The sequence below is a fragment of the Pinus tabuliformis genome, chromosome 2_2 (genome assembly GCF_031772625.1).
Source record: "Pinus tabuliformis cultivar Carrire ecotype Pingquan chromosome 2_2, CPIR1, whole genome shotgun sequence".
In the NCBI taxonomy this organism is placed as follows: Eukaryota; Viridiplantae; Streptophyta; class Pinopsida; order Pinales; family Pinaceae; genus Pinus; species Pinus tabuliformis.
The window spans coordinates 532,278,538-532,422,716 of record NC_142300.1 but is presented as its reverse complement, the minus strand read 5'-3'; positions in this window follow the sequence as shown (position 1 = coordinate 532,422,716).

Here is a 144,179-nt window from a genome sequence, read left to right as displayed (position 1 = left end):
TACGCGCTTTTGTAATTACCCTTACCTCTGTATTTACCCTGATCGTCTTAATTATATGATAAATTCAACATGCATTAAGATATTCTTCATGTAAACATATATTATTACTTGCATTCAGCCAACAATGTAAAATATACAGATTCGCGCATTAACATAGCATTAAATCATAAACCTAGTATTCAACATAACATAATCACATGCATTCACAACAAAAGTAAATAGATCAACGCAGGTAATTCCAGAATAATCTTTTTTATTAACACTTCATATCTTCTCACATACTCTAACTACCCTGTGCACTTAGTTACAGGGGTTCGCGCACTCTACTGCGGACTTCTACCCTACGCCTCTGTGCACACAGCTGCAGAGCCTCTCTTCTACTCTAAGACACTTCACTCTTTTCGCTAGTGACCCATTACATTCATCATCTATTATCAAAATCTGCCTTAGACTCTTCTAAGACTCTCCTTTTTATACAATCCCATGGTCCACGAACCATGGGTAGGTATTCTAAAGTTGGCACAACTTACATAAAAGAAGGATGGACACCCTTTATGACACTTTACATCTACGTTCTCCACAACCACAAATTGCACAGACTTTACACTTTACATACAAAAACATGGGCTTTCTGCCCCAAAGCTTGGGCTTTTAACCCCAACATCGACCTTAGGGGACCCTGTCCTAGCAACTACACTTCCACGTACCTCCGATTATATTTTGGAGTCCCCACTAGATTGTTATCCTGCCATAGGTAACCGAGTTTGCCACCTTACACACTGTGATACAAAGAACATAAATTTGGGGAAATTTACATCCCATGCATAAATACTTGGTTTTCCAAGGTGGTAAATTGCAATTCATAGTTGCTTGGTAAAAATTTTCCCTAGTTACCCCTTTTTTATTTATTTTTGTTGTTGATTTCTAAAATTAATTGATTGTGGAACAATATCCTCACTGTGGAATAACGCCTTAGTATATATTAGTTTAGACTAACTGTGATAGTTCTCAAGTTTACCAATCATGGAAACCCCTATGATGGGAATCCTGGCCCTTTTCCTTCTTTTCGAAATATTGCTGCTCCTTATATGGCAATGTTGTCCATTCCCAAATTTACCATTGGTTTTCCAGTTTGGTTGTTTTTGACCCCTATTATTCGGAAAGTCCAAACTGCTCCTCAACCAAGTTCTCCTCCACCTTAAAAATCAAGTTGATCCTAAAGTTGACACTTTTCCTTCTTCACCTATTATTTCTTCATCCCTTTCTTCCTCCTTGCCTAGTGAAAGTCTTGATTCTAGTAACCGGGAGGCTAAGAAGAAGATGAAAATGACAAAGAAGAAGAAGAAAAATAAGTAGGGGGGAAACCAAGAAACCATTGCTACTGATGCAACTAGAATGGAAGAAACTTCCAATCAACCCCAGAAGGTTAAATTCCCTTGCAAGCTATGTAAGAGTAACCACCTTCTTATAGATTGTATTGGTATTCCCAATGTATTAGAAGTGTGGTCCACTGACTCACATTGTTGGGTGCGGGATCCCCGAAGGGAAGTTTTGGGGCTAAAAGCCCATATTTTGGTCAAAGTTTGTAATCCAAGTGTAAAGACTCTACATTTTGTGGTCAGGGAGCGTGTGGGTGTTAACGAGTCATAGGGTTGTCCGCCCTTATTTTGATAATGTAATGTCGGATGTAAAAGATCTACCCATGGTCGACAGACCATGGGATTGTATAAATAGAGCTAAGCTCTAAGTAGTTAGAAAAAAGAATAAATAATTAATGAAGATATGGTGTATGAGAGATAGCTCTGAAGTAGAATTCTAAGCCTTGGGTCATAGCGTAGGTACAAGCTCTGGAGCTGAGTGCGCAGAGGCCTAGAAGTCCATCGCTGAGTGCGCGGACCCGTGCAGCTGAGTGGACATGGGGGGTCAAGTCTGTAATCATCTAGAATTATCAATAAAGAGAAGTATTCTATAATTTTTCTGTCTTTATTTTGTGTTTACGCATCGGTTATATTGGGTATGAATTTCACTTATAATGCTTATATGATACGCGAATGTATGTAAATGTGTTGGTTAAGTGAATGTAATTAAGAACATCTATTTATGCAAAGTTAACTAAGATTGGTTAATAAGATAAGTAAGACACTTAGCTTAGTTTGGGAGATATCGTAGTTCACTACCCTAGTAGCCCAAAAGTCCCTAAGCCATAGGTTAGGTATGCGCGAAGGCAAATTGACCCTTTCGTGAAGGTATTGAAGAGTGGAATAGAGGGCTAAGAAACCTGTGTGAAGGCAGGTATAGTCAGAATAAACTATCAAAACCATCTCAATGGCACAGAAACTTGGTTCCATCATTCCCCCATACTGCTTCGAGTGAGACTTTAGTCCGCGCTCTGTGGGCTGATGCCGAAAGAGCCAGTAGTGTAGGGATTTTTTTGGCTAACTAATGCTGAACCTAGGTCAAGCCCCCTCTCGCCAACAAATGGTTTCGTTGCCGGGACCGGAATCTGCATAAGAGATGTGTGATGCCATATCCTTGGAATCCAACTAAGAAAGAAATTGAAGGCTGATTGGGTAAAAGGATTCACAAGTTTGCGACATAGGAGAAAGGAAACCCGCGACTGTCAAAAGAACAATGGTTGGACCAATACCTGTATGTGGATATCCACAAAATATTTTTCACCTCCTTTCCTACCAAGCTATACGAGTGGATCACAAAGCTAGCAGATAGCCAGGGAAGGTGGAAACTTGACGGTCCTATTGTGTGGACCCTAGAGCTAGTGCGAAGATTGGAAGCATTAGAGGATATGATCGCCCACGCTGTCGATCATTGGCTCGATCACATCATAGGAGGATTTGTTACTGAATTCGCGTTCGACACCTCAATTAGCTATAGCGAGGTGGAGCAATGCTTTTTCAAAGGACCACGAGGTAAGTATGTAAAATCTTTGAATATATAGATTAAAATGATGTTGTGTGAAAAATGGGTTATGGAGCTACCTTGATGTCCGGGACTGCGCGAAGCGGAAAAAGTTACAGAAACGAAGGAAATAAGGGTCGAGAGTATATCCCCTTGATTTCACCTCCACGTAGAGAGGAAGAGGGGATAGCGAAGGTCTCTCCACAAAGCACCATTCAGTTAATAAGACAAGGATTCCCACAAATACCACCTCCGCCCACACCACCTCCATCTTCACCACCATCGCCTCCAACTTCATCCTTACCACCTCCACCTCCACCATGATTCAGTATGGCGAACACAGTGAAGTTGCCTTTGTTTAAAGGCTTGGGGAATGAGGACCCGGACCAATTGTGGTTCATTGTAAGAGCTGTATGGGAAGCTCAAGGTGTTACAGACGATCACATAAATAATGCAACATTGGTTAGTTCTCTACAAGATCACGCGCTAACCCGGTATATTAAGTACTCTAACGATAACCTGAATGCTGGAGTAGCAAACATCTAAGCAGCACTAAGCAAGGAATTTAGCACGCCTAAATCCAAGGCGAAATCGATTGTGGGATTCAAAGAGATTGCAAAGCAACCAAGCGAGACACCTTGGGAACTAGATGAGAGGTTGAAAGGTACAACCTGTGAAGCCAACATGAATTTGACAGATGGACAGCATCGTGAGTGGTTTGTGGCTTCGCTAATACCCCATTTAAGGAGCATGCTATCACAGCAAAAGATAACAACTCAGGGAGAGGCCTTGGAGATTGCCATGAGACTACATGAGACTTTGATGCAAGATCCTAATCTAGGATTTCAGCAGATCCACGTGCAGCTGCAAAATCTGTGCCTTGAGATGCAAAGTCTGAAGCAGGACAGGACAGTTCAACTAGAGGTATATGAGGAGGTAAGGTGCTTGAAATGCAAGAGTGAGGGTCATGACAAAGACCATTTCCCGATCTTTGCAAATTATCTTGTAGGAGGAGGAATGATGACTTTAAGGCCAAAAGCTCAAGTAGGACCTAGCGCGACACTTGCTTTATGGTGCGCTATCTATCAGGTAGCCAAGAAACATGACATGAATAATTGTCACTTGCTGCAGAAGTATGTGCAAGCACCACAACAGTTGTTCTTCAACTTTTGTAGGTCGGTAGGACATGATGAGCATACTTGTAGGAGATAGGAATTGATGATGGATAGAACTATCGCCTATAGGGTTTAGGCCGAAATGCGAACCCTTGACCAGAATGTAGGGATGCCACGTATAAGATTTCATGGGTGCAAACAAGGCCAAGGCGGAGGAGGACCTGGAAGGGATCGAGGACAATTGATTTTCTACAATTGCGAAGGACCAAGACACTATGCTCACAATTGCACTAATCCAATGCGTCTGTCGTGAAAGTATTGCATGTTATTTGATCATGAAACAGAATATTTTCCTACATTGATAGCTAGGATACGTGACAAAGGAGTGCTACCACCTCCCCTGACTCAGAACCTATAGATGATGAGTTCTAAGCCATGCGAGGAAGATCTGAATGTAAATATAGTGCTCTAGAGTGGAATCATGATGGGAGATGACAAGGGGAAACAACCAGATGATAGTACATGGGTTCACAAAGCCCCAGCAAAAGAGGCTAAGTTCAATTTGGAGTGAGCTCATGAAGCATTCATGGGAGAAGCGCTTCATTGAGGCCTCCACTTTAGGAAGCAAGGATAAGCCTGAATCGGAGATGGACCCCTTTATGCTCACAACTTTCCTGGAAACATGTATGAAGTTATTGCGCGACAGTAAGGCTATGAAGGGGTTACAAAAACTCATTAATAGATGTGACAGGACTGTACCAAGTGAACCGTGCGTAGTCTGAAAGATCGGTAAGCATAAGACAAGGATGGGGTGTGAAATGAGACTCACCGCGGAAATCGAAGAATACAAAATGGATCAAGTCATTCTAGATTTGGGATTAGATGCGAATGTTCTACCGAAGAAGACTTGGGAGTGAATGGGGAGACCTACGTTGCAATGGTCTCCAATTCATCTAAGGATGGTGAATCAGTAGAAAATCATCCCCATGGGGCGACTGCAGGGGTGACCATGGATATTGAGGGAGCGAGCACCCTGGCAGATTTTGAAGTAATAGAGATTGTCGATGACAACAATCCCTACCCTGTGCTCTTGGGAATTGACTGGGCTACTGATATGATCGGGGTAATCAATTTGAAGAAGTGAAATATGATCTTTGAGAAGAAGTCATTGCACATATTTATACCCTTCGATCCTGATGAGGGATTGCATTATACAGAACTAGTCCGCGATTATGAGAGTGATGATGATCTAGATTGCATCTAAAAGATAACAATGCAAGACCAAGACTAGGTGAATCCCACCACAGATGGATGAATTCCATGGGATCGTGAGAGTTCCTGCACTTCGGATTCCAACTAAGAAATATAACGCTGGCAGAATTAGTTACACGAAGTAACTATGCTGAATTGCAACATGATGACTTGGTCACTGCGTTGTGTGTCGTCAGAGGTAAAAACTCTTCCTACTTATGAGGGACTGAATGAGGTATATATCTCTTTGGATGCATTTGAAAGGGAGGTGCCTGAAAAGAAATGCTTCCAAGCCTTGGACTACGCACTGTGCTTTATGCTCGTAAGATGTTGGGGTATGCACAAGGGAAGCTTTGATGATTGGCACGAATGTAGAAGGATGATGAGAGCATGATTTGGGAAGCCTAAGAAGCAACTGATAGACAAGTACAATGGACAGAATGATCCATGCACGCATCTGGTGAAATGGATGCATGCTTATGGAGAAAAGCCCCAACTTGAGTGGGTCCACCTGTTTTGTCACACCCTGGATGTTATCACAATGAATTGGTATATAGAAACAGAGCTCCACCATGGGACAGGTGAATGGTATATCCTATACGAAGGATTTATGATGACATTCAGCTTTGAGGACATGTTTGACAGTATTGATGAAGTGCTACAAGAGGTGAAAGAAGCCATCTTTAGGATATCGCAGGATCCTTTAGACCTAATTCAGCCTGAATGGGCTACTCAGCTGAGTCACGCACTGGAATGTTATAATGTAACTGCTAAAGAGGAAGATGAAGATCCATGGAAGATTAACATTCCAGAAATAGAAGGCCACCGTGAGGTTCAAAGACCACATATTGTGAACCCCGATATAACTATGCCAGTGAGAACTAAATAGGTGACCATTGGTACAGAGGGAGAACCCAAATTGGTGAAGATTGGAGACTACTCAGAGGATGCGACTGTTGATAAGGTTGTTGAATTGCTCCGCGAATACCAGGACTTATTCCCTACCAAGTTTATAGATTTGAAAGGAATAATCAAAGATATAGGAGTGATGAAGATCACATTAAAGCCTGATGCAAAGCCAGTTAAGCAGAGGCCTTACCACCTAAATCCAAAATAGAAGGAGAAGGTCTGCTTAGAGCTAGACAAAATGCTATAAGCAAGCATCATTGAGCCTATGGAGGAATCCGATTGGGTAAGCTCAATGGTGGTGCAAGAGAAGAAGCAGAAGGATGAGATAAGGATATGCATGGATCTCATAAAATTGAATTATGCTTGTGTGCATGATCCTTTCCCGACTCCATTCACGGATGAAGTGTTGGACAATGTAGGTGGCCATGAAGTGTATTCCTCAACTAGTGGGTTCTCTGGGTACCACCAAATCAAAATTGTGCTAGAGGATAGGAGAAAGACAACCTTCGCGACTGAGTGGGGTTGTTTTCAATACACTGTAATGCCATTTGGGTTGAAGAATGCGCCTGCTATCTTTTTCTGTGTTGTTGTCACGACATTCAAAGAATTTATTCATAAGTTCCTAGTGGTCTATTTTGATGATTGGACTGTATTTGGGCTAGTTAAGCGCCATGTAGCGAGCTTCCGCTTAATGCTGGATACCTGTTGAAGATACCAGATCACTCTCAACCTCAAGAAGTGTATATTTTTCATTCCTTTTGGGAAGCTATTGGGGCATGTAGTTTGCAAACAAGGGCTGATGGTAGACCCTGCGAAGATCGCAGTGATTCTGAACTTGGAATCTCTGAGGAGTGTGAAATAGTTGCGCGCTACTTTGGGACATATAGGATATTACAAAAAGTTTATCAAAGGCTATGCCTAGATCACCACGCCAATGGAAAATTGTTGAAGAAGGATGTCTCATTCTGCTAGAACGATGACTATAAGAAAAGCATGGATATATTGAAAGAAAAGATGTTTACCACACTGATTCTAGTCTTCCTGAACTGGAAGAAAGAGTTTCATTTACATGTTGATGTGTCATGTATAGCGCTGGGCGTAGTAATAACACTAGATAGTGGAGAAGGCTTGGATCACCATATCACGTTCGCAAGCTGCAGATTATCTAAAGCAGAGAAGAAGTATTCCACCACTAAGCGCGAGGGGCTAGCTATGGTGTGTGCACTCTAGAAGTATTCGAAGCTACTTGCTAGGAGGCCACTTTAAGATGTATACGAATCACTCAGTGTTGAAGTAGCTAGTCAACAAGCCTGTGTTGGGGGGGGTGAATCTACAGATGGCTCTTATTGATCCCAGAGTATGATTTTGAAGTTGTTGTGAAGCCTGGATGATTGAACATGGGACTAGAACATCTATCGCACATTGAAACAGGGGAGGAACCTACTAACTTGGAAGAAGATTTCCGAACGCACAACTATTTTTAGTGCGTATCACGGATGGTCATTTCGAGGATATAATACACTTCCTAACAACAGGAATTGCACCGGAAGGATATTTTGTCCACCAAAAGAAGGAGCTAGTGGTGTCCGCGACATATTTATCTGTCATTGGTGGGCATCTATACAAGATGGTGACTGATGAGATACTGCAAAGGTATGTACTGAGTTCAAATGAAACAACATCCTCGTGGACGCTCATGGGGGCATTGTGAGAGGACATTATGCAGGGAGAGCAATCGCGCAGAAGATTCTACGCATCGGGTTGCGGTGGCCAACCCTTCTTCAGGATTCAAAAGCATATTGCAAGGCATGTAATGCATGTCAAAGAAAAGGTAGGCCATCACAGAGGGATGAAATGCCTTTGAATCCACAAATGACGCTGCAACCCTTCGAAAAGTGGGCAATAGATTTTGTAGGACCCATTCAGCCACAAGGGAAGGCAGGAGCGAGGTACATTATCACTACATCGAAGTGTTTGACTCATTGGGCAGAAGTGCAGCCAATAAAGGATTGCATGGGTACGATGGCCGCAAAGTTTCTATTTGAGCATGTACTGTGATGATTTGGATTTCCAAAGAGTTTGATGAGAGATCGGGGTACGCACTTTCGAAACAAAATGATTAGTGTGCTGACAGAAGAATTTCAATTATATCACCAGAAGAGTACTCATTATCACCCACAAGTTAATGGGACAGTGGAGGTGCTCAAAAAAGTACTCGAAAATGCACTGACCAAGGTTTGCAATGCTCAACGAAGTGATTGGGACCTACACATACCTGCAGTGCTATGCGCTTATCGAATGACGTGCAAGAATTTAACAGGACAAACCCCTTTTAGGCTCATCTAAGGTGTGGAAGCTATAATGCCTATGGAATAGATCATGCTTAGTCGGAGCATAACAACATTCACAGGTATGATAGATCGCGGAGCCCTAGACGAGAGGCTCGTGCAACTAGATGAGCTCGAAGAAGAAATATTTTTGGCTAGATTTCACCAGCAGGTCTAGAAGAAGTGGAAAAAGGCATGGCATGATCGATACATCAAGCTACGCACATTCAAGGTAAATGATCTGGTTTTGTTGTATGATAGTAAGTTTGATAATTTCCCTAGAAAATTCAGGATTCACTGGTTAGGGTCGTATTTTATTAAGGAGATTACCGATGGAGGCGTGGTACGACTAGTCAAGTTAAATGGAGAACCCTTCCCAGGAAAGGTGAATGGGAGTCGCTTGAAGCCATACATCGATGATCCGGCCATGTGACTAAATGAAAGTAGCATGGTCTTAGCACTCCATGTAGCTGAAAGGGGGCGTGCGACTATAAACTACACTGCCCGGGTTGGGGAGTTGTGTGATGTCAGGACTGAGAAAAGCAGTGAAGTGTCATAGGGTCCGCGATAGTGCAAAGACAGATGTGCTAGCACGTAGGTCCGCTGGAAAGTAACTGCTAAGTCACTACTCACAATTTGATGGCCGGTTTGAGGCCAAACAGAGTGGGCGACAGGGATTTAAGGTGAACTTTATAGATTAGATTCTTGGAAATCTTCTGCCAATATATCATTAATGGGATGAGTGTGGGGGGAATGGTCGAATTTGAATTCAAAAAGCCCTATAAATTACAAGTGGCTATTCAGCAAAAAACACATGGCATCTTGAAAATTTAGTTGTTGCGTTATGATCTGTGTGTGGACCTTGCAAATTTTGAGGCTTTAAGAGCAAGTTCAGTGTTTGAGAGATTGTCGAAGGAGACGCAGGACCTCCTGACCAGAATGATGTCGATGCCCGAGGAAGTCATGCGAGAAATTGCAGTAGTAGAAGCCCCAGAGAGTGTCAGAGTGATAGTTGAGGTCCCTAAATCATTGAGAACACTGAGACCTAAGAAGGATAAGCATGCTATGATCTTGGTGCACGTATCACCAAGAAACCCACAGAGGACCAAGCTCACCTTGCAGGAAAAGGGGAAGGCCATTAATCTGGAGGCAGAAGAGAAAGAATCTGAAGAAATCCTAGTGGATGAGGAGGATTTGGAAATGGAAGTTGAAACCCAGGGTGTGGACCCTATTACCCGATTACCAGAATATGTTCCTCCGCGCAAGGGCAAAGCCAAGGTGCTGAAGGACATAGACAAGAACAAGAGCTCCCTGTAAACTTCGTTGCTCACAAATGAAATTTTTTTTGAGGGGCCGCAGTTAGGGCGAGTTCCTGTACTGAAATTGGAAGATTGGGACCTCATAGATCACAAGAAATTTCTGCAGTTAGCAACTGAGTAGCTAGTGTGTCGATGGATTGATGCAACTGCCGGAATGATTGAATTGGAGTTGCGGACATGGCTCAAGGTTGTAGAGATAGTCAGGTTACTCAACTTGCTCTGGGTTTTGCATTACCATCGTGCCCTAGTGACCTTCTTCGTCATCAGGCAGCTACTCTACTTGGTGCATGATGGGTGTTTATGGCTGGAGGAACCCATTCCCATCACAAACCACTTGATCCATCAGATTACACGACTGCCTTACTCAGGGGAGGATCCAACCAATATTCAGAAGGAAAAGGTGGCGAGTTGGCCCTCGCGGAAGCTATGAAGAAGAAATTCAAGTTGGAGAAGAAGAAGAAGGGGGAATATTCCATCTCCAGCATTAACAACCCTACAGTCAAGGTAGCAACACAAATTTTAGCAGGGAAGGTGATGCAGAATTGTAGCGCATATGAGGTGCCTGCGCCTGTGATTGCACTGGCAGCCTAATGCGTTGAAGGAGTCCAGTTCAAATGGGTGAATTATCTATGCAGCAAGTTCCTTGTGAACTGTCGTGAGGCATAGAAGTAGTGTAATACCTTTCATTACGTGTGGCTCATGCCATTGATCGTACTGGTGGCATGGAAGCTTCCAGAAGACAACCAATTCTCTTCGGTTGTACGAGAGCTTCCAGAGGTAGTGAATTATGCTTCACTATGGGCAACCAAGAATGCACAATGAATAAAAGAAAGCAAGATCTTTTGTATCTTTATGGAGATGAGTATATGGATGGGGATCAATCGCAAGCCGCAGTTGTTGCCCACAGTATATGCTAGTTTAGAGAGCTTTGTAGAGTTCAAACCAGATTTCCACCATGTTTTTATTGGGGCGTGGAAGGACCCCATGAAGACATGGCATAACTTACCATATCTGGCGATTGATGATGTGATCTTTGCAGTCCTTGAGTCTTGGCCGCCGGAGTGGCGCACTCTAGTAGGCTCCACGGTAGAAACAAACAAGTCTGCTACGCAGCGTAAGAAGGAAGAAACAAAACTTAGAATGGCATAGCTAGCTGAGAAGGAAAGGAAAGAGGAAGTAGAGGCTGAGGCCCAGGTAGTGCATGATGCTACAAAATTGGCGGAACAGTAGAGGACATGAGGAGAAGGTTGCAAAGGATAGAAGTCACCTTCACCCAGGACTAAAACAGAAATAGAGGAGCCAACAGAACAGGGTGGCGTGGACCCATAGATGACATCCACCCAACTCAAGCATCAGTACCCACAAGAGAAGGCAGTGCCATGAAAGAAAACCAAGGCATCAAAGACATATTTTGGCCCAATCACCCTCACTGAGGGGGATTTGCACAATATCAGAGAAATGGTGAGGGATGTCACTGCAGAGGTCCTCCAATAGTTCGAAGAGAAACATCAGTTGGTATTGGAGGCTCTCCAAAAATAGCTGTAGGAGTTGCAGGTTCGCACTCCACAGGCTGGCACAGTGTTCACCAACCTCGTGATCGACACTTTCGCTGCGGAGGAGATGTTGTGCACAAGGGTGACCAATGTGGTACTGCTACCTAATGGGGTACTCACTACAAAAGATGAGGCCAACAGGCCCATGGTTAGCTATTTGAAAGGGGTAGGATTAAATATGGTTGCGCTCCCTCGGGAGACGCTCTACCTCTTGCAAGATGGAGTCACCGTAGAACTCAGGGCTTGAGAGAGTCACACTCTACAGGTGAGGAGTGAGCAGTGCATCAATATCGAGCAGTTGGGCCTGCAGTGTAACGAGGCAGTAGAACATAATAAGAAAATCATGCAGGTAGTGGAGGAAGCTTGCCGAATGGTCCTGAAGTTGGACATTCAAGCAAAAGAACTGGTTGAGGCATGTGTCCACAAGTTGGCCACAGGGGTGCGCGGCACTTGAATAGAGATAGCCAGGATTTAGCTAGAGCTTAACCTGCAGATCATAGAATTGCAGTTGAGGGCTCAGCCTTCAACCTCGGCGGAAGTCAGGGAACAATGTACCACCACAGTTACAACAAAGATAGCGGTGATTGACACTGCAGTAGTAGACTGCACACAACTTTTTGAATGGGAATTTGAGGTCTTGACCACCCTATAGGAGGCCCCGAATGTAGAGCGCCTGGAGGCAAAGGTGCGCGAGCTACAACAAAAATATGACAAGGTAAAAGGGATTGCACAGATGGTCATTGTTACACAAAGGCTCGCATGGATATTGGAGGCAAAGGTGCTTAAGGAACATGTGGATGCTGCTTGGCACAAAGAAGAGGTCCTAAAAGTACACCTACAGCCATGGAGAGATTAAGCATATACAATCATATCTTCCATTGAAGGGAAGCTCACGACACTGCAGGCCACTCATCAAAAGATTCAGGGCAGTAGTTCAGCAACAGTAATCGAGTAGCGAGTGGAAGAAGTTGAGCAGGCGGCCGCTCAGTGCACTGCTGAGGTTGTGGTTATCCAGACAGAGTTGGAAGATTTTCGCGCTAAGATCTCTACACCTACAGAGTGACTCGAGGGCAAGTTAAGATGTTTGTGCTGGGGACCAGTTGGGCACAGGATCTACAAAGGGCAGTTTTGGGGCTAAAAACCCATATTTTGGTCAAAATTTGTAATCCAAATGTAAAGACTCCACATTTTGTGGTCGCGAAGCGTGTAGGTGTTAACGATTCATAGGGTTGTCTGCCCTTATTTTGGTAATGTAATTTCGGCTGTGAAAGATCTACCCATGGTCCGCAGACATTGGGATTGTATAACTAGAGCTAAGCTCTAAGTAGTTATAAAAAAGAATCAATAATCAATGAGGATATGATGTATGAGAGATAGCTATGAAGTAGAAGTCTAAGTTTTGGGTCATAGCATAGGTAAAGGCTCTATAGTTGAGTACGCAGAGGCTTAGAAGTCTACAGCTGAGTGCGTGGACCCCTACAGCTGAGTGTGCAGGGCAAGTCGAGTCTATAACCACTCGAAATTATCAATAAAGAGAAGTATTCTATACTTTCTACGTCTTTATTTCCTGTTTATGCATCGGTTATATTGGGTATGAATTTCACTTATAATTCTTATATGATGCACGAATGTATGTAAATGTGTTGGTTAGTTGAATGCAATTAAGAGCATCTGTTTACGCAAAGCTAACTAAGATTGGTTAATAAGATAAGTAAGACACTTAGCTTAGTTTGGGAGACATCGCAGCTCGCTACCCTAGTAGCGCGAAAGTCCCTAAGCCATAGGTTAGGGTTGCATGAAAGCCAATTGTACCCTTTCACGAAGGTACTGAAGAGAGGATCAGAGGGCTAAGAAACCTGCGTGAAGGTAGCTATAGCCGGAATAAACCGACATCACAACCATCTCAAGGGTGCAGAAACTTGGTTCCAGCATCCCCCCATACTGCTTCGGGTGAGACTTCAGTCCGCGCTCCGTGGGCTGATGCTGAGAGAGCCAGTAGTCTAGGGATTTGTTTGGCTAACTAACACTAAACCTAGGTCAGCCCCCCTCAAGCCAACACACATCATCCATTGTCGTTTGCTTCTAGAGATCATGCTGATGACAAACCTTCAACTATTGATTGTAAGATCCACATAAAGAATTGTAAAGTTAAGTTTCCCTGTAAGTTATGAGAAGGTAATCATCCTATTCACCTTTGTCATTATATGGTTGAAGCCTCAAAAGTGTTGGAAAACATTACAACTTCTCAGCCTCATCTTCCTCCTAGTTATGGAAAGCTTTCTACCAATCCTCCACTAGTTGATGAAGTGATTGATCACAAACTATCTCTAGTCAATCCCACTCTCTCTAAACGTGAATCCCATGAGTTTGTTTCTGACCAACAATCGAGTGAGAGAATGGTTGACTCAATTCCACCTTCAGTTGATCGTACCTTTCCCAGAGAGAGTGAACTCCATACTGCTCAAGCTCTTCGCGTTTCTTTAGATTCTGATGAACATGGGGGAAATCCTCCCATTCCCATAGCACAGAGGAGAAATCCTCCCTTTCAAATTACACAAGGGGATAATCTTCCCATTTTTATGGAACTATGCGGTAATTCTCCCATTCCTATAACACAAGGGCATAGTTCTATTGTTCCTAGAACAACCCCTCCAAGTAGTATTGTTACTTCCTTTAATTGGAGTCGATTGGAAGGATATTGTCTTCTTCCTTAAGTTCCCTTGATTATAGTACATGCTTATAATATTCATGTACCTAGAATAGTCATATATGAAGGCATGTCTGTGAGTATTCCTTCCTCAACTTCTTGGAAAGCTTTCAGTTCCCCACAACTTGTCCCTGTTACCCAAAATTTGTCAACCTTTAATAGAGGAGCCAATCAACCATTAGGGATCCTTCCTCAGTTACCTATTACTTTGGGAGGAAAGACTGTCTATATCGAGGTGATGGTAGTCTAAGGAACTTTGGATTTTAATTTACTCCTAGGGCATGACTATGTTTATGACATGGGAGCTCTTGCCGTTTCACTCTTTCGTGTTATGTGTTTCCCACATGAAGGAAGAATCATGAACATTGACCATCTTTCATCTGTCGGGCCTAATTTGACTCCCAATAAATTGACTTACCTAAATGGTCCTTATATGCAAGTGTTATATTCCCTTTAATAGATTAATTATGTGGCAACCTATTCCATGCTCGTGTCTACAGATGATCTAGTAGGTGATGTACTAGGAGTGTTGGTGATTGATATTTCCCTTAGATCCTTTGATATGTATCCTTTCCAGAGCATTGTGCTCCCATATGTTGAGAACCTATTGGAAGGCATGGCCTCTTATGCACCATGATCAAGGTCCTATAGTAGAGTTTCTTTTCTTGTTTGAAGCTCCTTAAAAAATGAAGCAAGGTCCCATATGAAGAGTTATTTTTGTCATGTCAAGCTCATTAAAAAATGAAACAAGGTCCCATGTGTAGAGTTCTTTTTCTTGTATCAAGCTCATTAAAAAATGAAACAAGGTCCCTTGAACATCGTTCTTTTCTTGTGTCAAGATTGTTAAAAAATGAAACAAATCCCCTTCCAATTGGAGTCTTTGATTATATCTCATAAACTCCTAGTTGAGTCTTTCACTTGATCTCGTAAATGAACCTTAATTACATCCACTTGTTAGTAACCAGTACTCTACTATGGTGAATGAAATGAAGCTTCAGGGGCATGTGCCTAGAATTGTGTTATTATCGTTGGGCCATGTAAACTTATATCAAGCATAGTTTTCCTTGTTTCAAGCTAGTGTAAAAATGAAACCAATCCAAGCATTGTTTCCCATGCTTCAAGCTTGTGTAAAAATGAAACCATTCTCATATTATCCTTTGTGATTGTTATTTTTATTAGCCTATTTATGCCAAATTAGCCTTGTTTTTATCATTCCATCATCACCACCTACTTGGCCGATCATATGCTTTGAATTGGTTGTTTTACCTTTCCTGAGGAAACACTGCGATGAGTGTTCTCATTAGCCAAACTCTTGAATTTTGAATGCTTTGAGCAATTCCATCATGACTAGAACCAGTTTGTACCCTTTATACCACTTGTAGGGTTCTTTTGGTTGGCATAACTAACTCTAAACCTAGGTCAGGACCCCCTAAGCCAACAAATGGTTCCGCTCTTGGGACTGGGATCTACTTAAAGAGATGTGTGATGTCACATCATTGGAATCTAACTAAGAAAGAGATTGAAAAGTGGTTAGATTGAAAGATTCATGAGTTCACGGCTCAAGAAAATAGGAATCTGCACCTATCAAAGGAGGATTAGTTGAATAGATATCTGTATATAGAGGTACATGAAATCTTCTTCTACACTTTCCCAATTGAACTATACGAGTGGTTAGCTAAATTAATAGACAGTAAAGGAAGGTGGAAGCTCGATAGTCCTAAAGTGTGGACTCCAGAATTGGTGCGACGAATAGAGGCATCTAAAAAAAATATCGTGCGGGTTGTCAATCATTGACTTGATCAAATTCTAGGAGGATTTGTTACAGAATTTGCAGTTGACACCTCAGTCAGCTATAGCGAAGCGAAGCAAAGATTCTTCAAGGGCCCGCGAGGTAAGTATTTAAGGTCATTGAATACTTGGATTAAAATGCTATTATGTGAAAAGAGGATAATTTCATTACCTTGATTTTCTAAGCTATGCGAACTAGAATATTCTTTATAAATCATGAAGAATTAGGACTAGAGTATAGCCCATTGATTGGACCTCCTTCAAGTGACGATGAAGGGGCTGTACAAACTATGCCGCAAAACATCGTTCAGCTAATAACTCAGGGTATTCCTAGAACACATCATCCATCCACTCCACCTCCACCCCCACCTCCACTACATACACCTTCACCCACACCTCCACCGCCACTGCCACCATTCAACATGGAAAATGCATGAAAATGTTGATCTACAAGGGCATACGAAGTGAATATCCAGAGAAATTCTTGTTTGTTTCAAACGTTGTATGGACAATGCAGAAAATCACTGCTGATAATATAAAGAAGGTGCAGTTGGTTACTGCCTTGCAGTATCGTGTGCTAACCTGGTACATTAAGTATTGTGTTGACAATCCTCATGCATCACTAGCAGAAACTTAGACAACTTTGAACAAAGAGTTTAGTAAGCCTATATTTGAGGCCCAGTTAGTAATTAAATTTAAAGAGATCATGATGAAGGTTGAGGAGACACCATGGGATTTTGATCAAAGGTTGAAGTGCTAGATTAGATAGGCTAACATGAAAATCTTAGATTGCCAGCATCACGACTAGTTTATCACGTTGCTTTCTCCCCATTTAAGAATTTCTTTGTCACAACAAAAGATAGAAATGTAGGCAGAAGCCTTGGAGATCGCAACAAGGCTACATGCATCACCTATCTAGGACAAAAACCTAGGGGTACAGTAGATCCACTCATAGTTAGTAAGCCTACACCTAGAGTTACAGAGTTTGAAGAAAGAAAAGGAGTCTAAGCTAGAAGTTCGTGTAGAGGTTTGGTGCTTGCAGTGCAAGGGCCATGGGCATGACAAGGATCATTTTCTAGCATACGCGAACTATCTTATATGAAGAGGGCTAGCTCCCTTGAAGCCAAAAGCCCCATTTGGGCCAAGCACAAGAACTGCGCTATGGTGCGCCATTTGTCAAGTCATTGGGCAACATGCAACAGATAACTACCACTTGCTTCAGAAGTTCGTTCAGACACCTCAACAGTGGTTCTGTAATTTCTATAAATCTGTGGGACATGATGAGTGCCACTCTCAAAGCTATCAACTGATGATGGAAAGATCTCCTGCTTATTGTATGCAAGTAGAAACTCAGCCTCCAAATCAAGGAACAGGAGGAGCACTCGAAGGTTTTCAAGCCCGAGGACGAGGAGGAGGAAGAGGAACTAGTAGAGGGCATGCTCAAATTATTTTGTACAACTGCGGATAGCCAAGGCATGTGATGTAGGTAATGTTCCCTCTGCGGACAGAGGCAACCCCTCTAGCCCTAGAGTGTGTTTATTTACAGCAAGACAAAAAAACAACTAATTTCCTTAAATAGTCATCATTGTAAGAGCCTACCTTATACCAGTGTTTGATGGAGCCTTCGTTACACTACTTTAGCTATCGTTTCCTTCTCCTTGATGAGTGATTCACCTAGAACAACACAAGAGAACAACATAACACATAATAGAGCACAAAAATGAACTATTCACTTACAGAGTAAAGGAACCATAAGCTATCAAATATATTTTACACATGACATAGGAAATCACCATTGATTGTATTAATATGAGAAAAATAAAATATTACAACCAAGCTTTGACATCACAAGCTTCTTCAAAGGGTCCAGTCAGTATGTCTCCTCAAGAATTCACTCTCAAAAGGTCTCCCAAAAGGCTGATATCTCTCTCTCTCACCAAAAAGCACTAGCATAGGGTTAAGGCAATCTACAACCAATTGCTAGACTATTAGCAATTCACATTGCAAACTATCAATCTCACACTAAAACTAGCTAATTTTTTCAGTACCAAAAAACTAGCTAATCATAGCAATGGGGAATGCTTTTATAAGAGGAGGAGCCTCCATAAATGAGGGATAGGGATCTTATCTTCAAGGGAGGTTTCTCAAAAGGTGGAACCACCATCTCAATGAAGGAAAGGCAAACCTCCTTGACCCAACAACCAGTTCCAGAACCACCCAGAAGCATTTTGTTCGAACTAATTCGCCATATCTGGGTCGTCATGAGTCAAACACTAGGACTAAGAGACAATGTTGCAGGGCAACAATGTATTCAGAGCTATCATCGCAAGAAGGATATTGAGGACTTGTGATAAGCCCTAAAAACCGACTGTTGCAGAGAACAGATGTACCCCTGTGATGATGTTGTGACGTTCTAGTCAACTTCAGGTTATCGTTGCAGGCAGAATGAGGTTATCTTGCGACAATCTTGGAACATGGGTAAAAGAGGTCAATATTTAGGATTTAAGAGCATTGTTAATCTTCTTGAAAGATTTGGAAGATGTGGACACATTTATTGATATATGACATAGAAAAAATGCCATTCAAGGACGAACTCTACCCAAGACTAGGGGATGCAGGATCGATGACAAAATACTATGTAACAGATGCCCCCTAAAGCATGTAGGTCGAGAGAGTAGGAGGGGTGAAATACTTTACGAAATCATAATTGAACTAGAACACCATCATGGAGAACCTGTAGATACAAGTACAACTGATATCTCTGACAGTGAAAGAACTACATGTAGTCTTGGTGTTAGAGTCAGTCTGGTAATCCCTCCGTCTGAGATCAAAACTCTTTTTGCATTTCATGTTTAGGTGTCCCATCTAGCTCGATCAGTTGCATTCCATTAGGAGCATGCCATAAATCTGATGGAAGGGCTTTTTCATTCATCCCCCTCGCACTTTTCACTGCTGGCTCAGGTTTGTCCATCAAAATCAAGTCTTAAAAGTAATGTGCAGTCCTGTTTCAATTTCTAGGCATAACAGTCATTTTAGTCATTAGGTCTAGGGTCATTCAATTTGGTCTTCAACAAGGTCTAATAAAGCCAACAGGCCAGAGGGAGGTTCTTGATAAGTTGTTATTTCAAAGATTTTTATCGTCATATGGATGGATTATGACTTTTCTTCAAAACTCTGTTTTGAAGACAAGTCGACATTTCATTTTTTGTAATAATTTTCCAAAATTTTCAGTCCTTGAATTCTTCAGGCGCAACCCTAGTCTCCTTTGCCAAATCCCTTGTCAGCTATTCCTGCAAAAATTTGCCAAGAAATTAATCATTTCAACCAAAAAATCAAGGAGGAAACAAAAAAGTCAGAGTTCTATTAATTGTCAAAAAGTGCCAAATTCAAAATAATACAAAATGGGTTTTGAAGAACCAAAAATCAAGCCAATGTCTTTATAAAGTTTTGCTATGAAGATGAATGTTATTCTGCATGCCAAGGTTGGAGAAAATAATTTCAAAGCAATGTGGGTGAGCAGTGCGTGTTTTGGAGAGAAATAACTTGTATCTAGCTGGCGTGACGCACATAACAGGTGGCGCGGTGCACTGGGAGTTTTCGCCCAGTGTTATTTTGAATGGGCACAGCGCACAGGGAGCATGCAGCGCACTGGGTTCTTGGCATGGCGCATATAGTTCCAAGCCTGAAATTGTTTCAAACTTCTCCAAATTGCTCATTCCTTGCGTGGATTTGTCAGGTAGGCTTATTATCTTGATGTTGCATCAAATTTTATGATAAGAGATGGTGGTGTAAGGATGATAAAGGTTGAAACAAAAATTCAAACCCTCTTTCTATAAACACGAACAAATTTTCTGCCAGGGTTTCAGAGCTCACAGTTTTTCCACCAAAATCATTTCTCCTTCTCCTTGTTCCCTTATCTTCACCAATCCCTAATTCCCTATCACCTAAATTCATTACTCCCTTCTTCTACATACTCTATCCCAAATCCTCCAACCTCACACCTCAAAACCTATACAATAATCCCAAACCCTAAACCCTATTCCCATACATCAATCCCTCAAAGCCTCTCCCATATTTCCCTATTAAATTTCTCCCAATAATTCCCATTCCTCACTATTGTTTCCCCTTCCTAACAGTCCCTATTGAATTTTTTTTTTTTCCCTTGGTGGCAGAATTTGAATACAACACCAAAAAGAGCAGTCCAAGTATAGTTTATATACAGCAGTAGCTTTGTCTTCAAAGTATTTTGTACAGCAGTCATGGCATCTGACCATTCATCGGACTATGAGGTGGAAACCCAAAGTGACTCTCCCTTGGAAGAACAGGCACCCCAGAGGCCTCATAAAAGTGGCAGAAATGTTAGGGAAGAACCGATCACCCTTACAGAATTGCAGGCCTACCCTCTTGCTATGTAGTGCTTTCAGCTTCAGTCATGCTATGAGTTTTGTCAAAAGGTGGCTAGTGTCCAATTTCATCATGAGTTGGCTCGTCTTTTTGTGTTGCACTTGCACGGAAATCAATCTATCTTGGCTGGTGTCACCTTCACACTTACACCAGAATCTATATCATTAACAACCAATATACTGAACATTGGTGAACCATGGCACAAGAAACAGATGATTGACCACAGATACGGGTCCACAGAGTGCCAAACTTAGAGAGATCATCCAGGAGCAGCAATCAAAGATCGAAGCCTTATCCCTTGACTTGGAGAGGGCCAAGTGGACCATGAAATACTTGGAACAGATGAAAAAATAGCTTGAGGATTAGCAAGTGATCATAGAGCTACAAAACATTTGTGAGCATCCCCAAGCTGCACAAAGGAGAAGATTTGAGCTCACGTCATTGGAGCAAGAGATTAATGAGGATCGGGAGGCCAATCTTGAGAGAGTGAACATGCACTTAGAGAAGTTGTTGGATAAGGCTGAAAAATATATGCATTTCTGAGACACATGGCTTTCCACTACATGGCACGAAACAAAGTGTGCAAGGCTCGAATCAGGGATTTGAAGGCAAAATTGAGGAAGGCCATAAGGAACCAAAAGAGGCAAAGGAACCTTGATCGTCTTCAGATATTGGATGAAGCCTCTTTGGCCCAGCAAAACACTTGATAAGGAAGTTCCAGCCCAAATTTCAAGAAATTTGGGGCATTTTTGGTATTTTTGTAAATTTTTGTGCAAAAAACAGGGTTTTTCTCCCTGTGCGCCACACCACGTGGCGTGCGCTTATGATTGGAAGCTCCAAATGCAAAAAAAATTATTGTTTTGGATTTTTCATGAAAAATCATGACTTTTGGTGCATGTCCAAGAAGTTTGGGCAAGTTTTGAGTCCTCAGGAGGTCAAAAACACCCTAAAAATGACCTCTCTGCCCCTAATTTCACACATAGGAAGCAGTCTTGGGAGATTGAGGTTTTGGAGGGGAAAATGGGCACCAACTTCATGAATTCCACTTTGGCTGGAAAGTAGATAGGTAGGGCTTTCCAGAAAGAACACTTGGGCTCAATTTGGACTTTAGCAAGTGCCTCAAAATCAGCATCAAAGTATCGCAACGCATACAGAAATTGGCGCGGCGCACAGAGGTTTTTTGACCAATTTTCCACCTTCCAGCAAAGAAATTCAGCCAGTTTGACTAGTTTTGCTATGTGATGTAATTTTTGACTTATCTTGATGTAATTGGGTGAACATGATGTAATTTTGGTACTTATTTACTTGTTCTAGAGGATTCATTCACCAAAGAGTGAAAATTTAATGAATGAATCAGTTTCTTAGATTATAGAGGCAAGTTGTTTTGATTGCCTAGATTTTAGTGCTTTGTTTAGAAATGGTTGAAATAGCTCCTAGAATGATGAGCTCAACCCCTAGAGGCAAGGGAATGTGTTATGAAACCAGCTCAAGAAAAGATAGAAAAGATAGATCAATGCCTTAGAATTTAGCCTCTTCGAGGGGACAACCTCCTTTACATTACATGAATGAACAATTCTTAGATGATTCAAATGAAAAAACCTCCTTTCTATATATAGGAGTCTAAGGAGTCACAATATAACCCAGCCGACCTAACAATAATAATATAAAGCCACAAAAATAACAATAGAGGCATTCTATGGGGCATAGTAATAACAATATGGGGATAATAGGGTGTTGATGCCTCGAAAATCGTTGTATCAACATTCAGGGATAACCACTCGGTCCAGACCTTAATACAGCTCCTTTTCCATTTGGGATGGTGGCTCTGACAGGATATAATGGGACCAGTTTCCCAATAATGAATAAAAGCGGATGGATGAGTGATTGGTTTCTAATAAATGATAATGAATGGATGACTTAATCTAACAGTGAAAACATAAATGACTATTCTATCCCGGGAGGCTTCTATTCGTTTAAGTGAAACACTTGATGATCTCTGTTCATCGATAGGCATATAGATGACTCTAGAAAATAAACATAGATATTCATTCACTTAATGATTTCTTTGTTCAAATAGTTGAACAAAGTGATTAACAAAACATTGTTACATTTATCCTTTTATATTACCGATACATGTATGATAAAAGAAAAGCATGCTGTAAACATCCAGTAGTGGAAATTATAAATAATGTTGTTAAAAACACATGCATATATCTGATAATAGCAAGAGCGATCAAACAACAATTCACATAACAAGAATGAACTCAGACATAGATAGTAGTACCATATGAGCTGCAAATCATTCCCAACATCAATTGCTATTTGAATTCCTTCTTCCGACTTAGAAATACTTTTAAATAAAGGTAGTAGTGCTCATCCACATAAAAGCTTCGTTATCAAAATAGGAATAATTGGCCCAGTATTTATAAAAGAATATGCCTGAAGTACAGTAGTGCAACTTCAGGTTTAAGTCATATACGAAAACTTACGACCCTTTCCAATGCATTGAAAGGGTCTATAAATACTTGATTAAAACTAACTAACTATGAAATTAAAATCCTACTTAATTGGTACAACTTGATTTGGAGTATCTTCCTCATAGCAATCTGGTAGTTGGCAGCATGATTCAACACTTTGGTTGTTTGCCTTTCGACCTGAGTTGGCATATTTCTAGCATTGGTTCCACTTCTGGAGGTCGGTTGAGATGAGAATTGAGTTGAGTAGCATAGGTGGCATCTTGTATATTGGGAATGATACACCCGATTGCATCTGTCAGGCATTTGAGGGTGGCTATCTGGCTGTATGGTTTTACTAGGAACAACCAATAGGTGTCCCAAGTCAAACTTTTAATACCTGCGATCAATCTTCCATTCTTCTCCAACTCTTGATAACATGACTGCTCCAATGTTTTAGCCGATAGTAATTTACCAGGGGTACATTGAGAGATCATGTTAGATAAGTAGAGAGTATCATTAATCAATTCAACCAAATTACTTGTGGTTAACTTGCATCTGGAAACGGCTCTCTCTGCCTTCATTAACTGAGACTGCCATTCCATAAATAGGATCTCTTTATGGGATTCTAAGATTTTTGGCAAATTAGTTGCCTGTCCCTCATCAGTTTCTTGCCACTCAAGAAAATTGGTCAAGGTCTCATCGACCTACTCCAAGTCTGTTCTAGCATCAACTGATTTATCAATTATTGATGCTGTTATGTCACATAGGGGTTCTGCTTGAGCGATTTTTTGACATAACAGTCTTATTTGTGTTACCAATGCTCTGTTAATCTGTAGTGCTTCGGCTCTGAACTCAGTAGGTTGTGGAAGATTCTTGGAATTTTCTATTTGGTCTGATAATTGAGCAATTTGCTCATCATTCGACTTCACCATCTGTTCATTCATTGCTTTTAATTTTGCCAATGCTTCCGACAACTCTTTCTGCTTTTGAATTGCACTTGAATCAATCCTTTATTTCTCTTCCTGCAATTGTTTATTCAATTGATTATTCTTTTGTTGATGCGTAGACAACTGTTGTTCAAGTTGTTCTGCTTTCTGCTGCGCCTTCGATAACTGTGCTTGTAGCGAGGCGATTGCTTGGTCCCTTTCTCTTAACAGATTAGTCACTTCTGATGCCTTGTCCATGGTGGACGCCGAATAGGCTCCAGCATATTGGGACAATTTTGTTAGGTCATCAGAAGGATCAAACTCCTCTTTCCAAACCACATTGGCTGTCACTGTTTGTTAAGGGAATAGGGAAGGTTGATCAATCCTTCTCCTTTTCCACTGTCGTTTTACTACAGCCCTGTGCTTTGGGCTGTAAAAGACATCCAATGGAGGTATATCCTCCACTTGCAAAACGATCTGATCCGAAGGATCCTTGGGAATTATCTCTATTCCTGTAGAAGGGGGTAGGCCGCTGGTTCCACTTGGAACCTCTTTAGATGTTGTATCCTGTGTGTCAGCCGCTTTAGATGTATCAGCTTTTTTTGAGCTCTCAAGATTGCTTATGATTTATTCGAATTGCTGTCATTCCTGGAGCAATTTTGAGTCAATCTAGGCATCTACATTTACATCCATGCTAGTCTGCTCCTGCTCTTTCCTCTGTATTTCCTCTTGCTCTTTCCTCTACACTTCCTCCTACTCTTTTGTTTGGATTTCTCCAGCAATTTCTGATGTAGCAGGAGGTCGTCGTTCAGGCTCTCTTGACTGTGTCATCGGGGTTGTTATTAACAGATCTAGAGGCAGAGTTTGCAACCTCTGTTCTCTAAGTCTGTTAAATTCAACTAACCCGTCATCATGATATCTCATTCTGGCTAGTGATTGAACCTGGAATAGTGACTCGGCTGAGGAGAACAGGTCATCAAACTGATCATATTTATGTTCAAATTTAGTGAGTTTTGCTTGTTCAAGTGCATTGTAGGCGACATTGTTTGGATCAAATCGCCTATTAGGAAGAGTGGTGAGATTCAGTGCATTAATCTTATATGCTTCTTTCTCTGCATGTTTATAGTGATGCAGAGCGTAACACCACACCTTAGAGGAAAAGGAGGCCAAACCTGCTTCTTTTTATTCCTTAGAGTCTGTGTAACTCCTTCGGATGTAATCTGACATGCTACCTCTTGAGCTAACAGTTTGTCGGGTGTATACAAAGGGAGGACATGAGGCTTGGCATAGCTACTGAAAACTCTTACATGGGTGAATTTTTCTTCTCCGAACCATCTCCCTATGGCTGTCAAGTCAATCTCCACTTGTGAGGAAATCTTAGGAGCAAGTTTTTCAAAAATGGCATATTGAATGGGTAACATAAAACCATTGCAAACTTGATATAAATGGTGTTTGTAGTGGGCTTTCCATAACTTCTGGTGGTATATATGAATGGGCATGGGGTCTTGTGGAGTCCATCTCCACCCCAGCACAGGAAATTCAGAATTAAAACACAGGGTATCCAAGATGTAGGCACTATAGTAAAATGGGGGAATGAACCTTTCAGTAATGCAGGATTTGTTTCTGAATTCAAGAACTGTTGTTGCTAACTTGTCAGATAGTATATTTCCCCAATCCATTATTTCACTATTGCATGCTACTTCCATTAAAGGTATCATCTCTATAGTGAAATTTGAGGAATAATGCAACCCCCACAACCTACACATCATTACTCCGGCATAACAATAAGGAGAACACAAGGAATCGACAGAGTACTTACCCGAAGAATCATGCTATTGTTTCGCTGGGTTTTGCCTCCACTCCCATATGGGTTCTGATTCAATGTCATTTTCATTTCTGAACTTCTCCAGAAATGCTTTGTTGTACTTCTTCTCCGATGCAGGCAAATGATACATTTGCCTCAAATCATCGGGTTGAAACGAGCCGAACACTCTCCCGTCCATGGTGCAAAATGTTCTGTTTGTGATTAGGATTTCTTCAATTGCCCATCTCACCACATCCGTATATGGGAGAATTTGTTCTCGGGCTGCTACCCGATGAAGGTAAGAGTCGGCTAAATCCTTTAGAGTAGCATCAGACTTCCGGGTCGGGTCTGTTGTGGCTTGCACTGTTGTTACCTTAGGCTCTTCGGCCTCAATCAGATTGTAGATGCTCAGCCAAGTAGTTTTATCGAGTCCTAGACATGTGGTGTCCAAGATCAGTCCCTTTTTGCTTGGTCCTGGATCGGCAATGTGTTGTCCTGTTGCTACGGAAGCGGAAGCTATTCCAGTTTTCTTAGATTTCTTCCCCATTTGGCTTGAATTTGCTGCTTCGAAAGAGCTCTACACAGGAGAGAAAATGAACGTAATGCGGAGAATTGGTGGCACAAACCAAATATGAATGAAATATATTAATCGATGAATAATGGAGGATTTAACTTAAGGTGGCGGCGGATACAATCTCTGAAGAGATTTTGGCCTTACTGTTCCATTAAATGGTCGTTTAAACCTGTCAATCCTTTAAATGCTCATCATATCGTTTATTGGCCGAATGATTCATTTAAGCGTGGCTTTGATGTTTTGGCGGTTGAGCGTAAGTGAATCACTATCGGGAAGAGAAAGGCCTTTAATACTAAATAACCATAATATATCCCAGCCTTATCAATATTTTTTGAAATATGCGCTTAGCTTTATCGCAATCGGCGATCGGGGGAATGCTTAAGTTGTTATATTGGTGTCCTTTCGGAATCCCCAATCGCCGATAGCGATATCGCCAATTCGCATCGAGAGTTTTAAATGAGGGCTTTATATGCATGCATGATACACTCCCCGATCGCCGATAGCGATATCGCATCGGAGCAGAGTGGGGCCTTTTGTTATGATCACTTGCCTTCCCGATACCTGATAGTCATTTGTGCATTGTCGCATCGGGGAAAATCAATGGGTCTTATGTAATGCATCCTTTGTTATTGCGATATGCGATCTTGTGAACGTTTTATCGCAATAATAAAAGATTATTCATTCTTTATTATAAGACCGATTATGTGATTTTTCAAAAAGGTTTATAATGTTTTATTTCTTTTCGGACCTTTTGAATAATGATAAGTTGATACAAATTTAATCTAAAAGGGACCCATTTCATATTATACTTTTAAAAATAAAAATTTTATGAAATTGGGGGGTTGTTGTACAGCACAAAAATTGGTGATTCGCTTGGAGAAACAGTTATCTCTGAGAAGTATTGAAATACTTAGACTTTCTTTAAATAGGAATCTTATCAAAGAGGAAAACTCTAATATAACTAGGTATATATATATTCCGAATAAAATAAAAGCTATTTTTGCTAATTTCTTCTCTTGTTAAAATTAGATACATTCTAAGTTTTAAATTGGCCTCTATTGGTTGATAATGATAAAACAAGAAACCTTTCCAACTCAACCTTTTTAATTGACTCCTTTGTCATAGGTAGAGCCTCTGCTGCCAGCAAACGTTCATAGTTTCGACAGGGATACCTTTTAACCATTTTATTGTCCATCATCCCATCCATTTCAGAGTATGATTAAAAGAATGAATTCAAAATATGCTTTCGTATTTTGTATCTCTTTTTTGCTTTTCTATTATTTTGTAAGATAAAAAGCCATTGCCCTGGTTTGGTGGCCAGCTTTTTGACAATGCTATTCACTGGAAGTAATCTAACCGAACAAGCTGGCTCGTGATGAGACCCCTTGTCTTATGATTCTAAGCCATTACCCTGTTTTGGTATGCAGTGTTGGTAATGTCGGTTAAACTTTTTCCCAATGATCATGGTAAGCAAGCTTGTAATAAGACCCCTTATCTTTTATATCAAATATTTTAGAATTACACTCTAAGTAATCACAAACTTTGATGAATGGGATGGACAATTTTCTCCTTAAGAGCGAATGGATGACAGGGTAAGAGTTGAAGATGCTGAAGTTGGATTAGTTTCTATTTTGATATTGATAACCTTTTTGTGACCAATTTGAAAACCATAAAATGATTTACAATACTTCTAAACCTTGAGAAGATTTGACAAAAATTGAAATGTGGTTTCAAAATGTGAATATACCTAATTTCCTAGAAATATTCCCTTTTGTTTAAGGCTTCTATTATTTAAAAGTAAATATCAACACTACTTCTTTGAGCAACTTTTAAATATAGCAAAGGTCAATGGAAGATACCTTACAACCTTATTTCCTAATGGTCCTACAAACTACAAATTCTACTGAACTAAAAAGGGAGAAGGGATTACCTCCTCAATTGAAGAATTTTTTTAAGATGAGGCCCTTAACAGGAAGAGAATCTCTCTTACCTGATAAATCTTGTAATATGAATGTCGAATGGCCTATTTTCTCGTAGATCTGAAATGGTCCAAGCCACATTTTCTAGAACTTGGTGTGTTTTCCTTTATCCTCATGGGCTTTGTCCCATTTCAGAACTAGATCACCGACTTGCAATTGTTTTAAACTGGATGAAGTTGAATCAAAGGATGACTTGATAATTTGCTGATGTTTTGCATGAGTAATTTTGGCCCTTTCTCTTTCCTCTTCTAATTTTAAGATTTGATCATGTCTATGTTGAATAGAAGAAGAAGGGCTTTCTTCAATAAACTGAACTAGGGCTAGAGAAGGAAGGACAAGATTTGTTGGTAGTACTGCTTCTTTCCCATATACAAGATTGAATGGAGAAGAACCTATGGAAGCCTTCCGTGTTATCCTATCAGCCCATAGTGCGAATATTAAAGATTTGTGCCAGTTTTTATGATTTTGTTCGATAGTTCGCTTAATAATTTTAACTAGATTTTTATTGGTAGATTCTGCTAAACCAGTACCCTGGGGATAGTAATTGGCATAATATTTCAATTTAAACCCTCTTTTAATAGCGAAATCGAACATAGCATTCCCAGAGAAATAAGATGCATTATCAAAAACAAGAGCATTTGGGACACCAAACCTGGTAATGATGAATTGATCTATGAATTCCATAATTGCCTCATAATTTGTTGTCTTTAAAGGAATCGCTTCAACTCACTTAGTAAAATAATCAGTGGCAGTAAGGATATACTTATGTTGTTTGGACGAATGTGGAGTGATTTCTCCAATGATGTCCAATCCCCATTGCTCAATTGGTTGTTCAATGTTGACTGGTTGCAAAGGGAAAGTTGGCTTTCTTTGTCTTCCACTAGAAGTTTGACAACTTCGGAATTTCCTTACATATTCATGAGCATCTCTGAACAGGGTGGGCCAATAGTATCCAGCATGAATGATTTTGTGGGCTGTTGTGTCAGCTCCAAAATGTCCTCCCGCTGGTCCATCATGTAGTTCCTGCAAAACCTTTTGTGCTTCAGGTTTTTCTAGGCATCTTAATAAAATTGAATCATAATTTTGCCTAGAAAGTACATCATCAATGATTGTGAAGTTTCTTGCTTTTAAACTAATGGCCCTTTTGTTTTTATAAGACAGGTTAGGAGGTGCATATCCATTTTTCAAATAAAAGATCAAGTCTGCATATTGTGATTCAGGATTAGTAATACTTATCTGGTTGATTTCTTCAATATGTTGAGTATCACCTGGTTGTTGAATGTTGGATGCTCCTGCTAATAACCTGCAAAAACCTTGGCCTCTAACAATCTTTGCTGGCTTGATTTCCAAGTCATATTCTTGAAGTGTTGTAACCCAATTTGCCCTTTTTTCACCCAATTCCCTTTGAATTAGTAATTGCCTTACTGCAGGAAAAGGAATTATAACTTTTGTATGGGCTTTTAAAAGGAAGGGTCTGTAATGTTTGACAACTTTATACACAGCAAAGGCTTGTTTTTCTACTTCGGAATAATTCAGTTCAGCACCCTGCAGGTTTGAACTATAAAATGAAATCGGTGCTTCCAAGTTGTGATCACTAATCTGAGTGAGTACTGTTGCATAAGATGAATCAGATGTGATAGTATACAATGTGAAATGATTAGAAAAATTAGGAGTATTCAAGGCGGGGGCATTGATTATTGATTGTTTGATTGAATCAAATGCTTCCTTTTCTGCTGATCCCCATCTAAACACTGAATTTTTCTTAATCATAGTTTGTAGTGGTAAAATGATGTGAGAAAAGTCCATAGCAAATCTCTTGAGAAAATTAATCTGGCCTAAAAATGATTGCATGGATTTTTTATTATGAGGAAAAGGAATTTCAGAGATTTCTTTAATCCTATCTGGATCAATATAAATGCCATCTTTGGAAACAATAAAACCCAAGAGCTTTCCTTGATTAAGAGCGAAGAAGGATTTTTTGGGATTGAGTGAAATACCGTACCTTCTGCAGCTTTCAAAGATTTGATTTAAATCATGCAAATGATTGGATCTCTTCTTAGAAAATACAGTAATATCATCTAAGTAGACAACTACTGTTTTGTTGATCAATCCTCTAAAGGCTATATCCATCGCTCTTTGGAACGTGGCTCCTGCATTAATAAGTCCAAAAGGCATTTTCTGATAAGCATAAGTTCCCCATTTCGTTCTGAAGGTAGTTTTGAGTCTGTCATCAAGATGGACCAAGACTTGGTTATATCCTGAAAAACCATCTAAAAAGGACATTAACTCAGAACCTTCTACTGAATGGAGTATCTGCTCCATAGTAGGTAATGGGAAATTATCTTTTTGGATTGCCTTATTCATATTTCTGAAATCTATACAAATCCTAATGTCGCCATTTTTCTTCCTAACAGGCACCATATTGGAGACCCAGTTTGAGTGCCGAACGAGAAAAATAATCTTAGCTTTCAATAGTTTATTGAGTTCTGATTTTATCTGACTCTCTAAGTTCGGATGTATTTTCCTCAGCTTTTGTTGAACTTTTTTTTGTTCGACAAGCATTGGAATGGTATGCTGGATGATAGATGCATCATATTTCTTTAAATCATCATATTTCCAAGTGAAGACATGTTTATTTTTCCTTAACAGTCTAATGAATGTTGTCTTTTCTTCCACAGAAATTCCTAATCCCAAATTAATATTTTGAGGATTTTGCTCAGTGCCAAGATTTATCAATTGAAACCTTAAGGTGGAACTTTGGAGCTTTGTATTGGTCACAGGTTTAAACTTGTCTTTAATATCGTAAAGATCCTCAAGCTTCACCACAGGCTTCGGTATTGAGTTTTCCTCGTGCTTTTCTCTCATCTGAAGATCATGCTCGCTTTCCTCTATGATCTGATCATCATAGGACTTTTCGGAAGTCAAAAATTGTAAGATGTCTTCATCGTGATTGAACACTCTCCAATTAGTGACATTGTCAGGAATTGATGGTCTAAAAAGTAACTCTACTGAAAATCTATCTGGGCTATAATCTTCGAAAGGTAGGAGTTTGGAAGCAACATTAGCTAGCAAGTCAGCTGCTGAATTTTGAGACCTAGGGATGGAAGAAATATTGAATGCTAAGAATTGAGAGGTGAGTTCTTGTACCAGCGACTGATAATGTTTGAGGTGGCTAGAAAGACAATGAATCGTATTTCTCACCTGTTTAATAATAATTTCTGAATCACCAAACACTTTCAAATATTGAACCTTGAGGCCAATCGCTTTGTAAAGTCCTTGTACTAAGGCTTCATACTCAGCTGTATTATTCGTGCATTCAAACTCCAACCTACAGGACAACATCGTTTTTTCTCCCTGAGGGCTAACCAAGATACATCCTGCTCCTGAGCCTTCGCTAGACTTAGAGCCATCAAAATATAGTGACCAAAATAAAGAATTATCAACAATTTTATTTACAGTTTCCTCAGTATTGTTAAAACATCTTGATCTATCTGTTTGTGAATAATTTTCGATCTAAGATGTAAAATTGTTTACTGAGAAAGGAGATGGTTGGGCTGTGAAATTGCCAAAGAATGATTCAGATGAATAATTTCCCAAGATATTGTTATTAAATGCTATTGGTTGATTTTCCTGTTCAAATTCTGTAACAGTGTGGGTCATGTGTTTTTCCCGATTGATTTTTATTTGATTTGGCTTTCCCTTGTAGGGTAGCCACATGTGTGACCAATCGGTAGAAATATACCCATGGAGCTTCTCAGACCAATCCCTACTCAATATTAAACCATAAAATTCAGGTATATCGGCGATTAAGATGTCTATTCTTTGAACTACTCGTGGGTCAGTCGATAGCCTGATAGTTACAGAGTTAATTTATCCTAAAACCTGGACCTTGGTTCTATCTAACTACACAATGTGAATTGTGGACTTTTGGGGCTCAATGTTCAGTTTGGAACAAACCAAAGCAAGCATTATATTTGAGGATGCCCCTGAGTCAATCAAACAATTGTGCGGGTTTCGATTATAAATCTCATAGGTTAAGAGGAAAGGAGGAGTATGGGAATTTGATCTGTCTCCAATCAGAATCGTATCAGTAGCTTCAATCCTACTAGAAGGTGGTTGACCTGAATCATTTGCAGCTTTAGCACTGGTAAGAGGTGAAGAAGGAACAACATTCAATTCCTTGAGAAGCAATTTCTATTGATGTTTTAGTTTGCTAAGTTCAAACATGGTAATGTTTTCCTTAGTCTTCTTCATATCATCAATAATATTGTAATCCATTGAATTGGATACTACCAACGTTTTAGATGTTGAAGGTATATTCGAGGATGAAGGTTGGTTTTGCAAAACTGTTGTAGCTGGCTTCTTTGTGGATACCTTTTCTTTTGTAGTAGTAGCACCTGCACTTCTTTTCTTTGAACATTCCTGGACGGGTTCAGGGGAACCTTTACTCCTAGTAGTGACAGGAAAAGCTTCTTGTTCATTTTCTGTATCGGAGTTAGGCAGTATGAAAAGGCGGAATATGTGGGATTGGTAACAGAAAGCGTAATGGGAGGATTGGTAACTGAAAGCGTAATGTGTGATCAAACCTCTACGTCCTCATCATGTGGGCAAACGGTAGCGATCAGTTTCTCTCCAATCCCTTCTCTCTCTGCTACCATCTAGAGTTCCGGCGTTATCTCTCTCTGTCTTTTCTTCTGCCCCCACATTCCATGGCATTCAAAAACTTCCTCTTCTTCATCAGTTGGTGAAATTGTTTCATCTTCTTCTTCTTCTTCAGGGTCTGAATCTACATTAGATATAACATTTGGTGGTTTTGATTCGGTTTTATTGAAATTTCTAAAGGGCCTTTTTGTTGAGGTTTCTGCTACTTGTTTTTTGATTTCAACCATTTCATTCGACAAAGTCTTGCAGACTTTTTGCAGACCCTCCATATGATATGGATCTTTAGAGGTTTTCTTCTTTGAATCATCTTTAAAAGAAACTTTTTTGGATTTTCTATCTTCAAGAGTAGTTTTCTTTTCTATAGCATTAATACGTTTCTCCACAGCAAGTGCTTCTTTCATGTTTTCATCTAACGTTGGTTTTCCAGCCTTGTCTACGAAAATAGCTATATTGGCAGGTAGGCAGTTATATACCATTCGCTTCTGATTTTCTCACTTGGTTTGGAGGCCGTTGGGATTTTATTCAAGAGTTTATTGAATTGCGCATTGAATTCTTTAATCGGTTCTCTATGCTCTATCGTAAGATTGGAGAGATCATTGATTAATGTGGCTAAAGATCTATCATCACCATACTTAGTGAGAAACTGTTCTTGGCAAGTGGTCCAACTGGTAATGGATCCAGAGGGCAAGGAAAAATACCAGGATCCTGCTGATCCTTGCAAAGTATAAGGGAAAAGCCTAACGACAACATCTTCCTCTATTACTCCTTTCAAATTAACTGATAACATGAAGTTATTAATATGTTCCTCAGCTTGTATTCCATCATCTGGGTTAAACTTGGGTAGCCATTTTTCAGGAGCATCAGGTAATGCATGTAATGGTGCAGGCATATTGACCGCACTAGGTCTATTCCATGGATTTGCCATTGAAACTCCAGTAGGGGATGAGATGGCTGATGAAATTCTAGATGTTTGGGAAGGACTTGATATTGAGGATTGAGCAGGATGTGATATTGAGGTTCCTAATCCCTGATGAACAACAATGTGTAATGAGGGAGTGGATGGTTGACTTTGCACTGGGGAAGATGAGATGGAGGATGTGGATGAAAATGCTTCACTGTCAGATCCTTTAGTGTTCTTCTTTGCACTTTTACTTTTAGGTAAGGGTAGCTCAGTGGGTTCAATACCGAGCTTTCCGCTCTGAAGTCTAGTGAGAGGATGAGGTAGATTGAATTGCGAAGTCTCACAGCTTTGAGATACTTCCGATTTCTGTGGTGATATCGAGAAGCCTTGAAGTTTATGGATGAGTAACTGAACTTTAGGGGACTCAGGACTTAATCGTTCTGGAGTGTTGTGGGTTTGAGCAGTGGTAGTTGATTCCTCTTCTTCTCGCTTGGATACTGGAGATCCAGCATGCAGTTGGGAAGTACGAGGTGATGTGGAGGGAGAATTACTCTCAGAATGGTCTGTAGATTTAGATTTTCTCGCCATTCATAGTTGGGCCATCCTAGTGCCAAAAGTTTTGATGCCCCGAAAATTGTTGTATCAACATTGGGGGATAACCACCCGGTCCTGACCTTAATACAGCTCCTTTTCCGTTTGGGATGGTGGCTCCAACTGGATATAATGGGACCAGTTTCCCAATAATGAATAAAAGGGGATGGATGAGTGATTGGTTTCTAATAAATGATAATGAGTGGATGACTTAATCTAACAGTGAAAACATAAATGACTATTCTATCCCAGGAGGCTTTTATTCTTTTAAGTGCAACACTTGATGATCTTTGCTCATCAATAGGCATATAGATGACTCTAGACAATAAACATAGATATTCATTCACTTAATGATTTCTTTGTTCAAATAGTTGAACAAAGTGATTAACAAAACACTGTTACACTTATCCTTTTATATTACCGATACATGTATGATAAAAGAAAAGCATGATGTAAACATCCAGTAGTAGAAATTATAAAGAATTCTGTTAAAAACACATGCATATATCTGATAATAGCAAGAGTGATCAAACAACAATTCACATAACAAGAATGAACTCAGACATAGATAGTAGTACCATATGAGTTGCAAATCATTCCCAACATCAATCGCTATTTGAATTCCTTCTTCCGACTCAGAAATAATTTTAAATAAAGGCAGTAGCGCTCATCCACATAAAAGCTTCGTTATCAAAATAGGAATAATTGGCCCAGTCCTTATAAAATTATGCTTGAAGTACAGTAGTGCAACTTCAGGTTTAAGTCATATACAAAAACTTACGATCCTTTCCAATGCATTGAAAGGGTCTATAAATACTTGATTAAAACTAACTAACTATGAAATTAAAATCCTACTTAATTGGTACAACTTGATTTGGAGTATCTTCCTCATAGCAATCTGGCAGTCGGCAGCATGATTCATCACTTTGGCTGTTTGCCTTTCAACCTGAGTTGACATATTGCTAGCATTGGTTCCACTTCTGGAGGTCGGTTGAGACGAGAATTTAGTTGAGCAGCATAGGTGGCATCTTGTATATCGGGAATGATACACCCGATTGCATCTGTCAGGCATTTGAGGGTGGCTCTCTGGCTGTATGGTTTTACTAGGAACAACCAATAGGTGTCCCAAGTCAAACTGTTAATACCTGCGATCAATCTCCCATTCTTCTCCAGCTCTTGATAACATGACTGCTCCAATGTTTTAGCTGATAGTAATTTACCTGGGGTACATTGGGAGATCATGTTAGATAAGTAGAGATTATCATTAATCAATTCAACCAAATTACTTATGGTTAACTTGCATCTGGAAACTGCTCTCTCTGCCTTCATTAACTAAGACTGCCATTCCATAAATAGGATCTCTTTATGGGATTCTAAGATTTTTGGCAAATTAGCTGCCTGTCCCTCATCAGTGTCTTGCCACTCAAGAAAATTGGTCAATGTCTCATCGACCTGCTCCAAGTCTATTCTAGCATCAACTGATTTATCAATTATTGATGCTGTTATGTCACATAGGGGTTCTGCTTGAGCGATTTTTTGACATAACAGTCTTATTTGTGTTACCAATGCTTTGTTAATCTGTAGTGCTTCGGCTCTGAACTCAGCAGGCTGTGGAAGATTCTTGGACTTTTCTATTTGGCCTGATAATTGAGCAATTTTCTCATCTTTCGACTTCACCATCTGTTCATTCATTGCTTTTAATTTTTCCAATGCTTTCGACAGCTCTTTCTGCTTTTGAATTGCACTTGAATCAATCCTTTGTTTCTCTTCTTGCAATTGTTTATTCAATTGATTATTAATTTGTTGTTGCGTAGACAACTGCTGTTCAAGTTGTTCTGCTTTTTGCTGTGCCTCCGATAACTGTGCTTGTAGCGAGGTGATTGCTTGGTCCCTTTCTCTTAACAGATTAGTCACTTCTGATGCCTTGTCCATGGTGGCCGCCGAATAGGCTCCAGCATATTGGGACAATTTTGTTAGGTCATCAGAAGGATCAAACTCCTCTTTCCAAACCACATTGGTTGTCACTGTTTGTTCAGGGAATAGGGAAGGTTGATCAATCCTTCTCCTTTTCCGCTGTTGTTTTACTACAGCCTTGTGCTTTGGGCTGTAAAAGACATCCAATGGAGGTATATCCTCCACTTGCAAAACGATCTGATCCGAAGGATCCTTGGGAATTATCTCTATTCCTGTAGAAGGGGGTAGGCCGCTGGTTCCACTTGGAACCTCTTTAGATGTTGTATCATGTGTGTCAGCCGCTTTAGATGTATCGGCTTCTTTTGATCTCTCAAGATTGCTTATGATTGAGGCGAATTGCTGCTATTCCTGGAGAAATTTCAGGTCAATCTGGGCATCTACATTTACGTCCGTGCTAGTCTGCTCATGATCCTTCCTTTGTATTTCCTCTTGCTCTTTCCTCTGCACTTCCTCCTACTCTTTTGTTTGGATTTCTCCAGCAATTTTTGATGTAGCAGGAGGTCATTGTTCAAGCTCACTTGACTGTGTCATCGGGGTTGTTATTAACAGATCTAGAGGCAGAGTTTGCAACCTCCGTTCTCTAAGTCTTGTTAAATTCAACTAACCCATCATCATGATATCTCATTCTGGCTAGTGATTGAACTTGGAATAGCAACTCGGCTGAGGAGAACAGGTCATCAAACTCATGATCTTTATGTTCAAATTTAGTGAGTTTTGCTTGTTCAAGTGCATTGTAGGTGACTTTGTTTGGATCAAATCGCCTATTAGGAAGAGTGGCGAGATTCAGTGCATTAATTTTATTTGCTTCTTTCTCTGCATGTTTATAGTGATGCAAAGCGTAAACACCACACCTTAGAGGAAAAAGAGGCCAAACCTGCTTCTTTTTATTCCTTAGAGTCTGTGTAACTCCTTCGGATGTAATCTGATATGCTACCTCTTGAGCTAATAGTTTGTCGGGTGTATACAAAGGGAGGACATGAGGCTTGGCATGGCTGTCAAAAACTCTTACATAGGTGAATTTTTCTTCTTTGAACCATCTCCCTATGGTTGTCAAGTCAATCTCCACTTGTGAGGAAATCTTAGGAGCAGGTTTGTCAAAAATGGCATAGTGAATGGGTAACATAAAACCATTGCAAACTTGATATAAATGGTGTTTATAGTGGGCTTTCCATAACTTCTGGTGGTATATATGAATGGGCATGGGGTCTTGTGGAGTCCATCTCCACCCCAGCACAGGAAATTCAGAATTAAAACACAGGGTATCCAAGATGTAGGCACTATAGTAAAATGGGGGAATGAACCTTTCAGTAACGCGGGATTTGTTTCTGAATTCAAGAACCGCTGTTGCTAACTTATCAGACAGTATATTTCCCCAATCCATTATTTCACTATTGCATGCTGCTTCCATTAAAGGTACCATCTCTATAGTGAAATTTGAGGAATCATGCAACCCCCACAACCTACACATCATTACTCTAGCATAACAATAAGGAGAAAACAAGGAATCGACAGAGTACTTACCCGAAGACTCATGCTTGTGTTTCGCTGGGTTTTGCCTCCAATCCCTTATGGGTTTTGATTCAATGTAATTTTCATTTCTGAACTTCTCCAGAAATGCTTTGTTGTACTTCTTCTCCGGTGCAGGCAAATGATACATTTGCCTCAAATCATCGGGTTGAAACGAGCCGAACACTCTCCCGTCCATGGTGCAAAATTTTCTGTTTATGATCGGGATTTCTTGAATTGCCCATCTCACCACATCCATATATGGGAGAATTTGTTCTCGAGCTGCTCTCCGATGAAGGTAAGAGTCGGCTAAATCCTTTAGAGTAGCATCAGACTTCTGGGTCGGGTCTGTTGTGGCTTGCACTGTTGTTACCTCAGGCTCTTCGGGCTCAATCAGATTGTAGATGCTCAGCCAAGTAGTTTTACCGAGTCCTAGACATGTGGTGTCTGAGATCAGTCCCTTTTTGCTTGGTCCTGAATCGGAAATATGTTGTCCTCTTGCTACGGAAGCGGAAGCTGTTCCATTTTTCTTATATTTCTTCCCCATTTGGCTTGAATTTGCTACTTCGGAAGAGCTCTACATAGAAGAGAAAATGAACGTAATGCGGAGAATTGGTGGCACAAACCAAATATGAACGAAATATATTAATCGATGAATAATGGAGGATTTAACTTAAGTTGGCCACGGATACAATCTCTGAAGAGATTTTGGCCTTACTGTTCCATTAAATGGCCATTTAAACCTGTCATTCCTTTAAATGCTCATCATATCGTTTATTGGTCGAATGATTCATTTAAGCGTTGTTACAGGGAAAAGTTTCTACACAGAACTGCTTATCCCACTAAGGTGTGATAGCTACCTTAGAAAAAAACAAAGCAAAGCTACTTTCGTTTTTCCCTTATGAAGTATAGATGAGAGAAGAACAAAGAAGACCAACCTTTGTCTTGCGCTAATCTCCTAGTTCGATTCCTCTCTCTCTTGATAGTCTTTCGCTACTTGTTCCCTTGCACGCCCAGCTTCACAGAGTACATGTAAGATCACAGTAGCATAGCACTATACAAGAACATGGATCTATAATCATAAACAATCTAGGATCAGATGTAAATTGACCATACAAATGCAGCAAACATAAATGACACAAGAGTATGGAGGAAAACTTGAATAGCTTTTATTGGTAAACAAGAAAGAGCCAAGGGGAGTTACAACCAGTTGTTCTGACCCAGCATCATCCTCTCAGCAAGGAAGCCCCTCTTCACCTCATACAAAGCTTAGATCACCCAACAATTTGATGTTTGTCTCAAGAAACCAACAGCAATTCCTTACAATATGCAAAATTCCAGCCTCTGGATCTCTAGGATGAGGGATCCATATATAGATATATGTAAGGGAGATGAGTCAGCTTGTGATTTGATTAGTGTCTTCCCTTTGATAGTTCTTGCTTCCACTTGGAGATTGATGATATCTTACTCATCCTTGGTCAAATTCAGAGAGGCAAGTGTCACAGGAGAAGTTTTTGGAAGTTTCCATGCCTCTCCACCTCGCAGAATGACACTGCCATTTATCACTTCTCGCCCATCGCACCCCATAGAAGGGATTTTTTAAATGCAACGCACCCACACAGTGTGTTTAGGTGAGATACAATGCACTTTGCCTATGGGGCAGCTGAAATGATCCTGTTTTGACCAATTCTGAGCATTTTTTCATGGAGAACTTCTAGGGGAAGCTATAATCAGTTGACCTTGTTCCTTTAGGGGTTAGAAAAACACTTTTAGGGACTTAGGAGCCCTTGGTTTATGGACATTTCATGCTTGGGGTTGTAGTGCCCAAAAATGTCTATAACAGTTTCCCCCTAAAGCATGAAGTCGTTAATATTTTGATGTTGGGTGAAATGCTTTATTATGAGGATCCGAAGTTCTTTCAAGCTGGGAGGAGACCTGTAATAAGATACAATACAATACATTATCTTCATAATATTTTCATGATCTAGCTGAGGCGGGCATTCCCATGCTCATCTTTATAAATTCATTTTCATGTACATAGGACAGACAATCGTCTGAGTGTAGACTGATGATTCTGGTAGAGCCATCATCCCTTTGATTGGATGATTATCTGTGCAGCAATGATGTACATTTGACGTCTTTATTTCCATGAATATATATCATAGCCCGAATGGATGAAACTAGATCTGGGGTCTTCAATCTCATTCGATCTTCACTCGAAGTACAAGTCGATCCATGTGAGAGATGTTCTGGAGTTGAACATGGAAAGACATCGCCTGATTACCAGCCAATGATGTAAGCTGTTAACAGGCGTGAGAGGAATCACCGATAATGATAATGACCCTCAAGGTACTGCAGTACAATTCACGTGGTGTGAATAAAAGATTTGGCATCGAACACCACGCAAAATCTTTCGGTCAAAGGTCATTGATGTAAACCTGTCGCCGGAAGTGAGAAACTTGCCGTGAGGCATGCAAGCTTCAAAGTACTGAATGGGGTGTTCCTAGATCAACTTCTTGGATAATGAGCTGATGTCGACAAGAAGCGATCCATCATAGGAGGGCCTTAATGAATCCCACATCAATGACACGGAACGGAGCAAATGATTTTAATGGAGGTGAAAACGGTCTGGTGATAGAAGGTTCAGGGTGGCGGTCATGAAATAATGGAGCGTGAATGTATTGTAGTGGGTGAGACACAGGTTAATTCTCTGAATGACTTCTCTTGAACATATCGGCGACACTGACGTGATGGATTGGTAGCATTAACCCCAAATGTGTATGGTGTGATGGGACCATGGTGATGTGACCAGTGAATGAAACAACCCAACCCGACTTGGATGAAGCGTGAAAGTGTCATGTTCAAGAGCGACTTGCTACTAACAAAGTTTCTTCAAGTTTTCTTCCCAATTTTTCCCTAGTCATTGCTGACCAGTACCTCTTTATATTTTTCAAGCTTGAGGAGGATAACATATGCTTGTTCTATAATTTGCCCTTCGAGCAAACCCATCGCTATGTTTTAATGAGCTTAGCAATAGTGAAACTTATTCGCGTCTATAGACAAGTTTGTCGCTATTAAGTTTTTAACGAGTTTAATGACAAAGATAACTCGGTCCTTTTCAATTTTAGAGAGTCTGAAAAGGAACGTAAAGGTAACTCCAAAATTCCTTTTTCGTCATCTAATCCCTTAAGTCCCAAAAAGTATAAAACAATACATAAGGGATGAATTTTTGATCCTTTTAACGAGCTGAACAAAACAAGCGCTCGATCTTTTTGTGTAATAATCCCTCAGGTCCAAAAAGATTAAAATCTAAAGGAGGGATAGCTCTTTCGGTCCCTTTAACGAGCTAGAGAGGCCAATGGCTTGGCAATCTTTTCATATTTTACGAGTCAGTTGAAAAGAGCTTAAAGGAGACTCGTCTTTTGAGGAACGAGTGATAAAACTGGGTAGCAGCTGATTCCAGGTAAGGTTTGGAATGTTCTAATCACGGCAGTGTTACAAGGATGGCTAGTGAGATCACTCTTCACAGCTATTCCTCAAAAGGGGTAAACAATCAAATGGGGGTGAATGATCAGCCAAAACGGAGTGGAGGTGATGGTGAGAACACGACCAAGGCTTTTAAAGGCTGAAGTACTACGTTCATGATGATGATTTACCTGGAAATAGTTCATTTTGTAATGAGCTTAAATGCAGGGGGAAACATTTTCTCATGGCTTATGTTTATTTTTTAACAAGCTTGAACTATGCGCTAAAACTGCTAGATTAATCCAATCATATAATAAGAATGTCCCATTTAAAAACGGCAATTTTTAGAGTATTGCCCCACATCCTTTCTTTATGCAAGTTAGGAAACGACCAATCCTACGAGTTTAAAGGGTTATAGGACCTACAAATTTAAAAAAAAAAAAAGTCGCTCTTCGCTTTCATGCCAAAAGGTTTGCATGCCCCCAGGTATAAAACAGAGTTTCAAGGTCACCTTTCAAATCACCAACAAAACATTTGTTTTATCAGGAAAGGTATACCACTTTCAGGTTACCAAAGATTGTTCTATTCACACCGAAAACAAAACACTTCTTCGGCGATGTCTACCGAAATAGACAAAGGTGAGACAATCCACTCACATAACTTTGACGGAAGAATCTTGTTCCAGAATAACCCCCTCTTCCAATCACGGACGGGAGTACAGACTAGTCATATATCTCTCGCGGAAACCTACCCTATGCCCGAAGTTTTCCTACCGAAGCAGACCATGGTGCATGCCCCCTAGGATTCAGTCATGTCCCCCGAATCACTCACGCTCATCAGGTGGACGGACTGGGGATTGATGAGACATTCCTTGTGTGAAAAGACCATTTAGGGATGGCATATGACTATTTGCTCTATGTGATCCAGGAAATGAAAGCTGGTCTACGAGCTTGACCACTCTTCCTTCGTGCGGAAAACACATTACTCTAAAGAGTGAGGAGACAATTGCTCCCATGCAATAAATATAGTCTCGTTCAAGGAGTATATTATAATCCAGGGGTCCTTGAATTACCATTACGTTCATTTGAATGGTTTTCCACCTCAATGTTATGGGCACATTGGGAAGGATCCCTAACGGTCGACTGGTTCCTTTGTCAAAGCCTATTAGATTTCTCATTTTAGGCAAAAGCGATGGCGAACCAAGCGCTTTCTAAGCAGTCAAGGAAAGGATACTCATAGAAGCCCCTTCATCTATGATGGTACTGGCCATAACCATTCTATATATTTGAACAATGATGCGGAATGGTACACTAGCCGGTAAACGGGGTCTGCCTAGTTGATTCCAATCGAAGGAGACAACTAGGTTGCTTGGAGGTGGGACCGAATAGACGGTCGGGTACGACTCTAACGAACTTCCCTCCTGCGGTAAAGGAATGGGTGAATTTCCCCCATGTTCATCGAAGTCTGTGCTTACGAAAAGAATTTGGACGGTGTCATCCTTATTCTCTTCTGTGATTGTATCATCTGAAGACGGAACCTCTGAAGTCAAGACCGGGTCAACTGCCGCCTCGACCTTTCGAATTTCGTCTGGTATGGGTTCAGATGGTTTTTCTTCAATGATAGATGCTTCAACCGACCATCTTGGTGGGTCAGCCAGTTTTTCAACTAGTGACGGACTCGGTAAGAGTTTTTTATATCCAGGAGGAAGTCGTAACGGTGAAACCGGACAATCGTCCAAAACTCTTTTCGCCTCATCTAAGAAGGGACAACTGTGGATGGCATGGTCGCCTTCGCACAATTTACAAGGAAATCTATATTTTCCTTTTTTTCCTGGGGCTTCACTTTCACTAGTCGACGGTGTGTTTTCAACATGATCATCAGAGGTTGATGACACCAGGTTGTGCAAACGAGGAGACCAGTCCCTTAAGATCCGAGGGATGCAAGGAAAATCTCTATGATAGTGGTCTCCTTTGCAAATGACACATGGCGATTTAGGCCTGGTCGGTGCAGTGTGTGGATTTTCGCTAGATGACGCTTGGTTGCCCCCTTTCACTTTTGGTTCCTTCTTCTTTTTCTCTTTCTTCTTCTTTTCCTTCTTCTTCTCAGGTACTTGATTTTTGGTTTTACCAACCCCATCAAGCGAAGAAGAAGGAGGAGAGGAAGAATTGGAGGAAGTAGAAGGTTGGTGGGTAACTCTGGATTCATCTAGTTGCTGACTCGACTGTTCAGGAATTGCGGTGTTCTGAACGACAGAGGTTGAGAAGAGCCATACGGGCAAGCCGATTGTCAGTCCTGGAAGCGACAATGTGGCCATATGGGGTGCACCAACATCTCCCCAAGAGGAGAAGGGACTAGGATTTCCTCCAAGTGGAACTCCTTGGTTGGTGGACTCCATTTTATTCAACCTAAGATCAACGTAGGAAAGGGGTGATGATTATTCCGTTTAAAATAAATTTTAGATGCTTTGACACAACTTGTTTTTTCAATTTTTAAGAGTCGAGAAAAAACAAAAGATGACTCTAGTCGCCTTCGATTTTTAATGAGCCTGAAGTGACAAGTGCTTAGATGGACCTTTTCCGTTAAGGAGTCTGAAAAGGAACGAAAGGGACTGCTCTGAAAATCTAGGTAGAGGGATTACCAAACCAATCACAAAACTGTAGAATACTTTTTACGGTACGGCAGTCAATCTTCCCGAATGCTGTGTTCAGTGCATTGCGATCGATAGGGCAGCAGACACGGCTTCCTATGGATAAAGGATTAAGCCTATTGGGGTCTCCCAAAATATACTTGACGGTACGTGGGAGTCCGTACTGGCACTTATCATCTCAAAGTGGAGGAATCACCCAACCATCAGTGAGAACAACAGTTACCAGGCTTTACGACACCGGAATACGTCTCTAGCCTAGACTTCTAGATGTTGTGCGTTAGGTTCCAAAGCGTTGTTAGATTCATTGAATTTATTTTATGGTTGATCTTGTTTATGAAGTTTTCCTTTCAGGTTCATCGTAAGATGTAGTATAATTCCTAAAATGCAATCTAAGATGATAAACAATCTTTTTATCTTCTTTGTGCAATGAAAATCCTAGCTACTAAGGAAAGAAAGACATAATTCTTTCACAAAGAGCAAAGAGCACACTCTAAATGCACTTTCCTAAATCAAACCAATCAGACAGTCTAAATGCAAATGCACATGCATGTATTTGTTTTCGTCTTTCTTAGTATGTAAATGATAAAAAGAAAGTTTTTGCACAAATCTGAATTTCTTTTCAAGCGACAATTATCAACAAGTTTCTTTTCGAAATAAAAAATGGAGGCAATCACAACACCTTACGATTTGGAAATGAATACTTGTTTTCGACACTAGAAAAATTACAAATTTAGACCAAAAACAATAGTAACAGGATAATCGACTATCTATAGCAATCAAACTCTTTCCTATGCCTGAAAACGACACTTGCGATGCTTTCAAATCAAAGGACGACAGTACGATTACGTTACTTTTGCAAAGGAGAACTGAAAATGACTCAACAAACACACAAAAACATTTACAGTTCTTTTGTACAAAGGAGGCAGAATAACAACAAAGAAAAGGAGTTTCAAACAGAGATATACTGATCACAGGCAGCAAAATTCATGAACATAACTGGAAAGAATGAACTACAGAAATCAAAACTGACCAATGCCTAGTCTGATCAGCGCACCTGTAACATAGGGAATTTGAAATGCAGCGCACCTACTACACTCGGGAAGTGCGCTGAATTTCAGATTCTCAGAACAACACCTACGTTGGGCCAGAGACGAGGCTTTGCTTGGGTTCCGGGTCACAGTTTGTAGTTCAGTTCATGGGTTTTGGCCGAGCAAATGGTAATCAGTAATGCAACAATCAGGGGTAGATCTAGGAGGATCTAGGAGCTATCACAAAGGGAAATCAGAGAGTTTGTAAATCAGTTGTTTAATTTATAAAAAAATCCCAGAGATTGACTGAAGCGACATTTATCTACTTTGCATTTGCATAGCAAATGCAGTTCGAAAGCTACCTGGCTCGACTATGCAAATGCAATTCGAAAGCTACCTGGCTCGACTTTAGGCTCCATCTGTAAGTTTATAAAATAGACAACAAGGAAGATAAACAAACAAACTAATTCATCCCCAGCGAAGTCGCCATTTTGTTACAGGGAAAAGTGTCTACACAGAACTGCTTATCCCACTAAGGTGTGATAGCTACCTTAGAAACAAACAAAGCAAAGCTACTTTCATTTTTCCCTTATGAAGTATATATGAGAGAAGAACAAAGAAGACCAACCTCTGTCTTGCACTAATCTCCTGGTTCGATTCCTCTCTCTCTTGATAGTCTTTCGTTACTTGTTCCCTTGCACGCCCAGCTTCACAGAGTACCTGTAAGATCATAGTAGCATAGCACTATACAAGAACATGGATCTATAATCATAAACAATCTAGGATCAGATGTAAATTGACCATACAAATGCAGCCAACATAAATGACACAAGAGTATGGAGGAAAACTTGAATAGCTTTTATTGATAAACAAGAAAGAGCCAAGGGGAGTTACAACCAATTGTTCTGACCCAGCATCATCCTCTCAGCAAGGAAGGCCCTCTTCACCTCATACAAAGCTTAGATCACCCAACAATCTGATGTTTGTCTCAAGAAACCAACAACAATTCCTTACAATATGCAAAATTCCAGCCTCTGGATCTCTGGGATGAGGGATCCATATATAGATATCTGTAAGGGAGATGAGTCAGCTTGTGATTTGATTAGTGTCTTCCCTCTGATAGTTCTTTCTTCCACTTGGAGATTGATGATCTCTTACTCATCCTTGGTAAAATTCAGAGAGGCAAGTGTCACAGGAGAAGTTTCTGGAAGTTTCCATGCCTCTCCACCTTGCGGAATGACACTGCCATTTGTCACTTCTCGCCCATCGCACCCCATAGACGGGCGTTTTGAAATGAAACGCACCCACACAGTGTGTTTAGGTGAGATGCAATGCACTTTGCCTATGGGGCAGCTGAAATGATCATGTTTTGACCAATTCTGAGCATTTTTTCATGGAGAACTTCTGGGAGAAGCTGTAATCAGTTGACCTTGTTCCTTTAGGGGTTAGAACAACACTTTTAGGGACTTAGGAGCCCCTGGTTTATGGACATTTCATGCTTGGGGTTGTAGTGCCCAAAAATGTCTATAACAACGTGGCTTTGATGTTTTGGTGGTTGAGCGTAAGTGAATCACTATCGGGAAGAGAAAGGCCTTTAATACTAAATAACCATAATATATCCCGGCCTTATCCATCTTTTTTGAAATCTGTGCTTAGCTTTATCGCAATCGGTGATCAGGGGAATGCTTAAGTTTTTATATTGGTGTCCTTTCAGAATCCTCGATCGCCGATTCGCATCGGGAATTTTAAACGGGAGCTTTAGATGCGTGCATGCTACACTCCCCGATCGCCGATAGCGATATCGCATCAGAGCAGAGAGGGGCCTTTTGTTATGATCGCTTGCCTTCCCGATACCCGATAGTCATTTGTGCATTGTCGCATCAGGGAAAACCAATGGGTCTTATGTAATGCATCCTTTGTTATTGCGATATGAGATCTTGCGATCGCTTTATCGCAATAATAAAAGATTATTCATTCTTTATTATAAGACCGATTATGTGATTTTTCAAAAAGGTTTATAATGTTTTATTTCTTTTCGGACCTTTTGAATAATGATAAGTTGATACCAATTTAATCTAAAAGGGACCCATTTCATATTATAGTTTTAAAAATAAAAATTTTATGAAATGGGGGGGTTGTTGTACAGCACAACATAGGGGCACAACAATATTAATAAGGGATGCAACTACAATAGTAATGGGGTAATTACTAGTATTATAGGGACCCAACATGCCCCTCTCCTTCAAAAAAAGTGTTGTCCTTAACACTTGAGTAGTTTTGGATGCTTCTGTATAAAATTCTCATCCTCCCATGTGGAATCTTTAGCGGATAAGTTCTTCCACTTGATAAGATACTCTGAAATTGATTGATTTTGTAGCTGTCGAGTTCTTGTTTCTGTGACTGCTTCCGATTCCAATATAATTTTTCCTTCCTCGTCAAGTTCTAGCAATATTGTTTGAACTAGGAGCTTGTCACCTATAACCTTCTTTAAACATGAAACATGGAAAATTGGGTGCAATCGAGAAGCTGCAGGAAGCTCCAATTTGTATGCCATAGGACCAAGCTTTTGCAACACCTTGTACAGACCATAATACTTTGGTGATAATTTATTATCCTTGTTAGCTTGCTTGAGGGACATTTGCTTATATGGTTGTAGCCGTAGGAATACCCAATCACCTACATCAAAACTTCTTTTGCTGCAATGTTGATCTGCCTGTTGTTTCATTCTATTTTGTGCCAACACGAGGTTATCCTTTAAGAGTTGGAGGACTTGTTGTTGATGTTCAATGTGATGTTCCACTTCTTGAACCTTAGAATTTTCTCTTAAATATGATGTGATGGATGGTGGATGATATCCATAAAGTGCCATAAATGGGGTCATTTTTGTTGCTATATGGAAGGAAGTGTTATACCACCATTCATCCAGAGGCAACCATTTGACCCATTGTGTTTTTTTATCAGATGCAAAGCAATGAAGATATCCTTCCAAACATTTGTTTACTATCTCAGTTTGCCCATCAGATTGAGGATGATAAGATGAGCTATGAGCTAACTGAGTACCAAGACAAGAAAATAATTCTGTCCAAAAATTTCCAATGAAAATGGGATCTCTGTCACTTACAATAATCTTTGGGTTTCCATGTAGCTTTTGAATTGTTTCCATAAATGCAGTAGAAACCGTACTGGCTTTAAATGGATGTGATAATGCACAAAAGTGTGCATACTTGGTAAGTCTGTCAACTACCACCATGATGACACTCTTTCCCTCAAACTTGGGTAAACCTGTGATAAAATCCATTGAAACCTCCTCCCAACGTTGGCTTGGAATGGATAAAGGTTGTAATAGACCCGGTGTCTTAATTGTTTCAACTTTATTTTGTTGGCAAACCAAACATTCCGCCACAAATTTTTGAATATCCGATTTAAGGCCATCCCAAAAAAATTCCTTCTTAACCCTGTGGTAAGTTTTTAAAAATCCTGAGTTCCCTCCTAAGGGAGAAGTGTGCAATTCCATAAGAATCTTTTGTTTTAGTTGGGAATTCTTACAGAGGTATAAGCGATCTTTGTACCATAAAGAATCATTTTGCCAACTAAATGTATCAGATGTACTGGAATCTTGTTGTCTTTCGAATAAGTGCCCATACTTCTTCGTCATTCTTCCACTCCTCCCTTGCTTCGTTTATCCAATCTGGTTGGATAATAGAAATGGCACACAACAATGCTTCCACATCCTCATCCTTTCTTGAGAGTGCATCTGCCACCACATTTTGCTTCCCTTTTTTGTAGATGATTTCAAAATCATAACCCAACATCTTTGTGACCCACTTTTGTTGTTCTTCAGAGGATAATCTTTGTTCTAAAAAGTATTTAAGGCTATCATGATCTATTTTTACCTTGAGGTGTTGTCCCATTAAGTAGGGTCGCCATTTCTTAAGTGCATGGAGTATTGCCAACATTTCCTTCTCATAAATAGCTTTGTGTAAAAATTTTCCCTTGATTGGACGACTTTCAAAAGCAATGGGTCTTTCATCTTGCATTAAAACAACACCAATTCCATTTCCTGAAGCATCGCGTTCCACAATAAAGGTTTTTGTGAAGTCCGGTGTAGCTAAGACCGACGCTTGGCACATTGCCTCTTTAAGATGTTCGAAGGACTTTGTTGCTTCTAGAGTCCATGATTTTGCATCTTTCTTCAATAATGTTGTTAGAGGTGCTGCTATTCTCCCATAATTCTTAACAAACTTGCGATAATACCCTGTCAACCCGAGAAATCCTCGCAGATGCTTTATGGATGTGGGGATTTTCCATTCCTTAATGGCTTTACTTTTGCTAGGGTCTACCTTAACTCCTTCATGAGATACAATATGACCCAGATATTCCACCTCTTGTACTCCAAAGAAACATTTGGATCTTTTTGCATATAATTGTTTCTCCTCCAATAGTTGTAGCACCCTGTCAACATGTTCAACATGGTCCTTCCAAGACTTGCTGTAGATTAGTATATCATCAAAAAATACTAACACAAATTTTCTAAGGAATGGTTTGAAAATGGAATTCATCAAACCTTGAAATGCTGAAGGTGCATTGGTAAGGCCAAAAGGCATGACCAAAAATTCATAATGTCCCTCATGAGTTCTAAATGTTGTTTTCAGAATGTCTTCAGTCTTCATTCTGATTTGATGATATCCTGAATGAAGATCCAACTTGGTGAAGTAAATTGATCCATGCAATTCATCCAGTAATTCATCAATTACGGGAATGGGAAACTTATCTTTAATAGTGAGCTTGTTGATCTCCCTATAATCCAGACACATGCATCATGATCCATCCTTCTTGTGCACTAATACTACTGGAGTAGAGAAAGAACTTTGACTCGGTTGAATTATACTAGCCTCTAGCATTTCTGCAACCATACATTCAATTTCACTCTTTTGGGCATAGGGATATCTGTACGGCCTGATATTTGGAGGAACACTTCCTGGAATCAAATGAATAGCATGATCATGATCGCGAATAGGTGGGAGACCTTTGCGAGTCTCAAATACCTTGGAATGATTTTCCAAGACTTTTTGGAGATCTAGAGAAATAGATGATTGCAATGTGGAAACATCTAGCGAACATAATTGTGCAATTACACCCCTTTGTTCCTTTTTTAGAATCTTTGTCATACCATTAGAGCTAATTATCTTTCCTGGTTTCCCTACAATACCCCTTAATTCAACTTCCTTTCCTTCCACGGAAAATTTCATGAAAATTTCTTGAAAATTGAAAGCTATCGTACCCAAGGATTGTAGCCATTGTACTCCTAGTACAACATCAACACCTCTCATTGGAATGGAAAGCATTGGGCTAGTCAATACATATTTTCTCATCGATAGCTTGATATTATGGCACTTTCTAGAGCAATTTATTGTTCCTCCATTTGCAACCATCACTTGACACTCTGGTGCTAGGTATAAGAAGCAATTCAATTCTTTTCCTACCTTACAATGAATAAAATTGTGGGTACTTCCTGAATCAATCAACATTAGTACCTTTTTCTTCTTCATTTGTCCTTCTATCTTGATGGTTTGAGGCGTGGTAATTCCTGCCAATGCATTACAAGATATGGTCAGATTCATTTCTTCTTTATCTAGGCTTTGTTCCTGGAGTATATCCTCTTCTTTTGACCTTTCTTGCTCCTTTTCTTCTTCCTCTTCACAATCTATGTAGAATAATTTCTTCTCAGAACACTTATGACCTTTAGTGTATTTGCTATCACAACTGTAACAAAGCCCTTTTTCTCTTTTTTCTTCCAATTTTTGTGGTGTCAACCTTATAGGTTGTGGAAGACTAGGAGCAACCACACTTCCATATTTATAGTTGTGAGTGGTATGCTTCCTGGTTGCCATAATTTTGCTTTCCATTTTTCTTGCTAACCTGAATGCCTTCTCTAATGAATCAAGTTCCCAAAGGCGAACATCATGTTGGATATTATCCTTTAAAGTCCCTATGAACACATCAACCCTATGCTCCTCTGGAATACCTTTTACCCTTACGTTCAATTTTTGGAACTCCTCAATGAGCTCCATTATTGAACCCTTTTGTTTGAGACTTATCAATTAGATAAAAAAGGTGTTGCTTTTTGTATCCTCATAATGTGCTATCAATTATTTCGTAAAAATTGCCCAAGTGATAATTCGTTTACGAGAGCAAAGCCATTGATACCATACAAATTGATTTGGTTCCAAATATAAAGTTGCAATACGTACCTTTTGTATGTTTTGCACATTATTGAGATCGAAAAATTGCTCCATTTGTAATATCCACGTTGTGGGATCCTTGCCATCAAACTTCCTCATATCAATTTTTGGAATATGGTGGGTTTTTGATCGCACATTAGAGTCTAAGAAATCATGATTAAAATTTCTTTTGTTCGCATCATGAGTTTCCTTTACTACCTTTTCACCATTGGTAAGTATTTCTTGTAGAAAATTTGTCAAATATGTCTTCAAATCTGCCATACTTGTCTTCAAATTTGTGTTCAAATCTATCTTCAAGTTCTCCATCTTAGCTTCCATGCCATTCATCTTAGCTTCCACGCCATTTATCTTAGCTTCTGTTAGCTTTTGTGACAGTGACATTTGTTGCACTTGTTCTTGTAATTTTGATATATAATGTAGCATTTCTTCCTCTTCTTCATGAGTCATGCTAGAGCTTTTAGGCTCCTTACTAGGTGTTTGTATTTTCTTTCCTCAGGGCATCAGTTATAGATAATAATGCTCTACTATGCCCTTTGAATTCCTTCAAAATAAATTTTCAAACCAAGCTTAAGCAAAAATTTAAGAAAATCTACACACCTTTTTTCACTTTGTAGGAGCTCGATATTGCCTCTGATGTATCTCTGTACTTTCCGATCATCTAGTTCTAAATTTGTGATCTGCAGTATCCCTCTGTGTCCTCTTTCCAATGCCACAAGTCTAACCCAAATTGGATTCTCCAAGGAAGAGTTATGCGAAATCTCCCACAGTGACTTGATTATAGACTAGTTTGGTAGAGCGAACTTGTACGATGTGCCATGAGTCACTTTTTTTACCTTTGGATCTAAAAAATGCATACAAGAAACTACAGTCTGTCCTCTTTCTGTACCTTCTAACGAAATTTCAATCGAATCCCTAGAGAGAAATTTATGACGATTTTCCCCAGGTCACCTGTTTGGAATGTAATTTAGGAGTCTGCAAAAAGATGAACTTCCTCAGATCATATCTCCGTATAGCGCAAAAGGCTCTGAAATTCGGATTTGAGGTTCAGCGTGATTTCTTCTCAAATGGGTTTTTTTTGCAACTTCTGAAACGTCACAGAAAAAAAGTTATAGTGAAAATTCCACGATGACCTGTTTGGAGCAGCAAAACCCTAGAATCCAAAGCTCTGATACCAAATGTTATGAAACCAGCTCAAGAAAAGATAGAAAAGATAGATCAACGCCTTAGAATTTAGACTCTTTGAGGGGGAAACCTCCTTTACATTACACAAATGAACAATTCTTGGATGATTTAAATGACAAAACCTCCTTTCTATATATAGGAGTCTAAGGAGTCGCAATATAACCCAGCCGACCTAACAATAATAATATAAAGCCACAAAAATAACAATAGAGGGATTCTATGGGGCACAGTAATAACAATATGGGGATAATAGGGGCACAACAATATCAATAAGGGATGCAACTACAATAGTAATGGGGTAATTACTAGTATTATAGGGACCCAACAGAATGGGTTGAGCTAGTCTATATCATGTATTTTCTAAGTCATTGTCAGGGTTAGACTCTTGGGGAAAAGCTTGGCACTCTATTGTACATTTTATCTCTGCATTTTTGGCTAAGGAAAGACTAGTGTTTTGCAGCACTGTTTGGGATCCATGTGGCTTTATGTTTTGATGGTGTGCTTATCTGAGTAATTGTAAGTTTATCTAGTGTTATGTGTATCATTTTCATGCTTCTTCTTTTGAATTTGAAACAAATGAGTGATTAAGGTTGAATCCATAACTGTTATGCTCTGCCTTTGAATTTGCTTAAATTTCCATGTTTTCATCTGTTTAAGGAGAATTATTGAGACTCTCTTGCTCTCCTTAGCTCGTCACCGGTCTGATCTATCCATCTCACTTGCTTTAACGCATCAAAATGATTGCCTTCCTTGGCCCAATCGGAACTCTGCAGAAACTGTGCCTCATCCCCGAGCCCAAATTTGCCTTTCCCATTTTTTCAACAAAACCCTTAAAAAACCAAATCAAATCCCTACACTTAATACCTAGCCTAAAATTAGTTGCAAAATAAGTCATCTCAAGCCCCATCTGATTATCTTTCACTGAGGTTGACCCAGAGAGAGCCCTCTCCTGTCCTCGTAGGGCTAGCTATGAGGCTGAGCATGGTTTGATGTGGACCTAGAACCTTGTCTTTTCAACCTGAGGCAAATCTAGGCTCTAACATAGTGGTGGCCATACTGGGGAAGAAAATGGTTTGCTTGTTGATGTCATTGGTTTTCTAAGCTACAGACAGAGCCTGAAGTTATGCCAAGTAGCCTTCGAAACGCTTTTGATTTGCATTAGCGCAAGTAGATAAACACTGCTTCAGTCAATCTCCGGTCTAGCTTGTAATCGTGACACTTCACCTGTAAATCACCCCAGTACATTTGAGAATTCTAAGCTTTCGATGATAAGTTTAGAATCTAAAAGGCTGAATAAGTTGTCTACGTCCCTTTGATTTCTTGAAAATAACACGCTGGCTTCAAAGAGATATACCAGAGCTAATCCAGATCCAAATCCTCCCCCTTTCTACAAGAATCCTAATCTGCTTTCAATAATTGTTCGCTAAGAGAGCTCTGTCACTCCCGTGCTTAAATCTCGTTCATGTCCTGCAATTTTTGAGTATCTTGAAGAGCTTGATTTTGACGAAAAGTTTGAATTGTCGTTATTTGAAACCAAATCCGAAAGTGCTCTTGGTTCTATAGTTATAAATCCTGACTTTGCTGCAGCTCTTGAAGTTGAAAGAAATAATAAATCAATTGAGAATTTTATCTTGAGGCACCTTCAGAGAGAAATTCACGTTTCGAATATCATTGATTTCCTAGAAGCTGCATCTGCAACCCTCGGATCTTCCGTAACGACATCCGCTTCAAAAATCCCTACTGAACCTCCCTTCATTCCCACCCTTCCCCCGCAGCCTAATATTGCTGATCAAAAGTCTGCTGTAAATTCACCTCCATCTACTCCTTCTACATCCAAAATTTCTTCACCTCCTCATACACCTCATACATCAGCTGCTCCCACTCCTCCAACATCCCCCAGACCAAATCCACCAAGAGCAATGGCTGCTTGGTTTGCACCTCTTGCGCTGCCTCAAGTTTTGAATGACATGCTCGTAGATTATCAGAGAAAAATTACTTTATTTGATGGCACACCTTAGGGTATCACAACTCAGCAACATGTGGATAAAATGACGGATTTCTTCGATCTCCATGAGATCGATGCAGAAAATGTGACCATGAGGTTATTCATGCAGACTTTTGGTGGCGAGGTAAGAAAATGGTTAAGAGCTTTGCCGGCCAGAAGTATTCCTACATTAGAAGAGCTTAAAAGACAGTTTTTGGAACGTTGGGAAGTCAAGAAAGATCCGCTGCAAATCACTTCTGAATATAGCAAGATCAAGCGAAATGCTGGTGAGTCTATTCAAGACTATTGTATTAGATTCAATGGGGTTTATAATGCAATTCTGAATGATTTAAATCCAACTAGAAGATCAGCTTTGCTTAAGTTCCCAAATGGTTTTGATCCAGACATGGCTTATCAATTAAGGGAGAGAGATCTAGCTACCTTAGAAGAAATGCAGAAAATTGCCGTTAGTGTTGAGCCAAATTTGAATGACAAGCGAGCTAGATTGAAAGCAGAGAAGAAAGTCTCAATAAAGGAAGAAGCCTCTACCTCAAATCAGGTGCTACACTAGGTAGAAAAGATTATTGAAAGGTTGATAGTTGATAAGCCTGAACTGCAGATTCGGAATCCCAATTTCCGTGGCCAGCAACAACCACAATTCAGGATCAAACAGCGTGAGCAGCGAGCACAAGAAACAACATCACAACAACAGCAAGTAAAGACACCTCTTCAGCAGAATTTTGTTAGTCACGAATCTGATGATGAAGACCATATAATAGGAGAAGAAAATCACTTCTTTACTCCTGATGATATGCCCACAGTTATCATTGAAGATGATGAGTATGCAGAGAGTTCAGTTGTACAGCATGATGCAGATTTTATCTTGTCGAATGACACAGCTCTTGAAGAGAAGTTGGATGAGTATCAAAGAGGGTATATGCATGCCTTATCCACCCAGCAGCGTCAGTATTCATTAAGAAACATAAATGTCCCCATCAATCCCATCCAAAAGAGAAAGGAAGGTCCATCATCTAAGAATGAGCCACTGGTTGCACCAAATAAAGGCAAAGAAGTTGCTGATCCTATGCCTAACAAATCTCCATCAGCAAATGAACGAGTCAATTAGCCCATTGTACCGAAAGACAAAGCTGAGAAGAAAGAGGTTCCAGCCAAAGAGGTAGAGAAGACTTCCACTTTTAGTTTAGAAAATGAAATTTCTAAATTGAAGGTATCTATTCCTTTGACAGAGCTGATGAGGAACAACGATTATAGAGGTCATGTTTCCAAAATTTTGAATTTTTATCCAATGTCTGATATGGTGAGTGTGGAAGATGATAAACCTGAATTGATATTTGGACCAACATTGAATGGTGAGTCTCCTGACAGTGATGTGCCTCCTTTTTATATCAGTTTGAGAGTGCATGAGTTTGTGTTGCATAATGCTATGTTCGATTCCGGCACTTCCCACAATCTTATGCCAAAAGCTATCATGGAGAAGTTGGGTTTGGAAATCAAAAGGAAATATCATGATTTGTATTCATTTGATTCCAGTAGGGTGAGATGTATTGGGCTTATTAAAGACTTGGTGGTCAGTTTGGATCAGATTCCGGCTAAGAATATTTTGATGGATGTTGTTGTGGCAGACATTCCTTCCCGATTCGGTATGCTTCTTTCAAGGTCTTAGGGAGCAAAGATCAAAGGAACTATGTAGCTTGATTTCTCCTATGCTACGATTCCAGTGTTTGGCCAAATGAGAAAATTGTATCGTGAGCAGAAAATGAAATACATGATTACAAGCAAGGAGAAACCAGTTAACCATCCGATTAATTATGTACATACAGATCTAGAGTCTTTTGTTTTATATTTAGATAGTTTCAATGATATTGATAGTCAGTTAGTTGTAGTAGATGATATTCTAGATATAGTAGAAAATTCCAGAGAAGTTTTGAAGAGAGAAGGACAAGAAAATGGAAATACTATTCAGCAATCAGAAAAAGATGATGGACAGCAAGCAAAAAAAAACAGAGGAAAAAGAGTTTCAAAACTTAGAAGAAGAGGAAGATGGCCTCTGGACCATGGATTTCGATGGCGCAGTCGGAAATGATGGTGCTGGCATTGGAATTTGGGTACGCAGTCCTTTTTCCACTCCAAACAAAGTGCCGAGTAATGTGCGGGTATGTTCTTACAAACTTGCTTTTGATTGCTCAAACAATGAAGCTGAGTATGAGGCCTTGATTGCTAGCCTAAAGATCCTAAGAAAGTTGAATGCTAAGAGGATTGCTGTATATGGTGACTCAGAATTGGTGATTAAGCAAGTTAAAGGCGAATACCAAACAAAGCATCCTCGGATGCGGGCATACAAGAATGTTGTTCTAGACATTTTGAAGCTGTTTTCATATTACACTTTGACGTGTGTGCCTCGTATTCAAAATAGTATTGCTGATGCACTTGCTAAGGCAGCAAGTAATTTGAAGATTCCTATGAACTCAAGCAATAAATTTGAAATCCATGTAAAGCATCGTCCGACTGTCTCGGGCAATCAAAGATATTGGCAAGTTTTTCAAGATGATGAGGAGATTAATGATTTTCTGCAAAACAAAGGTAAATTCAAAGATACCTCAATTGATGTAGAACATGATGATGGTAAAGATGATGTGCAGATCAATCAAATGGAAGTGTTGCAGCTCAAGGATAATGTGATTCCTAAAGGCTTGATACCTTTAGAAGAACTCTTTGATCATGATGACGTAGCCCGCAAACCAACATTGCAGCCAACAGAAAAGGGAGTTGAAGACGTGAATATTGGAACAGCTGAACATCCAAAGATGGTAAAGCTGTCCAAAGCATTGCCACCGAAGGTAAAGGCCAAATATATCAGTTTTTTGTCATCTTTTTCTGATGTGTTTGCTTGGGACTATTATTATTTGAAGACATATGATACCAATATAATTCAGCACACTATTCCTATTAAGCCTAATCAAAAACCTTTCAGACAGAAGTTAAGAAGGCTTAATCCAAAATTGCTGCCATCAATTGAGAAGGAAGTTAACAGGTTGTACAAATCAGGAATCATTGTTCCCATCCATTTTTCTGATTGGATATCTAATTTGGTGCCCATGCGAAAGAAGACCGGTGAGATTCGTTTGTGCATTGATTTTCGAAATCTCAACAAAGTTTCATTGAAGGATAATTATCCAGTGCCAAAAATGGTCACATACTTCAGCAAGTAGTTGGAACATCTCACATGTCACTACTCGATGGTTATTCTAGATATAACCAAATTTTAGTCCATGAAGATGACCAAGATAAAACAGCGTCCACCACTCCGTGGGGAACATTTCATTATGAAAAAATGCCTTTCGGTTTGAAGAATGTGGGTGCCACTTTTCAGTGGGCAATGGACTTGGCTTTCGCAAATGAGAAGGATGTCTTCTTGATGGTGTACCTTGATGATTTGACCGTGTTTTCCAAATCAGATGAAGAACACTTGTATCATTTGAAAATTGTCTTTGAAAAGTGCAGAAAATATGGTGTGTCGCTGAATCCTAAGAAGAGTTTGTTTGCCATGCATGAAGGCAAACTACTTGGGCACATCATCTCAAAGGATGGCATCCATATTGATCCAACACATGTGTAAGTGATTCAGCAAATTGACCTGCCCCAAAATAAGAAGGAGATTCAATCATTTAATGGTAAGATGAATTGTTTATGCCGCTTTGTTCCTAATCTTGCTAAACATCTTAGGGAGATTATAAACATGCTTAAGAAGGACAGCCAAGTGTCGTGGACGGAAGAGGCTGTAAAATCTTTCAATTTAGTAAAATTGGTTCTTTCTTCCACTCCGGTTCTAATCAGCCCGGATTATACTTAGGATTTTATATTGTTTTCATTTGCTTTGGAGCATACTATGGCAACTGTGTTAATGCAGAAAAAAGATCAGCATGAAAGACCCATTTTTTTTTCAACCGGACTATAAGAGATGCTGCGTTGAAATACAACATTATTGAGAAGCAAGCCCTTGCACTTGTAAAAGCACTGAAAGATTTCCGTGTGTAAATTCTGCATTCCAATATTTTAGCTTATGTTCTTAATGCCGCTGTCAAAGATGTTTTGGTCTAGACCGATCCTGAAGGAAGACGTGGCAAGTAGATAGTCGCTTTGCTGGAGTATGATGTGGAGATAAGGCCCACAAAACTTTTTAAAGGTCAGGGATTGGCAAAGTTGATGGCTGAATCAAATCTGCACGTCTTAGACATTAATCTAATCACTGCTATGTCTGATGAAAATGAGGAAAGTTCATCACTTCAGGTATCAGAAATGTTTGTTCTTTCTCCATGGTATTCAGATATCATATATGTACTTCAAAATTTGTCCGCGCCACTTGGTATGGCTAGAAACAAATATAGAACTCTTAAGTTGAAGGTTGCTAAGTTTTGTATTTTGAATTCTGCACTTTATTGGAAAGATCCCGGTGGCATTTTGTTAAATTGTTTGGTGGAGGAAGAAGCGAAGCAGCTCATGGAGGATTTCCATAAAGGTGATTTTGGCGGTCACCATTTTTGGAAAACAACGGCAAACAAAATTCTAAGGGCTGGATACTATTGGCCGACATTGTTTGCTGATGTGTTCAAGACTGTTAAGAGCTGTCATAACTGCCAGATTTTTGAGGGAAAACAAAAATTACAACCTTTGCTGCTTAAGCCCATTGAGGTGAGTGCCCCTTTTCAGCAGTGGGGGTTGGATTTCATTGGTGAAATTCATCCTTCTTCTTCAGGTTAGTATAGATGGATCCTCACAGCGACAAATTACTTCACGAAGTGGATCAAAGCAATTCCCACTAGGCAAGCTACGAATGCGGTAATAATTTCATTCCTTGAAAATAATATTTTGTCTCGTTTTGGTTGCCCGAATAATTTAATCACTGATAACGCAGCAGCTTTCAAGTAAAAAAGGATGGTTGAGTTTTGTAGTAAGTATCACATTACTTTGGGGCACTCAACCGCCTATCATCCACAAGGCAATGGATTGGCGGAGTCTTCCAAAAGATCTTTGGTTAATATCATTAAGAAGATGCTGGAAATCAACAAGAAGAGTTGGCATAAGAAGTTGGTCCATGCACTTTGGGCAGATCGAGTGAGTCAAAAGAAATCCATTGGTATGTCCCCCTTTGAGCTAATCTATGGAGTTGATACAGTGTTCCCTACCTCTCTTGCAGCTCCGGTAGTCAAAATTCTTCAAGAGGCTGGTAGTGAAGAGGATCCGATGCAGAGAAGACTAAATCAAATGATCCACTTGCAGCAGACACGAGAGGATGTTTTTCAAAATACATTCAAGTTGCAGGAGAGAATTAAAAAGATTTATGACAAAAAAGCAAAGGCAAACACATTTCTGTTGGATGATGTGGTGTTAATGTGGGATGCAAGGAATGAGGAAAAGGGCAAGCACGATAAGTTTGACAATCTCTGGAAAGGTCCTTTTAAGATTGCAGATATCGGGGTCAGAATGCTTTTATTTTGAAGGAGATGAACAGGGAAGATTGTCCAGGAGGGCCGGTCAATGGTCGGCTGCTCAAGCGGTACCTTTTCTAAGTTATTTCTGTTGTCATCATTGTCATTGTAAATACCATTTTATTTCAGTTTCATTGCAAGTGTGTGCTGTGATCATTTCTTTAGTCTGGGGCCCGAAGTGAAGGCTATAATTCTGAAGAAAGATTTAAATTTTGAGTTTAGTTTGTCGAGTCAGTTTTTCAGTAATTTTAGTGTCATTATCGAGTCATTTTGAGTCAAGTTTTAGGCAAATAAATTGAGTCAGAATTCTTGTATTGTCTGTCGAAATAATGCCTCCATAGCCAAATGGACGGAGGCACTATCTAGCTCTTCTAGAGATCTACCATTCTTGGCACCTCCAAGGAGCTACCATCCCCATTGGAGCCAATGTTAGAGTCAGTCTGGTCATCCCTCCATCAGAGATCAAAACTCTTTTTGCATTTCATGTTTAGGTGTCCCATCTCGCTCGATCAGTTGCATTCTGTTAGGAGCATGCCATAAATATGACGGAAGGGCTTTGTCATTCATCCTCCTCGCACTTTGCACTGCTGGCTTAGGTTTGTCCATCAAAATCAAGTCTTAAAAGTCATGTGCAGTCCTATTTCAATTTCTAGGTCATAACAGTCATTTTAGTCATTAGGTCTAGGGTTAGTCAATTTGGTCTTCAACAAGGTCTAATAAAGGCAGCAGGCCAGAGGGAGGTTCTTGATAAGTTGTTATTTCAAAGATTTTTATCGTCATATGGATGGATTATGATTTTTCTTCAAAACTCTATTTTGAAGACAAGTCGAAATTTCGTTTTTTGTAATAATTTTCCAAAATTTTCAGTCCTTGAATTCTTCAGGCACAGCCCTGGTCTCCTTTGCCAAATCCCTTGTTAGCTATTCCTACAAAAATTTGCCAAGAAATTCATCATTTCAGCCAAAAAATCAAGGAGGAAACAAAAAAGTCAGAGTTCTATTAATTGTCAAAAAGTGCCAAATTCAAAACATTACAAAATGGGTTTTGAAGAACCAAAAATCAAGCCAATGTCTTTATAAAGTTTTGCTATGAAGATGAATGTTATTCTGCATGCCAAGGTTGGAGAAAAGCATTTCAAATCAAAGTGGGTGAGCAGTGCGTGTTTTGGAGAGAAATCGCTTGCAGCTAGCTGGCACGGTGCACATAACAGGTGGCGCGGCGCACTGGAAGTACGCGGCGCATTGGGAGTTTTCGCCCAGTGTTATTTTGAACAGGTGCGACGCACAGGGAGCGCGCGGCACACTGGGTTCTTGGCGCGGTGCATATAGTTCCAAGCTCGAAATTGTTTCAAACTTCTCCAAATTGCTCATTCCTTGCGTGGATTTGCCAGGTAAGCTTGCTATCTTGATGTTGCATCAAATTTTATGATAGGAGATGGTGGTGTAAGGATGATAAAGGTTGAAACAAAAATTCAAACCCTCTTTCTATATTTGCTGGTAGGGTTTCAGAGCTCACAGTTTTGCCACCAAAATCATTTCTCCTTCCCCTTGTTCCCTTATCTTCACCAATCCCTAATTCCCTATCACCTAAATTCATTACTCCCTTCTTCTACATACTCTATCCCAAATCCTCCAATGTCACACCTCAAAACCTATACAATAATCCCAAACCCTAAACCCTATTCCCATACATCAATCCCTCAAACCCTCTCCCATATTTCCCTATTAAATTTCTCCCAATAATTCCCATTCCTCACTATTGTTTCCCCTTCCTAATAGTCCCTATTGCATTTGTTTTTTCCCTTGGTGGCAGAATTTGAATACAACACCAAAAGGAGTAGTCCAAGTATAGTTTATATACAGCAGTAGCTTTGTCTTCAAGGTATTTTTTACAGTAGTCATGGCATCTGAGCATTCATCGGACTATGAGGTGGAAACCCAAAGTGACTCTCCCTTGGAAGAACAGGCACCTCGGAGGCCTCATAAAAGTGGCAGACATGTTAGGGAAGAACTGATCACCCTTACAGAATTGCAGGCCTGCCCTCTTGCTATGTAGTGCTTTCGGCATCAGTCATGCTATGAGTTTTGTCAAAAGGTGGCTAGTGTCCAATTTCATCATGAGTTGGCTCGTCTTTTTGTGTTGCATTTTCACGAAGATCAAACTATATTGGCTGGTGTTACCTTCACACTTACACCAGAATTTGTCTCATTAGCAACCGGTATACCGAACATTGGTGAACCATGGCACAAGAAACAGAAGATTGAACGGCAGCATTATGAGCCATACATTAAAACCAGTTTCTTGAGGTAGCTCAAGAGAGTGTTCCCGTTCTGATATCTGAAAGATGAATATGCTCCAATAATGAGATTGATCATGAAATATTTCAGATGTGAGGGATAGTTCTCTCATCTTTATGCTTATCACATCAGGTTGCTCATGCATTTCACCAGGGTACGGATGATGAACATTCCGTATTTCATTTGCTGGAACATAGAGAGGATGACCACCTTTATACAACATAAAACCCCTCAGCAGCAACTTAACAGTGTCTATCATTTTGCTCTTATTAATATTTTGGTGGTTCATCAGCTTGGATTTCAGGGCATCACTTGGGATGATTTCATCTCTCGTGACTTCTTCAGAGCTTCACGGGGAGTATAAGAGGTTAAACCTGAGGGTGAACCTTCTCATCAGTATGAGCACCATGAGACTGCTAGTGTGTCGGTATTCATCACATATTAGAGAGGCACCAGACATTTGTTTGCAGCGGCTAAGCAAGTGTTATCTCCACCCGGGGTGGAAGGGGCCTCGCTTCCTCCATTAGCATCACAGGTACAGGACAAAGGCAAGAGGCCAATGCAGGATGAGGGGCCTTCAAGTGAGCCATCAGGTGAACAAGAGATTGACTTCATTCTCCTTCATGATGATGATATAGATATGGGTCCACAAAGCGCCAAACTTAAGAGAGATCATCTAGGAGCAGCAATCAGAGATCGAAGCCTTATCCCTTAACTTGGAGAGGGCCAAGTGGACCATGAAATACTTGGAACAGAGGAACAGACAGCTTGAGGATCAACAAGCGATCATGGAGCTACAAAACATTCATGAGCATCACCAAGCTGCACAAAGGAGAAGATTTGAGCTCACGTCATTGGAGCAAGAGATTAATGAGGATCGGGAGGCCAATCTTGAGAGAGTGAACATGCACTTAGAGAGGCTGTTGGATAAGGCCGATAGAGATCATGCATTGCTGAGACACATGGCTTTCCACTACATGGCACAAAACAAAGTGTGCAAGGCTCGAATCAGGAATTTGAAGGCAAAATTGAGGAAGGCCATAAGGAAGCAAAAGAGGCAAAGGGAGCTCGATCGTCTTCAGATATTGGCCGAAGCCTCTTTGGCCCAACATAACACTTGATAAGGAAGCTCCAGCCCAAATTTCAAGAAATTTGGGGAAATTTTTGTATTTTGTAATTTTTTGTGCAAAAAACAGGGTTTTTCTCCCTGTGCGCCGTGCCATGTGGCGCGCTTACGATTGGAAGCTCCAAATGAAAGAAACCTTTATAGTTTTGGATTTTTCATGAAAAATAATGATTGTTGGTGCATGGCCAAGAAGTTTGAGCAAGTTTTGAGTCCTCACGAGGTCAAAAACACCCTAAAAATGACCTCTCTGCCCCTAATTTCACACACAGGAAGCAGTCTTGGGAGATTGAGATTTTGGAGGGGCAAATGGGCACCAAATTTAGAAATTCCACTTAGGTTGGAAAGTAGACAGGTAGGAATTTCCAAAAAGAACACTTGGGCTCAATTTGGACTTCAGAAAGTACCTCAAAGTCATAATCAAAGTAGCGCAATGCATATAGAAATTGGCGTGGCGCACAGAGGTTTTTTCACCAATTTTCCACCTTCCAGCTCAAAAATTTGGCCAGTTTGACTAGTTTTACTTTGTGATGTAATTTTTGACTTATCTTGATGTAATTGGATGAAAATGATGTAATTTTGGTACTTATTTACTTGTTCTAGAGGATTCATTCGCCAAAGAGTGAAAATTTAATGAATGAATCAGTTTCCTACCTTATAGAGGCAAGTTGTTTTGATTGCCTAGATTTTAGTGCTTTGATTAGAATTGGTTGAAACAGCTCCTAGAATGATGAGCTCGACCCTAGAGGCAAGGGAATGGGTTGAGCTAGTCTATATCATGTATTTTCTAAGTCATTTTCAGGGTTGGACTCTTGGGGAAAAGATTGGCACTCTATTGTACATTCTATCTCTGCATTTTTGGCTAAGGAAAGACCAGGGTTTTACAGCACTGTTTGGGATCCATGTGGCTTTATGTTTTGATGGTGTGCTTCTCTGAGTAATTGTAAGTTTATCTAGTGTTATGTGTATCATTTTCATGCTTCTTCTTCTGAATTTGAAACAAATGAGTGATTAAGGTGGAATCCATAACTGTTATGCTCTGCCTTTGAATTTGTTTAAATTTCCATGTTTTCATCTGTTTAAGGAGAATTCTTGAGACTCTCTTTCTCTCCTTAGCTCCTCACCAGTCTGATCTATCCATCTCACTTGCTTTAAAGCATCAAAATGATTTCCTTCCTTGCCCCAATTGGAACTCTGCAGAAACTGTGCCTCATCCCCAAGCCCAAATTTGCCTTTCCCATTTTTTCAACAAAACCCCTAAAAAACAAAATCAAATCCCTAGACTTAATACCTAGCCTAAAATTAGTTGCAAAATCAGTCATCTCAAGCCCCATCTGATTATCTTTCGTTGAGGTTGACCCGGAGAGAGCCCTCTCCTGTCCTCGTAGGGCTAGCTACGAGGCTGAGTGTGGTTTGATGTGGACCTAGAACCTTGTCTTTTCAGCCTGAGGCAAATCTAGGCTCTAACACTAGGCATGGGCGCAGCCATCCCAAAGACAGATAGAATTGGTCTGTGGTATGGACGCAGCCATATAGTTGATAAGACCATATGAAATTACAGGTATGGTCGTAGCCATCCAGAAAGACTCAGGTATGGTTGAAGCCATCCAATCAAAGATTCATGTATGCAATCACGAATCAATCCATGCAACCCGAATTTATGTAACCTTGGTTTGGGGTCTTCAATCCAACCCGATCATAGTAAAATTTCTAATATGTGAATAAACGTGCTAAAGTCAAGCATATTAGCAAATCGCTTGATTACTGGCCAATCATGTGAACTGTTAACATGCGCGAGATTGACCACCAGTAATGTCAATGGTTCTCAAGGTATTTCCAGTACAATCCACAAAGTGTGAAGAATGATTTGGAGTCTAACACTTGTGGAATCACCTGAACAAAGACCAATAATGCAAGCCTATCGTCAAGTGCAAAGAACTTGCCATTGACGCATGCAAGCTCCAAGGTACCTGAAAGGAGTCTCTAGATCAACTTCCTGGATAATGAGTTGATGTCGACAAGAACCAATCCATCACAGGAGGGCCATAATGTTTCCCACATCAACAACACAAGACAAGGACCAAGATGAAGATGGATGAAATAAAGAAGTAGAGGAGAATGTAAGGGTGCAAACTGCAGAAGGATTAAGCCCTTAAACATATCAGCGACACGACTCCAGAATGTTGTAGCATTTTTGTACAAAGGGAACAAGGATCAAATGGATTGAGGCAAAATGAAAAACCCAAACCTCGAAAGGCCAATGACGATGTGAGGATATCCCAAACCCAGTGAGAAGCAAAAGTGTCGATGTTCAAGAGCGACTAGCTGCCGTAGGTAATCAATGGAATATTTCCAAATTCTTCCCCCACCATCGCTGGCGAGTACCCCAATTATTTTTGATAAAAAATCTTGAAGGGGATAGAATATGCTTGTAATATAAGTTCATCCTTCAGACAAATCCAACCTAGTGAAATTTTAATGAGCCCTAGGGAGGAGAAGCTCGGGTCTCATCATGGTGACGAGTCCAATGTTGTCAGGTTTTAACGAGTCTAACATAGTTGAAACTCAGAGTCTCTTTCATGTTTAGAAAGTTTGAAAAAGAAACAGAAAGGAAAACTCCAGAGGGGCCCTTTTCGTAAGTTTGTGTCTCTCAACCCTGAAAAGGTAGAAAACAATACTTGAGAGAACTGCTTGACCATTTCGGTCAAGGAGTACTTTTCGTAAATAGTGCTTCCAGTTCAAAAAAGTAGAAAACTTACTGGACACATGACATTTTGCAACCAAGAATGAGCTTGAAATGCAAGGGCTCGGCCATCTTTTCATTTTTAAACGGTCAGAAAAGAGCTGAAAGCAAACCCCTATTTTTATTCTCTTTAACGAGTCAAAAAGGGAAAAATACTTAACAATCTTTTCATCTTTTACAAGTCAAAAAAGAGCTTAAAGATGACTCGTCAAACATTTTGTCATATTCACTAAGAATGTATCGATCATCTCCCATATCCCTAACACCTGTTACTGTACAAAGAAATCCAAGCGTAAGACCCGTTCGACAAGAATACATGTTTAATGTTCAAACCTAAGTCAAAACCTTAAAAACCATAGTCAAAACCCTAAAAACCATAGTCAGAAAATCCCTAAATACCATAGTTAAAAACCTAAAAACCATAGTCAAAACCCTAAATTTCAAAAAAAGGTTATAAAAGGGCATATGGTAAAAAATAATTTACACTGTGTTTGTTTTAACCGTGGTGAAAACTTCAAACTACACATACCTTACGAAATTTCATGGTCGATTCCCAAAGCTTTGTTGGTTCATTGCTTCCCAAACTCTTTACAGGTAAACACTTCACCCGTTCTCTTGTGTTTTGTGTTAATTTTAAGCACAATTTCATCATTTTGGCTGGATTTGGGAGGAATTTTTGTTTCACGAATTCCACTCGGTCGTCGCAGATTTCCCCTTTGGGGTTGCGACAACCAAGAAATCTCAACAGGAAAAAATCAGGATCATCGCATGAAAGTGATGTACCCCTGCGACGATCCAAGAAATTATGAACTATTCAAACCATATCATCATAGCTGTTTTAGAAATAGCTGTGACGAGTGCGAAAAACGCAAAATTTTCATTTTTAAACCAATGTGGCATATGAAAATGGGAAAACGAATTTTAATAAGAGAATGCTAGTGTGTGTAGGTGAAAAATGGTGTTCTCCTAGCAAGAACGAACCCATGATGATGATGATGAGAGAGAAGTAGCCAATCCTCAGTGTTTGAATGTCCTCCAGAACTACAGACTGCTAAAATTCTTCTTAACATCGCCATTGAGAGTGCAACTAGATCTTCTGGAATACTTAATTCGGTCATGGAACCCAACGGAGGGGAAATTCATCATCCATGGACAAGAGGTTGACTTTGATGCCACAGATATTTATTTTCTGACCAGTTTATCATGACGAGGGGAGAGACCCCGCATGGGTGGTGTGTGAATTACCAATGATACCTTAGATATGCTCATTGCGCGAGTGTGCCTATGGGCGTGAAAATCCTCCACTAGTGTTGAGTTATAGATACCCACAGTGAACGATTTTTCACTACGAGTGTTTTTATTCACCATCACAAGGGCAGTTGGTTCCCAAGCCTAGCACGAGACCACCAAAACTCAGCTGCAGTTGGCTTTAGACTATCTCAATCCTACTATGTTTGATTGGGAAGAGGCTGTGTCTCTAAACATGAAGAGGCAGCTGACCAAATGCCAGAGAGGTGAGAGGAAGTAGTTTGGGTATAGTTTGATCTTGATACTGCTCATGCTGGAGAGGGTACTTATCCTTTAGCTACATGACATGCGATTGGGGTGGCCTAGACCATGAGAGACCCGAATAACTCAGTGGGCTCATTTGATGCCACAGGGAAGCAGCGACCAGCCAATGTCATGGGGTCCGGAGTTTATGGAATGGCTACATCGTCAGCAAGTGGTGGTCGAGGATTGGCCATATATAGGGATGGACTTCAGGAGTGACCCTGACATGCTGCTTCCGCCTGGAGAGCAGTGGGATGAGAGAGGTAAAATACTTGGTTTGACCACCAAACTTTTTGTATTTTGGTTTTGGATTTTAAATATATATGCCCTAATAAGTATGCTCAACTTTATGCAGACATCAGACCGGAGAGACCAGTAGGTCTCACTCCTACGGCGCGGAGGGACAACAGAGAGATCACCTTGCCACCTCTGGGTGGAGATGCCAAGGAGAAAATAGCCCGAAACCTAGAGGGCTTGACTGAGGAGATCCCTGATTACAGAGGATTTAAGGAGATCCCAAGACAGTACCAATGACACACTACGAGTGTGTCAAATAGTGTACATAGGTTGCTCAGACGAGTGGTTCGTGCAGTGGTCTGCTATAGAGAGCAACACCCATAGTAGACTTCTAGGTTTCATTTTCTGATGTTTTGAGAGACATGTGTCTCATGATGTAACCTGAACATATATATATTTTTGGACATATACATATATTTTTTGAGCGCCTTGGTGCACAACACAAGATATACATCTATTTATGTTTTACTGCATCTACCTGTTGCGTCTAAATACTTGTGTATGATTTTTATAAATTGCGTAAATGTCTATCTAATACATGGTTTGCCAATGCATCAGTTAACGTATTTAGCCTTCTAGGAATGTGTTGAAATGTGATATGATCAAAATTTCTTTCCAATAAGTGAACATGTAAATACAACCTTAAAATTTGAGGATTTCTAATGGAATAATGCCCGTTGAGTTGAAGAACAACAAGTTGAGAGTCCAGATTCACAATCAATGCATGAATATTGAGTTCAACAATCTTAGCCAATAATTCGATGACGACGCTATTTTCAGAGACATTGTTTGTGGTACAGCCTAGACAAACACCTTGAAGGTCTACTGACTCACTGTGAGGATCATAGATCACCCATGCTGCGAAGGAAATATTTCGGGTGCTGCAACAAACACCATCAGCGAAACCAATATAAGGTGCAACAGACATCTGCAGAAGAAGTAAAAAGACACAATAAGTAGAAAATGCTTACACACCAAGCCAAACATGTATAAAATGAAAAGCACACTTATGTACACAGAAGATGCACGAAAGACTCATGAATAGTATTTTTTAAGATAAAGCCCATTCCGGGGCTTATCCAAAGGGTTTCCTTCATAGCCAATTAGCTCATAGGCCCCTTTCTACAAAATGCACTTCACAATATAAGGCCCATGCCACATAGGTTTGAATTTGCCTGCCCCTAGCTTATCATTCACTTGATCGTATAGCAGGACTAAATCTCCCTCAGTGAAAGAACGAGGAGTAACAGTCTGATTGAAGTGAGTTTTCACTCTCTTATTCTGTACTTCGATGACTAAAGAAGCAAGTCGATGGGTCTTGTCTAACCACTCTAGATAAAGCAGACGTTCTTCTACGGGAGTAGTATTTGGGATTAATTTGACAGCTAACTTGAGAGAAGGTATTTCGCATTCAATCGAAGGGTAGCCTCCAGACTGTAAATGAGTTGAAATGGTGTGAATCCGGTTGCATCCTTCACTAAGGTATGGTAGGCCCATAAGGTGGAAAACAACATCAAGTGCCAATTAGACTTGTGCATTCCAATGGTACGCTGAAGCATCGTAACCAACACCTTGTTGACAACTTTGACTTGGCCATTGACCTGAGGGTAATAAGAAGTTGAACTATCGTGACGCAAGCCTAACTGGGTCGTTAACTCAGTCATCATATAACCACGGAAATGAGAACCGTGATCAGTGACAATCACCTAAGGGACTCTAAATAGAGTAATCACATGATTGAATAGGAATTGCACATTTTTCTTACCGTCATTGGACAATGTAGGCATCGCTTCAACCCATTTTTTAAAATAATCGATGCAAACGATAATATACCCATGCCCCCCGGCCAAGTGAAGATTATAGGTCATGAAATCTATGCCCCATTTAGCAAAGGGGCCAATGGTAATGATAGGATGCAAAGGGGATGGTGGCTCACGCATCTTCCATTGGTAAATTTGGCACGCATGGTAGGAACGAACAGCGAGAATGCAATCCTTAAAAATAGAGGGCCAAAAACAAACACGAAGGATTTTTTTGGCAATGGCATAACCAGACATATGACCACTACAGGCGCCAGAGTGGTAGTCATTCAAGACTCATTCAGCTTCCTCCAACGTCAAACAATGATGGAGAACTAAATCAACGCTGAGACGGTACAAGGTGTCCCCAACAATATGATAAGGCTAAGAATGGCGATGAATACATCGCCAAGCATCCTTAGACAAATCAAGATGGAAGGAAGACATCTGGAGGTAGAAAATAATGTAACCGTACCAGGGATTGAGGGTACTGATCAATAAAAGGGTATCGTTCAAAATGTGGTCCTCTATCTGAGAGAGAGTGGTAGCAGATGGTAACAAGCAAATCAACTCAATGAAGATGAGGGACTTCTTGGACTTGGCAGTATTAAACTCCAAATTGAACTCTTGAAGGATAACGATCCATTTCGAGTACTTGCCCCCCAACAATTCACGTGACAAGATATACGTCATCATGTTGCAATCCGAAATCACAGTTGTTGTACACAACAAACTATAATGACGGAAACATTGGATAGCCTGAACAACTGCAAAGGCGAGCTTCTCAACATAATAATATCGAGTCTCAGTGTCAAGGAGGTTATGGCTAAGATAATAGATAACGTGCTCGGAACCATCGTCGTTGTCCTGAACCAAAACCATGCCAATAGTGTTGTTAGTAGCAGTGAGATAAAGGGTGTAGTCACGATGGTAGTTGGGTGGACGTAATAAGGCAGCAGAAATAAGAAGTTCCTTGAGTTGCTCGAATGAATTTTGGGCAGTGTCATCCCAAAGAAAGGGAGTGTCACGCTTAAGGAGACGCATATAACCTTTAGCAATCTCGGCGTAGTTAGGGATAAAATAATGTAGGAAATTGGTTTTTCCTTGCAAACTCTACAATTGATGCAAAGAAGCAGGAGGAGCAAGATTCAATATAGCCTCAACTTTGAGGGGGTTGAGACAAATACCCTCTTTAGAGACGAAAAACCCAAAAAGTCTATTGGATTTAACACAAAAGACACACTTATGTGGATTAAGACAAATACGGTAATGTTGACAGCGAAGAAAAATCTCACAGAGGTGGTTTGGATGGTCAGAATGTTTATTTGAATGAGCTAGGAGGTCATCCATATATGGTTGAATAATGTGACAAATGTCATGAAATGCATAGGACATTGCTCGCTGAAAGGTGGCACCAGCATTTTTAAGGCCGAAAGGAAGCTTCTTGTAAGCAAAGGTACCCCACAAGTAGATGAAGGCAGGTTTTTGTTCATCGGTAGGTGAAATATTAATCTAGTTGTAACTAGAAAAGCCATCCATAAATGATAAAATCTCACTCCCATCACAATCGTCGATGAGCTGGTCGATAAAGGGCGTAGGACAATTATCGTTTGGATAAGTGCGGTTGATGTCACGGTAATCAACACAAACCCTAATAGTGCCCTATTTTTTGGTCACAGGGACAATATTAGAGACCCAGTCAGTCAGTGGGATAGGGTAAATAAACCCTGCCTTGAGAAGTTTTTCAACTTCTCTCTTAATAGTCACGAATTTTCTTGGATGAATGGGATGTAAACGTTTGGGAATAGGCTTTGCACCAGGGTACATAGGTATCTCGTGGATCACAATACTTGGGTCAATACTAGGCATCACCTCGTATGACCAAGCGAAGACGTCATGAAACTCTTTGAAAAGGTCGGTATATAGCTGAATCTCCTAGGGAGTACAGGTAACTCCAATGTGAATATTCTCAACAATCCCTGGTTTGATAGAGATGTCAATGGGCATAGTTTGCGTACTATTCCCCATAATGCCTTCAGAAAAAACTTCATGAATCTGAATAGGCATCTGAAGTGGCTGAGAGGGAATACAGGAAGAAAACTTCTCTAGATAGGTAGCCATGGCCCCATGGCTTGGGAGAAATGAGGAACGATGGTGATGATCGTACCAAGGAGGATCCTCAAAAAACATAGTCTCTAAAATTGCTTCATCGAAAGGAAAAGTCTCCTGTAATGGATTTGAAGAAACAATATCGCCGAGCTAAGGGGATTTCACATACGTGTCGAGAGATCTGCTTAATGGAGCAGAATCGGAGGATGAAGCTAATGCTAAAACAATTTCTACATAGTTAAGCTCGGCAGGACTCAACGGCATGACGTCACCCCACGAGTCTACCTAATCGATGGGGGGATCACCTAAGGATTAGAATAGATAGAGATCATGTTAATGGGGGCGATTTTGGGAGGTGGAAGTGAAAAGACACCCATAAGGGTAACATCTTTGAGGAGTCCAGTGCCCACACTTTCATAGGGAATGGTGGTATGCTCCACAAATGGAACGTTGCCATCCGAAGAAGAAGAGGCAAAGAAGGACAGTTGATCAACTGTGACAATTTTCCCTTGGTGGGGAAAATGGAATACACGGAATAGAGATGAAGCCATAGCGTGCATGGCGTATGTCCATCTTCAACCTAACAAAAAGTTGTAAGTCAAATTTGCATCAACAACCTCGACTTCAACCTCAACGATCTTCCCCTCTAGAGTGATAGGCAAGCATGGGGGGATACCAAATGGATGGGAGTCTCTTCCATTGAAGGCTTCCAAAGTATTAGGAGATGATTCAATGACAGTGAACCGATGGCCTTCCAACAAGAAACGCACATGATGCGAGTGGAGGTGCCCTCATCAATAACATACAGTGAATATTCTTCGAGTTAGTGATGACTTGGATGAGGAAAGCAATCTGATGAGGCAATCGCAGTACATGATTGTCAAGATCGAAAGTAATTAATTCTGAATCGACCAATTCAATGCCACCAATGGCTAATAACAGAGACTTCTGTTGGGAGGGACAACTATGGAGGACTTCCAAAGTGAACATAGCCGAAGGGCTTGGGCTAAGTCCTCAACAATGCTATAGTGCTGCACAGCATGGGCATTGGGGTTATAAGAAGATTTCCGGACCACTCCCTTGGTAGGAGGTCAAATGACAGACTTAGTGCTAGGTCGTTCAATATGAAGAGGGCCAGAACTGGATGAAGGAACATTTGAAGGGACTTCAGGTTCCTTTCTGGAGAGTGGAGGATATTCTTTCAATAGAGTACTTATATGAATGGGAATAGTCCCAGCAATAAAAACTTGAGAGCCAAAAGTGGAAGAGGACTGAGGTTGATCGACCATCATTTGCGTTTGCTGAGAGGGAAAGGGCTCTTTAAGTATAGCAAGAGTGCTCGAAGTCCCTTTAAGCAAACGACTAACTTCAGACCATCAAGGACAGTCTTTCGTGTAGTGATCCTCATCACAGATAAGACAAGGATACTTGGGTTTGCACTTCGAACCATCATCGGTAGGTGGCTTTAGAGGATCCTGCTTCGGTGGATTGCCCTCATTTTTGCCTTTTCCCTTTTTCTTATGTTTCGAAGCTTTATCTGCCACGGTGGACTAGATGGCATTGACTTTAGAGGTTTTTCCAGCATTAGGAGTAGACAGAGAAGAATTATCACTAGAAGCAGTAGGTTTTGGCTTTGCCTGATTCGTGGAAGACTTTCAGGAAGATGAAGCCACATAACCAATAACACTATCAACGGAAGGTGTAGAAAGGGATTTAGAAGTTCGGGTCATGGAGCATCAGGCAAGGGATCATAAAGCGTGCCGGATTGGGAATAAACCAAATCAAGATACTGAGCATGCACAACATCTTGCTCTTTAGTAACACATGCCCCCATAGCGATATCGTGGGCTATCAGACCGACAAAGGAGGTTGTAAACCAATCAATCAAAAGTTGGTTAGGGATCTAGAACTTAATCAAGTGGTGGTGCCTTCTCCATTCATGAATGTGATCAAAGATTTGAGTTGTCATGTCTTGTTTCAAAGATGTAAGGAGGTGTGTTCCCATTTCATAATGAACCGACAACTGAAAGTTGGTAAGAAATTCGATTGCAAGCGAATTGAAATCCTGGAAATTTCCACGAGCAAGTTCAATATACCATTTCACAGCGGAACTAGTGAGAGTCCGTTGGAAAAGAAAGAGATGGATAGAATCATCAAGCCACGATTTTGATGAGCACCAGAGGTGATAAGTCATGACATGAGCTTGAGGGTCCTCTCTAGATTTACCATCAAATTTAGGACAATCACCGGGAATTTTAGTCGGAACTAGTGGCCAATATGGATTATGAAGGATCGGATCATTTGTTAGCTTGGACACATCAGGCAGTTCCAAGGTTGCTAGAAAAGGTAATTGAGGATTAAAAGACATCATAGGGCTATCATAAGAGCCAGCATTAAGGTTCCATCCAGCTCATTATTTCCCCCATGGGTTCTGGCCATAACGATTTTACCCATAAGGGTTCTTTCCATATGGATTATAAGTATAACCTGACAGTTGACCCGGGTTTTGACCACCAGCAACCCATTGGTTACTAGCTTGACCAACAGGAGCATCATAGGGCTGCTGGAAATTTTGATAAGGATTGACCTGTGGTTGCTGGTAATATTGATACGAAGCACCGTGAGGTTTCCCTTGGGGTTGCTGAAGTACTTGGAGACCATATTGTGGCTGGCCTCCAAGCTACACTTGAGGCCTAGGCTGCATTTGATAAACAAGTGGGGCTTGAAATCCAACTTGAGTTTGGAGACCAAGTTGGGTTTGGAGTCCACCCTGAGTCTAGAAACCGGGTGGGGCTTGAGAAACAACGAGTGCTTGAAAGCTCGGTTGACTGGGAGATGGATTGGTTTGGCTAGACTGATGTCCTTATTGAAACTCGGGTTGACCCAACTGGCTAGAAGGTCGGCCTTGTTGGTACTAAGGTTGACCTATTTGCCTAGAAGGTTGAACTTTCTGGGTAATACGTTGACCTTGGTGAAATTGAGGCTGGCCCATTTGACCAAAGGGTTGACTTGGCTGGATAGTAGGCTGGCCTTGCTAGATCTAAGGCTGGCCTATTTGACGAGAGGCTTGACCGAGCTGGAGAGTAGGTTGGCCTTGCTGAATCTGAGGCTGGCTTACTTTACCAAAGGATTGACCTTAATGGATATTAGGTTGGCCTTGTTAAATCTGAGGTTGGCCTACTTGACCAAAGGGTTGACCTTGCTGGGCAACAGGTTGGCTTGGTTGGAATTGAGGTTGACCTGATTAACCAGAAGGTTGCCCTAAATGAAAAAAAGAGGAACCAATAAGGGGCGAAGGTTGTCCCTGTAAGGGTTGTCCTTGTAGGCCTAAAGCTTTCAATTGATACGGTTCCCATTGATAGAGTTTCTAGTATCAGACTAGGCAACTGATAATGGAATGGAAACTTCAACCGTAGGTTTAGGGGGGAGGGACCTAGTGTGATAAATATGAGCCCCTCGAGGATCATAATAGTGCAATGGATTATGTGGATAGGATGGTGGTTGAGAGCCCAGAAGGTTATGATTCGGGTTTTGAAGAGAAAACATGTATTGCTCATATGACCACCCTGCTAGAATGGAGCTGCAAGAGAGCAAGATATTACCTGTAGGATTAACTACTCCGGACACCGAGGATGAAGGACCATCACTAGTGGCTTCAACAAAAGGCCCAGTAACAGTGGTAACCACCGAGGATGCAATAATGACACTAACAAAAGGAGCTATAGAGGCCAGACAAACAGCAGGCATTTATGGAACGAACATGACTGATACATTGTGAATCTGAGGTGTGAAAGGTTCTAAGGTTGGGATTATAGAACGAGACCCCACAGAACTCCAGTTTAGAGACATGGAACTCATGATGTCAGACAAGGTGCGATAGCATAGGGGAAATGTCATGCCAAGACCCAAGTGAAAAGGGAAGCCCTTCGAGGGAAGAGGAATTTCTCTACTTGACACAAGGTTCTATTCACCAGTAACGGGGCTTGTCTCATCCATGTCAGAAGAAGACATTGCAACCGAAACACCAAGGGGAGTAAACGGGAAGTCCTCTTCTGAAGGTTCCTAAAGAGGATTCCAATTGATATCAAAAGGCTCCCCTCTTAGAGCTCGAGATTCAAGAGGTTGAACACTTGGGACAATGGGAAGGGTACCACCAATAGTCGACACCTTAGAAGAGATAACAGATGTAGAGTCTTCATCACTTAGTAAAGAGGACAGAATCAGTGAGTCTACCTGGATGGCCTAACTTGAAATCAGAGAAAAAGAGATAATCAAGTAGGGTTGCAACTCTACGCAAACCAATAACATGGCCAAGATTAATACGTAAAATGAGAGCGTGGACAAATAAATTTTATGACATAGGAACGAAACTTGATCTTTTCATATTTTAAGAGTCGAGAAAAAGGACAAAAGATGACTCTAATTACCTTCAAATGTTTAATGAGCCTAAAAGGACAAGTGCTCGGATGATCCTTTTACTTTTAAGGAGTCGAAAAGGAATGAAAGTGACTGCTCTGGAGTACTAGAAAAGAGGTTTACCAGACAAATCACAAAACTGCATATACACCTTGCTGATCAAATGAAAGAGAAATGACGAAGGACTTTTCGTACTGCAGTCAATCTTCCTGAATGATGTGTTCGGTGCGTTACGATTCATAAGGTGGTAGACTCAACTTCCTATGGATAATAGGATGATAACCTAGTGGAGTATCCCAATATATACTAGACGGTACGGGGAGCACAGATTTGTACTAGTATCTATTGGATCATGAAAGGAGGAATCAGCCAACCTTAGTGAACACAATAGTAACTAGGTTTAACGACATCAGAGCACGTCTCTAGCCTAGATCTCTAGATAAGTGTGCATTAAGTTCCAATGCATTGTTAAGTTCATTCAATAGATTTTAAGAGTTAATCTTGAATTAATTTTCAGTTTCAAGGCCCTACTGAATGTGTTTCAAAAATTCATAGGATGCAACTACAATGAGTAAAACACCATTCCTTTCAATGAACAACTACCTAAATGAGGGTAAGGGGTTCATTTCCAAGCGAGCAAAAATAATAACAAGAAAGTGCAAGAAATGCAATGCATGCAAGCAATCCAATCACTAGGAAGCACAATGCATCAATGCACTTATCTCGCAACTACTAATGAAAGATTTGAACTTTTCTTTCTAATTTCTCAATCATGAAAAAATTCACTAATGAGAGTGTGCTTTCACTTTCATATGTTGTATGAATGCAATATTTTTTATTTTTTGGGATTTAATAACAAAAAACAAAATGCAAGCCTGATTGATCCAAACAAATGTAATCTATGTTTGATAGTGTGGAAATCAAATCAACATGAGAAACTGGTTCAATAACCAAACACTACAGACCAATCAGAAAGAAGACAAGCAGTAGAACAGCTTCAAACATACCAATTAGATGGTTGTGGATGAATCTTGGAAGGATAAGCAACCCAAACAATTGACTTCTTGATGAAACCTTACAAAGATTTAGGTCACACAGCCTGAAAACACAAGACTCAAACAAATGAAACCAAGGAGAAAGTGCCTTAACAAAATACAACCAAAACAAGTTTGATAAGAGACAAGAGAGAGCAGGGGACAAGCAGCACTGGTTGATTCAGGAGGTAAGGCTGTGAAAAACAACCTTATAGAAATCGTCGCAGGGGTCTAACTAGCAACCTGAGATGAGAGGCAAATCATCGCAAGCACAAAGCTAGCAACTGAGCGACATCGTCGCAAGAGTACACCTGTCTTCGGCGATGGTATGATATCATGAATCGTCACAGTTGTATGAAGGGATATCCGCAATGTATAGCTCGATCAAAGAGGGAAATCATGACTCGTCACAGCTGTTAAGATCTAAACAACAACAATCTCAATTAAGAGGAAAAACAAAGCAAAAAACCTAAAAGACACCAGAATAATCTCTCAAACAGTGAGAGGGACTACCAAATTTACTCAAGTAATCCAGAACACTGATGGCTTAGTCCCAAAACCAAGAGACACTATGTAATTCAATAAAAAACAAATCAAGAGCAAAAAAAGAGACAACACACAAAGGACTCCCCAACAGAGTCACCAACTTGTGATGTAGGTAATGTTCCCTCTGTAGATAGAGGCAGCCCCTCTAGCCCTAGAGTGGGTCTAGTCACAGAAAGACAAAACAACAACTAATTTCCTTAAATAGTTGTCATTGTAAGATCCTACCTTATGTTGGTGTTCGATGGAGCCTTTGTTATGCCACTTTAGCTATCGTTTCCTTCTCCTCGATGAGCAATTCACTTGAAACAACACAAGAGAACAACAGAACAAATAATAGAGCACAACAATGAACTATTCACTTACAGAGTCAAGGAACCATAAGCTATCAAATATATTTTACACATGACATAGGAAATCACCATTGATTGTATTAATATGAGAAAAAGAAAATCTTACAACCAAGCCTTGACATCGCAAGCTTCTTCGAAGGGTCCACTTAGTATGTCTCCTCAAACATTCACTCTCAAAAGGTCTCCCAAAAGGCTGATATCTCTCTCTCTCACCCAAAAGCACTAGTATAGGGCTAAGGCAATCTACAACCAATTGCTAGACTATCAGAAATTCACACTGCAAACTATCAATCTCACACCAAAACTAGCTAATTTGCTTAATACCAAAAAACTAGCTGATCATAGCAATGGGGAATGATTTTATAAGAGGAGGAGCCTCCATAAATGAGGGAGAGGGAGCTTATCTTCAAGGGAGGTTTCTCAAAAGGTGGAACCACCATCTCAAAGGAGGAAAGGTGAACCTCCTTGACCCAACAACCAGTTCCAGAACCACCCAGAAGCATTTTGTTCAAGCTAATTCGCCATATCTCGGTCGTCACGAGTCAAACACTAGGATAAGAGACGATGTCGCGGGGCAATAGTGTATTCAGAGCTATCATCACAAGAAGGATATTGAGGACTTGTGATGAGCCCTAAAAACTAACTATCACAAAGAACAGATGTACCCCTACGATGATGTCATGATGTTATAGTCCACTTCAGGTTATCATCGTAAGCAAAATGAGGTTATCTTGTGATGATCTTGGAACATGGGTAAAAATGGTTAATCTTCAGGATTTAAGAGAATTTTTAATCTTCTTCAATGATTTGGAAGATGTGGACGCATTTGTTGATGTATGACATAAAACAAATGCCATTCAGGGACCAACTCTACCTAAGACCAGGGGATGCGGGGTCGGTGACAAAATACTATGTAACAGGGTACTTCACGTGAGATTGCACTAATCCTACACACCCTTCATTTCAATACTGTAGAAAGTTCGACCATTCCATAGAATAATTTTTGGTCTTAATAGCTAAGATGCAACAGAAGAAAACACAGCCTCAGCATCCTATGCAAAATTTACAAATGATGAGGGCTGAAGCCCGCGAGGAGGATCAGAGCATTAATGTTGTACTAAGAAGCGGTATGACAACTGGTTGAGATAACGGTAAGTAGCCTAAAGAAGATGGATGGGTTCACAAAGTTCTTGAGAAAGAAGTTAGCTTTGAACTTAATCATGCTAAGGAAACATTCATGGAAGCCAAGAAGAGCTTTGTTGAGGCCTTCGTCTCAGGAAGTTAGGACAAGACACAAGAAACCAGTGTGACACAAGATGTTGATCCTTCCATACTCACTACCGTTTTGGAGACTTGCATGAAGTTACTGCATGACAAGAAGGTTGTGGAAGCATTTCAAGACTTAATAGACAAGTGCACAAATAAGGAAAAAAATCCTTCGGAGCAGTGCGCGGTTAGAAAAATTGGTAAGCATAAGGTGTGAAAAAGGCAAGAGATGCGGCTAACAACACAGATAGGTGACTATGAAATGGACCAGGTCATTTTGGATTTGGGGTCTGATGCAAATGTTCTACCAAAAAATACATGGGAAAGGATGGGGAGACTTGCAGTGCAGTGGTCTTCGATTCAGCCTAGGATGGGGAATCAGCATAAAATCATCCCCATGGGATGCTTATATGGAGTAGCAGTTGATATTGAAGGTGTGAGTGTAGTAGCGGACTTTGAAGTTATAGAAATTGTTAACAACAACAATTTATACCATGCACTCCTGGGAATCCACTTAGATATTGACATGAATGGGTCATTAATTTGAAAAAGAGGACAATGTCATTTCAAAGAAGTCACTTCGGTTTATAGTGCCACTGAATCCTGCAAAAGGGGCATGCTATACTAAACCAGTCTGCAATTATATGGAAAGTGACGATGACCTGGATCAAATCTACAAGATAGTAACGCGAGAATAGGATTGGATCAATTTAAGAGCAGATGGACGAATTACATGGGAATGGGAAAGTTCTTGCACTTCTAATTCAGATGAGGAATTAGAGCATTGGCAAAACCGCTTACATGAAGTTTCTACATTATGATGCAATATGATGATGAAGTCACTGCACTGTGTTTCATCGGAGGTAAGAAAGTTACTTTACTATGATGGTTTGACTGGTGTAGATATGTTTTTATAATTTGAGCATGAAGTCCCTGAGGACCACCACTTTTAAGCCTTGGAGTTGGAGTTGCGTGCTATGCCCGCATGATGGTGTGGTACGCATAAGGATAGTTTTACTAGATGGCAATATTACAGGAGAATGATGAAGCTACAATTTGGGCATGTCAATACCAGAATGATTTCAAAGTACAATGGAAGAGATGATCTATATGATCACTTGGCAAAGTGGACTAAGGTGTGGGGGACAGAACCACAGCCAAAATGGGTACATATATTTTTTCATACCTTGGATACAATCCCCATGAACTGGTACCTTGAAACAGACCTCCGCCATGGCATTGTGGAATGGGATGTATTGAAGGAATGTGTCTTATTGACTTTCATCTTCGAAGATGGCTTTGCAAGAATCGTTGAAGCACTTCAACAAATTAAAGCGGTTATCTTCAGGACACCGAAGGAACTAATGGAATGGACCCGACCGGACTAGAGCTCCCAGCTACGCCATGCATTGGAATGCTATAATGTGACCACTAAAGAGGAGGAAGAATACCCTAGGAATATCAATATTCCAGAGACAGAAGGAAATCGCAAAGTCAAAGGCCCACAAGTAGAGAACCCAAACATCTCTGCACCTTTGAAAACGAAGCAAGTAAACATTGGCACTGAAGAAGAACCAAAGTTTACAAAGATTGGAAACTATTGGGACGATGCTACAGTAGACAAAGTTGTTGAATTACTTCATAAATATTAGGATCTCTTCCCCACTAAGATTTTTGATTTAAATGGCATACTTGGTGATTTGGGCATTATGAAGATCACATTGAAGCAGGACATAAAGCCTATAAAATAGAGGCCTTATCACATTAACCCTAAGTATGACGAAAAGATTTGCCAAGAGCTGGATAAATTGCTCGAGGCAAGCATTATAGAACCTATTGAAGAGTCTGATTGGGTGAACCCGATGGTGGTCCAAGAGAAGAAACAAAAGGGTGAAATACAAATTTGCATAGATCTGTGGAAGCTTAATGATGCCTGTGTTCATGATCCATTTCCGACGTCGTTTATAGATGAAGTGTTAGACAATGTCAAAGGGCAGGATGCCTATTCCTTTACTGACAGGTTTTCTAGGTATCATCAAATTAATATTGCCCCAGAGGATAGAAGAAAAATTGCCTTCATGATAAAGTGGGTTTGCTTTCAGTACACTATTATGCCATTTTGATTGAAGAACACACTTGCAATATTTTCCCCCGTAGTCATAGCAGTGTTCAAAGAATTCATTCATAAGTTCCTGGAGGTGTACTTTGATGATTGGACGGTTTCTGGCTTGGTGAAGCGCCATGCGACAAGTCTACACCTTATGTTCTATACATGTCGAAGATACTAGATAGCACTGAATTTTAAAAAATGTATATTCTCTGTTCCTTTAGGGATCTTGTTGGGTCATGTTGTGTGCAAGCAAGGATTGATGGTGGACCCTGTAAAGATTGGGGTGATTGTGAACTTGGAGGCCCCTAGGAACATCAAGCAGCTACATGCAACACTGGAACACATGGGATACTATAGAAAATTCATCAAATCTTATGCTCAAATTACCATTCCGATGAAGAAACTGCTAAAGAATGATGCAACATTCCGTTGAGATGAAGAATGTCAGTGTAACTTATATGTATAAAAAGAAAAGATGGTAACTACGCCGATCTTGGTATTTCTCGATTGGAAAAAGGAGTTTCATGTACATCTCGATGCTTCTTGCATTGCTTTGGGTGCAGTACTCACACACGTGAGCGAAGGAGAACTAGACCATCCCATAGCCTTCGCAAGTAGGAAGCTATCCAAGGTCGAGAAAAATTATTCAACAATAGAGTGGAAGGGTTGGCCATGGTCTACCCACTGCAAAAATTCAGGCACTATCTGTTAGGGGGACATTTCAAGATGTATATAGATAAATCTACCTTAAAATACCTGGTCAAAAAGCCTGTGTTGGGAGGAAATATTTGTAGATGGTTGTTATTATTTCATGAGTATGACTTTGAAGTCATTGTGAAGCCAGGGAGTTTGAATGTTGGACCTGACCATTTGTAGAGAATTGAAACAGGTGAAGAACACAGTAATTTGGAGGAAGGGTTGCCAGATGCGCATCTCTTTGCGGTATGTGTAGCTAATAACCACTTTTTTGATATCATTCACTTCTTAACTATGGGGATGTCACTTGAAGGATATACAAATCAGCAAAAGAAACAATTAGTAGTGTGCGCAGCCGATTTTTCGTTCATTGTGGGACATCTGTACAAAATGGGTGCAGATGAAATATTGCAGAGATATGTGTCGAACTTTGAGCGTGATAGTATTCTCGCTGAAGCGCAGGGGGGAGATGCAGGAGGCCATTATGCAAGAAAAGCAATTGCACAGAAAATTTTGTTTTTAGGCTTATGGTGGCCAACATTGCACAAGGACTCCAAAGCGTACTATAAGGTGTGTGATGCATGTCAAAGGACTGGTAGACCGTCATGAAGGGATGAGCTACTGCTACATCCTCGGGTATCTTTGCAGACATTCGAGAAGTGGGCAATCCATTTTATTGGGCCAATTCAACCCCTTGGAAAGAAAAAAGGCACACGCTACATTATCACTGCGATGGAATATTTAACCAAATGGGCAGAAGCACAACTAGTAAAGGATTGTACAGCAGCTACGATAGCAAAATTCTTCTTTGAACATGTCTTAACAAGTTTTGGATGCCCGAATTTTTTTATGAGTGAAAGGGGTATGCACTTTCTGAATGAAATGATTAGTGTGTTAGCAAATGAATTCTAGGTCTACCATTAGAAGAGTACACCATATCACCTGCAAGAAAATGGGACACTCGAAGCTTTTAACAAAATTTTGGAGAACACACTGACAAATATCTATAATGCGTAGGTGAATTATTGGGATGTGCATGTACCTATAGTATTATGGGACTATAGGAAAACATGTAAGAATTTGACAGGGAAAATGCCATTCAGATTAGTCTATGGCGTTAAAGCAGTAATGCCTATGGAATACATTATGCTTACTCTGTGCATAGCAGCTTTGATTGATATGGCAGATTGCAAGGCCTTAGAATAATGACTTGTGCAGCTCATGGAGCTAGATGAGGATTGATTTTTGGTAGGATTACACCAACAAGTACAGAAGGAACACAAAAAATCATGGCATGATCCCCATATCAAGCTTCACACATTCAAGGTAAATGATCTTGTGTTGCTATATGATAGTAAGTTCACTAAATTTCTGGGTAAATTCTAGATGCATTGGTTAGGACCATATATTGTCAAGGAAATTATGGATGGTGGCGTAGTTTAGCTCGCGAAGATGAATGGAGAGCCCCTCCCCAGAAAAGTGAATGGGAGTAGGTCGAAGTTGTATATGGGGGATCCTGCAGAATGACTATATGGCAGTGTGACGGTCTTAGTGCTCTAGGCAATTGCAAGGGAGTGCAGGACCATAAACTACATTGCCCAGCTTGGAGGAGAAGGCAATGACCCAGCTGTGTGAAGATTGATGAGGATGCACCAGATGAAGCTGCGCTGAGGATGTTGTGCCATTGGGGAAGGTACCGCATAGGTGTAATATACCTAGGGGGATAATATGGGGTACAAAGGGAGGTACCCAAGGGAATAATGTAATAATGGGATGGGCCATAATAATAAATAAGGTGGTTAACCTGTATCATGTAAGGGACCACAAGTAGTTAATAATAATGTAATGGGCCCATGGTATTAGATAGATGGTATTGAGGGAACCATGGTAATGACCCATGGTATTGTATGTATGAGGCCTATATAAAGGCTAGAGACTCCCCATTGAGAGATGTCAAGGAATATTGTATGAACAGGGTATGGCTTGTGGAGTGTTTTCCTTCCTTAAGGAGTGAATGTATGGTGTTGCCCTACCTTAAGGGTTTTGAATTAATAAAGTGAAGCATTTCTATCTATATTCAGATCTAGTTATTCTTTGGTTTATTTCTATTATCATATATTTCTGGGTTAGATCTATAACAAGTGGTATCAGAGCACTTTCTTGGGCAAAAGTGGAGATTTTTTTTTTAATTTTTTGTAGGAACTTTCTGGGACGGTGAGTTTATAGATCATATCTGTATGATTTGGGGCAAAATATGCAAAATATAATTGTAGATCTGGTTTTTGGTGAAAAAATACTCAGTTTGAAAAAAAGAAATCAGCCGAATTGGAGTCCGGATGAAGGAGATCTCGCTGATTTAAAAACCAGTGCTGCTATAGACATTTTTTGGGGCAGCGAGTTTGTAGAGCATATCTGTATGTTTTGGTGCAAAATCCTCAAAATATAATTGCAAATCTGGATTTTTTTTGAAAAAATACCTGATTTAAAAAAAAAAAACTGGCCGAATCGGAGTTCGGATGAGGGAGATATCGTTGATCTAAAAATCAGTGGTGCTGTAGACATTTTTTTAGGGCAACGAGTTTGTGGCATAGATCTAGATGTCCTGGTGAAAAATCTATAGAATCTAATTGCAGATCTGGATTTTTGTGAAAATATACCCAAGTTCAAAAAACAAATCAGTCAAATTAGAGTCCGGATGAGGGAGATATCACTGATTTAAAATCAACGTTTTTTTTGAAATTTTTTGTGACGGCAGGATAGTTATAGCTCGAATCTAAAATTCCAGTTCCTAGATCAGGATTTCTACCACATGGGAAGTTGTAGAATGGTTGTTCCATTTCCTAAAATAGGGTATAATAGGGATTTTGAGCAATATTCACTAAATTGTGACAATTTCAAATTTTCGCCAAATTTTTTTGTGATGGCGAGCCTAGATCAGAATTTATACAAATTTGATGGCTTTGATCTAGAAATATGGGTAGCACTTATTGAAGAATATTTCTCTGTGGAGCACATTGTAGATGATGGAACTAAACTAAGTTTGGGAAATCTTTACTTGAACCAAGAAACATGGCAATGGTGGCAAGGGCATTCTAAATGCTATCCAAGGACAATTACTGGCAGATGTTCACAAAATCCATTTGTGACCACTTTAACCCTAAATCTAATTTTTTGGGACCTCTTACTAAGCTTAGATGGATAGGCATACAGCCTAGAAAATATTTTATTGGTACAAGAAAGAAGGAAATCAAGAAACCTAAAGGGTTATTTTCTACTAGTATCTCCTTATTGCATGTTCATGGATTGATTCAGAAGGAGAAGATCGTTGTGTTTATAAATCCTAGTTGCAAGCATAATTTTATCAATGTTAATTTGGCAAAAAAATTGCAAGTTCCAGAAAAATACATTGAAAACATAAAGGTTAATAATGAGTATGTTCAAGTTTATAAAGATTTGAAGTTTTCTATCGATAAGTATGTGTTGCATTGTGACTTTGATACTTGAGATAAGGATAACATGGATGTTATTTTGGGATATCCTTGGATGGAATCTGTGGGTACTGTCAATATTAATGTGCAAAAGAAATTCCTGAAGCTCTGGTATAAAAAGAAGAAAATTACATTATAGGATATTTCCATTAAGACCCAAGCAGAGACTATGGCTCTAATGACACTTACACATCAGATTATGAGCCTTTGATGGTTGATAATCAAACACAAATAGAGGTGGAAGAAGGAAAGGTTACAGGTACTGATACATCAGAGGAGGACTCAGTGGTTGAAGTAATATTGGAAGAGAAGAAACAACAGCAGGAACCACAACATGTACCAAATACCAATCAAGCTCCATTAGGTGGTGAATTAAAGAAAGATATATCATTGGTTAACACTTCAGCATATCACCACCCACATCACCCTACAAGAAAAAAACCAACAAGATGGCAACGAACTAGCCACAAGGACAACAACCCCCACATGACAGATAGAGAGGAGCGAAGATCCACCTACTACACATCAACACAGAAGAGTGGCCAAGGTCAACTTCCATCTCAAACGAGTGAGGCACCAACGAGAATGAGGGTTCACCTTTCTCTTGGATGACTAGATGCACGTGCACAGTACCAGTGGACTACTCTTTTGAGTAGATCTTATTATTTGTGTTCTTACCATGTTTTGGGGATGAAACATGTTAAGGGGGGTGGAATGTAGTATACCTAGGGGGGATAATATGGGGTACAAAGGGAGGTACCCAAGGGAATAATGTAATAATGGGATGGGCCATAGTAATAAATAAGGTGGTGTTGAAGCCCCGAAAATCGGGTCTACAACAAGGGGGATACCCACCCGGTCTGGACCTTGGTTAGCAGCTCCTTTTCCATTTGGCATAGTGGGTCCGACTGGGGATATGGGACCAATTTCCCTATTTATGTTTGTGTGTGTGCAGGATTGATATTTCTCTTTCTAATAGTTTCTAAACAGAATACTTTTAATCTAACCCTAATCTAATAATAAGGAAATTATATTATAATAAGCATAAATATCTAATTCTACACTAACCCGGCGTGTAATATTTCTGTTATGCGATCTAAAATGATTTCAAATAACAACTGGTAATAAAGATCATTCAACTGTTATGAGAAAATAATTCAATAAGGATGAACCACTTCATATAAAAAGTTAGAGGAAACAGTTGTGAAAAACATATCGCATAATAAGCTACTCATACATCAAGCATAAATAAATAGCTATCACCATACAAAAGTGCCAAATGATAACTCAGGCATTCATGCATCAATATATAAACAACTAAACATGGATATCACTTTAACACAAAGGTAGAAATAGTTAAGAGATAGAAGTACCATTTATAACTAGTCCTACTCATGAGCTTCAAGCGATAATGATTTATCTCTTCTTGATCTAACATCCACTAAGAGTACAAAAGTGCAACATCAGTAGCAGATATCAAATGCAAATATCAATAAATCTTGTTCCATTCATTCATCAAAACCTTCTCAGAGGGTACAAAAGTGCATGTTCTTGGGATAATTTTTTGACAAATTTCAGGACCCTTCTCTAAATGCATGAGAAGGGTTTAAATACTACTAACTAAATCTAAAAATAACTTATTACAAAAAAGTAGGATGCGGTTTAAATGACCGTCCTCATTTCAGGCAAGATAAAACAAAATTAAAACTAAAATTGAATCTAAAATTAAAACTACTTCTGTATCTGCTCCTTGAAATCGTAGGCATTCAGCATCTGTTTGAGAAGAGTCGGCTGGCCGACTTCCGATTTTAGCTGAGCTGAGAAAACTGAATCGACAAGAGATGGCACCATCTATTCGGTAGAATTGATGATACACTTGAGAGTCATCCATTGGCTATGTGGCTTTACCAAGTATGCCCAGTAATAATCCCAGTTCAACTTGGTTAACCCTTGGATTGCTTCTGCCTTTTCTTGAGCCTTCTGCCTCCAATCTGTTTTTAGTCGCTATACGTTAGGTAAATACCCTAGAGTGGTTTCTGCGATCAAATTTGCCCTGTGAAAATTTTCATTTACACAATCAATTGTTGGCATTATGACACAAGTTTGGCACTATGTAACAGGTGTTGTCCTTGATGGCAACTCACTTTGGTGACAGATCTCAGTTCAGGCTCTCAGAATGAAGGAAAAATATATATACGCGGGTTCATCATGACCAAGCCGCGTATACATGCGAGTTATACGTTCCAAAGACGCGTATATGTATACACGCATTTTCACACAAGGAAAAGCACGTACATATGGGAGAACTTATTTTTGGTCCATGGTATTTAGTCCTTGGTATTTGAACCTATGGTTTTGGACCATAGTATCTCGTCAGATGTGTTGATCCCAAGTATTGGGTCCATGGTATTGGCTTGTTATGGTATTGGACAGTGGTATTGTGAAAAGCCTAAGACTATAAAAGAGGAAGGAGATCATTAGGCAAGGATCATCTGATGAATTGAATATCTGAAGAGATGCAAGTGATTGGTTTGTGTGGCTGGATCTGAATCAAGGAGGAACCTGAGCATTACAAGATAGATAAGTTCTATTGATGGGTCGAGATCTCAAGGATTGAAAAGTAATATCTTTCTGTGATTTGATCTGTTATAATCGGTGCATAATTAGATCTATAAATCTGATGATCTAAGTATAACTAAAGTCTGTTTAAGTGTAAAGGGTGAATTGTCTTTTATAGATCTATACGTAGGTTTGGCTCTGAAAAGGCGCATATACACGCAGGTTCAGGAAGAGAAGAAAGCGTATACGCTGGTTGACCTTGTTTCAGCTGCGTATGTATGCAGGTTTATATATAGTGAAGTAGCGTACATCTCTTGAAATATGTTCTAGCTACTTCTGTGGATTACTTTAGTGTTCTGGGTTCAGTTTTGGTGTCCGGTTACTAGTATTATTTTTCTGGTTACAGCATTCTGAGCAGTTACTGGTTGATTCACTAGTTATTTGTGGAAGGAGATTGGTTGATGCACATATACTTGATGTCTGTTTGATATTCATGGATCTAGTCTGAAAATTGATGAAACGTGGTCCTTGGAAGAAAAGAGGAGGTTGTAGCCTTCTGTAGGTCAACACCTACGTACTAGTATCTCAGCTAGTACAAGAGCTAAGGGGGTTGTAGCTCCCTTCTAGGAGAAGCTGGAGAATGAGAGATGGTTTTAGCTCTCTACAGGTTGCAGCCTATGTACTGGTATAAGTCTGCACCAGTACAGAATCATTGTAAAAAGAATTTTCTAATTAAAGGAAGATAGAGACGAATTGCAGCAGGTGGTTTTGACCCACATTGGGTTTCCACCTTATATCTTGTGTTCTTGTGTGTGATTGTCTTCTACTCTGCTTTTAATATTCTTGGTTACTGTTTATATGACTCTGATGCAAATATTAATGTAGAATACATTAAATTATAAGTATGCATGGTATACGCTGGTTTCCTTATATGAAGTTGCGTATATACATGGTTTTCTCTAACTAAAGTAGCGTATATGATTTGGGTGTGAAATAAAAAATATTTGACTTAATAATACTGATTCACCCCCCCCCCCCAATATTATTTCCAACAATTGGTATCAGAGTAGGTCCTTCAGAAGAAGCTTGATCGCTTGAAGGAAGATCTATCATCATGTGCAACTATGAGAGAGAAGCCTCGATCAGGCCACCAATTTTTTATGGGACCAACTTCGTCTATTGGAAGGTAAGAATTACAGCCTATCTTCAATCTCTTGGTACAGAAGTCTGGGATATCATAGATACAGGGTACACTTTTCCATAAGAAACTCCTACAGATCTGGCTAGGAAGAAGCAGTATGAAACAAATGCAAAGGCTATCAATACTCTATTAGGGAGTCTATCTCAAACAAAATTCTTCAAGGTTATGCAGCTCAAAACTACAAAAGGAATTTGGGACAAGATCGTTCTGAGCTATGAAGGAGATGAACAGGTAAAATGAGCAAAACTTCAAACCCTCAGAATTCAGTATGAAAATCTCAGAATGCATAATGAAGAAAGTGTGGCTAACTATTTCCTTCATATAGATGAGATTGTTAATTGTATGAAGAACTTGGGTGAAGAAATAAAATAGGTTGTTTTGGTTGAAAAGGTGCTAAGATCTTTATCTTCTAAGTTTGAATCAAAAGTTTCTACCATAGAATAAAAGCATAACCTTCAGAGCCTTACCATGTCACAGCTGTACAGAATTCTAACAGCTTACGAAATGAGAAAAGGAGGACCATCAGACACGAGAGAAGCTGCATTCAAGGCTTCAGGCAAAGGAGATTACTATGAGTCAGGACATATGTCAGAAGAAGAGGAAGAATCAAATTTTTTCAAGAACCTCCAACAAGGAACTGGAAGATTCAGAGGTAAGTTGCCTTTCAAATGCTTTGCTTGTGGAAGAGTCAGTCATTATGCTGCAAAATGTCCTCATAAAGATAAACTAGACAAAGGCAAGGAACTTGTCAGATGGAACAGAAAGCAGAATAAGAAGAGCTATTACACGCATGAAGACAATGATGGATTGTCAAATAGTGATGAAGATGAACGAGGTAATGATGACAGACTTTTAATGGCTTTTGAAGATGATGATTTCTTGGATGCTATAAATGAAGAAGGTCTTTATGAAGAAATTTCTAGACTTAAAGTTTGTTTAGAGGAAAAGAATATGATTATAGATACTCTAACAGTCCAACTTGTCGAAAAAGATAAATACAATGATAAGTTAGAATGTGAAATTGTGGGACTTAGAAAAGAAATTGAGAAAACAAAAGCCCTTAATCTCATATTTGCTAAAGGGTCTGAAACTTTAGATGAGATTATCAAAGTGCAGTGTTCTCCACTAATCAAGATAGGTCTGGGATATAATGAAGAAGCATCCACCTCCAAAAGTTATCTTGATGCAACAAGGAGGAGTGAACAAATTGACAATCAACAGCAAAGGCACAATGGAGATCACCAGGTAAATCAGGGACAATTTACCTCAAGAATGAACAGAGATTACCAAGTAAATCAGGGGAAATCTACTTTAAGGATGGACAGAAGCTACAACCAGCCACAGGTAAAACATTCTCAATTTGCCTCAAGAATGGATGTCAATAGAAACTACAATCTTTTGATTGGTAGATTTGATAATCGCAGGAGTTTCTTCAATGGCCAGTGTTTCTCTTGTCATAACTTTGGTCACAAAGCAGCTCAATGTGTTGCCTATAAGACAATCATGACTAGAGAAGCTCAAAAACAAAGAAGTATGACTGGGATCATGAAAAGGACCTACAATAACTTCTCTTCTCTTGAAAATGAAATAGAATGTTCTATTAGTAACAAGTTCGGTCATGAAGATTCTGAATGCAGGAGCAGATTTCGGCAGACAAATCAGAAGGAACAAGTCTCAAGTGCCAAAACATGGAGAATGAAAGAACCGCAACTGGAAAGATGTGGGATAGCCTTATATGCAGAAGGATGGGAAAATCAATGGTATATCGACAGTGGATGTTCAAAACATATGACAAGTGATAAGGAAAAGCTTCAATCATATAGTGCATTAGAAAAGGCAAAGAAGGTCTCATTTGGAAATGACACCCCTGCGTTCATAAAAGGTAAAGGTTCTGTTCAGTTGAAAGAAAAGGTCAAAGCTAGAAATGCTATGTATGTTGATGGCTTAAAGCATAATCTACTGAGTGTCAGTCAGATGTGCGATCAAGGAACTGAGGTAATATTTCGATCAAATGGATGTAGTGTTCGTGATCTTGATACAGGAAAAACAGTGATCAAAGGCATAAGAACTCCAAATAATTTATACATATTCAAAGAAGGACAACATCAATGCTATCTAAGCAAGAATGATGAACACTGGCTGTGTCACAGAAGATTGGGGCATCTTAGCTTCTCTCAGATAAGGAAAGAATGCAAATATCAGGCAGTTCATGATCTTCTTGACATCAGAATTCCAGACAATACAATATGCAAATCATGTCAGTTTGGTAAGAAAACCATAACTAATTTCTCGGAGAAGGAAGGATTAGCTAGCAGGGCACTTGAACTTGTCCATACTGATATATGTGGTCCAACTAGGAAGAAGTCACCTCAAGGTGAAGAGTACTTCATATTGTTTATTGACGACTTTTCAAGGATGTGTTGGTTAGGACTCATGAATTATAAACATGAAGCTTTCGAAAAGTTCAAATAATTCAAAGCCTTAGTTGAAAATGAATCATATCGACGAATCAAATGTCTCAGATCTAATAGAGGAGGAGAATTTACCTCAAATGAATTTTTCGTTTTTTGTGAAGAACATGGCATAAGAAGGGAATTTTCCGCTGCAAGGACACCTCAACAAAATGCAGTAGTGGAAAGGATGAACAGAACAATTCAACAAATGGCTCGTGCTATGCTCGATGAATCTGGAACTCCCACAACCTTCTGGGGTGAAGCCGCATTTGCTGCAGTCACTATTCTTAATGAGACAAATGTCCGGGTAAACGACACTCAGACTCCTCATGAACTTTGGTATGGTAAGACTCCCACAGTGAAATACTTCAAAAATTTTGGAAGCAAATGCTACATTAAAAGGACTAATGAAAATCTTGGCAAGTTTGAACCTAGAGTAGACGAAGGCATTCTCCTTGGTTACTCTCCCCATAGCAAAGCATATAAGTGTTACAATAAAAGACTTGGAAAAATTATTGAAAGTATTGATGTAGTGATTGATGAAGAAGGAAATACCCCTAGGCAGGAAAGATCTAAAGTTTTCAAAGATGATGAGGACTATCCCTCAACGTCAAATCAGATTCATGATGAAGAAACCCATGAGGCACCAGAAGAACAAATAAGAATAGAAGAAAAGACTCCACCCAGATATGTTCAAAAGAATCATCCAGAATCTCAAATTTTGGGGTAGAAAGAGGCAGGTGTACAAACAAGGAGAACCATTTCAGAAGCTTCAAGCTATCTAGCATTGCTCTCCTCCATCGAACCACAAAATGTAAGAGAAGCATGCAAAGATGAATGCTGGGTCAAGGCAATGAATGAAGAACTTGAGTAGATTGAAAGGAATAACACTTGGGAGTTGGTTCCTAGACCAAAAGATAAGAATGTCATAGGGACAAAGTGGATTTTCAAAAATAAGCTGAATGAAAATGGAGATGTGGTTAGAAACAATGCAAGACTTGTTTGTAAAGGATATGCACAACAAGAAGGCATAGACTTTGAAGAAACCTTTGCACCAGTGGCTAGACTTGAGGCTATAAGAATGTTCCTTGCTCTCGCTAGCTTTCAAAAGTTCAAAGTATTTCATATGGACGTAAAATCTACCTTTCTGAATGGAGACTTGAATGAAGAAGTGTACATTGAACAACCAGATGGGTTCATCCTTGGAAATGACCCAAATCTGGTATGCAAACTCAAAAAGGTTCTCTATGGTCTTAAACAAGCTCCAAGGGCTTGGTATTTTTAGTTGGATGAGTACCTTCATCAACAAGGTTTTGCAAAAGGATCAACAGACAGCAATCTGTATATAAAGGTGGACAGTGAAAGGTTGTTAATACTTGTTGTGTATGTTGATGATATCATCTTTGGCAGCAATGAAGAAGACATGAGTAAAAATTTTGCCTTGGTAATGCAAAAGGAGTTTGAAATGTCCATGCTTGGTGAGCTCACATATTTTCTTGGTTTACAAGTCCAACAAAATAAAGATGGCATTTTTCTATCACAAACCAAGTATCTCAAGTAGATCTTGAAGAAATATGGGATGGAGGATTCGAAACCAGTATGTACTCCTATGGTTACAGGATGCAGTCTCAGCACAAATGATGAATCAGCAATTGTACATCAACCTACCTATAGATCCATGGTTAGTAGTATACTCTATCTAACAGGTACCCAACCAGACATTATGCATGCAGTAGGGATAGTTGGAAGGTTTCAGGCAAATCCAAAGGAAACTCATCTTCAGGCAGTCAAGAGAATTTTCAAATAGCTTCAAGCGACTCAAAACTATGGTTTATGGTATCCTAGAGATACAGATATCACACTTCATGCATATACAGATGCAGATTGGGCAGGTAGCGTGGATGACAGGAAAAGCACTAGTGGTGGTGCATTCTTCATGGGTCCTAGATTAGTATCATGGTTCAGCAAGAAACAAAGTTCCATTGCATTATCTACAGCTGAAGCAGAGTATGTAGCTGCTGCATCTTGCTGCACACAACTCCTTTGGATGATGCAAACATTGCAATATCTTCAAATCACTTGTACTCCACCTATTTCCATTTTTTGTGATAATACAAGTGTAATCAACATTTCAAAGAATCTTGTCATGCATTCAAAGACCAAGCACATACCTATCAAATACCATTTTCTTCGGGAACAAGTGCTTGAACAAAAGGTCAAGTTGGAGTATGTTCCCTCTGAGGAACAAGTTTCTGATATTCTCACCAAACCACTACCCAGGGAGACATTTGAATACCTCAGACAGAAGTTGGGGGTAGTTGATGCATCATCTTGCTGCTGAATCCTGTCTGTTTCAGAGAAATATGGTTGTACACGAGTTGCATGAGGAGGATTCATGTACATACGGTGATTTATGGAGATACAATTGCATATATGGTGGTTTGAAGGAAATCAGTGGGGACAGATCTGAATAGTGCTGCTGATATTAGTTACTGGTGACCTTCATAATATTGCTCTAAATTTTTTGTCTCTATGTCATGTATATCTTTTATTATCAAGTTCATGTAATGGCCTATTTTGGTTTCCCCAATATGTCTGGGATGAATGATGTAATGTACTTGGTTGTCATATGTAAACTTCTGATGTATCCCCACTTGATTGGGTGGATGATCCCCACTTGGTTGGGCGAAGGATGTTTGTATAGAGTCTTTTGGGGATAGGAAGGTCTTTTATGATGTATAAGTCATTGTTCTTCTTGAAGAACATATTTTTGCAGATATTGCCTACAGTCAGGGCGAGCATGGCCAGCACTGCAGAGCAGAGATTTCAGCATGTATTTAGGAGGAGCATAACCCTTTGCCCTTGATGACAAAGGGGGAGAATGACTTTGAGGATATTGGGGTTGCCATCAAGTCCAAAGGGGGAGATTGTTGGCATTATGACACAGGTTTGGCGCTATGGCATAGGTGTTGTCCTTGATGGCAACTCACTTTGGTGACATATCTCAGTTCAGGCTCTCAAAATGAACGAAAAATATATATACGCAGGTTCATTGTGACCAAGTGGCATATACACGCGGGTTATACGTTCCAAAGACGGGTATACATATACATGCATATTCACGCAAAGAAAAGCGCGTACATATGGGAGAACTTATTTTTGGTTCGTGGTATTTAGTCCTTGGTATTTGAACCTATGGTTTTGGACCATAGTATCTCATCAGATGTGTTGATCCCAAGTATTGGGTCCATGGTATTGGTTTGTTATGGTTTTGGACCATGGTATTGTGAAAGGCCTAAGACTATAAAAGAGGAAGGAGATCATTAGGCAAGGATCATCTAATGAATTGAATATCTGAAGAGGTGCAAGTGATTGGTTTGTGTGGTTGGATCTGAGTCAAGGAGGACCCTGAGCATTACAAGATAGATAAGTTCTATTGATGGGTCGAGATCTCAACGCTTGAATAGTAATATCTTTCTGTGATTTGATCTGTTATAATCGGCGCATAATTAGATCTATAGATCTGATGATCTGAGTATAACTGAAGTCTGTTTAAGTGTAAAGGGTGAATTGTATTTTATAGATCTATACACAGGTTCGGCTCTAAAAAGGCGCATATACACGCAGGTCCAGGAAGAGAAGAAAGCGTATATGCTAGTTGACCTTGATTCAGCTGCATATGTACGTAGGTTTATATATAGTGAAGTAGTGTACATCTCTTGAAATATGTTCTAGCTACTGCTGTGGATTACTGCAGTGTTCTGGGTTCAGCATTGGTGTTTGGTTACTAGTATTATTTTTCTGGTTACAACATTCTGAGCAGTTATTGGTTGATTCACTAGTTGTTTGTGGAAAGGAGATTGGTTGATGCACGTATACTTGATGTTTGTTTGATATTCATGGATCCAGTCTGAAAATTGATGAAATGTGGTCCCTGGAAGAAAAGAGAAGGTTGTAGCCTTCTGTAGGTCAACACCTACGTACTAGTATCTCAGCTAGTACAAGATCTAAGGGGGTTGTAGCTCCCTTCCAGGAGAAGCTGGAGAACGAGAGAGGGTTGTAGCTCTCTGCAGGTTGCAGCCTGTGTACTGGTATAAGTCTGCACCAGTACAGAATCATTGTAAAAAGAAGTTTCTAATTAAAGGAAGATAGAGATGAATTACAGTAGGTGGTTTTCACCTACATTGGGTTTCCACATTATATCTTGTGTTTTTATGTGTGATTGTCTTCTACTCTATTTTTACTGTTCCTGGTTACTGTTTATATGACTTTGATGCACATATTAATGTAGAATACATTAAATTATAAGTCTTCATGGTATACGCTGGTTTCCTTATATGAAGTGGCGTATATACACGATTTTCTCTAACTGAAGTAGTGTATATGATCTGGGTGTGAAATAAAAAATATTTGACTTAATAATACTGATTCACCCCCCCCCCTCAGTATTATTTCCAACATCAATAATACTATTTGCTGCTATGGCTGCTCCTTCTGCTGCTTGCTCTGCTTCCTTGATTTGTTCGTCCCATTTGTTAAAGAGCATTTCTTTGTGATTTTCATTGATCCTTGGTGCACCTGCTCTTTTTTCCTCATCTGTTTCTTACCAAGCCAAATATTCAGTAACCCATTTATCAACTAAATCATAATCACTTCGTAAATCTACAACTTGATTAGTGTTTTTATCACTTATTTCACAATAATAGTTCCACTGTGATATTTTTTGGCCCAATGCTTCCTGCTGTTGTAGTAATTGTTCATTCAAGGAAATGGATTCTGTGATAAATTCTGTAAGTTTAGGATTATCCTTGTGCATCTCCTGTAAATCCTGTAGCTGCTTTTCTTTTTCATTCAAAATTTTTTGATAGCCTTCTGCATTTGTTGGAAGTCCTGCTGTAATCTTTCAAGTTGTTTTGTGCTTCATTGTTGGAATTGGCTTGTTGCAACTATTGTTGAAAAATTTGTATCTGGTCTTCCTTTTCTTTTAGCAGTTGTTGTACCTCAGATGCTATATCAATAGTCGCAAAGGCATACGCTCCTACGATCTGAGATAGTTTGGTGAGATTCTCAGTGGGATCGGTAGTGAGATCTTGCCAAAGGATGTCTAATTGTTCTGCGTCATGAGAGAGCACGTTTTCAAATTTCCTTTTCTTCCTCTATCTTCTCACTACTGCTTTGTGCTGTGGGTTATAAAATATATCAAGAGGAGGAATTTATTCTATTTTGAGCATAAGCTCAGAGGATGGTGCAATAGGAATATGCTCCATATCTGAGACATTGCTAATTGTTCTTGTGACTACTTCTTTTGTTGCCTGTGCATTGCTCATAGGTGTCTTTATGGTTTGTCCTTAAAGATTGATCAAGTCATTGAAGGTTTTCCATTCTTTATCTAGTTCGGTTCTGACTGATGGTTGATGAACGACGAGAGGGGGAGGATCTCTTTGTGGGGAGGTAAAAACCTATTGTTGTAGAAGTTCTATTGACTGGGCAATATCATTTACTGACCCTTCGCTCTTATCCTGTTCACTTTCAGATCTTTTAGAATGTTCAGATGTTTCTTTTCCAGACTTGGATTTAGATCCGTTTGTGCCTAAAATTCCACTAAGACTAACACTTGGAGTTGGTTCCCTTACAGGTTCTAGGCGTAGTTTTTCCAAAGGAATACTAGCTGTCAGGCCAGGGTAACTCCAGAATAGACAGAAGAAAACTGATTGCATAATTCATTAGCTAACTATCATTTATATATAGGAATAGGACGGATCAGTTCATCTTCTTGATGACTGATCGCGTTCCAGTTCACCCATCCGTTGAGGATTAGGTGTCAACATTCCCCCCCTAATCTGAAGGGATGTTGGTGAGTCCAAGCATCGTTCTGAATCTTTCAAGCTTTTCTCTTCCAAGCGCTTTGGTGAAGATGTCTGCAATTTGCTCGTTTGTGGAACAATGACGGAGATGGATTGTTTTGGCCTCAACATGGTGTCGGATCAGATGATATTTAGTATTGACGTGCTTAGTACGATCATGGAATTTTGGGTTCTTGGCCAACTTTATTGCAGAGGTGTTATCAATCATGAGTGGAGTTGATTATATTTGTTTTACCTGCAAATCTTCAAGAATTTTCCTTAGCCACACAATTTCTTTCGTTGCTTCAGCTGCTGCCACATATTCTGCTTCTGTTGTGGAATCTGCTGGTACTGATTGTTTGCGTGATCTCCAGGAGACAGCTCCTGATCCAAGACTCATAGCATATCTTGAAGTAGATACCCCAGTTTCTTTGTCTCCATCGAAGTCTAAATCAGAGTATCCAATCAAGTTGAAGTCGTCCACCTGTGTATACTTGATTCCAAGGTCTTGAGTTCCCTTCAAGTACCTTAGAACTCTTTTTGCAGCAGACCAATGTCCCTCACAAGGCTTTTGCATAAACCTGGAGAGGATTCCAACAGCAAATGAAATGTCTGGTCTGGTAGTAGTGAGGTAGATGAGACTTCCTACAAGCTGTCTATACTTTGTTGCATCCTCAAATTCCTTTCCTTCAATAGATGTGAGCTTCAAGTTTTGTTCCATTGGAGTAGAAAGAGGATTGCACTCTTTCATGCCAAATCTGTTTAACAAATCTCCAATGTATTTCTTTTGAGAAATAAATATGGATTTTGGATGTTGGGTTACTTCAATGCCAAGATAGTAATGAACATAGCCCAAATCAGTCATTTCAAAAAAATTTCCTAATTCTTTCTTTATGGATGCAATATAGCTTTCATTGTTCCCTGTCATTAAAAGATCATCTACATATACCACAAGATATACAACTATTTTGCCAACTTTCTTGACAAATAAAGTTGCATCATCAAGATCAAAATGATTGAAGTTGAGTTTCAGAAGATGCTCAGTTAGTTTTTCATACCAGGCTCGTGGTGCTTGTTTGAGGCCATACAAGGACTTCACAAGTTTGCATACTTTATGTTCATGTCCTTTCACAGCAAATCCTTTAGGCTGGGACATAAAAACATTCTCTTTTAGATCTCCATTCAAGAATGCAGTTTTTGCATCCATTTGATGGACTTTCCAACCGTTCTGAGCAGCTAGTGCAAAGAGTGTCCGGATGGTGGCCCATTTTGCTGTGGGGGCAAAAGTTTTCTCATAATCGACCCCTTCCTTCTATGCAAAACCTTTTGCCACAAGCCTAGCTTTGTGCTTGTCAAGTGAGCCATCAGCTTTGTATTTGTTCTTGTAGACCCACTTGCAGCCAATTGTTTTGGTTCCAAATGGAGGATCAACCAGCTTCCAAGTGCCATTCTTTATGAGGGCATCATACTCCTTCTGCATCGCTTCTTTCCATTCATCATGAGAAGCAGCTTCTTTGAAGGAAGTTGGTTCAAAATCTGTAGACAAGTTCAATTCACAATCATAAGTAACATCCATATCAACAGGTGAATTAGAGTTATCTACATCACCTCCATCTTGTCGGTTTGTATTTCTGGTTCCTGTTTTTCCAATTTCATCAGGATGAACACTTTCAAGTGTCTTTGTCAGCCATTTTGGGGGACCTTTCTGAGATGGTCCAGGCTGCTCTATTGATTGAGTTGGGTCTGAATCAAGATTGAGTCTCCCAATTCTATCAATTACATCACTTAAAGCATCATCCGTTGTTGGAGTGTCATGCAGGGGAGATTGTTCTTCAGAAGAAGATTCCACATGTTGATCTAGTATAGGAATCCCCCCTTCAAGATGTGGAATCTGATTATCAAACTCTTGAAATGATTTCGGTTTTGTGAATCTATCCAAGCGATCAAGTTGCCGCTCAACAACACTGTCATATTTGGATGATTCAAGAAAAATGACATCTCTAGATACAACAAACTTTTTATTTACTTCATCATAGAGACGGTATGCTTTAGGTGTGTTTGAATACCCCAGGAAGATACACTTATGACTTCTAGCACCAAGTTTGTTTCTATGTACCTTTGGTATTAAAGCATAATAGGTGGAACCAAAGATCCTGAGATGTTTTACCGAAGGAACATGTCCATACCACAATTCATAAGGAGTCTTGTTTCTTATAGCACTAGATGGACATCTATTCTTTATATATGCAGCACATAGAACAGCATCAGCCCAAAACATTATCTTTACATTTTTGAAGAAACTCATGGATCGTACCATATTCAAAATTGTTCTGTTCATTCTTTCAGCTACACCATTCTATTGAGGATTATAAGGCACAGTTGTTTGATGTTTAATCCCATGTTGGTGAAGATAGTGTTCAAATTCATTTGATGTATATTCTTTTCCATTATCAGTGCAAATAGACCCAATATGAGATTGTGCATCATTTTCAATCCATTTATGAAAATTCTTGAATGTTTGAAAAGCATCAGATTTGTTCTTCAATAAATAAACCCAACACATTCTGGTGTAATCATCAATAAATGTCATGATATATTTATTTCCATTTGCAGAAGAAACAGGCATTGGACCACATAAATCTGAATGAATGAGTTCAAGCTTCCTATGTGCTCTTGAATGTGAATCATGAAAAGATTGTTCGCTATGCTTTCCTAGAATGCAAGCATCACATTGCTTATGTTTTCTAGGAATTGTAGGCAAACCAACAACACCATTTTTCTTCAACAAGTGGAGACTATCATAGTTTAAATGTCCAAATCTAGCATGCCATAATAAACTTGACGGAAGTGTACCTTCTTTATGATGAGAAATATATGAGAAATGTTGTGCATGAGCAGAGGTTCCTTGCAGTTTAAGAAGTCTTTCTTCTTCTATACCCCTCATGACAAGTGAGTGGTCAGATGCCTTTCTTACCTCAAGCTTTCCATCAAACATATGAATGGAGTGACCTTGCTGGCGGATGTGGACCAGGGACAACAAGTTTCTCTTGAGCTGTGGGAGATATAGAACATGATCCAGAAGAAAGTCTGGAAGACCAGGCAGTTTAAGCCTGATTGTGCCAAGCCCTGATGGCTTGATTTTTGACTGATCTGCAAAGTATACTACTCCATCAACATTGTCAGTGAAATCTTCAAAAAAACCTTTCCTATGAGTCATATGACAGGTTGCTCCTGAATCAAGCAACCAGTCATTTTTCGAAGAAGCAAGTGAAGCATTAAACAAATCTTCATTTACTCCAATGTTACATTGTGCCTCAATATAGTGAGCGGATTCAGGTGCTTTACCTTTGTCTGTGTCATCAGTTTTACCTTTCTGCTGATTTCTTCTCTGCTCAATTTTGTCCCATGGTAGCTTGCATGTAGAAGCATCATGTGATCCATTTCGTTTGCAGCGAATGCAATGCAGATCTGCCTTTTCTGCTTGAGAATGTCTGCCCCCCCTGCCTCTGAAGTATCTTCCTCTTCCTCTTCATCCACCTCTTCCTCTTGTAGAATCTTGAGTAGGATGCTTTTCTTTATGAGCAAGGCAAACAGTCTCTTCAGAAGATTCAGGGACTGTTTTCTTTCCGAAGGCTTTCTCTCTTTCAGCAAACTTTTTCACAAGAGACTCAAAGGTTATGTCTTTAAGATTTCCATTTGCTTGTAAAGACTCAAGATAATTGGAGTAGGTAGGATAGAGTGCTTTGAGAAAGGCAATAAGAGAGATATCCAGCTCAATCTTAGTGGATTTAATATCATGCATTATAGACTTTATTTCAGATGCAAGAGCAAGGGGATCATTATTTTTCAGTTCAAGAGTGAAGAGTTTAATCATGAGCTGAACAACTTCAAGTACAGAATGTGAATCATAGAGTTCTTTCAGCTTTTGTAAAGCTTCAAAGGCAGTGGAATAGGATGAAATATGACGAATTACTTCTTCATTTACAGATGCTGTGATCAACGCATAGGCTTTGCTGTTCTTGTTTTCCCAAATGACAAGTTCTTTATCTGATGTAGGCTGCACAGGGTCTTTGTCTTCTTCTCCGACACACACTCCTTTCCACAACTCATTGTAGATGAGGGTGTGTTTTACCATCCGAGACCATTCAGAATAGTTCTCCTTGCCAGTAAGAACTATCCCGACCATAGAAATGATTGAATGCATTCTGTAAAAATTCTTCTGCTGAAAAAAAAAATCCTTATGCCACAGCCTTATGCACTTTATTTTCTTCTAACGTTTAATAGAAGCATCAACATTTCTTATATCTCTGCAATACTACTATGTTTTTGAAAAAAAAAATGCTCAAGAGATCACTTCAATATATCTCTTCAATACATATCAATATATCACTGTAATACTATTTTGAAAGCAGCGCAGTATTTGAGAGTTCAATTACAGAGGGTGTACAAAAAATTAGTGCCAATTTCGGCTCGATATGTATGCTCGTTAAAATCCAGAGATAAAGAAAATGATGAATTCGTGCAGGATTCGATATCAAACGATGATTCAAAAAAAATTCTTCAACGGTGCTCTCTCAATACAGTTCCAACGATGGTATCAAGTCTCTGCGACAAGTCGGCTCCAACCACTACCACCAGAGGAAAACTCGGGATGCTCAGACCTGTGTGTCAAGTTCTTCAATATAAACTTCGAGTTTCATGACAAGTTGCATAAGCAGAGGGAAAGCTTGCAGAATAGAGCATTGACTAAATCGATAACGATGGATGGGATGGCCCTGGGACTGGATTATAGTAGCCTCCAGCGAAGCACGCTGCCTGCCACCTTGCTCTCAATATAAATATAAATTCAGTGTAGTGTATAATATATCAGGCGCAGATTTTCTTGAATATGGAATGTCAGGCAGAAATCAGAACACAATGGTTAAGTATTCAAGCAAGCCTGGTAATCCTTTGGCTAAGGCTAAAGCCTATCTTGAGAATGTGCTTAAGCAATACCTTTCCGTCACTGTTGTGGCGGGGTAGGACGTACCGCCCAAGCAAAGTCTTAGCATTCAAATGGTCAGGGACGCTGGCCACAATGTAGTCCGCCTTCATTGCCCTGCGGCTGCTGCTATTCGATGTGGCGCAACAAACTTATTGGGAAGGCCGCCTATAGAATTGTTTACACAGTGGGAGACCAGATCCGTGGGCAGAGGTCTATCGGAATTGTTTGATCGGGAGACCAGATCCGTCAGGCCAGATTCATCTTCGTTATTTCAGGGTACACATATCACATGTTTAGCAATAAAATGGAAGCTGTTATAGCTCCAAATCTCACTCTTATGGTTTGTGATGCTGCACTTATGGCCTAGGGCAACCCCTCCTTCCAGACCTGGTCCAAAAATTTAAAAAACAGTGTTTTATTCCCTGTACGCGACTTTGCCCTGTGTTAAACGCGTGTACACGCGGGTCTGTCATACCCAACCCGCGTGTATCTATTAAAACACTTAAAAAAATATAATTTCCTCTTTTTCGGGCGGTGATCGCGGGTTTACCTGCTGGATCACCTGTTAGTGCCCGTGGCCCAACTGTTCCCAACCAACTCCTAACTAAAAAACTACTTTGGAGAGGGTATAAAAAGACATCAAAGGGAAGGCCAAGGGGGGAGAGAGAGAAAGGAGAGCAAGATTATTATGCTGAGATTTTTCCCTTAGACCAGGTCTGAAGTCCTTGGTGCATCCTGCACTTCCCCCATTTTGCATAGGAAACCCTTGTTTCCATGTGTATTGGTGATCATTCATCCTTGACATCATCATTGAGTAAGACTTGGAAGGAGCTCTTGTTGAAGGCTGGAGGCTGGAACGAATCCGGGAGGAAGCTTGCTTGGAGCCTGCTGAAGGTGTTCAGGTGATATCTTTCCGATATATGTACTTTATTTGCCTTTATATATAAAGAAACACGTCTTTGTTCCCGAATAATCTTTCTTTATGCTTATGAGATTCTTGTGTTGAATTCTTATGAAAGTAGTTACTTAAAGATTATTTATAACTAACTTTATAGCATAAAGATGATTTATACATAAACTTCTATACATGTACTGTTGATTTCTTTGATTTGTTTGTCTTGCAGGTCAGAGAAAGAAGAAGGGAACTCCAAGAAGGGTTTGCACCCTAACGGTCTTCTCGGACGTAGGACCTTAGGTATGTACCCTAAAACGTTAGAATTTGCTTAAAAGTTAAAAAGATGGCTGTGTGTGTGTGTTTCTTTGTATAAGCAATTTTCAGTCTGGTAGAGTCTCAGCCCAAAGGACTCTAGGGGTACTTTCCCTTCAACCAGAATTGGCGACTCCGCTGGGGAAGACATTCTTGTTGTTCCTAGTTTGGGTAGTCCTCAAGCCAATCTAGGCTCAGTGCCTCTGTTTGTTGGTTCTGACTGTTTGATATTTTCTTGAACTCCAAGCTGTTCCAGTTTTTCAGTTTGTGTTTTTTATTTTTCTTGAAACACTTCATATACGCACTTTTTCTGGATTACAGAAGCGTATATACGCAAGTTGCACTAAGTAAACCCGCGTATACGCAGGTTTCCTTAGTTACAGTCGCGTGTACACGCATTCTGCAAATAATTGCAGGCGCGTATATCACATAATTTTCAAGATTTATAATTTTTCTTTTGGCTGAATGTCTGTCTGGTGGTTTGGGTCAGTTTAAAGCAGTCAATTCCCAGTGACAGTTCTCTGTTTAACAGGGGGCATCTTGTTTCGAACTCTCTCTAGGAGTGCTAGTCTTGTTTTTCGTTGATTGCAAGCGTCATTGATTTTTGACACACAAGGTTTCTGTTTAAGAATCTTGATTGCTCTGTTTCGGCAGAGTGGGAAGATTGTCTTAAAATCTTTGGGTCCATTTTGTTTTCATGACATTTGTGTTTGCTTAACGAAATCATTTTTATGACCATTTGCTCCTTCGTTTCGGGAAAGTTGTTTGTTACCATTTCCTTGAAACTTGTCTTTTGATTTCTTGGACTTTCATTGCTGCTTTTGATTGTCAAAAGCGACTTCGAACACATTTTATTTTTGTTGAGTTCTCATCATTTCATTGGTGTCAATTCACAAAAGTGTTTGGTTGTTTGTTTATCAATCATTGGTGTCAGTATTTTTGAGAGTTTTTCCTTTGAAAAAGACTTTTTGGTTTGATTGAAAGAAAATCTTTTGAAAGTTTTTGAGTTTCGCTTTCTTAAACTTGCTTCTCATCTGATTTCCTTTTTTGCGAAGTGAAAGTGCTTTGTTTTTTATCTTAAAGCTTGTTTTTATTGTTTGGACGAAATGATTAGTAACAAATCATCTTCTATCTAAGCATTTCAGTGGCAAGACAAAATTTGGTAAAGCAGCAACTTTCCTTCTTTGTTTTTAGAGTAGTCTTTGAATTGTGCATCCACATTTAGTTCTTGCATTAGGGAAAGATTTGCATCTCTTTTTAGGCATATTTAGTTTTGTTAGTTTTTGTGAGTGTGGAGTCTGAAAAGAAAAAGGAAAAATTTTTTGTTTATATTACAAGTGCCTTCTGAACCTCATAGAAATTGCTATTCATCGAAAACAAAAGTGCATGTGCATGTAGCTAGGTTTTATTAATTTCTTTTGCGTCCATAAAACACCACAAGTTTCACCTCCATTACTTTTGACTTAAAGAACAGCCTAATAAAATCAAGCGCTTAATTAAAATCCACTAGAACTTTTTGTTTTAGTTATTACACCAACAAGTTTAGGATTTTAGGGCCTTGGATTAGGCGAGTGGAGAGTTAACTCTCCAAGGCCACACAAAACGTCAAACATAAGAGTCTGATTAAAGAGAGTAAATCCAATAGCGTTAGGGAGACCAGGAAGACTCCGGATCTGGGAGTTAAGCACGAGGGTCTGTGAAGACAGGGAAGAGAGATACCCCCTCTCCTACTTGTCCGAACTTACCTCACGACTGTTCCGCCTGGCTTCTGCGACGAGTTGGTACCCATAGTTGCCTTTCCTAGGGATCTGCATAGGTGGCTGCGGAGGGGAATCCCGTGGCACCTGAGGTCGACGTTGTATCACTCTCGACAGTACTTCCGGAGGGCACCCTTGCTAAGCTTGGGGGCTTGCACCGGCGCAGACTGTTGTTAGGAGGTCAGCGTAACTTCCTCTGATACCTTCGCTGATAGGACTGGGCCCTCATCATCCCAGACTATCCTCGGAAGGCCCTTTGATTCACTTTCTCGTATTTTGGTGTCCGGTCTCAATCACCCGGAGCGGAAATACTTGAAAGTTGTTTGACTGGCTGTATCTTTAGGAACTTTTTAGTGTGTGCTCTGTGCTCCTAGTTGGCCTAGCTTTTAATTTTTTGAGTCTTTAGATAAGATCATAACAAAAAATTCAAAGTGGCTGACCGGTCTCCTAGACGGTCTCGAAGACTTCGTGGTCTCTCGCCACCTAGTTTAGAGCCTTCTCCTAGAAGGCGCAGAGGGAATACTACCGGTGGGGTCCGTCCCACGCCGGCTGACGCATCGGGGATTGATCCTCCTCTCGGGGATATTAGTGGCCAAGCAAGGCCTGGTACTTTTGAACAAGAGAGGGACGCTCCAGTCTTTTCTCAAGTTCGCTTTCAAGCGGAGGATAACGTAGAGGTAGAAGAACTTTCAGAATCATTAGTGATTCCAAATTCTCCACTACCATCTAGTTACCCAGACGTATTGCAATACGTTGGGCCTCCATTATATAGACCAGCGAGTCCAGGTTACGCTACGCGCTTACCATTTATGATCACTACTGGAAGCATGGCTTCCACAAGTGCTGCGACTATGCAAACCCCAACATCGGTGCAAGGGGGAGGAACCATTTCCATCCCCTCCGCTTCCTTGTTCGGATCGTTTGCTAGCACATCTTTGGTTGGGTCTACCTCCATTCCGTCCACGAGTGGAAATGCCCAAACCAATGCTTTTAGTACTGGTTCCTTCCTTTTTGGCACCCAATCACAGGGTATTCCGTCAGTTCCGTTCAATGCCGCTACGTCCATGATGGGCGGATCGGCTTCATTTCAGGGTTTTCCTTTTGGAAGTGGTCATATTCCACATTCCAACCCAATGGTAGGATCCATGCCTTTTTCTTCAATAGGACAAAGCAGCAATCCTTTCCAAGGTTGGAATAACCCTGGGGCTAGTAACGCAGGAACTGCGAATCCATTCATCGGTCAACAAGGAAGTAGGCCGTATTCCACAGTTAGCATGTTTCAAAGTATTCCTCCCCTCGCTTCGGCTTGGAACCCATATCAGGGGTTATCGACTCCTTACAATTCTATAGGAGGAAACTTTGCAAGCTATGGAGCTTATACGGCAGGAGTTGGTCAAACTCCGAATTTTGCTGGACCACAAGGCTTGCCCTTTGGTTCAGCTGGTTCTACTGGTCACTTGGGGCAGCCTGGTGCCTCTCAAATCCCAGGACAATCTTTTCAGAACTTGGGGAGTTCTGCCCAGTCTGGGTGGAATCCCCTAGGTCCTCCTAGGCTTCCATTTCTGGCAACGTTAAACTTGCCAGATCTCACTAAGCTAACGAACGACCCTATCAGATACAATCCAGCCTGGCCTCCGGTCCCAACCAAACTCCCTTCGGACATCCCAAAATTCGAAGGGAAGAGTGGTGAAGATCCGGGCGATCATGTAACCACATTCCATTTGTGGTGCTCATCTAACTCCCTCATCGAAGATTCGGTTAGGTTGAGACTTTTTCAGCGCACCTTGACTGGTAATGCGGCTAAATGGTACATAGAGTTGCCAGGGGGCAGCTTTACATCGTTCGCAGACTTAGCTAATATCTTCTTGAATCACTTTCAGTTGCCTGTCTGCTATGATGCCGGAACTGAACTTCTGGCTACCTTTCGTCAAGATAAGGCAACCCACATTTCTGATCACATACAGGAATGGAGACGGAGAAAAAGGCTCATTAAAGCCGAAATCCCTCCGGAGTACCGTCTAGAGTGGTTTTTGAAGTCTTTGCAACCTGAGATCTCCAAGGATGTCTCCATGTCTGGGGTCTATTCTGAGGAGCAAGCCATTTTCAGGGCCCAGCAGTTAGAACTGATCTACTCTCAGTCTGGGATCCTCCAAAAGTACTTGCCAGATGCTCCTGGATCTAAGGTTGATTTAGCTAAGCCAAAGCCAGGTCCGCATGCGGATGGTATCGTGGGGTCTGTAGACTCAACTACAGTGAACTTGCTAAATCAATTGCAGCAGTTGTCATTACAAACTGCTCCTAACAACCAAGTCACAATGTCTAGTCCTCCTGCTTCCCAAAATTCTTCCATTAACGCCGTCCAATCCAATAACCCCAAAGGAAATCAAAATTCCGATGGGAAAAAGAAAGGACGTGGTAAAAAGAAGAACTCGGATGGGAAGCCCGATGCAAATAAATTCGGCAACAACGCTGGTGGTGGCAAGGGTGAGTCGAGAAAGAAAGTCAAGTTTCCTTGCAAGTTATGCAGTGGAGACCATCTAACTCATCTTTGCCCTAAAATCGAAGACGCTCAGCGCTTGTTAGCACAGCAAGGGACTTCTAGTTCGCAAGCTGTGTTGACTAACCCGTTTCCCCAAGGGCAGCAACTTCTTGCTGGCGCGAATTCGAATCCTGGGACCTCCTCTGGGGGCAACCAGGAAGGGGAAAAAGCATCAAATGTTTTTATGATGGGTTCAAACGTTAACGTGACTACTCGGTCACGTGATTATGGTGAAGCCGAAACATCTAAGGATAAAACGGTTCCCGGAAGTAATGACCTTCATATTGAGCGACCTCCTGTTGAGACTGTACCTAGGATACCGAAAGGTTCCGCCAAACGCGCGACAATTAACCCCAATGCTAGAGCTGCTCAAAATTACTCCATTGTGGAGGATTTGGCTCAAAGCCCATGTGCTATGTCCGCTTTGGAAGTTCTCCAGTCGTGTCCGTCTCAGAGAAGTGCTTTACTTTCCGCCATTGGAGCAGTCGATTCAGCTAACTCTCTAGTGCTCTCTTTTGACATGTCAAATGTCAAAAAGAGACTCCCTCATCATATGGCTTTTCAAGTAAAGTCAACATACCGGAAAATCAATATTTTTCGCACCGTTATAGATGAAGGAGCTTCCACATGCGTCATGTCCATGTCTTGTTGGAAGGCTATCGGTTCACCTTCGGCTGTTCCTTCACCAACCGTCTTAACTGCATTTGATGGTCATTCTCACAAGCCGCATGGGATTATCCCGGCCTTTCCTATATGTGTTGGAGGGAAGGTCGTTAATATCGAAGTTGAAGTCGTAGATGCTAACCTAGACTATAATCTCCTATTAGGAAGGAACTGGGTGTACGAGATGGAAGCCGTTGTTTCGGCTTTGTTTCGTGTCATTTGCTTTCCTCATGAGGGGAAAATCGTTAAGGTTGATCAATTGGACTATGCTCCAATCGATCCTCAAGCAACCTCCGACTCTACTGTTCCTTTGGTGGATAACCCTCGCCCGCCGACTGAGAATTTAGGAGTAGGGATGTATTCCTCATTGATGGGTACGTTTGATCTTCCCTCTCCTTTTGCAAGAATCAATGCTATTTCATCATCCAAGGAATCTTCTCGAGAGGGGTTCTTCCGAACTCATCATTTTTCCGACCCTTGGACCTTGCCTTCACCTACGACCACATTAGTTGAAGGGCAAGTTAATGGAATGGCGTTTCCCATATCTGCAGCTGAGCTTAGATATCAGGCTATCGTAGACTCTGCAGATAACCATTCTACTCCCTTTTCCGAAGAGGAGCTAGATGGTCATGTGGCCCCCGCTTGGAGCTTTGATTCTAACTCTGCCTTGGACTGCTTAGATTCGGTTCTACCTTCTGAAGAAGCAATCCTCGAAATTATGATGGGTATAGATCGACCTTGGGAAGACTTACACCATCGCTCATATTTTCTTCCTCCATTGCAGGAAGTAGAATCTAGATTCTCCGAGCTCGTTGGTAGTGATGTTTGTACGGTATCGAACCCTTTGGCTCCAACACACACACGTGCTGAAGGTAATATGTCGGTAATCTCAAAAACGATACCTATAAACATCTCTAAAAATCCTAACATCATCGAGAATATCTTCATCGGAAGTGAGTGTTCCCCTGAAGAAATTCAAATTTACACCGACCTATTCAAGGAATATCGTGATGTATTTGCTTGGTCTTATGAGGAAATGCCCGGCATTGATCCTTCTATCGTCCAACATGAGATCAAGACGTACGAAAACGCAAAACCGATTCGTCAAAGGCTTCGGCCGGTTAACCCTAGGAAAGCAGCGGCTATCAAAGCTGAGGTTGAGAAGCTGCTAAGGGCGAGTTTTATATACCCTGTTCCTCTTACGGATTGGGTTTCGAATCCAGTCCCTGTGGACAAAAAGCAAGGAACAATCCGCGTATGCATCGATTTTAGGGACTTAAACAAGGCTTGTCCAAAAGACAATTACCCCACGCCATTTATTGATCAAATTATTGACGAGTGTGCGGGTAATGCGATTTTCTCCTTTATGGATGGTTTCTCAGGTTATAATCAAATCTCTATCCGTCCTGAGGATCAGCATAAGACTGCCTTCATATGTCCCTGGGGTACCTTTGCATATCGAAAGATGCCCTTCGGTCTTAAAAATGCTGGAGCCACCTTCCAGCGGGCCATGTCTTACGCTTTCCACGACATCAAACATATCATCGAGGCATACTTAGATGATCTCGCTGCTCGTTCTCGAAAGAGAACTGATCATCCTAGTCATCTTCGATTAGTCTTTGAGCGATGTCGTTTTTACAAAATCCGGTTGAATCCTAATAAGTGCGTTTTCGCGGTTACATCAGGTCGGTTGTTAGGGTTTATAGTTTCCAATGAAGGGATACGGGTTGATCCCTTCAAGGTTGAGGCAATAGTTCAGTTGCCTCCCCCGTCTTCAATTCGTCAACTTCAAAGTCTTCAAGGGAAGGCCAATTTCTTAAGAAGGTTTATAGCAAACTATGCCGAGATCACTAAAGGGTTCATGCGTTTGCTACGGAAAGGAGTTCCATTCCTGTGGGACGACTTTGCGCAGCGGTCGTTCGATGCTTTGAAAAAGGCATTAGTCTCTGCCCCGCTTTTGAGTCCACCAGATTACGGTAGAGACTTCCTTTTATATCTCGCTGCCGCAGAATCTACCATTGGTATGGTTCTAGTTCAGGAAGACGATGCTCTTGTCGAGCACGTGGTTTATTATTTGAGCCGAGGCTTGATAGGCCCTGAACTCCGCTATTCTCCTGTTGAGAAGTTGGCCTTGGCAGCAGTCCATGCTGTCCAGAGGCTCCGTCATTACATTTTGCTACGCAAAACTTTTGTCTTAGCGGCGGTCAATCCATTCCAATTTGTCCTCAGTAGGCGAGTGATTGGGGGCAAATATAATAGATGGATAGTCATTTTACAAGAATTCGACCTCGAGTTCTTGTCCGCCAAGTCTAAGAAATCTATGGTCTTCGCGGAGCTAATTTCTGAGCTTCCTTGTGGAGAGGATGTTGTTTATGAGGAAAGTTTACCCGACGAACATATATTCCTCATCTCTTCACAAGACCCTTGGTATGGAGATATCATTGTTTATCTCCAGACTTCGAAGTTTCCCTCTACCTCCTCCAAGGATGAACGTCGCAAGTTACGTCACCTGGCTAAAAACTATGTTATCATTGGTGACACTTTATACCGTCGAGGGGTTGATTCAATTCTTCGACGTTGTTTAACCTTAGAGGAAGCAGAGTCTGTTCTTAATGATTGCCACAGTGGAGCTTGTGGTGGTCATCTATCCGGGCTTGCTACAGCCCAGCGCATCTTACGTGCCGGCTACTTTTGGCCTTCACTCTTTAAGGACTGTGTGGAAGCGGTAAAACGCTGTCACCCGTGTCAAATTTTTACTCGCAAGATGCGCGCGCATCCAGCTCCCCTTTTTCCCGTTGTCACCGTCGGTCCCTTTACGAAGTGGGGTATTGATTTTACGACTTGTAATCCGCCTTCAGCGGCAAATCACAAGTACATTATCGTGGCTGTAGACTACTTCACGAAGTGGGCTGAAGCCATGCCTACTTATAAGAACGACAGTGACACGGCAGCTTTTTTTCTTTTCAATCAAGTTATCTCAAGATTCGGTATCCCAAGAGAGATTGTCACTGACCATGGCAGTCATTTCCAAAATCAGCTAATGTCCGAATTGGCTTTTAAATTAGGTTTCCGTCAAGAGCATTCGTCTCCTTACTATCCTCAGGCCAATGGACAGGTCGAGGCGGTCAATAAAACTCTTAAGACGATACTCCAACGGACAATCGATAAAAATCGGTCCAATTGGCACATTATGTTGTATCCGGCTCTTTGGGCATACCGAACCTCCGTTAAAACGGCTACTGGTTTTACCCCTTTTCAGTTAGTTTACGGGGTGGAATCTATCTTTCCGGTCGAATGTGAAATTCCATCTCTGAAATTGGCTGTCGAGCTTCTTCCTGAGACTTCGAGTCTCGAGGAGCGCCTAGTTCATCTGGAACATCTCGATGAGCAGCGTCGAGATGCTGCCACGACGAATGAGGCCCATAAGAAAAGGGTCAAAACTCAGTATGATAAGTCTGTCAGGCCTCGTGTTTTTTCTGAAGGTGACCTTGTCTTGGTCTATGACCAAGATAAGGACGCCTGGGGGCAGGCAAATTCAAGCCTATGTGGTACGGTCCTTTCATTATCAAACGAGTCTTAGAAAAAGGATCGTATGAGTTAATTGATTTCGAAGGAAACAAGCTGGCGGAGCCCCGAAATGGGCTCTATTTAAAGAAGTATTTTGCTTAGTTTTACCAGGCAATGGCTTCTTTGTATTTTATGTATATTTGTACATATCTTATCGAGCGTTTTTCTGATATCAGCACTTTTGGTCTGCTTTGGCAGGTGTTGATGGATGATTTGGTTTATTTTGGATTCGCCGATGGTGCTAGTCGGCACACTCGGAATCTTGCTTCCGCAGCTTGGGTACTTTATTACCCAACTGGTCAGTTGATGACATCGAGAGGCGTGTGTATCGGTCCTGCTTCAAACAATATGGCCGAGTATACAGCTGTTATTAATTTATTATCCGAGGCAATCTCTTACGGGATCGACTCGTTGGTAGTGTATCTTGATTCTCAATTGATAGTGTCTCAGTTAAATAACATTTATCGGGTTAGAGATCCATCATTATATCGCCAATATTTAAGGGTGAGGTTGTTGCAAAGATCATTTATTTACATTAATTATTTGCACATTCCAAGATCTCAAAATTGGTTAGCTGATTCTATCGCTAATCAAGCATTAGACTGGCATATCAATCATTCATCATCATAAAATCATGCATCAAAAAGTCAAACTGTATATATATATATATCACAAAGCGTCTCGAGTGTACATATGTGTGTCCAAAAATATACAAAATTGGGACTCAAATGCCCATAATCATGTCAGGCATATCTAATGCCTCGGCTCTGGATGAGCAGCTAAATAACTAACTATAGCATTGGCCACGCGCCGAAAAACGCGAACCCAGTCACGTGGCATCCCAACCACATGACGCTGCATATCTGGAGGAAGGTCCTCTATCTCGGCCATCGGTACTTGATAGCTCAATCTCGCCAAGTGTCGCTGCACGTTGGCGAGGGTCCTTTCCGCATCCGCAGCCGCCTCTTCGGCTCCTCGGCCACGCTGTCCGTGCCGTGGGAATCCATCTGGTCGCACAGGCCCAATGTCTGAAACATGATCATCATATCAGTCATTTGAATCTCATCAAAAAAATATATTTTTCAAAGTTCATCATTATGCTTGAAAAATCCTAAAAATCATAAAATCATAAAAATCAAAAAATCTTACCGATCTCGCCCCATGCTGCATCTGGTGGCAGCACTAGGTCAGGATCTCCTCGGAAATCCAGTCCAGCATAGGGGTAGTCGTCTATGGCGATGATCTGTTGCTCCCACCAAGCAAAAAAGTCGTCGTCGAATGCATTCCTGGGCACTTCCCCACCCCCCAGACGTTTCATCAAGTCAGCCCACCGGCCCATACGTGGATCACGTGGACTGCTGATGGGAACTGCTACCCTGGGACGGAGTGCAGGAACCTTCTCGAAGAAAAATGTGCATAAAATGGTCCCATACCCAAAGTTCTTGGTCTGTCCCTTCCTGATAGAAGCAAGCTGCTCCTTCATGTTGGCAAGTAGGGGAGTACACCAGTCAAACACCGTGGTGAGACAGTCCACTGCTACGCTCATGTTTACTCGTGATGCCTGATGTAGCGAAGATGACCCGTTCACTCGAGCTATGGTGAACAGGATTATCCGCAGTGACAAACTCGCCACGTGTGGGATCGAGATCTGACTCCCGACCTTCCGATGACCTGGGCAGTAAAGTTGTACATAGTCGTCTACGCTGAGACTATTCCGGGTCCTGCCCCGGGAGTGGACTACCTCTCCCCTTCGGGAAAGGCCCGTGATGAAATATATATCTTCCACTTCTATCCTGAGTGGCATTTGATCAATCATAAAAGCTTCTTCCTCGACATCCCAGTAATCAATAAGTCTCTCGAGCAGACGCACATTTGCTTTCATGTTCGGCAACTTAAAGAATTTTAACAATCCGCATCCCCGTAAGGCATCTAATGCCTCATCATTCTCCATAACTTCATTATCTACAGCTGAGTGCTCTCTTTCACGCCATGTGAGAGTCATCCTGGAAGAAAAAATCAAATTCATCCATTAGTTTTTTATATAAAAATTTTTCGCTGCGCACACGCGGTTTACCCTATACACAGTCGCGTGTAGGGCCGTCGTATACGCGATTTATATACATCCAACCCGCGTGTACGCCGCAGAGAAATTTTTTGCAAAAATCTAACGGTGAAACATTAATTAAACTTCCTAAAAACTATCACAATTGATTGCAAGACAAGTTTAGTGCTTACCTGGAAGTTTTCGGCAAGTTTGAACGGTTGAATAAGTCACGGGGAAAGTTTGCTCCTTTTGCTCCACAATTTGCTCTCCAAGTCAAACGGTGAAAATGGTAAGTCCAAAATTTCTTTTTATAAGTTTTGAAAATGCAAAATTTTTTCAAAATTTTATTTTGTTTGGTTTCATGTCACTTTTAACTTGGGAGCTTGGAATGTCGAGATTGAGTTGTTTTTCAGGACATTTTGGACATTTTTCGACGATTCGAGGCGGTTCCATGACTGCTGACCCGTCATGGCAGGTATCGTGTTCTCACTGGCATATAGGTTAGGGACACCATTTTTCCGTTGCATTATGCATACTAGCCTCCATTTGACCGATACATCTGCCGTAGGGTCGACCCCATCATGTTATGGTTCGCAAGCCATTTTCACTCGCCGATTCTTTAAATCATGACATGATGGTAGAGCCATCCTTTTACATGGGCATCCTAGTTAGCACCTCACTGACATTTGTTGCCCATGCTGCTTCGTTTTGAGTAGGCTCGGGAGTCCTCTGTAGTCCCGCCATGACTTATGCGTTGAAGACTCATTCTTCCTTGCTTCTTCGCTTCGTTCTGGCCTTATACCCTAGAGGCTCCTATGTGTGTTGAGTTGTACTTCTGCATTGCATGTTGACCATTTGCACCTTTTGGCCTATAACCGGCTTCACTTGGACTCGTGTTTAAGCCCACTTTTGACCATGACGTCTGCAAAAAATCAACCTTGCATACCCTTGACCTCTGCAGCTTGACATACCCAGATCCGTGGAAGGGACATACCTCTGAGTGTCACTGACCAGTTTTTCACCTCCCTGCATTGAGCATAGGAACGTTCCTTTCCCAGGAACTAGAGCATCTGTTTCACCGACACTCGTTCTTTCCACTGTACCATAGCATTCTTTTATTCTTTTTCCGGCTTATCAGAAAAAGACAAAAAAATTAAATATTCCAAAAAGAGCGGGAACAGGGACATTATTTCCATTTATTGTTGGCAGCTAGAGTCAGTCGTGTCGCCCTTGAACAAAGCACTCGAAACAAAGTCTCCTCCGCATGGGTGGGATTTAGTTTGACTTAGGTAAGCCATAACCTTGTTATCGAGTCAGTTCTCCCCCGATTGGTTATCTCTTCCAATCATATGGAGGGTTCGTTCGTGCCTCCTGCATGACGAACTTATACAGATTCATTATATGCTGCCACATAGTCACATTGAGTCGTGCTTTTGTTCAAGGGAAGTTAGCCTGAGTCGGCCTTTCTGCGGTGTCTCTTGACTCATTTTTCAGTCGGCCATCCCTGGTTGTCAGTGTCATGTCTATCATCACATCAGTTATATTGGTCCTTCCCTCGTGCCGGTTTGAGAAGGTCCCCATTGACTTCTTGCTGGCGGGTCTTGTCCTTATCGACGACGACACATTGCTCTGAGGGCAGACCTAGAGACCGCACCCTGGCCCTATTTTCATTATTGATAGGTCACCTTGTGCTCAGCATCGATCAGTATCATGGGTCTTTGACTGAGTGGTTTCCCTTGTGTTCGACATCAGCATACATTATCACACATTGGGATTCGTGCAGTACCTTGGTTTCCATTTGACCCTATTGGTGGATACCTCGCCTCTGTGTCAGCTTTCATTATTGGTTGGTTCAGAGGGTTTCTGCCGTGCGCTAGCCACATCTTGTGTACGCCGGAAACGTACTTTCGGTTGGGTTACTACATCTTTTTCGTCCGATTCCTTCCACATTATTGGCCTACGGGTTACACTCGCGCTAGATTGATGGAGGATGCCTTAATGCCTTCCTTCTAGCGGATCTTTCCCTATCGACTCCGACTCATTGCTCTGGGGCAAAGATCTAGAGTCCATTTGGCAGTACCTTGGGGTTTGCAGTCATTAGTGGCAGATTCCTCGCTATCGACAGTGGGAAACCATCATTGTCTCCTGATTGATAGATTCTTACAGGTGTTCGACTTCAGCTCATCTATTCACACTTGTTAGATTGTACTGGGTACCTTGACGCTCATTATCATTATCGGTGAGTAGTCTCGCGTTTGTTAACGGTATACATCAATGACCGGTAATCAAACGATTTCTCACATGGTCGACTTCAGATCATTTATTCCCATGGTGTAGAAATGTACCACGGCGGTCGGTGAAGACCTCAGGTTGTATCAGCATTCATTGGTTCACTTGACAGTTGCTCCTGTTACTGCTAGTTGATACCATTCCACCTTATATGTTGCAGTCAGTCATGGCGACATTCTATATGCTGGCACCTGAGTTTGCAGTGTAGTACCATCCTATTCCATCATGTTCAGTTGGTACCTTATGGGATCAGTCTTTGATTTCAGTGATCCGTTGCATCTTTCAGCATCATTGACAGTTTTATATGTGATATTCAGACATGTACTTACTCATTATGATCAGATGATCCATTATGTATTTTTACAGTCATTTATACTTGTATACTTAGTGGATCCGCTTGTACTTGATATGCGGACATGCTTTACTTTTCCTGAGCATGGGTATGCCCGCCTCAGACAGTGTTTCTTTCTGATCTCCTTTCGGTGGCTTGGCAGGCTGAATTCCGGTGAAGTCCTCCTCGGTTTTTTGGCGGAGTTCCTTTCCTTGTACTTACTTAATGTATTTCGGCCATCATGTTCCCCTTCTGACCTCATACATTAGGGGGCATCTGTTATAGCTCCAAATCTCACTCTTATGGTTTGTGATGCTGCACTTATGGCCTAGGGCAACCCCTCCTTCCAGACCTGGTCCAAAAATTTAAAAAACAGTGTTTTATTCCCTGTACGCGACTTTGCCCTGTGTTAAACGCGTGTACACGCGGGTCTGTCATACCCAACCCGCGTGTATCTATTAAAACACTTAAAAAAATATAATTTCCTCTTTTTCGGGCGGTGATTGCGGGTTTACCTGCTGGATCACCTGTTAGTGCCCGTGGCCCAACTGTTCCCAACCAACTCCTAACTAAAAAACTACTTTGGAGAGGGTATAAAAAGACATCAAAGGGAAGGCCAAGGGGGAGAGAGAGAAAGGAGAGCAAGATTATTATGCTGAGATTTTTCCCTTAGACCAGGTCTGAAGTCCTTGGTGCATCCTGCACTTCCCCCATTTTGCATAGGAAACCCTTGTTTCCATGTGTATTGGTGATCATTCATCCTTGACATCATCATTGAGTAAGACTTGGAAGGAGCTCTTGTTGAAGGCTGGAGGCTGGAACGAATCCGGGAGGAAGCTTGCTTGGAGCCTGCTGAAGGTGTTCAGGTGATATCTTTCCGATATATGTACTTTATTTGCCTTTATATATAAAGAAACACGTCTTTGTTCCCGAATAATCTTTCTTTATGCTTATGAGATTCTTGTGTTGAATTCTTATGAAAGTAGTTACTTAAAGATTATTTATAACTAACTTTATAGCATAAAGATGATTTATACATAAACTTCTATACATGTACTGTTGATTTCTTTGATTTGTTTGTCTTGCAGGTCAGAGAAAGAAGAAGGGAACTCCAAGAAGGGTTTGCACCCTAACGGTCTTCTCGGACGTAGGACCTTAGGTATGTACCCTAAAACGTTAGAATTTGCTTAAAAGTTAAAAAGATGGCTGTGTGTGTGTGTTTCTTTGTATAAGCAATTTTCAGTCTGGTAGAGTCTCAGCCCAAAGGACTCTAGGGGTACTTTCCCTTCAACCAGAAGCGGAGGACGTTCAAAACAAAAATGGCAGCGTAAATCCCTCAAACTCTAAAATTATTGAAAGAAAATCTCACTTTGAAGGCGGCACCAAAATGCAAGTAAACACTTCAGAGCCGAACGGTTGTAGAGTATATCCCCGTCAAGAAGCGAAGAATGATGGAAGCTCAAAAAATTTTGCAGAGAAAGGGTAACGGCTCTCTGTCTGAAGATGCAGAACGTGCCAAGGAAGCCGAGTCAAAAACGCAGAGACCAACGAGAAAATTGCCACTGAGAAGATCATCAATGCATTCGAGAACCAGACCGATGCAGAAGGAGAACGCTCAGGGAAATCAAAACGGATGCGCAGAGAATCATGAGGCGCAGTCAATCAATGATGCGCAGAGAATCAATAATACTCTGGACGGATGCAGCGCTCAGAACTGAGCAGCGCTCAGGACAGAGGAGCGCTCAGAACAGAGATGGGAGTTACAAGGAATCTGGGACCTGCGCTCTGATACCATGTCAGGCCAGGGTAACTCCAGAATAGGCAGAAGAAAACTGATTGCATAATTCATTAGCTAACTATCATTTATATACAGAAATAGGATGGATCAGTTCATCTTCTTGATGACTGATCGCGTTCCAGTTCACCCATCCGTTGAGGATTATTAGCTAACCCTCTTTCCCTGTATATTTTGAACTGTTGAAATTCTTCTGGAGAGAATTGCATTTGGGCTGCATGCAGAATTTCTTCAAGTCTACTTTTCTGTTGGAATATGTCATCGAATAAATCATCTTCTCTAGAAAACACCTTTATCTTGACTACATTAGTGAAATTCTTAGCAACATCATGAGGGTCGAACGATCTTCCTGAAAATTTGAATAACTGTAAACACGTTATATTTTTTACTTCTGTGAATGCATGGCCTACATCAAATAGTGAAAAGGCCCCACAGGCTACAGGAAATTATGGCCAGATAGCCTTCTTTTTGTCTTTCAAATCTTTAGTCAAACCTCCTTCTCTACAGGTTTGATAAGAAATTTCTCAGGCCATGAGTTTATCAGGGACATACAAAGGTAGGACGTGAGGGGAAGCGTAACTTTCGAATACCCTGACATAAGTAAACAATTCCTCCCCAAACCATCTCGTGACAGGGAGTATGTCTACCTCTGCTTCAGGAGAGCATCTTGGAGCATCTTTATCATACAACATTCTGTACAAGGGCAGCATGATTCCATGACAAATTTGGTAGAAGTGCGGAGCGAACTTAGAGTCCTACAATTCCTTATGATAGATATGAATCGGTAAGGGGTCTTGAGTTGTCCATTTCCAACCTGTTAGTTTCAGTCTTTCTAGCCTTCCTCCAGTGATCAAATATGCTCTTACAAAGTGATTTTAAAGTGTCAAGGTCAAATTTTGTCATTTCAGTGAGTCTTCAAGCAAAATTTGGTCACTAGACATTAGGTCTAGGGTTTGCTTTCACTCTTTTCAAAATTTCCCAAATGCCAATCCATGTCATCATTCTGCTAAGTCTATCATCATTCATAGGGTTTTCATTATCATGTCAGTGTCCAATGAGTCATTTTACACCTTGTTCATGCTTCAGTTGAGCCTAGGTAAGGTCATTTCCCTCTCCTAGAGTTTTGAAGGCAATTTCTCTTGGACGGTCAAATCATCAGCAAAACTTATATCTTGATGTTCATACAACTTCCCCTATCATTAAAGTACCTTATCAAACACTTCCCATCTCTGAGATCCCGCAAATTCCTCATTTTCGCACAAACCCTAGTTTCTTGCTACAACTTGGCAATTTTCTAGGTTGGGCCTGTGTTTTGCCCTTTTGGACCCCTTCCCCTCACTCAATCTCTGAGATTCCACTTTCCCCTGCTTCCTAACATCCCTCCCTACTCCCAAAAATTTCCTCAAGAATTTAGAAGCCCCTTATCCCCTTCATTTCGCTTCATTTCGACAAAATCCCTTGTTCCACACATCGGAATAAGTCGCACTCAAATGATGTTTTAGAGTAATAAAAGATGAATTTTGGAAAACTGAGGGAGGTTTTTGTCCAAAACAGGCCAAGGAAGAAAAACCTCCTTCACTTTTTACATAGGTGTCATGGTTTAAGCGAAATGTCAAAAATATCGTTGCCTCAGGAGAAATGAATGCACCTCTGAAGTGACCTTGGGAAAATCACGTTTTCTCCTAGCGTGGTTGACCAAATGACCTTCATGATGAGTTAAGTGATAACTAGACACAAATAGCTTTCCAATGAGCTATCATGAGCTCAATTTGGAGTTGAGGAAGGCATTCCAAAGTTGACCGCAACAGCACTCTGCCTTGGGGCAGCCTCATTTGGCACATTTTGACTAGTCTTGGGAGATTTGATTTTTGATAGGGCAAATGAACTCCAAATTGAAAAATTATATTTTTTTTGGAAATTATACTCAAAGACCTTTCCAATGCGCTATCCTGCACCAAATTTGGAAACCGGGAAGGCCTCCAAAAAGCATCTGAAAGTCGCGCTATGCGTAGGGCTCAGGAGCGCTACGCGTTAGGACGCGTAGCGCGCCGCGCGCTACCCTTAAGTTGGAGAGGTTGGACTCTTGAGGGATAAGATTAGACTATATTACTCTTTTTATCTCTACAATTTTGGCAAAGGAAAGACCAGGGTTTTGCAGCACTATTTGGGATTCCTGTGGTGTTTTGTGTTGATGGTGTGCTTCTCTCTCATGTACTTGTAAGTTTGTTATGTGTATCATTTCCTACTTCTCTTTTCTGCACATTAAGTAAATGAAGTGTTAAGGTAGAATTCATGGTTTCTATGCTCTGCCTTTAAGTTTGCTTAATATCTATGTTTTCATCTGTCTAAGGAGAACTCTCGAAGGTTTCTTGCTCTCTTTAGCTCCTCACCGGTCATTTCTATCCATTCACTTAAATCAAAGGCATCAAGACAATCTCCTACCTTGCCCCAAAAAGGCCTCTGCAAAAACTGTCTCATCCCCGCACCCAAAATTGTTGTGCTCAGTTTTCCAACAGAACTCTAAAAATTTAAAATCAAACCTTCCCTATCAGTTTACTAGCCTAAAATCAGTGTTCTTTATTGGTCATCTCCGCCCTTTGAAGACCTTTTGCCGAAATAGACCCGGAGAGAGCCCTCTCCTGCCCCGTAGGGCTAGCTATGAGGCTAAGTGATTTGATGTTCCCTTGGATTTTGTCTTTTTCAGCCTGAGGCCAAATTCAAGCGCTAACATATTAGCGACCATACTGGGGAGAAAAACTTGTTTGCGAGTTGATGTGTCTATTTCATAAGTCTTAGACGGAGCCTGAAGTTATGCCAGGTAGCCTTTGAAACCCTTTTGCTTTGCATAAGTGGAAGTAGATAAACGCTGCTTCAGTCCATCTCCGTGAGCTTGTGAATACAACACTTCATTTGCATTTTACCCCAGTACATTTGTAAACTCTAAACTTTTGATGATAAGTTGAGAGTTTTCACAGGCTGAAATCATTCACCTGGTGACTCCTTTCATGAAGAATCCAGCAACCTGTGCTTCATGGTGACTTCACTGCAGAGAGATCAGTAGCTGTGAGATTTTCAAGATGGACCGAATCACAAGAAGATACGCTCCTATGAGCCGAGATCACATCCCAGGTTTTCCAAATAAAATTCTGAAGGTAGATTGGTCAAGGAATTTGCCTACATTTAATGATGATGGTAAGAAGGATGCTGCTTTACATCTAGTTAGATTTCATATGCATATTCGCAAGTTGAAGGTGGATTTTCCTAAAGATTGCTTGATGAAGATATTCCTGGCCACTCTAGAAGGTGAAGCCCAATCCTGGTATGAAAATTTGCCGATGGCCTGTATTTATTGTTTAAAGGATTTTCATGCCTTGTTTATTGAAAGATATCAAGCATCTTATCCATCATTAAATTTAGTTCATGACTATTGCAAACATGCTTCAACTTTTATTAAAAGCCTTGAGAAATATTATGAAGATGATAATTTTATGGACGATGAGATCATGGAGGCTCTGTATGAGAATCCATTTCAACAGCATAAAGAAAACTTAGAGAATTCCCATCAAGATGATCAGGACATTTTGCAGCAGAATCAAGATCAGCAGGTTGAAGATAATATGGCTGAAAATGATGAAAGGGAGAATGACATTTCAGATCTGCCCACAGAAGACAGCAACATGCAAGTAAGTCCAATGCTAATTGTAGATTGTGATAATGTCCAGTCAGCTACTCCAGGTTCTGTTGAAATCATTTGGAATGTAGAAGACACAGTAATTCATACTGTTAGTCCATCATTAGAACACAGCCTTCATGAAGAAGCAGTCTAGTCAGTTCATGAACAGCAAGGTGAGATCTTTGTGCAAGTAAGTGATGAATCTCCTTTCAATAACTTAGTAATAAATGATAGTCTAAGTGCCCTGTCATATGAAGATAATTACTGTTTAAGCAGAAGAAAAAAAAAAGGCATTGTCTCCTTTGTCTGAAGAGGAGATAGATCAGCTCTTGAAAGGTCTTGTTACAGCCCAAGCTACAGTAGATTTGTAGTGCACACATAGTCAGGAAAGTGTTGGGAAAACTTCTTCCTCTGTTGAAAAAGATGACTGTCTTGTAGATCAGCAAATAGATAATGTTTTCCTTCACAAAGATGATAATCCGGCTGTCATATCATATACAAATGACCTACAGCACATTCACACCACAGAAGAACAAAACATTCAGGATTTCCATTCAGATTCCTCTTCATATGTTTCATGTGCTGAAATGCTTTTCCAAGAAGAGATCTGCCCATCCATTTGTTCAGAGTTTTTTGAAGCCCATGAGCATACTTTTACCGAAGCACATGATGAAGGCAGATCAGAATTTGAAACAAAGGACACCTTGATCTTTCAGCAGGAGGTGGCAATGGCAAATCTTCATGTTTTTTACGATCCTCTAGCAAGTTTGTTGCAGCCAGCAGTGAAAGTGTTTATTACAGTGTTTTGTTGCAGCCATGGTCAACTATGTTTTTGGATGCCTAGTGATAGGTTTGTATTGTTGACCACAAGATCTAATCAGGAGAATCAATCAAGAAGGCATCTACTTGATTGGTTGCATTGGAATTTTGATATAGTTTGATGTATATTGTCTTGTAAGAAACACAGGTGGTTGTCATCATGATTTCAAATCTCGATGGACTACTGCCCTTCAATAAGCTTTGTAAGTTCTTGTTTTAGTTAAGTCAGTCATGAGTCATTTGTGAGTCAGTTTTCAGTCATGTAGGTTTCATAATTGAGTCGGTTTGAATCAAGTTTCAGTCAATAAATGAGTCAAAGTCTTGTATTTTTTGTCAAATAATGACTCCATCGCCCAATGGATGAAGGCACTGTCTAGCTCTTACAGAGATCTGCGGTTCTTGGCACCTCCAAGGAGCTACCATCCCCATTGGAGCCAATGTTAGTGTCAGTCTTTCCAGCCTTCCTCCAGTGATCAAATATGCTCTTACAAAGTGATTTTAAAGTGTCAAGGTCAAATTTTGTCATTTCAGTGAGTCTTCAAGCAAAATTTGGTCACTAGACATTAGGTCTAGGGTTTGCTTTCACTCTTTTCAAAATTTCCCAAATGCCAATCCATGTCATCATTCTACTGATTCTATCATCATTCATAGGGTTTTCATTATCATGTCAGTGTCCAATGAGTCATTTTACACCTTGTTCATGCTTCAGTTGAGCCTAGGTAAGGTCATTTCCCTCTCCCAGGGTTTTGAAGGCAATTTCTCTTGGACGGTCAAATCATCAGCAAAACTTATATCCTGATGTTCATACACCTTCCCCTATCATTAAAGTACCTTATCAAACACTTCCCATCTCTGAGATCCCGCAAATTCCTCATTTTCTCACAAACCCTAGTTTCTTGCTACAACTTGGCAATTTTCTAGGTTGGGCCTGTGTTTTGCCCTTTGGACCCCTTCCCCTCACTCAATCTCTAAGATTCCACTTTCCCCTACTTCCTAACATCCCTCCCTACTCCCAAAAATTTCCTCAAGAATTTAGAATCCCCTTATCCCCTTCATTTCGCTTCATTTCGACAAAATCCCTTGTTCCACACATCGGGATAAGTCGCACTCAAATGATGTTTCAGAGCAATAAAAGATGAATTTGAGAAAACTGAGAGAGGTTTTTGTCCAAAACAGGCCAAGGAAGAAAAAAATCCTTCACTTTTTACACAGGTTTCATGGTTTTAGAGAAATGTCAAAAATATCGTTGCCTCAGGAGAATTGAATGCACCTCTGAAGTGACCTTGGGAAAATCACGTTTTCTCCTAGCTTGGTTGGCCAAATGACTTTCTCGATGAGTCAAATGATAACTAGAAACAAAGATATTTCCAATGAGCTATCATGAGCTCAATTTGGAGTTGAGGAAGGCATTCAAAAGTTGACCGCAACAGCACTCTGCCTTGAGGCAGCCTCATTTGGCACATTTTGACCAGTCTTGGGAGATTTGATTTTTGACAGGGAAAATGAACTCCAAATTAAAAAATTCTAGTTTTTTTGGAAATTAGACTCAAGGACCCTTCCAATGAGCTATCCTGCACCCAATTTGGACACTGAGAAGGCCTCCAAAAAGCATATGAAAGTCGCGCTACGCGTAGGGCTCAGGCGCGCTACCCTTAAGTTGGAGAGGTTGGAATCTTGAGGGATAAGCTTAGACTGTATTACTCTTTGTATCTCTGCAATTTTGGCAAAGGAAAGACCAGGGTTTTACAGCACTATTTGGGATTCCTGTGGTGTTTTGTGTTGATGGTGTGCTTCTCTCTCATGTACTTGTAAGTTTGTTATGTGTATCATTTCCTACTTCTCTTTTCTACACATTAAGTAAATGAAGTGTTAAGGTAGAATTCATGGTTTCTATGCTCTGCCTTTAAGTTTTCTTAATATCTGTGTTTTCATCTATCTAAGGAGAACTCTCGAAGGTTTCTTGCTCTCTTTAGCTCCTCACTGGTCATTTCTATCCATTCACTTAAATCAAAGGCATCAAGACAATCTCCTACCTTGCCCCAAAAAGACCTCTGCAAAAACTTTGTCTCATCCCCGCACCCAAAATTGCTGTGCTCAGTTTTCCAACAAAACTCTAAAAATTTAAAATAAAACCTTCCCTATCAGTTTACTAGCCTAAAATCAGTGTTCTTTATTGGTCATCTCCACCCTTTGAAGACCTTTTGCCGAGATAGACCCGGAGAGAGCCCTCTCCTGCCCCGTAGGGCTAGCTACAAGGCTAAGTGGTTTGATGTTGCCTTGGATTTTGTCTTTTTCATCCTGAGGCCAAATTCAAGCACTAACACAACCCATAATAGGAAACTTAGAAACATAACATAGCGCATCCATCACATACGCAGATAGGTAAAAAGGGGGATAAATTCTCTGAGAAAAAGTTCTTTTAGACCGGTAATTTACAATGGCCATGACTAGGTTATCAGACAATATTTTAGCCCAATCTATAATAGTGGCATTCGTGGTGGAATCCAATAACGGTAGCCATTCAGATGAAAATTTGTTAATATATGGCATTCCAAATAGTCTACAGAGCATGGCAGTAGCAAAGCAATACGGGGAGGTGAGAGAACCAGTACTATACATACCATGTTTACCTTTCTTTAGCAGTTCGTCCCTCCTCGACTAGTCTTTAGTGGTTTCTGACAGGTCTTGATTTTCTTTTGCGAATTTCTCCTTAAAATACTTGTTATAAGTTTCCTGTGGCTCTGGTAAATGATACATGAGCTTCAAATCCTATGCAGTGAATGAGCCAATGAGTCCTTGACCCTGAGTCTTAAACTGTCTATTTCTAATATCAACGCTGTCTAGTATCCACTTAACCATGTCTATGTATGGGAGAATTTTGGGCCTTGCTGCTATCCAGTGCAGGAATGAACAAGCTAGCTCTGTGATGGATGCCTCAGAAAAACTATGTGAGCCTGCAGTAGCAGTAACTTCCATTACTCTGGGATTCTCCTCTTCAAGTAGATTATACATGCCTTCCCACGTAGCAATACTAGTGTCTCTGTTATAGGCTATGTTTGTATACAAGGGCGCCATTTCTTTCTCTTCAAAGCTTGGAGCTTTGCTTTTATTTCCCATAATATCCTGCATACCGCTTTGTATCGTTTTCTGTTCTCCGTTCCTGCAGTTTACAAGTGAAGTGAGAATAATGATAAGGAAGGGTGATGGGAAAGTTTTAAATGCCGAAGACACATAAAATATACCACCTTACGTGACATGATTTTTCGATAAGCATGAAACCATATTCCATTAATAACTGGCAACTAACTCATTTATTAGCATTAAAGCGCATAACCAAGTGTCAGTTTATGGAAAATACTTTATTGAACCATGAGCCCGAAAGGTCTGCGATGAAGCGATTTTGTGATTTTCTTCGCAATATCGTAGATCGCAACATTGCAGAGTCATAACATTGCAGAATTGCAACATCGCAGAGTTGATAGCTCGCTATATCGCATTATCACATTGTCGCTCTATCGTGAAATCGCAATATCGCAATATCGCAGATCGCAGGAACGTGATATATGACAATCTTCGTTAATCTGTTTTCTGCGAAATGTGATTTGCGATATGCGTCATCGCATATCGGCAATTTAAGGTGTTTCAATGTAAGTTGTGCTTGATGTATGCGATGCGATATTTGTTTATTATCGCGTATCGCGATCTCACAATGTTGGAATTCGGCTTGTAAGGAGGTATCCTGTTATCCTTTTGCGATGCGATATTTCCTAAGGAAAGGTTTTTGTCTTACCTTATCATAGAACTTAGATTTTTAGATTTTTCAAGGGGGTCTTCCTAAGTTTATGATGGTAAGTTTTATTAGGAAAGGAAATTTAAGCACTAATTGATTTTTAAATTTTTAACTAAGGGTCCCCACTTATTTAGTATTAGGAATAACACTAAATAAGAAGGAGGGTTGTTGCAGGTGGTTAACCCGTATCATGTAAGGGACCATAAGTAGTTAGTAATAATGTAATGGGCCCATGGTATTAGATAGATAGTATTGAGGGAACCATGGTAATGACCCATGGTATTGTATGTATGAGGCCTATATAGAGGCTAGAGACTCTCCATTGAGAGATGTCAAGGAATATTGTATGAACAGGCATATGGCTTGTGGAGTGTTCTCCTTCCTTAAGGAGTGAATTTATGGTGTTGCCCTACCTTAAGGGTTTTGAAAGGAAGCGGTTAAGAGGAGCAGGGAGGCAGTAATTAAGGAAAAAATCTTTGAAGATATGCCACCAAATCAGCATTTATTATCAGAATTTGGGGTGAACAATCAGATTTGAATTTAAATCCCCCTATAAATTATGCATAATGGTCCAACAGAGAACACTTTGCACTCTAAGACTTGCTGGAGAATTTCGCTATTGGATGCATATGAGCCGAGCGTTCTAGGAAGAATTTGTGATGCGCCCCTCATTTCTGAACTATTTTGCAGCAGCCTGAGAGGTATTTATTGAAAGAATGACTGCCACTAACCCCACTGAATCCCTCAGTTCAGAATCCATTGTATCTAATACGCCAGGTCCCGAACTGTCTAATGTGGAGACTACGCATGTTGTGCCCATGGTGCCGAGGTCGCCTACGCCAAAACAAACTGTGACAAAAGAAAAGTAGCGTGCTATGAAATAAAAGCAATCATCCATGAAATAAAAACAAAATAAGTCGGTGCCAGTGCAAATATCACCGAGGAAGCATACAGAGCCACAGCCAAAGTAGAAAATGGACAAGTAACCAGAAAAAAGTAGTGGATTTAGAGGAAGAGGAGTACCAAGGAATCGAAGAAGTCAATGACGAGGGGCTCAAGCCTATCTCTATGCTACCTAAGTACGTCAGTCCATGGAAGGGAAGAACTAAAGTGACCAAGGATCCTAATTCAGGAAAATTTTGGGTGTCCACTCCCCTGCTACCGGAGCAGGTCACATTTGAAGGACCTAAGCTCATGCATATCCCACTATTGGAATTGGAGGATTGGGACCTCGCATATTAGGACAAATTTACACAAATGGTGACCCATAAGTATATGACGAAGATATACTATGACAACACAGGAGTTACCTAGTTAGAACCCATGAAGTGGATCTGCGGTGTTGAGCAGTCGGGGCTGTTGAATATGCTATTCGTAACGTACTATCACCACTCCCTATCAAGATGGTTTTTGTGCGCCAGATCCTTGCGCTGGTACATGATGGGATTCTATGTCTAGGGCAATCTATTCCAATAATAGATATGTTGATCCATAGGGTAACGAAATTTCCCCACAAAGGAGCGGACCCTACCAAGGAATTTGCAGGAAAAATAGGGGAAAAGGAGCTAATTGATAAAATTAAAAAGGAGTATGGTCTCGTGAAGAAGTCATGAGGATACTCAATTCTGTCAATACAAGACCAGGAAGTCCATTTCGCTACCCAGATCCTCACAGGAAATATCATGCGAAAGTGTCTCATAGTTGTAGCACTTGTTGCACAGTGTGTGAAGGGCATGCAGTATAATTGGTCGAAGTATCTCTGCCAGGAATTCCTCGCAAACTATAGAGAATCCCAAGAAGAATGAAAGCCATTTCATTATGTTTGGATTCTATTATCTAATGTATTAGTTTCATGGAGTTTACTAGAGGATGGCCAATTTCCTCCGCATAAGGATGAATTGGCTGAGCTCGCGAGGTTCACCTCGCTCTAGGCCACAAAGGATGCGACCCGCATCAAGGAAACAAATATTTTCTGGGTCCTAATGGAGATGTACCTTTGTATGGTAATCAATCAATGACTAAGGTTTTCCCCAACCTTGTTGGGGCAATTAATAGCTTCTGTGGAGTTCAAGGATGACTTTCACAATGTCTCAATCTATGTGCAAAAGGACCCCGAAGGAACGTGGCATGTACTGCCTTATTTAGTGTCCGAGATGGATGTGCAGGAAGTAGTAGGGTATTGGCCACTAAAGTGGCATGAACCTACAATGTTAGAGGTGGGAAACAACAAAGGCACAGAGAGCTCTACTGCACAGAAGTGGAAGGAAGCCTCTCAGAAAGTTGCACGCACATTAGTCGAGCAAAAGAAGGAGGCTTCTAAGACAACTACAAAGAAGGCATGAATAAAGGAAGAGCGTGCTGCTAAAGAGTAGGAAGAGAAGGAATAGAAGGATGTGAAAAGAGTGCAAAGTTTTCTACGCACTACACTAACAAACAAGAAATTTCAGAGCAAGGAGGAGGGGGCAGTGAAGAGTAGAGCACTCCGTCCATTCTAGAGAAACATGGATAGGAATAGATGGGTGGCCAACGAAAGAAGCATAAGTATGACAAGTAGAAACATCTAGATTCCATGGTGCTAATAGAAGGCGATCTCGATGAGATCGATGACAATAACAAGACACAACAACAGTGGTGTTGTAGAAATTTGAGGAGCAATACATGTAGATGCTAGGAAGCATACAAAGGGATCTACGTGAGCTGCAAATCCAGGCAAACATGATTCAAGTGCATGTTGAGAAGGCGAGTGGTGTGCAAGTGAGCCTGATGTAGGGGAGTAGTGCAGTCAGGGAGATTGAATGGACTCTGGATCTTAGAGTCTTTCCTTTACCACAGGGGTTAGTCCATGTAGAATAGGATGAGGATCGTGTGGTGCTCAACATAGTGAAAGATATGGGATTGAACCTTGCCATGTTGCCGCTCCAGTCTCTTGATGTGCTACTTCAAGGGGTATCAGATGAGTTGAAGATCAGAGAATAACAGTGCCCACTGTCGTCAGTGAGTTTAAAGTCAACAATGAGTAGTTATTCACATAAATACGTAGGCATTAAAGGAATAGGAGGAGTTGCGGACATAGTGCCAGAACCTAGTCACAAAAATTGAGCATGCCTACAAGGCTGTACCTAAGCTAAATATACCTGATGATGTAGAGGCTTCAACTAAAGTGAGGAAATTGGCTTCTACAGTGCGCGTATAAAAGGAAAAGGTCGATAAGGTGACTTGCAATCTTCAGATGCAAATAGCTGAGCTATAGTTGAAGATGTAGCCGACCACACTGCCAGAGGTTCAGGAACAGAGAGCAACGACTATAAAAGAATCCATGGTTGAACTAGATGTCACATTTCAAGCTTGTGACAAGCTCTTCACTCAGGGAATGGGCCTATGGGATACATAACAGGAGGATCCTATGCTACAATAGATGACCACAAAAATAAGGGAAGCGCAGCAGTAGTGTGATGAGATCATTACGAAGGGGCAGATGTCAGTATGATGGCGTAGACATTGGCACTAGTCTAGCACTTTACACGCTTGTAGGAAGGCAAGGCCAAGCTAATAAAAATTTAGGAATTGTAGAAAAAGAAGGCTTTGCTAAGAGACCGGCTTCAACCTTGGACAAAAGAAGCCAACCAACTTTCACAGAACATCCATGAGAAGCTGAAGGCCATGCAACAGACACAGAGGACTATGCAATTAGCAGTAGAGGGGGGAACCATATAGAAATGGGTCTAGGAGGTACAACAAGCAGTAGAACAGAATACCACAGAGCTCCAAGCATTGACCAAGGAATTCAACGAACTCTGCCAGAAAGTGGAACAACCAACTGAGTGACTTGAGGGTGAGTCACGATCTTTTTGTTGGGGGCCTATTGGGATGGGGTCCCTATTGGGTGTAGGATCCCCGAAGGGTAGTTTTGGGGCTTAGAGCCAAGATTTTGGTCTGATTTGGTAATTCCAATGTAAACACTCCGCACTTTGTGGGCATGGAGTGCGTAGTTGTTAAAGGGTCATAGGGTTTTCCTCCCTTATGTAATGTCCGCTGTAGAAGATCTACCCATGGTCTGTGGACGATGGGATTGTATAAATAGAGTGAAGCTCTAAGTAGTCAAAGGCATCTAATCTAATATTGAAGGAAGAATCAATGAAAATGTATGCGAGATAGCTTTGAACTGTAAGTCAAAGTCTTGGGTAGTAGTGTAGGAAGAGGCTTTGCATCTAAGTGCACAGAGGCCCAGAAGTCTGTAGCTAAGTGCGCAGGGCGAGTCGAGTCTGTAATCATCTGGAAGTATTAATAAAGAGAATTTTTCTATCATTTCTGTGTCTTTATTTCCTAGTTATGCATCTGTTATATTGGGTATGAATTTCACTTCTAATGCTTGTATGATGTGCGAATGTGTATAATTGTATTGGTTAAGTGAATGCAAGTAAGAACATCTATTTTCATGAAGCTAACTAAGATATGTTAATAAGATAAGTAAGATACTTAACCTAGTTTGAGAGACAACACAGATCGCTACTCTAGTAGTGTGAAAGGACTGCAGCCCCTGGTTAGGGCTACATGAAAGCCGATTGTACCACTTCGCGAAGGTATTGAACGATAGAGTAGAGAGTGAAGCTATCTACGTGAAGGCAGGAATAGTTGGAATAAACTGACATCATACCATCTCAAGGGTGCAGAAACTTGGTTCCAACATCCCCCCATACTGCTTCAGTGAGACTTCAGTCCCCACCCCGCGGGCTGATGCCAACAGGGCCAGTAGTGTAGGGATTTGTTTGGCTAACTAACGCTGACCCTGGGTTAGGCCCCCTCAAGCCAAAAAATGGTTCCGTTGTGAGGAACATAATCTACATAGAGATGTGTGATGTCGTATAATTGGAATCCAACTAAGAAAGAAATTGAAGGCTGGTTGGACTGAATAATTCACGAGTTCATAGCATAGGAAAATAGAAACCAATGACTGTCAAAAGAATAGTGGTTAGATAGCTACCTGTATACAGAGATCCACAAAAATATTTTTCTCGTCCTTCCCTACTGAACTATACGAGTGGATCACAAAGCTAGCAGATAGCCAAGGAAAGTGGAAACTTGGCAATCCAATTGTGTGGACCTCGAAGTTAGTGCGAAGGCTGGAAGCATCAGAGGATAAGATCGCACGCACCGTTGATCATTGGCTCAATCACATTATAGGAGGATTTGTTACTGAGTTCGCGGTTGACACCTCAGTCAGCTATAGTGAGGCAGAGCGACACTTCCTAAAATTAGCATGAGGTAAGTACGTAAAATCTTTGAATACTTGGATTAAAATGTTGTTGTATGAAAAGTAGGTTATGCAGTTGCCTTGATGTTCAGGTCTACGCAAAGTGGAAGAATTTACAGGAACAAAGGAAATAAGGGTATAGAAAATAGCCCCTTGATTTCACCTCTGCGAGGGGACAAGGAAGAGCTCGCGAAGGTCTCTCCATGAAGTGTTATTCATCTGATAAAGACAAAGAATTGTGTGAATACCACCTCCTCTCACACCATCGATGGCTTCACCGCCATCACCTCCACCTTCACCCGTACCACCTCCACCACCACTATGATTCACTATGGAAAACATAGTGAAGTTTCCTTTGTTCAAAGGCTTGGGAAATGAGGATCCAAATCAATTCTGGTTCATAGTGAAGACTGTAAGGGAAGCTCAAGGCGTCACAGATGACCATATAAAGAAAGTAACATTGTTTAGTGCCCTGCAGGATCGCGCACTGACCTGGTATATTAAGTACTCCAATGATAACCCGAATGTGAGAGTAGCGGACATCGAAGCAGCACTTAATAGAGAATTTAGCAGGCCTAAATCTAAAGCGCAATCGATTATTGGATTCAAAGAGATCACGATGCTACCAGGTGAGACACCTTGGGAACTAGATCAGAGGCTGAAATGTACGATTCACGAAGCCAATATGAATCTAACAGATGGATAGCATTGCGAGTGTTTTGCAGATTCGCTACTACCACACCTAAGGAATGCGTTGTCATAGCAGAAGATAACAACTTAGGCAAAGGCCTTGGAGATTGCTATGAGACTACATGAGACCCCGATGCAAGATCCTAATCTACGTGTCCAGCAGATCCCTGTGCAGCTGAAGAATCTGTGCCTTGAGATGCAAAGCTTGAAGCAGGACAGGACAATTCGACCAGAAGTGTGCAAAGAAGTGTGGTGCGTGAAATGCAAGAGTCAAGGTCATGACAAAGACCACTGCCCAGTCTTTAAAAATTACCTTGCAAGAGCGGGATTGATGCCTCCAAGGCCGGAAACTCAAGCAGGTTCTAGCGCGACACCTGCTTTGTAGTGCGCTATCTGTCATGTAACAAAAAAGCATGCCACGAATAACTACCTCTTGTTATAGAATTATATGCAAGCTCCACAACAGTCGTTCTCTAACTTTTGTAGGTCGATGTGACATGATGAGCATACTTGTAGGAGCTATGAATTAATGATGGATAGAACTCCCACCTATAGGGTTTAGGCCAAAATGCGGCCCCTTGACAAGAATGCAGGGATGGCACAGATAAGATTTTATGGGTGTGGATGAGGCCGAGGCTGAGGAGGACCTGGTAGAGGTCACAGAAAGTTGATTTGCTAAAATTGCGGAGGGCTAGGACACTATTCCCATGATTGCACTAATTCAATGCGCCTGTCATGCAAGTATTGCACGTTGTTTGATCATGAGACAAAAGATTTTCCTAGGATGATAGCTAGGATACATGACAAAGGAGTGTTACCACCTCCCCCAACTCAGAACCTGTAGATGATGAGGTCTGACTCGTGTGAAGAAGATCCGAACATAAATATTGTGCTCCGAAGTGGAATCATGATGGGAGATGACAAAGGGAAACAACCAAAATACAACACTTGGGTTAGCAAAGCCATGATGAAAGAAGCCGAGTTTGATTTGAAGCGCTCTTGGGAAACCTTTGTGGAAGCTAAGAAGAGATTTGTTGAGGCCTCCACTTCAGGAAGCAAAGATAAGCCAGAATCGGAGATGGACCCCTCTATGCTCACTACTTTCCTAGAAATGTGTATGAAGTTACTGCACAATAGTAAGGTTGTTTTATGTCGGAAAACATAAAACAAGGATGGGGCGTGAAATGAGACTCACCGCGCAGATCATAGAATATGAAATGGATCAATTCATCTTGGATTTGGGATCAGATGTGAATGTTCTACCAAAAAAGACATGGGAACTAATGGGAAGACCTACACTGCAATGGTCTCTAATTCAACTGATAATGGTGAACCAGTAGAAAATCATACCCATGGGGAAATTGCAGGGAGTAACTGTGGATATTGAGGGAGCGAGCACGCTAGAAAATTTTGAAGTAATAGAGATTTTTGATGATATAAATCCCTACCCCTCACTCCTTGGAATTTACTGGGCCACTAATATGAATAGGGTAATAAATCTGAAGAAGCAAAAGATGATCTTTGAGAAGAAGTCACTATGCGTAATAATAGCCCTGGATCCTGCTGAGGAATCGCGCTATACGGAATCATTCCGCGACTATGAGAGTGATGATGATCTGGATTGCATCTACAAGATAATAGTGCAAGACCAAGACTAGGTGAATCCCACCACAGATGGATGGATTACATGGGAGCGTGGGAGTTCCTGCACTTCGGATTTTGACAAAGAAGTAGAACAATGGTAGAATCAGTTACACGAGGTAACTACGCTGAATTGCGATACGATGACCTAGTCATTCCACTGTGTGTCATCAAAAGAAAGAAATCTACCTACTTATGATGGTCTAAATGAGGTAGATACCTTCTTGGATGCATTTGATAGGGAGGTGCCAAAAAACCAATGGTTCCAGGCCTTGGACTAGGTACTACGCACTACGCCCACAAGATGGTGGGGTACACACAAAGGAATCTTTGATGATTGGTACGAGTGTAGGAGAATGATGTGAACATGATTTGGGAAGCCTAAGATGCAATTGACAAACAAGTATGATGGGTAGAATGATCCGCGCACATGGATGCAGGTCTATAAAGAAAAGCCCCAACCTGAGCAGGTGCACCTGTACTCTATGCTAAAATACTTGGTCAATAAGCCCGTGTTGGGGGGGAATTTGGAGATGGCTTTTATTGTTCCAAAAGAATGATTTTGAAGTTGTCGTGAAGCCTAGATGATTGAAAGTGGGACCAGATCACCTATCATGCATCGAGACAGGGGAGAAGCCTACTAGTTTTGAGGAAGGATTACCTGGCGTGCAACTCTTTGCTATGTGTGTAGTGGATGGACATTTCGAAGATATAAATCACTTTCTAACAACTAGAACTATGCTAGAAGGATACACTGTCCAACAAAAGAAGGAATTAGTGGTGCATGTGGAAGACTTCTCTGTGATTGTTGGGCATCTATATAAGATGGGGAATGATGAAATACTATGAAGGTATGTACTTGAGTTTGAATGAAGCAACATCCTTGCAAACGCTCATGGGGGTGCCACGGATGGACATTATGCAAGAAGAGAAACCGCGTAGAATATTCTACGAGTAGGGTTGTGGTAGCCAACCCTTCATCATGATTCAAAAGCATATTGCAAGGCATGTGATGTATGTCAAAGAATAGGCAGGCCATCATTGAGGGATGAAATGCCTTTGAATTCACAAATGGTGTTGCAACCTTTTGAAAAATGGGCAATAGATTTTGTAGGACCCATTAAACCTCAAGAAAAGAAATGCGCGAGGTATATTATCACTGCAACAGAGTATCTGACTCGTTGGGCAGAAGCACAGCCAATGAAGAATTGCATGGGCTTGACTACCACGAAGTTTCTATTTGAACATGTACTAACACAATTTGGATGTCCGAAGATCTTAATGAGTGATCACGACACACATTTCCTGAACGAGATGATCAATGCGTTGATGGAGGAATTTCAAGCGTATCACTAGAAGAGCACACATTATCACCCACATGTTAACGGGACAGTGGATGCGTTCAACAAAGTGCTTGAAAATGTGCTGACCAAGGTATGTAAGGTGTAGCAAAGTGATTGGGACCTATGCATACCTGCAGTGTTATGGGCTTATTGAACGACATGCAAGAAACTGATGGGACAAACACCTTTTAGGCTTGTCTATGGAGTGGAAGCCATAATGCCTATGGAATACATCATGCCTAGTTTACACATAATAGTGCTCATAGGTATGACGGATCGTGGAGCCCTGGAGGAGAGGCTCATGCAGTTGGATGAGCTTGAAGAAGAATGATTTTTGGTTGGATTTCACCAGCAGGTCCAAAAACAGCATGAAAAGGCATGGCACGACTGACACATCAAGTTGCGCACATTCAAGGTAAATGATCTGGTGTTGTTGTATGATAGTAAGTTTGATAAATTCCCAGGGAAGTTTTGGATGCACTAGTTAGGGCCGTATATTATTAAGGAGATTACCGACGGAGGCGCGGTACAGTTGGTCAAGTTAAATGGAGAACCCTTCCCAAGAAAGGTGAATGGTAGTCACTTGAAGCCATACACCAACGATCCGGCGATGTGACTATATGAAAGTGGTACAATCTTAGCGCTCCAGGTAGCTGAAAGGAGGTGTAGGAATATAAACTACACTGCCCAGGAGCTACATGGTATCAAGATTACGTGCAGTAGTGAAGTGTCACAGGGTCCGGAACAATGCGAAGATAGCTATGCTGGCATGCAGGTCTGCCAGAAAGTGACTATTAAAGTCACTATTCACGATTTGATGGTTGGTTTGAGGCAAAATGGAGTGAGCGGCAGGCATTTAAGGTGAACTTTATGGGCTAGATTCATGAAACTCTGCTGCCAATCTAGCATTAATGGAATGAATGTGGGGGGAATAGTCAAATTCAAATTCAAAAGGTGCTATATATTACAAGTGTTTTTCCAGCAAACAACACTTGGCAATTTGAGAACTTAGTTATTTCACGCTTGAGTATTCATGAATCAAGACTTATTCAAGACTTTGAAAGCAAATTCATTGTTTGAGCAACTACTAGAGACACTGAAAGAACTGTGGAGTAGCATTATGTTAGCACCTAAAGAAGCCATGGACACAGGAATAGTGACAGTCGAGGAAGCCATGCAAGAAATTGCGGAAGTGGAAGCCCCAAAGTACATTGGAATAATTGTCGAGTTCCCTAAATCACCGCAAACACCGAGACCCAAGAAGGATAAGCAGGCCATGATCCTAGTGCATGTCTCCCCAAGAAATCCATAGAGGACAAAGCTCACCTTGCAGGAAAAGGGGAAGGCTATTAATCTAGAGGCCAACGAAGAGGAGTCTGAAGAAATCCTAATGGATGAGGAGGGCAAGGATGTAGAGATGGAAGTTGAAACCCAAAGTGCGGACCCTATTACCTAATTACCTGAATATGTGCCTCCGTGCAAGGGTAAAGCCAAGGTGCTGAAACATATAGATGAGAGAAAGAGCTCTCTGTAAACTTCGCTGCTCCCAGATGATATTATTTTTTAGGGAGCGCACTTGGGACAGGCTCCTGTGTTGAAATTTGAAGATTGGGACCTCACAGACCATGAGAAGTTCCCGCATTTAGTGACTGCAAAGCTAATGTGCCAAAAATGGACGTGACAGTTGGAATGATTGAATTGGAGCCAGGGAGAGTCGCACATTGTAGGTGATGAGCGAGTAGCACATCAACATTGAACAGTTGGGCCTACAGTGCAATGAGGTAGTCGATCAAAATCAACAGATTATGTAAGTTATAGAGGAAGCCTGTCGAATTGTCTTGGAGTTGGACATTCAAGTAGAAGAACCAGTGGAGGTGTTCGTTTACAACTTGGCCATAGGGGTGCACGACACTAGAGAAGAGATGGCCAGGGCTCAGCTAGAGCTTAACCTGTAGATCGTAGGACTGCAGTTGAAGGCTCAGGCTTCAACTCCACTGGAAATCAGGGAACAACGAACCACTATTCTTACCGCAACAACATCGGTGGTTGACAATGCAGCGGTAGACTACATGCAGCTGTTCGAGCAGTCATTCGAGGTCCTAACTACCCTGCAAGAGGAGCCAAATGTAGAGCACCTAGAGAAAGAGGCGCACGAGCTACAATAGAAGTATGATGAAGTAAAAGGGACCACGTAGATGGTTTCCCTTACACAAAGTCTTGCAAGGATGTAGCAGGCAAAGGCGCTCAAGGAACAGGTGGATGCCACTCTGCATAAGGAAGTAGTCTTAAAAGTGCACCTATAGCCATGGATCGATGAAGCGTATATAATTACAGCCTCCATTGAAGCAAAGCTCGTGCAACTACAAGCAACTCAGTAGAGGATTCAAGGCAACAGTTTAACAATAGAAATCACCGAACAGTGCGTGGAGGAAGTTCAGCAAGAAACCACTCAGTGCGTTGCTGAAGTTGTAGGGATCCAAACAACGTTGGGAGGTCTTCGCACTAAGATCTCCACGCCTGCAGAGTGACTCGAGGGCGAGTCATGATGTTTATGTTGGGAGCCTATTGGGTGTGAGATCCTGCAAGGATAGTTTTGGGGCTCAAAGCCCATATTTTGGTCCGATTTGGTAATTCCAATGTAAAAACTCCACATTTTGTGGAAGCAGAGTGTGTAGTTGTTAAAGAGTCATAGGGTTGTCCACCTTTATGTAATGTCGGCTATAGAAGATCTACCCATGGTCCGCGGACCATGGGATTCTATAAATAGAGAGAAGCTTTAAGTAGTCAAAGCAATCTAATCTAATATTGAAGGAAGAATCAATGAAAATGTATGGAAGATAGCTCTGAACTGTAAGTCTATGTCTTGGGTAGTAGCGTAGGAAGAGGCTCTGCAGCTGAGTGCATAGAGGCCTAGAAGTCCGCAGCTGAGTGCGCAGACCCCTGCAGCTGAGTGTGCAAGGCAAGTCGAGTCTGTAATCATATGGAAGTATTAATAAAGAGAAGTTTTCTATCATTTATACATCTTTATTTCATGTTTATGCATCTATTATATTGGGTATGAATTTCACTTCTAATGCTTGTATGATGTGCGAATGTGTATAACTGTATTGGTTAAGTGAAAACAAGTAAGAACATCTATTTTTGTGAAGCTAAATAAGATCTGTTAATAAGATAAGTAATATACTTAGCCTATTTTGAGAGATAGCATAGATCGCTACTCTAACAGTGTGAAAGAACTGCAGCCCTTGGTTAGGGCTATGCGAAAGCCAATTATACCACTTCGTGAAGGTATTGAAGGATAGAGCAGAGAGAAAAACTACCAGTGCAAAGGCAGGAATAGTTGGAATAAACTGACATCATACCATCGCAGAAACTTAGTTCAAGTATCCCCCCATACTACTTCGGGTGAGACTTCACTCCGTGCCCTGGGGGCTGATACCAAAAGGGCCAGTAATGTATGGATTTGTTTGGCTAAATAACGTTGAACCTGGGTCAAGCCCCCTTAAGCCAACATTCCTCAGGGGTAGAATTTAATTAAACTTAGTCATTTTTGTAAAGAATTTTGTAAAATATGTAAAGTCCCCACAAAATGTGGATGCAGAGTGCACATATAGATAGAGTCAAAGGGGCCTTAGTCCCTTTTTTTTGGTCGATTTTCAAGACTCACCCATGAGCTGGGGGCCATGGTATTGTATTAGGAAAACTATAGATAGTTGATTCTTAGTGAGTCTTAGAAGTAAGTTTGGATAGAAGATTGGGTATGTTAAAGAGCTGTGTTGTCTTGGGCAAGACCTAAGGTAGGAATGCTCTACTTCCTGCACTTAGGTAGAGAAGGGAAGGCTCCTGCAGCTGAGTGTGTAGGAGGCCCAGGTAGAGTCCACAGCTAAGTTCACGGACCCATATAGCTATGTACACAGGGTAAGAAGAGTCTCTAATCGGTGAATTGAAGATCAATACAGATCGTTTTTTTAAGAATTATTGTGTATTTCCATTAGATTTTTTATGTTATATGTTGTCGGTTAATGACATTTTTTACGAAATAATGATTGAATGCTACGCGAATTCCTTGAATCTGTCTTAATAATGTACGAATTTAATGCTTAGAAACTTTCGCGAAGTTATAGGCTATGTCTCTCATGTTTTCTAACAAATTATGTAGATCTACATGAACTCCCATATAAGGTTACTTTTTGATGTGCGAAAGTAAGTAAATCGATTTTTTAAGGCCCGCAAGGACTGATTATGGACCTTTGCGAAGGTCAAAATGCAACTTTAACTTAGTTATATTAACAAGCCCTAGAAGTGTAGTGATCTATGTGAAGGCAAATCCAAGGTACTGAAAGACATCGCACTAGTCTCTGGATGTAGAAGCTTAGTTCTTGCATCCCCCAATACTGCTTCAGGTGAGATTGCACCTTGCGTTATGCGGGCTATTGCCAAAGGGCTAGTAGTGTAGCGTCTTGTTGGTTGGCATAACTAACTCTAAATCTAGGTCAGGACCCCCTAATCCAACAAGGTCCCTTGAGCATAGTTCTTTTCCTTTGTGAAGTTCATTAAAAAATGAAACAAATCCCCTTCCAATTCGAGTCTTTGATTAGATCATGTAAATTCCCAGTCGATTCTTTCACTTGATCTCATAAATAAACCTTCATTCCATCCACCTATTAGAACCTGTAGTCTACCTAGGTGAATGAAATGAAGCTTGGGGGGCATGTACCAATAACTGAGTCCTTATGCTAAGGGAATGAAAACAAATTTCAAGCATAGTTTCCCCTATTTCAAGCTTGTGTAAAAATGAAACCAATCTCAATCATTGTTTTTCTCATGTTTCAAGCTTGTGGAAAGCTGAAACCATATTCAAGTACTTCCAAGCATAGTTTTCTCATGTATCAATCTTGTGTTAAAATGAAACCAATCACTGTCAAGCACAATTTTTCCCATGTTTCAATTTTTTGTAAAAATGAAACCACTCCCATTTTATCACTTGTGATTTCCATTTTTTATCAGCCTATTTTTTCCATATGACCCTTGGTTTTCTCATTCCATTGTCAACATATTCTTAGCAAATCGTAACCTTTCACTTGGTTTTTGTACTCTTTCCTAAGGAATAATTGTGATGAGTGGTCTTATTAGCAAGCCTCTTGACCTCTACGTGTTTTGACTAGTTCATTCATGACTAGAACTAGTTTCTACCCTTTATACCACTCATTCCTCTAGGAGGAGTCCACTTTTAACTCTTTTCAAGCTCCCAAAAACATGAAAATATTGTCAAGCACTTGTCTTTTTTGAACTCCTTAAAGCAAATGAAAAGATGTCTGCCCAGTATAAGTTTAAGAATTTTCTAGACTGGGATAAACTATTTACAAAAATAGAATACCTTAGTCACACATGGCTAAGAGGTTCTCTAGAGTATTAATTTCTATCTTTTTAGACTCAAGAGATAATTATATGAAAATAACCATTGGAATTTTATTTTTTTCTTCCTTTTCAAAATCTCTAAACATGAAAAAGAAGTTGAGTTACACCTTTGCTAGACTTGTAAATATATCAACCAACAATGGACTCATAAGACATGAAGAGAATAAACCACTCCTTCTGAGGGCTCATTAAAAATAATCAGATGGATTCATTTGAAGGATGAACTTATAGGTCAAGCTTATGTTATCCTCCTCAATTTTGTTAAAAATAAAGAGGTATTCACTAGAAATGGTTGGGGAAATTGGGAAAATAGAGTAATTAACTTATTAATGGTAGTGAGTCACTCTTGAACATGATACTCTACTATTTCATCTCCATGGTTATTGGGTTGGGAAATATGCTTGCCTCTTTGGTTCATCATACAATATTAAAAGCATCCATAATCAGTTTTGAGTCAATGTTGCCAACTCTGTAAAGTGTCACTGATATGTTTAAGAGAATTTCCTCAATTGATATTTTCTTTGATACCTTTAAGCATTCATTAATTTTTTTTGTTCCTGAGCCATCATTACATTAGGATCATTTTGTCTCAAATCTTGATACCTGTTTCATGTCGTTGATGGGGGATACATCAAGGCCCTCCTGTGACGAGTGACTTCTTGTCGACATCAACACATTATCTAGGAAGTTGACTTAGAAATTCCCTGTGGTACCTTGGAGCTTTCATACATCAATGGTAAGCTTCCTTGCTATTGGCAACATGTCTTCATCATTAGCCTTCTACCATAAGATTCTGTCTGTTGTTTGACTTTAGCTATTCACACCACATAGACTGTACTATTGTACCTTAAGAACCATTAACATCAACAATGGTTTCTCTTACATCTGTTAATGACTGGCATCATTGGTCGGTAATCATATGGTGTCTATGATTTTCAAATTCATCTCATTTAATCGCATAGTTAGACTCGTACTATCCAACGATCAAGTGAATAAGATAGAAGAAGTCAGATCTAGTTTCATCCATCTGAGTTAAGTTTTTAGGATTCATACTAGATCACATAGTATGATGGCTATGATCATACATAACATTATCTAAGCATGAGTCCACACTTTTTCATCGATGAATGAATTATTTTTATCATTGTACATGTAATATGGCTTATATGTTGAATATGGGTATGCCTCCCTAAGCAGTGCTATCATGATGAACAATATATTGTAATAGATGATGATCTCGACCAATTGTTTTTGATCTCCACTTTTCACAAGCTAAAGCACTTCAAACCTCAGCCACTACTTCTGACTTTGTACCTTAGGGGGCAATCCATTACAGACCGTTTTGTCACATCTATTCAATATGTCTACAAACCAAATCAATCAACATCCTTGAACACTTTGTCAGAATCCCTTCATAAATACCTAAGCATAACTTCTCAAAAAAGTATGACCTTCTGGGACAATTAGCTCAAAAAAAAAAAATAGCCTCAGTGCACCTTGCATGCTTGGCCACTTGCACTTAACACATGTTTCATACTTGAGCACCAGTGCTAGTCAGCACATGTTTCTCCCTTTTGCAAGTGTGTTGCTTATATAAATTCAAGAAAAATAAAAAATATCTTTGAAGCTTCCTCTTCCAAAAGAATCCAAGGTAGTTTTAACTATTTACCATGGATAGAGATCTTGAATTCCTCTTATCCTATTCTTTGGTAATTTAATTGATGTTAAATTTCTTACACGAATTATCAACTACAGATAGTAAATTGATGAAATGTATGTGCACTATATGTGCTAGGAGTCTTTGTCACTCATGCAATTCCTAAGTTAATTTGAGATATCGAAATGCATATGTTTCTCGACAACTATGTAAGTAAATAAATTGCTCATAAAAATGGAACCAATTCTATTTCTCTTACTTAAAATAAAATCACACTCACACACTTGCTTTAAAATGAAATTACTCTTGCTTATAAATAAAATCACACTTGCTTAAATGAAAATCACACTTTCTTATAACTAAAATCACACTTTCTTAAATGAAAATCGCAATTTCATTCAAATGGAATCACTATTTATTAAACAAAATTACACATACAAGAAAATCACACTCTAAATGAATCTGCTTTAACAAAAAAAAGATTAGCTCTGCAAATGAAAATCATATCTATATCACTATAATGTAAAGCTATGATTCTAATATATGTCAACTCATACTCTATCCATGCGCACTAGAAAAATTGCTTTTCTTCAATAATAAAATGATTATATAAACTTGTTGCAAAACAATCTTAAACCCCTATCTAGCAACCAAAACTTAAATCATTACACGAACTGATAGAAATATATCGGAAACATAAAATAAATTTCTAACTGTAAGCAAAAGGAAAACCTTACTATCTTGAGGGGGGCCTCCTACGAGAAGCAAGTAGCACTATAACACTTCCACGAGATGATCAACCACACATTGAGATTGCACAACAAGAAAATGGAACGAAACAAAGTTTATATAGAAAAATAGAGCTTTGACAAATAAAATTCAAATCTGTCCCAACTATTCCAAGAGGCATATTTATAAAACCCTTATGCAATAAATGTTTCATAGTATTACGCCTATGCTAATCGAAATTAGCTATAATTAACTGTAAAATATAAGATATCGTGATATTCTTGTGATTTTCTATCAACGCAGTGAATCATGAGACAAACAATTTCCATCTTACTCGCTTGATTTACCTTCTATGGTGGTTGGCTTATGCTTTGACTGAGCTATTAGAGTGCCT